This window comes from Antechinus flavipes, chromosome 2, assembly GCF_016432865.1.
Source record: "Antechinus flavipes isolate AdamAnt ecotype Samford, QLD, Australia chromosome 2, AdamAnt_v2, whole genome shotgun sequence".
Lineage (NCBI taxonomy): Eukaryota > Metazoa > Chordata > Mammalia > Dasyuromorphia > Dasyuridae > Antechinus > Antechinus flavipes.
In genome coordinates, this window is record NC_067399.1 from 655,738,397 (window position 1) to 655,882,575 (window position 144,179).

Consider the following 144,179-nt stretch of genomic DNA (forward strand, 5'->3'; position numbering starts at 1 on the left):
GACTTCCACCTCTCTAAAAGCATTTGATTGTCACCATAACCTTGTGTGCTATATAAGGTATGTCTCATTATCTTTACTTCACAATGAGGAACTTAGACCCAAAGACTTGAATTAAGGCTGACATTTATTTGCTGCGTGACTTTGGCTAAGTAACTTCATCTTTCTGGGCCCGTTTCCCCATATGTACAATTAGAAAGTTGAACTAGATGGATAACTGGAGGATACCTAAGGTTTTTTCTCATTCTAAATCTTATGAAGTCTCTGCTTATGTGGAAAGAGAAATAAGCTACGAGTCCTATTCTCTCTTTTTTAAATATTATAACTTTATATTGACAGAATCCATGCCAGGGTAATTTTTTACAACATTATCCCTTGCACTCACTTCTGTTCTGATTTTTCCCCTCCCCTAGATGGCAGGCAGTCCTATACATCTTAGATATGGCACAATATATCCTAGATACAATATATGTGTTCAGAACTGAACAGTTCTCTTGTTGCACAGGGAGAATTGGATTCAAGGTAAAAATAACCCAGGAAGAAAAACAAAAATGCGAATAGTTTACATTCATTTCCCAGTGTTCTTTCTTTGGATGTAGCTGCTTCTGTCCATCCTTGATCAGTTGGAACTGAGTTAGGTCTCTTTGTCAAAGAGATCCACTTCCATCAGAATACATCCTCAAACAGTATCGTTGTTGAGGTATATAGTGATCTCCTGGTTCTGCTCATGTCACTCAGCATCAGTTCATGTAAGTCTCCCCAAACCCCTCTGTATTCATCCTGCTGGTATGATCCCTATTTTCAAGGAGCTTCCAATCTCGTATGGATAAAAATAAATGTTTGCCATCAATGGGGAACAAGTCATGGTTTATGAATGTGATGGAATACTGTGATCTATATGAAGTGCTGAAAGGGATGGTTTCAGAAAGACCTGGGAAGACTTATATGAATCGAGACAAAGTGAAATGAGGAGAACCAAGAGAAAAATTGCTACACTAACAATGAAAGTGTGACAATGATCAACTATAAATGTTTTCGCAACTCTGATCAACACAATGACCTACCACAATTCAATTGGGTAGCAATTCATGCTCTCCACCTCCAAATAAGAGTTGGACTCTCTCCAGATCGAGACTAAATTGTTTTGGATGTAACCAATTTGGGAATGTGTGCTTGACAGGGGGAAGGGAAACGTGAATCTTTTTTTTTAATTATTAAAAAATTTTAAAAATTAATAAAAATACATAAATATAGGGTATGAAAAGTACATAATATAATTATTTTGCTTGATTACGCTGATTCACTATAAGGATTTGCTCTCCTTATTAGGAGATGGATTAGGGATCCATTAGGGGAGATGGGAGGGAAAGTAGACAGAATTGAATTTTTAAAATATTTAAAAATAATTCATAAAGTGTAGACCACAACATAACGTTTCCACTCTATTATTGTTTGCTTGCATTTTTATTTTCCTTCTCGGGTTTGTTTGCTTTTTTTACCTTCTTTCTAGATCTGATTTCTCTTGTGCAGCAAGAGAACTGTAGAAATATGCATACATATATTGATTTAACATATACTTTAACATATTTAACATGTATGGTCTACCTGCCATCTAGGGGAGGGGGTGGAGGGAAGGAGGCACAAGTGGAACAGAAGGTTTTGCAACAGTCAAGGTTGAAAAATTATCCATGTTTTGTAAATAAAAAACTATAATAAGAATAATTCATAAAAAAGTTGTAATCCAAGTATTATCAAATGATAGGATCAGGAAGTTGGGGCTAGAAGGGATGGGGGGGGGAGGGCTTTGAGATATTATCCAAGTTCCTTGACTGAAGTGACCCTTAGAGTGAAGGCCACAGAGCAAGTTAGCCTGGATTTGATGGAAGTCTCTTCTTTCTGCTTTTTCACCCCACATTCCCAGAGAACCTGGGAGGCAGGGAGAGCTCTCAGAGGCAGATTTGAATCTGACAACAAACAAGAGTTCCCAGTGATCTTTATTTCTTTGTAGTTAATTTTCTTTGGGCCAAAGCTGTAATTTCACTGATGTAGAGCAGGGGTATCAAATATACCTGCATGTGACTCACAAGTCTCCCAAATGTGGCCTGCTCCAAATTAAAATGTGATTGAGAAATATGTCACAAAACAGATAAAAATGCAGTAAAACATAGAAAATGTTTATATGTGGTTTTGTAAGTCAGCAGCGTGCCCAGCAGTGATCCTTCTGTACTGAGGGCTGATTACACAGACTTGACACTATTGGTATAGGAAACTGTCTCCATTATCAGCCTTCCAGAGCTCACAGAGATTCAGGGACTTGCCTACACTCACCCAGCTAGTACATGACTGAGGCTGGGCTTGTACCCTAGGTACTGGTTTCTGAAGGCAGCTCTCTAGTCCCAGAGCTGTGTGATGCTCCACCCCTTTCTGGGATGTGGAGAAGGCCCCGGAGAGAGCAGACCACTATTTACAAGGCACATCTGACAAGCTTGCCCCTGAGTACACTCAAGATTTTTCCAAAAATACGTAAGTGGATTCTCACATCCTGTTAGTCACTGAGTGAGGAGATATTTCTAAATCACTTAGCTCAATGTCTAGCACATAGTAGGTGCTATATACAGTTATACTCTATACTAGTACAATACATAACATGTATTATAAAACTATACTAGTTATAATGGTTACTATTTCCTTCCTCTTTTCCCTGCTTTCTAGGCCCCTGGCTATCGATATTTGCTGCTAAGAAAAGGCCCGTGACAATCTGCCATCAACCATGCTTATTTTCTGTGTGACCTTGGTGGAAGCCTCAGTCTCCAAGGGCCTGCTTTCTCATCAGTAAAAGGGGATGCGTTTGGCCTGGATTGCCCCTAAAATTAGCACCTGCCTCCAGACCCAAGGGCCTATCTGCAGAGAAGCTAATCCTTTAAAGATTTAAGGAAAGACTACTGACCATTATGGCTCTTTACAAGTACAATGATCTGCACAAGAGGGCGAAGATGGTCACTCCCTAGCCATGGGATAAGACCTTGGATGGGGAGCAGAGGAGACTTCCTGCCTAAGTGGTCACTGGGTGAGATGGCCTCAGAAGCCCCTTAACAGCTCTAAGATTCTGGGAAGGAACAGAGCTCCAGATCCAGGAGGCGGGACACTCACAATGAGACCAAGGGAGCCGGGAAGTGTCTCCCCTGGAACAAAGGAGCAGCGTCTGCCCAGATGTGCAGGCAGCTGTTGGCCCCCTCGGGGAGCCTGGGGAGCTTCAAGACCCCCCCCCCCCAATCTGGTTCCTTGAAGGACTCAGGACTGGTCCACAAAGGAAGCCGAGGGGTGTTTGGAAGGCGGGCCTGAGTCAGGAAGATCCGAATTCAAAGCAAGCCTCAGACACTTCCTAATTGTGTGCAAAATGGGAACAATAGGACCTCGGCCAGAGTAAACAGGACTTTCTTTCCAGAAGTCCTCGTTGTGTTGACTGGACTCTGGTGGTCAGAGCTGGAGGTGAAAGGCAGAGGGTGGAGAGGGGTTGGGTTCAAGGGGACGTGACACAGTCTGCTATGGCAACAGCTAAGTAGAGTTAATTTTCTTTCACGTGGGTCTCCAATCAAGGGGCTCGTGTTATATGGGTCAAGATCTGAGTTCAAATTCTGTCCTCAGCGCACTTTCCACACTGACTCAGGGGTCCCCGGAGGCGGTGACCCCCAGGAGCTGGCCTGCCCACCGCGGCCCCAGGACCTCTTCCCCATCGATGAGCCCTAAGAACCGGCCCCAGTTTCTGGGTCCCGCTGGACCTCGATCAGATCAGTGAGGGAAAGTCTCTTTCCCCCCCGAGATAAGGCGCCTGCCGCCCCACGGTTCCCCAGAAAGAACGAGCGACACCTTGAGCCGACATCAAAAGATTTTAATGCTGTTTGTCTGTTTTCTCCACAAATATCACGGCGCCGCGCACGGTCACTGCCGAGGCGACAAACGCAAGGACTTCCTCCCCTCCTCCCCGCGGGCATGCAGTCCCCGAGGGCGGGCACACCGAAAGCTGCGGGACGGCGAAGCGGACGGACACGGCACCTCACAACACCCAGTCACAGTGCGCGGGACACGGGCGGACACGGGATCCGGGGAGGGGGATTCAAGATGGCGGCCGGGGAAGGGCGCCGCGGCAGAGACCCTCTGGGGGCAGGCAGGGAGGGGGCTGTGGGGGCCAGGTGAACTCCTCCCGTGGCAGGGGGTGATTTGGGGGAGCAGAAAACAGAGCCCGCCAACCTCACCTGGCCCTGGCAGGCGCACGCCGGTTCAAAGAATTGTTAGTCTCGGATGGGAACCCCCGGGAGGGAAAGAATCTACTTAGCTCCGCGGCCACGGAGAGACAGAAGGGCCTTGGTTTGGACATGGCAGGTGGAAGAGCGGTTATCCCTGTCTCCTCAGAAAATTCAAACCAGGCGCTCCCTTCTCCAGGTTTTGTGGTCCCGTGTAAAGGACACCAGCTCCGCTGTCATAGGATCCGAGTTCAAATCCTGCCTCTGACTCTGAGACGGGTGACCTAGTCACTTCCTACAAGGCCCCTTCTAGTTTCCCATCTGCCGTCCCTGGGCTGCAGCTGGGGGAGGGGAGGAGCTAGTGAGGAGGACTCTCGGCTCGGTCCCCAGCCTGTGGTTATCCCGGATCGGGGACGCGGGGAGGGGACCCCCTGCTGGAGACCCGGGACAGAGAGAGGGCTGGCAGGACGAGTGCTGGGATACACAGTACTAGACACATAGGGGAAGGGGCCCTTCTCACCCCCCACACAGGAGGCCGGACACCGAGCAGTCTCGCTGCCGTTCTGGGCAGGAAGGGGACAAGGCCCAGCGGGATGCCCCCAAACCACCAGAACCCCCAGGAGGCCGCAGGTCTCCCCGGGGCATCTCGCTTGACCACGCTTGGAGAAAAAGGCCCCTCCCACCCCCACGATCAGGCCAAGCAAGGCTCCGGCTATTGGAATGGTACCGAGATCACAGTCACACAAGACACGGCCGTGAAAACAAGGAGGCTGGAGGTGGAGACCCTTCGGGGACGGGAAGGGGAAGGGTGAGGAGGCCCTCCCCCTCACACACACACACATCACGTGCAGCAGGCGGTCCCCGGACCCTCGGGCAGCCCCCTCCCGACAGGGACCTTCGGCAGGGAGGGGGGCGTCGGGAGGGATCCGGGGAGCTCCGGGGAAGCGGGGGGAGCTGGACATGTCTGCCACGATAACACGTTTCACGGAGAGGACGCCTTCCCGAGGGCGGCGGCGGAGCAGAGGCTACAGGGCGTGGAACTTTTCACGTCAAATCAATAAATAACTTAGAGGACCAGATAAATCCGGAAGACTTCACCAACTCCCGGGTGGAGCTCGGACAGCCCGGCAGGTACGGAAACATGCAGGACAGCGACGGGGCGGGAGGAGGCGGGGGCGGGGCTCCCGGGGGGAGAGATGAGCGACAGCACACACGCAACTTTGCACCCAAGTTCTTTATGCCTTGAGGTGTACAGGGCTCTCGATACATCGGCAGGGTCTGGTGTGCGTTCAGTTCAGGCTACCCAAGGAAGGAAGATGGAGGAGTGCAGAGAGAAGAGAGAGAGAGAGAAAGAGAGGGGGACAGGCTCCTCCGAGGGCGCAGCGGGCGGGAGCGGGCTCTTAGCTGGCCTTGGCCTTGGCCTTGGCGTCCCGGAGCCTCACCCCGACGGCCGAGATGAGGGCTGCTCCTTTCCCACTGCCATCTTCGGAGAGGAGGAATTTCACGTTACAGTTGGGGGCCAGCTTGCTCACTGTCTGGTGCATGATCCGAGAGAAGCTGGGAGAGAAGAGAGGGGGTCACGGGGGATGGAGGAAACGCCCTGCCCAACCCCCAACACCCCCCCCCCCCAGTGTCTTAGATAGGCGAGGGCCTGGGGACTTGGGTTCGAGTGCTCCGCCTTGGACAATACTTGGGCAACCTCCTTAGCCCATTTTCTCATCTGTCAGGATGGAGGGCCCAGCCTGAGATCGCCTGTGATCCTCAGAAAGGGGGGTCAGAGACGGAGCATCCTGTGAAGGACGCGGCAGAATGCAGCTTAGCGCAGGGGACGGGAACCAGGAAGAAGCTGACACCGTGTGCCCCTGGCCAAGCCACTGAACTTCTGTTTCTCAATCTCTCATCTGCAAAAAGGGGCTCATAGCACTTCCTTCCCTGCCCGGGTTGCTGGGAGATCAATGAATGACATTAGGAACGCATTTTGCAAAACTAAAAAGCATCATAGAAATGATAGCAAGGAGAAGGAGGAGGAGAAAAGGGGGACAAGGTGGGAAGGAGAAGGAAGAGGAAAAGGAGAGGAAGGGAACAAAAAGAAGTGGAAGAGGAGAAGGGAGACAAGATGGGGAGGAAAAAGAAAAGGAGAGGAGGAGAGCAAAAAGAGGAGCAAGAGGAGAAGGGGGACAAGATGGGAGGAAAAAGGAGAAAGAAGAGGAAAAGGAGAGGAGGGGAACAAAAAGAGGAGCAAGAGGAGAAGGGGGACAAGATGGGAGGAAAAGGAGAAAGAAGAGGAAAAGGAGAGGAGGGGAACAAAAAGAGGAAGAGAAAAGGATGAGGAGGAAGAAGAGAGGGAGGAGAAGAGGGAAACAAGAAAAGAAAGAAGAAGAGGAAAGAGGAGAAGTGGAAGAGAAAGGAGAGGAGAAAGAAGAAGAGAGCAAGGTAAGGGGAGAAACAAGAAGAGGAGAAGGAAGAGAGAGAGGATGAATAGGAAGAGGAGGACAGAGAAGAAAGAGAGGGACAAAAAGAGGAAGAGAAGGAGGAAAGGTAAGAGGAGGAAGAAGAAAGGGAGGAGGGAAGGGAGACAATACGACGGAGAAGAGGAAGAGGAAAGGGAAAAGGAAGAGGAAGAGGAGGAGAAAGAAGAAAGGAGGGGGACAAGAAGAGGAAAAGGAGGAGGAAGAACAAGAGAAGGAGGAAGAGGAAGATAAGGAAGAGGAGAAGAGGGAAGAGATGGGGAGAAAGAATTTGAGGGGAGAGGAGGAAGAAGAGGAATGGGAGGAAGGAGGAGGAAGAAGACATGGGAAAGTTGTGGAAGAGTCTGTAAGATACAGCAAATAAACTGAAGCAGAGGTGTAGATGCAACAGTCATCAATGATGATCCCAGAGATGCCTAGGGGAGGGAATAAGCACTTATTAAGTCCTTGCTGTATACTAGACTCTTTGCCTTACAAATTTTAAGTTTGATTGAGATGATGATACTGCCCTTGAAAGAAAAAGGAATCCTTGAGGAGAGTACCCTCCAGGGACAAGATCATGACAAGAATGGCATAAGAGAACGCCCCAGTAGGTGCATCTGTAAAATGGGCTGAAGAAGGAAATGACCGACTTTGTCACTATCTTTGCCAAGTGGGGTCGTGGAGACTCAAACACTGACTAGGTCCTCTCCCAGGAAGCATCTGCAGGAGTTTAAGCCAAGGAGACTTACTGCGGATGGAGTTTGTACAACGTCCCATCGACGCCCACGGCCACATTAAGGGTCTTCAGGCCCCGGTTCTCCTTGATTTTTTCCACGACGGCCGCCATCCCAGCCCCACAGAGCTGGGCAGCCCTCTGGGACACCACCCCACAGACCATCTTGACGAGGATACTGTCATCGCAGGTGCTGTTCAGGCCCAGATCCTGCAGAATCGTTCGGACTTGGAGCAGAGCTAACCTATCACTGCAGGGAGGGAAGGGAAAATAAGGATAAAGAATTGACTTTTTTTCTTGGACGACATAAGGGACAGAGTTAGGGAAAAGTCCAGATTCCTGTGCCCATTTCACAAATGAGGTTCCTGAGGGCTAACAGTGACCTGCTTTATTTAACGTGCAAAAAGAGGAGGAAGAGGAAGAGGGGGAGACAAGATGGGGAGGAAAAAGGAAAGGAAAAGGAAAGGAGGGGAACAAAAAGAGGAGAGGGACATGATATGGGAAGGAAAAAGGAAATGAGAAAGAACATTTAATACGCTATTTAACATTGGGAAATGGTTAGGAGCTCAGTCTCCCTCTCACTGCCACTTACCTTTCTATCTGTGACAGGAACTTGGTCTTAAAGATTCCCCGGGTTTTCAGGGTCTCAGAGATCTGACCTCGGAACAGGAAACCCTTTCGAGTGAAGTCAATTAAAATGTTCCGGACGATTTCTCCCAAGTACATACCACTAATCATCTTTTCATATCTGAAACAGGAAGGAAAAAGTGCTACATCGAGAAGAAAAAGGCATCACGGCCCCCATGGGATTCTACACAGGGGGCTATCCCTGAGCATCTTGGGGGATTTGGCCGACGTCCCCATCAGCGCGCCTCCCTTAGGGAGATAGCCAGATCGGGAGACGTTAGGGAGAATTCCCAGAAAGTCATGTTGTCCAAAGGGAAAAGCCAAGGCATTCTCCCCTAAAACTGACTCTTAGAGGAGAGGGTGATTTCAAGGCTTCAGAAACCATGGAGTCCAACCCTCTTTACAGATGAGAAAACTGAGGCACATAAGGGATGTGACATATTCAAGCTTACCCACTTCTGAGGAAGGATTTAAATCCTTAGGTCTAAACCCCTCTGCATTACCCAATGCGTGCAGGATTTTCATGATTGATAAGTGTAAGAATAGAGCAATCCCAAGCATTGCTAGAAGGAGAGCACATTATAAATAGAGATGTCCCTCCTCTGTGGCTCAAGACATGGCTGAAGCCAAAGGAGAGTTGGCTCTTGGCCCCTGCTATCAAATGTTCTTTCAGCTTCATTCAACAGTTGGGTTCAACTTGGATTTGAATTTGGAGAATCTGGGTTCACATCTCACCTCTGACATCTGATATCTGACATCTTCTGACATCTTCCTTCCTTTCCTCACTTCCTCCCCTCTTCCTTCCTTTCTCCCTTTGTTTCTTCCTTCTTTTCTCTCTCCCTCCCTTCCACTTCTCTCATTCCCATTCTGCATCTCCCCCCCCAGCACCCTGGGCAAATACCTTTGTTTGCCAACATTGACAAGCCCTTGGCAAGTCACTCATTTTTCTCATCTATAGGATGGGGGGGAAAGGGGGGCTGCAATAGAGGACTTCTAAGGTCAGTTTTCTAGCTATGACCTTATAGTTGGGCAAAATAACTCCCTAATTATTGCTCTAATTTCCTTTTCATGGATAGTTCTCCCTTTTCATTTTTGAGGCTAACAATTTGATTTTCCTCTTTCCTTTTTCTAACCAAATTAATTAAAGATTTATCTGTTTTGTTGGGTTTTTTCATAAAACCAACTCTTAGTTTTATTTATTAATTCAATAGTTTTCTTACTATCAATTTTAATGATCTCTCCTTTTATTTTTGGAGTTTCAAATTTGGTATCTGATTAGGGGGGTTTAATTTGCTCCTTTTCTAGTTTTCAGTTGCAAGCCCAATCCATTGATCTTTTCTTTATTTTATGCAAGTAAGCATTGGAGAGAACATTTCCCCTTCTAACCGCTTTGGCTGCATCCAAGCGATTTTGGTGTGCCGTCTCATTATTTCATCCTCTTGCTAACTGGGATTTTGTGATAGACACGATTTCCCTTCTTTGCACGCACAAGCCTACAATTGCCTTTCCCCTCCTGGAGCTCGCCCTCCATCACTTACAGAAGAGTTTCTGAGCAGGATCTCTCCCTGGTGCAGAGGAAGCCTTCCCAGGCCATAATACCATCCAACAGCCCTGATCCTAAGGACAGTTCCCTTTATGGCAGTCTGAAACCACCAGGTGGCGCCAAATACTTCCAACATGGTACCATAAGCATCTGAGTTGCTTGGACACACTACTGGTAAGGCAGGGGATCAGCAGCTCTCCTCACCTGTCTTTCCAAGGGCCCCCCAAAGCCCGCGGAGCTTTCTGGGAAGACCTCTCATGCTGGGACCGAACACTGCTGCCGTCTCAACCTAAGAACCCTTGAGCTTTGCCACCTTCCCCAGGGAGGAACCCTTACAAACCTTCTCATATGTCCTCTACCCCTGTAATGAGTGTGATTTTCTGGAGGGCAGGAACTAGCCAGACTTTTCTCTTTGTATCCCAGCACTCAGCACAGCACTCAGGATTGCGGTAGGCTCTTGAACATGTCCACATTCCCTCCTTCTCTTGCTTCCTCCTCCTTCCTTCCTTCCTTTTCCCCTTCTTTCTTTCCTTCCTTCCCCCACTCCCTCCTCTCTTTCTTTCCTTCATCCCTCCTTTCCTTTCTTCTCCCTTCATCACTTTCTCTCATCTTCCTTTCTTCCTCTCCTCCTTTCTTTCCTCCCTTCTTTCCCTCTTCCTGCCCTTCTCCCTTCTTTTCTTCTTTCTTTCCTGTCTCCCTCCCTCCTTTTCTTCTTTCCTTCCTCACTTCCTCCCCCTTCCTTCACTTTTCCCTTTGTTTCTTCTTTCCTCTCTTTCTCCTATCCTTTTCTCCCTTGTTTCCTCTCCCCCTCCCTTCTTCCTTTTCTCTTTTTTCCTGTTTCCCTCCCTCTTTTTCTTCTTTCCTTCATCACTTCTTCCCATCTTTTTTTCTTTCCTCCCTTTTTTCTTTCCTTTATTCCCTCACTCCCTCTCCCTTCTTTCCTTTCTCCTTTTTCCTTCCTTCCTACCTTTCCTTCATTCTTTATCTTTTTTCCTCTCTTCCCTCTTTTTTTCTTCCTTCCCTTCTCCCTTTGTTTCTTTCTTCTTTTCTCTCTCCCTCCCTTCCACTTCTCCAATTCCCATTTTGCATCTCCCCGCACCCTGGGCAAATACCTTTGTTTTCCAACATTGAGGGAATAATCATCTACAATTCTGTCATATTCTGTCCTAATGTCTTCCAGGCATCCGTTGTCCCCAAAAGCACCCCACTCCATGTTGATGCACATCCGCCCCTCGTTCCCCTCCACCATCTCGATATTCTTCATCTCTTCCATGTAGCAAGCATTGCTTCCGGTTCCTGAATTGGGCAAAGAAAGGAAATGAATGGTAAGACTCAATGGTAACATCAAAGGCTAGAAATAGCCTTTCTAAAATACTTGTTCTGCCCCACCCCCATCTTACAGAAGAGGAAACATGACACGTCCAAGGTCCCACAGGGAGTAAGGAGAAGCAGCAGAATTTGAACCCTGATTCTCTAACCTGAAACCTAGCACTTGTTCTGTTCTTTGCTCTCCGCACTCAGGATTCTTCAGACACATGATCTCTAGGGAGGTTATAACTTTGTGACTTTGTGTTAGGGAAGGAATACAGTTAGAAATCAAAGGACTCAGATTCAAATTCAGCCTGTGTCATTTATTACCAGTATGATGCTGAGCAAGACTTTCAGCAATTCCCTGTACACTCAGTGTGCTGCCCTCATAAAGATCTTCATCACCTCAAGAAGAGGATCTCAAGGAACTCTTAGGAAGAAAGAACTTATTTCAGCTAATTCATATGAGATGGCAATGACTGATGGGGTTTTGTGGCAAACCTTTGGAAGCTTTTATATTTCCAAGGTCACACAATGGAAGAGAGTGCAGAAGGGGGCAGCAAATCTGTCTGGGGCCAGATTCTCTAGAGGAGAGTGGTTCGTACAGGTGGGGGGTGCCTCTTGGGGCAGCTAGGATTGTTCCTGTGACTGTGGCCTCTGTGGCCCCCAGAGTGCCCAGCACCGACCTTGCTTGTGGGATCCCTCCAGAAGGGACACTCAAAATGAATATTTGCAAAAGCAGAGCCGGAAAATCAACACACACATACATACACACTGTGATGTAAGTGGAAAAACAACAAAACAGACAAACATAGCCCGGGAGAAGAGAGGAAACCCACTCCTGATTTTGCAAAAATCAACAAGTCAATAAGCATTTATTAAGCAAGCACCTACTGTGTTCCAGGTACCATATTCAGTGCTAGAGATACTAAGAAAGGTAGAAATAGTGCCTGCACTCAAGGAACTTACAGTGTAATGGGATAGACCTGCAAACTACTGTGAGGAAACAAGATCTGTGAGGGGGAAATGGAGGCAAACTCAGAGGGAGGAAGGGATAGTGAAGGTAGGGCACCACGGGTGCAGAGCACTGTATATACCATCTCACACGTGGAGTCATTTTGTTTGTACGATCTACTTTCCCTTTCTCCCCTTCTCCTTTCATACTTTCATACTTCATACTTCTCTGCAACAAGGAATGCTCTCAGGGAGGGAGAAGGAAGGGAAGCAAATTACGTGTTGAGGGATGACCATGCCCCCAACTCAAGCTGGGCTCTGACGCATCCCCAACACGTGGAATGGGGGGCTGCCCCAGAAGGCAGAGCTGGGCTCTGCTCAGGGACTCCCAGTGGCCAGAGGGAGATTCTTCTGAGAAGCTCCCATGGACCGGGCGAGTTTAAATCCTGCCTCTGACGTTTACTAGCTGGGTGACCCTGGCCAGGCTCTCACCGGCCTTCCTCAGTTTCCTCATCTTTCCAACGAGGGGTTCCTGGTTCCTTCCACCATCGGCACGGGGAGGCTGGCCCCAGAGTTTGCGGGAGAGGGCGGGGACGGTGAGTCAGGGTTTTCTGGATCAGCTCTCTCTGCCAAGAGCTCCCTTAGCCCATGACTCACTTCCAGGGGAGCCTCTGAGCCAGCCGCCCTTCCCAGGCTGGGTGTGCTCTTGGGGCAGGAAGGCAAACCGCACTGGTCCCCAAATCTGCCTTGTCACCCTGCCTCGGCAGTTTTAGCTCAGCACCAAACTAGGAGGAAAGGCTTTTGCAAAGAAAAAGGGAGGAAAGGCCCCAAAGGAAGGATATGTTTCTATAAAGAATCTTCCGCTTTTGCTACAGGAATTGGAAAAAAAAACCCAGCCGGGCTCTCCGTCAGCGGCAGAGCAGCAGGTGACCCCCAGAAATGTCCTGCTGAGCCCTGGGCTGGGGGAATTCTCCCAAGACTTGGGTAGCCCCACCAACAGAGGCGTCCCACAGGGTGGGGAGAGGACAGGGGATCCTGACCTTCCATCTGGGGGTGGGAGCAGGGGAACACAGCAAGAGTTACGGAAACATGGGTCTAACCCCCTTGCCTCTCCTCTCCTCTCACTGAGAAATAAGGGGCCAAAGTTGTCCCAAGGATCCCCCACAGCAGGGTGTTCCTGGTCAAGTTGCTCTCGAAATCTGTTGGGGATAGGCAAGGCGTCTCAGGGGTCATGGGGACCAACTCTGGCGTCTGACAGATGAGCAAACCGAGGCTCGAGGAGGATTCGGGGACACGCAGCCATGATCTATGTTAGCTCCAAGGGTCTGTCTTATGGTTATAACACTGGCTCAGTTCTTCCCAGAGTCGCTATCCACATCTGTGCCCTTCTTCCCTAATATCGCCACAATCCCCCCCAAGCACCAGGCACAAAGCCTTTTACCAAGGAAGCACTTAATAAACATTTAACTATGTTTAACTAGCACTATTAAGCACTTACTATATGCCAGGTCCCATGTCTATGTATCATGCACCAAATATTGGGCCAGGAGGTATTGAATAAAAATCTTTAACAAGCAATTATCAAGCACTTATTATTATGTGAAGTCCCACGTCCCTGCTCCCAGCAAGAGCCTTGTATACAGAAGGCATTTAATAAATGTTTATTTTCTCTAATAAGTATTTATTAAGCACCTATTATACGCAACTCTATATTAATACTCTTAGCATTAAGCAAAGGGTCTTTTACCCAGAAGGCATTATTATGGCTGCTATATACTAGGTGCCAGGTTTACAACCATAAAACAGAAATAGGGCTTAATCTCAAGAAGCTTAAAATTCTGCTATTCAGAAAAAAGGCTATTTAATAAATACTCAAATCAATATTACTTAAATAGCCAGCTTCATGGTACAGTGGAGGATCTGGATTCTAATCCTGCCTCAGTATCCCATAATTAACCAGCTTCATGGTACAGTGGAGGAGCTGGATTCTAATCCTGCCTCTGACTTTTATTACCTGACGTTACTCTGGGTAGATCCCATGTTGTTTTTCTGGGACTCCATTTCCTCATCTGTTGCACTCAATGACCTCAGAGGTCCCTTCCAGCTCAAGATCAGTGACCCCAATATAAATGAACCCCAATGTACCCATTACTGATATGGGAATTCCCTGTAAAAGGTAGCGAGTGGCCACCCGTTCATACCCCCCATCCATGTCTCCCTATAAAATCACCAAGGGAGTCTGCCCAATGGGCTGGGGTCTTTCTTGCGTTCTCCCAGCTAATCAAGGAACCACACACAGTAAGCATTTAATAAATGTTCCACCATCTCTTTAACCGGAACCCAACACAAGGACCCCAGGTAAGCTCTCAATCGCTACCTTTTTTTTTAAAAAACTTTTTATTGACAGTCAATCCCTACCTTTTGAAAAAGATTTTATAAAACCACATGGAGCAGAGAGAAAGTCTAAGAAAAGGCCAGGAGGGAGGAGCAGGTCCTTTGGCCAAAGGATGAAATCTGGTCAGTATCTAGTAGCTTCCATCTCCCTCCTTGGGGCTCCTGTCCCTTGTTTTTCCCAGGTCTCACACACCTAATGATCTCTTGCCAAACTTGGCCCATAATCAGGAAGACCTGACCTCAAACCTGACTACTTATGCTTATGAGCTATGAGATCCTGGTAAGTCAATTAATTTCTGCTTGCCTCTGTTGGTTCAACTAAAAATCTTATTGTAAGGATCAAATAGGATAAAATTTGTAAGTATACAGTGGGTGTTCTATATATTCTTATTCCCTTCCGCTTCCCCACTGCCCCCATCACAGTTTGTCTACACTCTTGTCCCGGTCAATACTCTGTCCTCAGGTTCATTTCTCCAAACTCCAACAGGACTAAAGCATCGCCTGTTCCAGCAATCCCATAAATCCATCCTACCCCAAAGAGTTATCACAGAAGGACCGACAGAAAGAACAGGGATGGCTCTCCTAGAAGAAGATGGATTTGATTACTCTGCGTGGGTACCAAAGGCAGTAGTTGTTAAGATGCCATTTTAGATCTCGAAGGCCAGGAAAACTCCATCTCTGTGAAAGCTGTCCAAAAGGAGACCAGGATGTGGAGAAAGGCGGTGGTCTCCCCTTGGAGGCCTTCAAACACAGGCTGAAGCTGGCCCCTTGGGGTATGCTGCTACGGATGCTACAGTCGGGGTTCTTCTGGAGTCTGGGCTGCACTGGCTGGCCGCAAGGGCCCTTCCAGCTCTCAGACTCCGGGCCAGTCAGAAGCTAATTATTTATAGAATATCTCTAAGGGCACCCTACCCTCCCAGCACCTGAAGGGCTGCTGTGAAACAGGAACCTTATGGGTCCACCTCCGGTACCTCTAGCATGGGGTCTCCCCCCTGCACCTCCACAGCCTGTGAGCAAGACCGGCAGTAGTGACCGTGCTTCCTGGTGCCGGACACCGGGGAGCCCCAGCTCGGCGGAGACTCACCTACAATGAGTCCGATCTCGCACGTCGGCTCTTCGTAGGCACAGGTCATCATGGTGCCCACCGTGTCATTGACCAAAGCCACGACATCCAGGTCAAATTCCTTTGGAGAGAGCAGGACGTGGAGGAGACGAGTTAGAGCGCGGCCTCCCTCAGGGTTCATATTCACTCATATTTTGGCTTTAAGCCATCGGGAGGCCCGCATTCGGTTCTGGGATCACCAGGCAGCCTTGAATCCAAGGCAGTGCAAGCCCCGAGTCTGAATTCTGGCTGTGTGTTACTCTAGGTCTGACCTTCTCTAAGCTAACTCGCCCCAACTCTCTCCACCTGACTGGTCTGCTATTGTTTCCCCAATCACAACAGTCCCCCTTCTTTGGCCACAGGTTCAAATCCTTTCTCTGGTGTTTGCTGCCTATGAAATGATGGGAGAATGTAGGTTGGCCCCCTTGGGAGACGGTGGAGCCCATCGGCCTCTTCTCAGAAATGATGTTCTTTCTGGATCGGAAAAAACACAAACTTGGCTAATATAGGAATAGGTGTTGCATGACTTCTCGTGGAGAATTAATATCATACTTGTCTTATCAATGGCAGCAGAACAAGAAAATGAATGGGGGAGGGACTAGAGAGAGGGTGAGAATTTGGAACTTGCCATTTAAAAAAAAGAAATGCTAAATTTATAATTGATAGGATATTGCTTGCTTTCTCAATGTGGGTAGTAAATGATTTTTTATTTTTTAATTTTTTTTGAAAATGTTAAAAAGAAATCTTTTAGAAAGAAATGCTAACATATCCAACATATAAAGGACTGCTTGCCATCTGGGGGGGAGGGAGGGAGGGAGGAAAAAAAAATCGGAACAGAAACGAGTGCAAGGGATAATGTTGTAAAAAAAAATTACCCTGGCATGGATTCTGTCAATATAAAGTAATTATTAAATAAAAATTAAAAAAAAAAGAAAGAAAGAAAGAAATGCTAAATATATAATCGCTGTCATAATTTTATTTAAAATGTTTTAAATACTGAAAAAATTTAATTTATATTTTAATTTTTTCTTAAAATGTTTAAAAAATTTCAGAAAGATATGCTAAATATATAATCAATATCATAATATTTTACTTAAAATTTATTTTAAATATTTAATATTAAAATTTTGAAATATTTTTTAAAATTTTTTAAATTTATATTTTACTTTTTTCTAAAAATATTAAAAAAGTTTTCAGAAAGAAAACAAGCTAACTGTATAATCAATATCATAGTGCTTGAGGGAGACATAGGTGATGCAGTGAATAGAGCACCAGTCCTGAAGTCAGGAAGACCTGAGTTCCAATTTGGCCTCAGACACTTAATACTTCCTAGTGTGACTCTGGCCAAGTCACTTAACTCCAATTGCCTCAGCAAAAATAAATGAATGAATGAATGAATGAATTTTACTTTAAAGATGAGTGAAAATAAAGCTATCGGTTTTTTCCCCATCCAGACTCATGCCCTTGAAAGAGGTTCACCGACTCCTTTAAGAACTCTGACATTCAATGTTCTAAGACTCCTCTCGGTTCTAGTTTCTACTATTATTAGAATCTAATAATACTCTAGGTTCCAAGTTTCTGATTTCTCTTCATTTTCAGTACTTAATGCTCTAAGGCCCCTGTCAGTTCCAATACCCTAGATTCTAAGGTCTCTCCCATCTCTGCTATTTTATAGTTCATGTATTTCACTATCGAACAATTGGTAAACAGAGAATGTTTGAGTGATTTAACCAAAAGCCACTGGGGTAGTGTGAGAGGGTGGTTAGAGCCAACCTACGTGTCCCAAAGACTTGTGGGAATCTGGTCAAAGTCACTTAGCCCTCCTGGCCCTGGTGGGGAGAGGAAGGGAATCATCATTCATTTAGTGCCCTCTGTGTGTCTAAGTGCCTCGGCTCTCTAATGCCAGGAGGTGCCCTCTCTGAAATCCTTGGGTCAAGGCCATGGGAACCTCCAGGCAGCAAAGGAGCAGCCGGGTGGGTCTAAGCCAAGTCACCTCTCTCCTCTTAATGGCTTCTCTCAGCAAGGTGGGCACATCTTGTCCTTCACAGTTGGACGCGTTAAATCCCTTTGTCCACGTGAGCAAGATGCCCTAAGGAAAGAAAAGGTGCGTTTTTTAGCAGCACGCCAAGAACACGAGGCACAGAAAACGTGACTTATAAATGGATGAGGATTTAAAAAAAAAAAAAAAAAAAAAAAACAAAAAAACAAGCCATGATTCAAAAATTTTTAAACCCATGGTTTTCACAGAATTTCCCCATTTATGCTCATCAAAGCCCAGGGAGGGAGATTCTGTAGCTTTGTCATATGGAGGATGGAACATGGCTCTGGGCGGCCCAATGAGCCTCCAGCAGAACTGAGAAGAAGGGCGGGCTTTGTTTAAGAGGGAAGTCACCAAGGAGCCTTAGCAACTCACCCCGTCCAAGCTTGTCTGTCTGCAAGGGAAGGAAAAGGTGAAGCCGAGGGGTAACCGGGCCCCCTTAATCCCCATGTAGTCCAGGAAGTCAGAAATACAGCTGACGATGTGGTCAAAGAGCTACAGGAAAAGAGAGGGAGAGGGTGAGAGCCTGCACTGAGCGGGCCGGATCACCAAGGCCAGGAGGCAAATCATACACGTCACTGTTTCCTTATCTTGCTAGTTCTAACTCTGTGACTCTATGGCTATGTCTCTCTGAGTGCCAGACTGAGAGTCAGGAGAAACTGAGTTCAAATCCACCAGACATTAGCTGTGTGACCCTGAGCTTCTGTCTGCCTCAGTTTCCTCATTTGTAAAGTAAGGAGAATAATACCATCTATTACTGTGAGGATCGGAGGAGACAGCATGTGTAAAGAGCTCTGTGAATCTTAATGCCCTGTCGAAAGGTTAGTTATTATTCTTTTGTTACTGTTATTACAGCAAAAGAGTTTGTTGCACAAGAGAACTGTTCAGTTCTGCACACATATATTGTATCTAGGATATACTGTGACATAGTTAACATGTAAAGGACTGCTTGCCATCTGGAGGAGGGGGTGAAGGGAGGGAGGGGAAAAGTCGGAATAGAAATGACTGCAAGGGATAATGTTGTAAAAAAAATTACCCTGGCATGGGTTCTGTCGATAAAAAATTATAAAAAAAAAAAAAGAAAGAAAATTATGTATATATTTTGAAAATAAAAAACTTTGTTAAAAAAAAAAAGACTTTGTTGGAAGGATCCAATGGGATCACATGTGTAAAGAGCTCTATGAATCTTAATGCACGATTGAAATGCTATTATTTTGTTGTTATTACAGCCAAAGAGCGACACTTTCATTTCTCTAGGATGCTAGTTAGTTTTCCAAAGAAATAGATTTATTATAATTGTTAGTAGACTAGAAATAGATTTAAATATTATTAAATACATTTAAGTAAATATTAATTAAAATGAAATGTGAACAGATTACAATATGATTACTAGTGTGGGTTCCTAACAACCCAAGGGGTTGGATGGAGTTTTCCTCGGGCAACCCCCCCACCTCTCTCTCTCACCTCCTCCCCAGTTCCCTGCATCACTTCCTCAGGGATAGCATAGATCTTGTTGTGCATTTCAACACTTCTCTTCTTCCCACTGCGGATCTTCACCAGCAGAACCCGAAAGTTGGTGCCGCCAAGGTCCAAGGCCAGGAAATCTCCGTGTTCTGTGGGAAGCAGGAGAAGTGAGCCCGTCAGAAAACAGCAGGCTCTGAGCATCCTATCCTAATGGCCAGGCTGCCGCCCACTCGGAAGCACTCCCGGATTTCCTGGGGAAAGCCCAAATTGGAGGAACAAGGGCTCCCAAGACAGGGACTGATTGTTCTCCCTCACACACACGTGCACACCCAAAGGGAGCCCTGTTAGCCATGATCTCGACCTTCACCGACACCCTGATCCCTCTGCAGGGAACCCCCAGGACTAAGGGAGATCCCCCCGCCCCGCTGCTTCTGGAAGAATGAAGGAGGAAGGCTCTGCTCTCTCCGATCCCCCAGAGAGCAATGGGGGCGGGGGGGTTGCGGCCCCTCCCCACCTGGGGAGCTCACCTGTCCCATCAGGGGTGCCGCAGACAAACGAGGGCAGCATTTTCACTCTGGCCGATTCATTGGTCTTCTTCTGCAGCCCGAGATCCATCTCCACTCGCAGTCTGTTCTTCACCTGATTGAGCTGCTCGATGGTGAGCTTTAAGGGGGCCAGCATCTCTTCCATCTGCCTGTGCTGTTCGGCCAGCCGATAGGCTACAGCGGTCACCATGGCAGCCCCCTTTCCGCTCCCACTCTCAGAGAGCATGAAGCGCACGTCGCAGTCGGGGACCAAGCGCCGCAGGGTCTTGTGGAATCGACGGGAATACCTGATTGGGGAGAGGGGGGGCAATGTCAGATTCGGGACCCCATTAGCACGCTTCTCTCTGCCCGACCACCATCACACCATCCATGACGCAGGGAAGCAACAGCTACCTCAGAGGTGACACTTATAGGGTCTGCCACATATCTCTAAGAAATATTCAGAGCCTGCTTAGGAAAAGGGGGCTCACGTTGGGGGAAATTGTCCTTACAGCCTGAATTATCTGCATTCAGTGTTTATATACGATATCCCAAGCTTTTTCTTTTAACCTTTTAAGAAGCTTCTAAAGTGATAGAGATAAAACCATCCTAAGACTTTGGGGACACTATCATATAACACAACTTTACATTTATATGGAGCCTAGAAAGGCTCGGCGTGGGGGTGGAGAGAAGGGGACAAGAACGTGGGACCTGGAGTCAGGGAAACCTGAACCCTTCTCTTGCCTCAGTGATTTACTCAGAGCTCGACTCTTGCTCAGTCACTGAATTTCTTGCAATCCTCAAAGTAGAGAAAATCACAGCTCTGAGCTCACAGGGTTGTTGTAAGATGATCCACGGTCAAGTAGTTTGCAAGCCTAAAAACCTCATTTGCTCACCATTATTCTTATCATTATTTTTTATTAACGCTGTTGTTTTTGTTGTTTTTCCAGCTTCCTGCCTTCCACAGACAACATGCTTCTGTCTGCTCTCGGAGTTTATCCGTTCTCTCTCTGGAGGGGGAAGAGCATTTTTCGTCTTGGGTCCTTTGGCACGGTCTCAAGTCAGTGTCTTTCACAGCTCGTCATCGTACCATCTTGTTACTGTGTACGATGATTGCAGGAGGTGATTTCTAACCCATTCTTGGGGCTTCTCTTTATACCTGGAGCCCCAGGGATAAATCATCACCTCAGTGTTCTAAAGGCCCATGCAGCTGATGGTGGGGGATGCGAGATTTCTCCTACTTCACAAAAGATGGAGTGTAACAGGCTGACTGGGTGGCTGCTTGATTGATTCCCTTTATCATATTTATGGGATTATCAGGATTAAAACCAGAAGTTAATTAACCCAGCATTTTATCTGAATGCCAAGGGCAAACTACTTACCTCCTGGAATTTCAATTTCCTCTCAACTATAAAATGAGCAAACCAAGACCTAGAATAAGTGAATGCTTCACAAGATTGGCATGAAGGTTAAATGAAATGGTGACATAATGAGATGGCAACTGGTCTTGGAATCAGGAGAATCTGAGTTCAAATCTAGCCTCAGACAAATCTATTAATTTGTGTGTGACCCTGGGAAAGTCACTTAACCCTGTCTGCCTCAGTTTTCTCATCCGTCAAACAAGCTGGAGAAGAAAATGACAAACTTGGATCTCTGCCAAGAAAACCCCATATATGGTCATAGAGCATTAGATACAAGTCAACAACAAGAATTAGGGAATGAACTTTGCAAACTTTTAAGCACATAAGAACATCAACTATCACACCTGTTTTTAAGAATGTAAGGAGGATTGGGGGTGGGTGAGAAAGAAGCTGTGAGGGAAATGAACCATGAATTGGCCAAGGATTTTAGGATAGACAAATGCTCTATTTCTGGAAATTGCAAATAATTGCTAAGATCTTTTGTGGATTAAAATGAATTAATGAGATACATGTAAAGTATTTTACAAACTTTCAAGTGCTGGCTATAGAAAAGCTATCTATCATCATCACCATCATCACCATCACCATCACCATTACCACCATCATCATCATGACCATTACCACCATTATCATCATCCTCATCATTACCATCATCCTCATCATGACCATTACCATCATCATCATCATCACCACCACCACCATCATGAAAAACAAAAGGGAAGGCAGACAGGACCCCATAAGGACCCTAAGGAGGTGGTACCTCAGAATGTGCTCAGAATGGTGGCCCAGATGCCTGAATCTACAATCCCTTAAGAAAATGGATTCTTCCAACGAGCAGGAGGATTTCAGAAAAACTTACATGAACTGATGTTGTGTGTAGTGGGTAGAACTAGGGAAACCCTACACAATAACAGCAACATTGTGCAATGATTAACTGTGAAAGACTTAGCTCTCTCAGCAATACAGTGATCTAAGACCATTACAAAAGACTCATGATGGAAGATGTGATCCACATCTAGAGAAAGAACTATGGAGTCTGAATGCAGATTGAAGCATACTATTTTCACTCTTTTTATTTGTTTTTCCTTTCTCGTGGTTTTTCCCTCGGTACTGAGTCTTCTTTCATAACATGACTAATGTGGAAATATATTTTGGGATTCTTGACAGTTTTTCAAAAAAAATTTTTTTTTAAGTATTTACATGAAAAGATTATTTTCAACATTTACCTTTGCAAAGCCTTTGTGTTCCAAATTTTTCTCCCTGTCCTTCCCCTTCACTCCTCCCCAAGACAGCAAACAATGTGATATAGGTTAAACATGTGCGATTCTTCCAAACATATGTTTAACATGATTCTACAATGTATAGAGAAGCAGGGACAGAAAAATTTGGAGCTCAAAATTTTATTAAAGTGAAAGTTGGGGCAGCTAGATGGTACAGTGGATAGAGCACTAGCCTTGACATTAGGAGGACCTGAGTTCAAATGTGGCCTCAAACACTTAACACTTCCTAGCTGTGTGACCGTGGGCAAGTCACTTAACCCTAATTGCCAAGAAAGAAAGAAAGAAAGGAAGGAAGGAAGGAAGGAAAGGAAGGAAGGAAGGAAGGAAGAAAGAAATTTAAAAGTGAATGTTGAAAATTATCTTTACATGTAATTGGAAAAAATAAAATACTATTAAGTTGAGGAGAAACACTTTTCCAAAAAAAAAAAAAAGAAAGAAATGGATTCTTCATTAAGGACCTGCATGTTCCTCCACATCTTATACTGCAGTCCTTACTAAATAGAATTTCAGAGCCCCCTAGTTTAGTCCATCCCTAAAATTCTTCCATTCTGTTTTTCCCTTTTGTTTTCAATAATAATAGTAAGAGCTAACATTCACATTAAAAACCACTTTATATGGTTAATTCATTTAGTCTTAGATTGAAGACCTCCAGGTGAAGGGGAGCTCACTACTTCCCAAGGTACCCCACTCTTTGAATAGCTAGAAAGGTTTTCCTTAAATCTGGCTCTTTGCCAATTTTACCTAATTTATTTCAGCCCTTTTGGGCCAAGGAGAAAAGAACTGTCTGGTAAAAAGAATATGAGATTTTAATCCTGTCTCTGACACTTTCTACCTGTGGGACCCTGATCTAATCACATCACCTGGCTGGGCCTCAGTTTCCCACTGTGTAAAAAAAAAAAAAGTGGGGCAGCTAGGTCACACAGTGACTAGAGCACAGGCCCTGGAGTCGGGAGGGCCTGAGTTCAAATTCAGCTTCAGACACATACTAGCTATATGATCCCGGGCAAGTCACTTAACCCAGACTATCTCCCCCAAAAAGAAGAGGGTTGTGGGACTAGAGCTTTTCTCTAAGAGTTCCAAAAATGCCATTATCTATCAGCCTGGAATCTAAATCTAATCCCTACTCAGCTGGGAAGTCCCAATCTTTTCAGCAGCCTCCATATCTAGACTTCTTTCAACCAATGTTCACATGACAAAATCTCCCTGTGAGTCCGTTTTGTAACCGGAGTACATTCTGTCCTCCCAGATCTGGGCTGATCCAACTGTCCCAAGATCTCCCTTCTGCCCAGGTTCTGGCTGCCTGCCCCATCAATCCGTTCATCGACAATCCATGTTTGGTTTACCAGAGATGGAAGACTTACTGTGGATGGAACTTGTAAAGGGTCCCATCGACACCGATGGTGGTCCGCAGCCGAGTCACCCCCTTGTTCTCTTTCAGGCGGGACAGGATGCCGGCTAACATGGCAGCCACCATGTTGGCTGAGCGATGAGACACAATGGCGCACACATGCTGGACAGAGACACAATCTTCAGGGGACGGCTCCAAGCCAAGGTTGGTTAGGATTTCTTGGGCTCTTTGGAGGCCTTCCTTGGTCCTGTAAGGTCAGAGAACCACATTATGGTCTGTGGAGGGCAGGGTCACACAAGAGATCCCAAGTTACCCAGAGCCAGACACAAACGAGTGACCACCAAATTGGGGAATCGAACACAAAGTGTCTGACAGGATTGAAATAACTCAACAACAAAATCAAAAGTCTGATAGAGGCAAGAGGAAGACCTACCATATTGAATGATGGAAAGCACTATGTTAATTGGATTATATACTGGTATGAAGGAGTATCATCAACCATGAGTAATTACTAGAAGCTGAATTATAGCAGGGGCTCTTCTTCTGGGGCACAAGGACCCTAGAGGGGTCTGTGGACAAATTTCAAAAGGTCTATGAACTTAGATGGGGAAAATAATCATATCTTTATTTCAATATAATCAATATCTTTTGTCATCTTTTTTCTTTTTTTTTTTTTTCTGACATGATTGGGGTTAAGTGACTTGCCCCGGGTCACACAGCTAGGAAATGTTAAATGTCTGAGGCCAGATTTGAATTCACATCCTCCAGACTTCTGAGAAAGGGCGGATGCTCTATCGAAGGCACCACCTAGCTGCCCCTATCTTTTGTAATCTTATATAGTTTATTTTATGTAATTAAACATGTTATCCTGAAGTCCATGAGCTTTACCAGACTGCCAAAGGGATATAGAATGCAAAAAAGGTAAGATTTTAGGATTTTTAGGATTATGGATTTAGGATATTAGAGCAAGTAGTAGCATTAGAGATCACATGATCTAATCCCCTTCCTTTACAGAGAAGGAAATTGAGACCGAAGGAATCTCAAGACAAGACAAATAAGTCTCAAATGGCTACTTAGATGTATTTCATATTGACTTTTCTGCATCCATTCTTTTCTCTCCTTACAGACTGTACATTGAGGGAAGAAGCATAGTGCCTGTTCTACAGCAGGTGCTTAATAACTGCTTATTGAATTGAATTATCTAACCACAAGGAGCCTTACCCAGTTCTTCCCCAATGACCCATCCTCTCATGATCATTTAAAGGGACTTGAAAGACATCCGTCCCCTAGAGAGCATGAAAATGGAAGCCCTTGTCCTATCCAAGGTGGAAGTTTCAGTGATTGATAAAAGCAGGGGTTCCAATGAGGGCCACCCATCCCTAAATTCTGGTGATATTCCAGTGTCACTTGGTATCCCCGAATGGACAGAAGAGTTCACTGGTAATAGACAGAGATGCTAACTGATGCTCTAGTTCACAGAATTTCAGATGGAACGAACCTCCTAGGCGATCTGGTCCAATCTCTGTTCTCGCTACGACATCCCTGATGACTAGATTTGAATCCTGTCTCTGACACTTTCTACCTGTGTGACCCTGACCTAATCACATCACCGGCCTCTGCTCAGAGGTCTCCAGTGAGGGGAACTTCACCACAGCCCAAGGTAGCCCATTCTGCTCTAGAGCAGCACTTGGTATTAGCAACTTTTCCCTGCTATCAAGCCCAAGCTTACAACTTCCTTCCACTGTTCTAGTGCTAACCCACCTTTTAGGCCAACATCAAGAAGTCCACTCTCTATGTTTACAACCTTCCAAAAATTTGAATGATTGCTATGGTAGGACTCAAGGGCATCCTTAGTGCTATCCTATAAGATTAGGGGTTCTTAACTCTTTTTTTTTCTGTATTTCAAACCCTTTTTTGGCAGTCTATGGAATCCTTTGTAGAATCTTTTTAATTATATCAAATAAAATACACAGGATTACAAAGGAAACCAATTATAGTAAAATATAGTAATTAACATGTTAAAAAAAAAAAAAAAACAGCAACCAAATTCATAGCCCTTTCCAGCCTGAAATATAGTTACAGATCCCTTGGGAGGCAGTGTAGTCTTTGAGTCTCAAGCTAACTTCACCCCCCCACCTCCGCTCCAGCTGCCCTCCAGCTCATCAATATCTAATTTTCAAGGTCCCAAGACTCTTGAAATCTTCACTCATTTTGACCTTCAAGGAAAAAGATGCTTAACTAGCAAACGCAGGGCACAAGAAGAGTGAATTCCTGGATTGCTTATTTAATACTCAGAAGCAGCTGCTGAATTGCCAGGCAAAATGCTGAAAAGCTAGAATTACAGTCCCCTATGTTTTGAATTCTGAACAAGACACTTAAGGAAATTCTGGAGGGAGATCCTAAGAATCTACATCCTGGAGGCTTTTAGTCCTTGTTCGATCACCCAGACCAGATGCTTCCTGGCTCATCACCTGCTTGTTTGCTGTCAGCACTGTACCCTCCCCTCCCAGCCCACCCTTTCAGGACTTGGTAAAGGGAGTTTTTGTAGCTAACAGGTGGTTTGGATGCTGTGGCTAATGGAGACTAGGCTAGGCTAGCCAGGAGAGAGAACCCATCTGCTCTGTTCTGAGAAGGACCACCATCCTCCCTTTCCCAAGGTCCACAGAAGTATTTGAAGGCAAGATCATCTCTTCGAGAAAAAGTTAAAAGTCCAGGAGGCAAGAGAAGATTAATAGGAGAGATATTACTCCCTCTGTCCTATTCCCTGTCCTCTAACACAATGTTGGAGTGTTCTGGGATGCTGGATTTGGAAAGCAAGGAGATACCTACTTTTCAATAGCTGACACATGCTTGGTTTCAAATTTCCCTTTGGTGAGAAGCTCAGGCGTGATCCGCCCCTCAAACAGGAGGCCTCCTTTGGCCATCTTCACAAGAATCAGCCTGACGAGCTCCCCCATGTACATGCCGCTGACCATCTTCTCAAACCTGTGAGGAGGAAAGCACAACAAACTCAGGCTACGGGGAGACCATACCCCCAAAAAAGATGGCATCAGGGAACAGGGCATGGAGCCTGCTGGATCAATATTTGTTGAGCCAAACCTTCTGCCATGCTCATGACAAATATAAATTAGAGGTGATTTCGTCTTCCAGGCCCTAGGACAAGAGGATTTTGGAGCAAAATTTAGGTGTTATGCACGGACAGCAGTAAGAGCTATGAAGTTGAGACAGTTAGATGGCATAGGGGCTAGAGAGGAAGACCTGAATTCAAATCCTATTGCAAAGGTTCACCAGCTGTGTGAGCTCATTTATCAAATGGAGATAAGGGGACAAGTAGACAGTGCAGTAGAGTAAATACCAACTCTGGAGCCAGGAGGTTCAGTTCAAATATGGCCTCAGATACTTAATACTTACTAGTTGTGAGGGTCAAATGAGAATATCTGCAAAGTGCTTTGTAAAACTTAAAGTTCTGTTAGCTATTATTATTACTGCTGTTCATAAGAGCCATAGAACCTGGGTTCAAAGCCCAGGACTGCAACTTACTCCCTGTAGGATGCTGGGAAAGTCACTCAACTGTTGCCTTCAGTTTCCTCAATTCCAAAATAAAGTTTGGACTAGCTGGGCTCTAGGAAGGGACCACAGGCCCATTTAGTCCAAACTCCTCACTTTATAAAGAAGGAAACAGACTCAGAGAAGGGAAATCCAAGATTATGTAACAATAATAACTCAATGATAACAACTAAGACTTAAAAACCCCACATGGGGCCTATGGGTGATAACCTGCCAAGAACAAGACCAGACCCTTTTCACTAACTGTGACGATATACAGAGATAAGGATAATTCCCAAGGCTGGGCTGGTTGCTTTCTTCCACACTTTTAGAAATTTATATTGCTCAAACTTTTTTTAAAAATTACTTCCCAGCAATTAAATGCACAGAATTCTTCCTTGTAACAGAGCAGATAAGCAAAACAAACCTATGTCAGATAATATGTGCAACATTTCACACCAGAAGCTCCCAGCTTGTCTTCTCTTCATTCAAGCTTCCAGCATTGATCTTTCTCTTCCATATTTTCAAGTCAGACTGTTATGTCAGACTTAGTTGAGAAATCACAAGCCATTTGCTCAAAATTCTTCTTTTCGATAACTCACTCTCTCTTACGATCAGCCCCCATGGTCTCTTCTTTTACTCTATTCCCTGATGAAGAAGTGGCCCTTCTCCTTGCTAATCCCAACTATTTTGTGTAACTGATCCTCTTTCATCTTTTCCAGATGAATGTCCCCACAACCATCTCCCACCACCTCTAATCTCCAACTTTTCCCCTCTTCTATTTTCAAACATTCCACAGGGAAAAAAAAACAAAAACAACCCTCATTACAACTATCTTTCAATTGTTCTCTTTCCTTTCTTAGGCTAATTACTTGCAGCATCTACTCTTCATGCTTGCACATTCTGTCCTCTTATTCAATTTCCATTCTTTTTGTCATTTTGCTTCCAACTTCACTAAACTGAAACTACTCCTCCAAATTTACCAATGGTCCCGTAACCACCCAACTTGATGGTGTTTTCCTAAGACTCATTCTTCTTTGACTTCTCATCCTCTTTTCTCCTTGATTCTTTCTTCTCTCTAGGTTTTCACGATGCTTCTCTCTTGGTTGTCTTCTTACCTGTCTGACCACACTTTCCAGCCTCCATTGCTGAACCATCATTCGTGTCATGATCCCTAATTGAAGGTGTTCTTCAAGGTGTGGTCCTGGGTTTTCTTCCTTTCTACCTATATACTATTTTACTCAATGGCTGCATCAGTTCCCATGGATTCCATGATCATCTCTCAATCTTAACTAACACCTTTTCTCTGAGACCATCCCCCATTTTGTTCTGTATATGTACTATTTGTGTACAGTTCCTGCACGTTGTCTTTCCCATTAGATTGGGAGGGCTTTTTTCTTTTTTTTTTTTGGACCTTTACTATGCCTGGAACATAGTAAGTGCTTAACAAAAGTTTGTGGATTGAATGACCATATCTCTCCCTAACTTAATAATTACAATAGATTTGTGATAGAGAGAGCTATCAGCATCCAGAAAGGGGACTACAGGGAATGAATGTGGATCGCAACATAGTATTTTTACCTTTTTTTATTATTGTTTGCTGGCTTTTTTTTCTTTTTCATTTTGTTTCCTTTTTGATCTGATTTTTCTTGTGCAGCATGATAATTGTGGAAATATGTATAGAAGAATTATACATGTTTAATCTATACTGCATTACTTGTTGTCTAGGAGAGGGAGGTGGGGGAAAGGGAGGGAGAAAATTTTGGAACACAAAGTTTTGCAAGGGTAAATGTTTAAAACTATCTTTATATTTACTTTAAAATAAAAAGCTATTATTAGAAAAAAAAAAAACAAGTAAATAAATCACCTCAGGTCTATTATATTTACTGCTCCTTCCAGTCAGGAATTATTTCTCTCTCTCTCTCTCTCTCTTTTTTTTTTCCAGTACCTAGCACAATGGAGATGGCTAATAATTAATAACTGCTTATTGATTGACATTCTCTGGAATCAAGATTAGTCATTCTGAGGTGCAGATCTTGAAGCCAGGAATAAAGAGCAAATCTCAAAGGATTCTCCAACTAGAGAATTGCAGGGACCAGGCCAATCTCTGTGCTACCCTGTGCATGAACCACTCAAGCTTTTTAAATGGCTCCTGGCTACACTGTTTGAGAAGGCAATCTCCCAGGGATCCTGAATGATCAGGGGAAACCAAGTCTCAACCTCTGCAGAATATGTCCCTTACAGATCCAAAAAAAAGTGGACCCTTGGACAAGGAAGTTTCTTGAGTTAGCCCATTCTCCTTCTAGATAGCTCTGTTAGGAAATGCTCCCTAATGTCCAGCTTCAATCTGCTTTTCTCTGACCTCCACCCATTATTCCGGATAATGCCCTGAGGGGGTGAGTGACTCACAGTGCTTTAGCCCTGATAGGTGTTCAGGTACAAGATACCTGTCATTCAGCTGAATGTTCATCCATATTGTAGTCTCTCAGTACATCCATCTTAGACAAAAGCTCATTGTACAATGAACTAGGCCCAATATTGAACAGGAAGAGAAAAATGGACAAGGTAGTCTTTGAGAAAAGGATCAGGACTCAAAACAACCCCAAGCTCTTCCCTGAAACAAAGCAGTTTTCTGGCGACGCCACATGACGCCACAGACCTCCCAGTCTCCAAAGAATTCAAGTTGTGAATTACCCAGAGAAGATGAAGAAGAGCATGGTGGGTATGAGGAGGCTGTAATATGGATGAAGAAATGCCCAGGAAAGAATGGGCCCGTCACTGGGCAAGAGTAAGGAATAACGGATGTTCCTCACAGGTAGCGATCCACATAGCTCTAGAGACAAGCAGAAGGCAAACTGAATAGACCTCTTCCCACCATAGGTTTAAAATAGGGGAGCAAAATTCTCACAATAAAGAAGCAGAATCAAGCAAAAGAAATGTCCATATTGGTCATGACTAAAACTGTATAGTGCATCCCTCACTTCTCTGCCAGGACGAGGGATGGTTGCTTTATCATGAATCCCCTGGATTACCTCAGGAGAGGACATGGCCAGACACTGTCCAGAGAGGAACACGCAAGCTGCTAGAAGATCCTAGATGTGTCCAAGGGCTGACACACCCTAAACTGCCCAGGTCTGGGTTATCTGCACTAAAATCTGTGCTCACTGAGATAAGGGGTTATTTGCACCCAGCACAGTGACAGGGACACAGAAGGTGTTTAATATATGCTTGCTGTCCTCTGCCCTGGTCAAATCAGATTTAGAATACTTTGGGAAGGTCTTCAAGTTATGTCAAAGTGGAAGAAATGAGGACATTCAACTTTGAAGTAAGAAATGGAGGGAGGACACGACTTCAAGCCCAGGGTCACCCAGCCAGGATGTTTCAGAGGCAGGCCCTCGGAGCAATGGAAAAGAGCCACAGCGGGCCCCAAGCTCAGAGCTGGTGCCCATGGGCACAGCTCAGACCTGCCTGGCAACCGCCCTCTGCCCTTCTGTCAACACATGGAACTGTGGGAACACAGCCCTTATTGTTCCCTCTTGCCACAGGACTGGGCTTGCCTTTTGGGTGAGCCCTGCGGGTGCAGCCATAGTTCTGGCCACGACCTGGATCATTTCTCATGGAAACAATCACCCAAGCCAACCTGTGCCACGTCCCAGCCCTGCCCCTAATCCAACAAGGCTCCGACTCAGTACCTTGGACCCAGAGCCAGGAAGATCTGACACTTAAGGACTCTGTGATCATGACCAGTTGCTTAACCTCTCTGTACATTGAACCTCAGTTTAATCATCTGCAAAATGGGGAGAATCATACCTACAATACCTAGCTCACAAGATTCTTTTTTAATTTTTTAAAATTATATCTTTTTATTTTAAAAATAAACATGGATAATTTTTGCCATTTACCTTTATAAAAACGCTGTGTACTAATTTTCCCCCTCCCTTTCCCCCCTCTCCCCAGTTAGCAAGCTTACAAGATTCTTTAATTCAAAATCATGTCAAATATCTACCAGCTCTAAATCTATAATCTTATATTCTAAAAAGTCTTACAAACAAGCCTGAAAGAAAAGTTCTGAAATTTAAAGGATTAAAATAGGCACGACTTTCCCTCAATTCTCAGGGAGTGCCAGCCCCAAGGCTTGGGGCTCCTTCTAACTGGCAGAAGATGCCCTGGAGAAACTGGCACAGTCTCCCTTGCCAATGGACATGTGCAGCCATGTCCCAGAGAACTATGGGCATTTGTGGGAGGCCCCAATCAGGCCCCCTCCTTATAGAAGGAGAAAGAGGCTGCTACCTCCCCCAAGCATTGTTCACAGAAGTCCTGCTGAGGTGCCGATCATTGTCTACATTAAATAAATAATATTTGTTATTAATGTTACTTAGTTTAATTATTATTTAATATTAGACATATTATGAGGATCCCTTATTGGCAGAGTTAGTTTTATACACAAATAGATCAGTCCGTCCCTATTAGAAATATTTTAAATAGCCATTATTGAAAGACAACTTAACTATTAAATATTTACTTAATGTAAAAAATGTAAATATTTACTTAACATAAATATTTGATAAATGTTCATCCCGAAAGGATGGCTGATTTTTCTCTAGTTATTTAAGACTCGCAAGACTGTTTACATCCGCTGCCTTATCTGAGCCTCCCAACAACCGTGAGGTGAGGTCCCCATTTTCCAGAGGCGCTGTCTGAGGATGAGAGAAGTTAATGCACTTTCCTGAAGTCACACAGGAGTTCTTAATGAAGAAAAGGAGGGGAAGGAAGCCCCAGTTCTAAGAGTGGAGGGACTGTGGAACTAGAGCCAGAGTGGAGAGCTTCATGATAACATGAGAATCCCAAGCAGAGCTGGTTTCATTGAGCGCAGGATGCTTGAGAGACCATGCTTATTAGGGTGGTGAGATCACAAGGCAGATTACTTACACTCTCTGGGTCTCATTTCTTTATCTGTAAAATGGGGCAATAGATAAATACCTCAGAGTGTCAATGTACTATAGAAATGTCAGTTAAACTTGAAAACCTTGGAACTGATAAAAGCATTTTCATCATATCAGTCAACATTTATATGGCGCTTTACGGCTTACAAAATAATTTTACAGATTTATAAAATATGAAAAATTTACAAATATATATTATACTATTTTCATCCTCACCACAAACCTAGGAGGCAGATCCTATTACTATGCCCATTTTATAGATGAGGAAGCTGAGACAGACAGAGGTTACGTGATGGAGGATCACTCAGCCAATAAGTGTCTGCAGACGGATTTGAACTTAGATCTTCTTGACTGCACTACCCCCTGAGCTGCCTAAGTTACATCATGTATGTCCCCAGTAGGCAGCATGGGGACTACCTTGTACATTTTCCAGTAGAGGGATCGGGTCCCAGCAATATCAAGCGATTTCTAATACATTGCTGGTGGAGTTGTGAACTGATCCAACCATTCTGGAGAGCAATTTGGAACTATGATCAGAGCCATAAAACTGTACCCACTCTGATCCAGCAACATCACTGTCATAAGAGGGATCATAAAAGAGGGGAAAAGATCCACATATGCAAAAAACAGCTGTAGCACAAGACTATACAACAGTCAATTCTGATGGACGGGGTCTTTTCAACAATGAGATGATGCAGTTCCAATGATCTTGTGATGAAGAGAGCCATTTGCACCCAGAGAGAACTGAGGGAACTGAGTGTGGATCACAATACAGCATTCTCACTCTCTCTCTTGTTTGCATTTTATTTTCTTTTTCATTTTTTCTTTTAGATTTGATTCTTATGCAGCAAGATAATTGTATAAATATGTATACATATATTGAATTTAACATCTATTTTTACCACATTTAACATATATTGGACTACTTACTATCTAGGGGAAGGGTGGGGGAGAGAGAGGAAATTGGAACACAAGGTCCGGCAAGGGTTAATGTTGAAAAATTATCCACACACATGTTTTAAAAATCAAAAAGCTTTAAGAAAAAATTTTAAAAAATTTAAATAGTTGAAAACTATCTTTACATGTTATTTGGGAAAATAAAATAAAATATTGAATTTTTAAAAATCAAGTCATTTGTCCACAGTCACAGAGCTAGGAACTTGAACACAAGTCTACTGAACTGGGGGCTCCTTCCTCAATGCCATGCTGCCCCTGTGGAAGTGTTCCATGGCAAAAATGTCTAACTTTAGCCTGTCCACATGCGGCACACAAAATTCAGCCACAAATGTAATTGGGAAATAGTCAAAAGATTGAAAAGCATAATAAAACAGAGATAATATTATTTTTTCAGTTTTAAATGTTTTTCAATAGTATTTTATTTTCCAAATACTTGCAAAGATAATTTTCAACATTTGTTTTTGTAAGACTTTTGTGTTACCCATTTTTTTCTCTCTCTCCCCTACGTCCCCCTTCCCTGAGCAATGGTTAAATATGTACTACTCTTTTAAATATATTTCTATATTCTTCCCTTTGTGCAAGAAAAGTCAGACCCAAAGGGAAAAAACCATGAGAAAAACAAACAAAAAGTGAAAATATTAAACTTCGATCAATATTCAACCTCCTTAGTTCTCTCTCTGGATGTAACTGGCATTTTCCAAACCAAGTCTTTTGAAATTCGTCTTGAATCAGCGGATTGTTGAGAAGAGCCAAGTCGGTCACAGTTAATCAGCACATAATCTCGCTGTTACTGTGTACAATGTTCTCTTGGCCGTCATATTACACTTTAAAACTAAGTCAACAAGCGGTCTGAAGGGATCCGTATGCACAGATTAGCGGCCTTTCTTTAGGTCTGACCCCAGTGATGCAGGGAATCGAGGAGAAAAAAGGACTTGGGACTCGGGGATCGTCAAAGGCCTTGGTGGCCAGGGCTAGGTGAGCACATTGCCTGGCACATGATAAGTACTTAATAAAGGTTTGTATGTTAATTGGCTGAGGATGGGTGCAGGGGAAATCTGACAAGGTAGAGCAGAAGGAGGGGTTCAGGATAATAGAAGCAGTGTTTGGGCTTCTGCCCTGATCAGGCCACACGCTCATAGTATCCATCTGAGTGTCACATTTTAAGAAGGGAGCAGCGGAGGTACCGGAAATCTGTCAGTGAGCATGTATTAAGCACCTACTGTGTGCCTGCCAAAAGGGAGCATAAGAGGACAGGGATGATCTATCAACGAGCATGTATTAAGCACCTAGTGTGTGCCAGCCAAATGGGAGCATCAGAGGACAGGGATAATCTATCAATGAGCACGTATTAAGCACCTAGTGTGTGCCAGCCAAATGAGAGCATCAGAGGATCAGAATAGTCTGTCACTAAACATGTATTCAGCACTTATTATGTGCCAAACAGGTGGAAGCACCAGAGGACAGGGATAATCCATCATTGAGCACGTATTAAGCACTTAAGTGTGTACCAGCCAAATGGGAGCACCAGAGGACAGGAATAATGATTAATCAGTCAATTAGCATTTATTAAGTGCCTACTATGTGCCAGGCAGTATACTAAGCTCACACTATAGACACAAAGAAAGGCAAAAACATGGCCTCTGCTCCCAAGGAGCAGGACATGTTTAGCCTGAAGAAGAAAAGACTCAGGGAGGATGTGAGAGCTGCTCTGGGCCCCAGGAGGCTAAAGAAAAAGCCTGAAAGTTGCACAGGGGAAGGTTTCAGTTCAAATTGAGGAAAAGCTTCCAAAAATTACAGCCACGCCAAATAAGATGGGCAGTCGTGAAAGGCAGTAAGATCCCCATGATTGGAGGCGCTCAGGGGGAGGCTGGATGATCAGCTCAGCACTGGGGCCAAAAACCTCACCCAGCCCCAATCAGCTCTGGGCCACCGGTTCCCTTGAAACAGGACCAGGGCAGAACTCGACACTGAGAAAACGGGGAGTAGCGGGTCCCTCTGTCGGCTGACACAAAGCCACTGGGAGGATCCAGCCCAGATGATGAGTCACCACTCAGAGAGGGCCAGAACGGCCTCCCACTCACCAGGACATTTCAAGGTGAACAAAGCTATGAATTAAACTCTCTAGCCCGTCACTGTCCCATTTTTCCCTCTGCCGCCATGAGCTCACAAATCCAAAGATGACTTTCCTAACGAGACCCCAAAGTAGCCTGGACTAATGGACCAAGAGCCGGCCTCCGAGCTTAGGTCCACTCTGCCACGTCCAGCTGGGTGACCCTGATCCGGTCACTTACCAGGACTTGAAGTCCAGATGTGCAGCTGATGTAAGGGGAGCTCCCTAAACCAGATGAAGCACAGATTCGGAACCCAAAAGAACCAAAAAGGTTCTGTCCCATTTCCCCGTTCACTCCCCTCGCCCCCAGATTCTGCTAGTCCAGGCAGCCCCTGGTAGAAAGGTAGAGGCTGCCTTTTCCTAGTATCCTGGGCCCCCAGCTAGACAGAAAGCGCAGGGAAGAGGGGCAGGATCCCCCCCACCTCCAGTGTCCCCACAGCCCTCCAGCAACGTTCGACAAAGATATTTCTGCTCTCCCACACCTGCCAGGAGTTTTCTTGTTGATATAAGATGGCATGGCACAACAGAGACATTGCTGGGCCCAAAGCAAGGAAGACCATGATTCAAATCCTGCCTGATGCTTCTTTGCTCCCAGACCCACCTCTGATATTACTTCTATGTGACCCCAACAGGTCCCTTTCCTCCAAGTAGACCTAGTTCCCCCATCACAAAATAAAGGGACTGGACTAATGGGCCCCAGGGGTCCCTTCCAAGGTGAATTCTCTAAGCCTGTGATCCTGAGCTCCCATGATCTGTAAGTCTCAGTTTCTTCCTCTGCAGAATGGGGATGATATGCTAGCACCCATGACTGAGGACCAAATGAGGTCCTCAAAAGCGTACAGGACAGATCAATTATTCTGACTGCACGGAAAGGCAGCAGAAATACAGCCTCAAATTTTCAGAATCTGCATCTTCCTTCTCATCCTTATCACCTGTCTTTGGGCGCGCCATAGATCATAGGTTCAAGAACATTACAAATTTAGTGCTCGAGGGATGTTCGCTGCCATTTGACAGATGGGGAAACTGATTCCCAGAGACAGAATCTGTTGTCATATGGCCCATAGCTAGTAAACACACCTGGCTCCCCCGACTCCTTCCTGCCTACCACTGCCAGACTTTTTTTTCTCCTTTCCCCAAACCCCGACATCTTGATGTCAAGGAACCCTAAAAGAGGGCATCCTGATACGAACAGGAGAAGCACTCACAGTTGCTTTCCTGGATTGAGGGAACCCCGATCGATCTCCTTGTCAAACTCTGTGCGGAAGTCGTGGAGGCTGCCGTCGTCCCCGAAGGCCCCCCACTCCGTGTTGATGCACATGCGCCCTTCGTCCCCTTCTACTAGGTCGATGTGCTGCATCTCCTCCATGTAGCAGGCGTTGGTGCCGGTACCTTGAAGAGACAACATGGGGAGGCTGGACCCAAGGGGGACAGAGAGAGACCCCCTCCCCCCAGTGCAGGAACAGCCCAGGCGGCAATCTTACCAATGATCAAGCCCACTTCACACTCCTGGTCATCAAAGCCACAGGTCATCATTGTCCCCACGGTGTCATTCACAACAGCCACGATGTTGGCTTCGTAATCCTGAGGACAGAAACAGGGTGTCACTTTCGGGCGCTGCACTGTCACATGGATGGAGAGACTGAAAAAGGAGGGAGGGGGAGGAGGAGAAGAACTAGACCCTCCTCTGCTGCCCTTGCTGCTCTTGTTCCCCCAGGGGTTTGAGCAAAAACTGAATCCTGGGCTGCTAATCAAGTTAGGGGGAAATGTACCAACTCAATCATCTACACCGGGACTGAATCCGGGCGAACCCTGAGATGGTTCTGCCGCAACGCGTCATACCCTAAAACGTCTAGATTCCTTAGGATTAGAGTACCTTGATTTCCTCAGCATATAGAATCAGATATCTGGGATCATCAGACATCCAAGGGTCACCCACCATATTTCTATTCTACCTGACCTTCTGGACTCCAGAGCCGCACTTGTGCCCTCTGCCTGTGTCCAAGGGCCCTGACCGATACACCAGGAAAATGTTTCTGCTTTTTTTAGAAATCCTTCGGAGGGACCAATTAATCCTCTGACAGCAAATATCAAAGAGAAATTACCCCTCTCTTTTTTATTGCTTTGTTGAGTAGCTGGACCACATCAGATCCCTCCACACCACTGGCTTTAAAGCGCTTGGTCCAGGTGATCAGGACAGCCTGTGAAAGATAATGGACAGTTCTATGAGTGACTGAACCTCTTTCAAAATCTCAAGGGTTCAAATACTACTGACAAAAGCCTCATGTCTGAGACAAATAAGGAATTCAATTAATCCGCAAGCACTTATTAAGCACCTACTCATGTCTCATGTCTGAGACAAATAAGGAATTCAATCAATCCACAAGCACTTATTTAGCACCTACTACCTGCCAGGAATGAGAGAGAAAATGAGAGAGAGAGAGAGAGAGAGAGAAAGAAAGAAAGAAAGAGAAAAGAAACAATCCCTATTTGTTCAGAGCTTATATTCTAATAGGAGACACCTAGGAGAAATATAAAAATGATTTTGATGAAAAAACAGAAAACTAAAAAATAGTTTCCAATGGTCAAAAGATACACTTGTGCAAACTACAAAAAAGCCATTCCAAACTGTCAATAACAAGAAAAATGCAAATCAAAATAACTGAACATCCACAGCACATACATCAAGCTGGAACAGATGGTTAAAGATAGAAACATTCAGTGTTGAAGGTTCTCTGTGGAGTTATATGCTCTATGCCGACCATCTTGAAAAACAATTTGTAATTATTCCAGAAAAATCATGTCCTTTGACCAAGTGATCTTTCCACTGAGCATATAACCCAAGAAGGTCCAAGTCAGAAAAGAATATCATGCATACAATGAAGTATGTGCACAAACACAGGCACAAAATATCTGCTACCACTTTTTGTGGTAGCAAAATCCTGGAAAACAAACACTTAAGGAACAGATAAACCAATGATGGAAGGCTGTGCCTATGATGGTAGGCTGTGCCTATGTCAGATAGGAAGAGCTCAAACATGGAGAGGTTTGGAGCAACAGATGGAGAGCCAAGAGAACAGGACTAACATATCCAATGTATACAAGATCCACATTCTGTGTACAACAAAAACAACAGAGACAATAAATACCCTAGAAGTGTAATGTATACAACCTGGACAATATACACAGTATACAATATATGTACAATATACACAATAGGCATGGTACATATACAAAATATACCTTCATACACAATATATTCAACATACACAATATATGTAAAATATACATTACACAAGGTACATTATATAAAACATACAATATACCTAACAGACAATATATATACAACATAATACATACATGCTATTTCACAATCTGATGATTATTCTATTTGGTACATAAATCCCTCTGTATAGCTTTCAAAAGTCTTCACAAATTGGGCTAGACTTCTCTAATTCCATAAAAGTAGTCATTTTTTTTTCTAAAATATGTTATCTACCACCTCCATACTTTTGCCCAGTTCTTGGAATACTGTTGCTTCCTTTCCTCTTCCTTAGTATTCCTTGTTTCCTTCTAAGCTGATCTCAAGTCCTGTCTTTGACATGAGATCTTTTCCTGATTATCCCAGCTGTTAATGCTTTTTTTGCCCCTCAAATTATCTTGTATCTATTTTTACAGATTTTAAAATCTTGGGACAGAGGACCTTGTTTCTCTGAACTCTCTGAAATCCATTCTCCCCAAAATCTAGAATATCAGTTTTCTTTTTTTTCTTTAATAACTTTTTATTGACAGTAGAATATCAGTTTTCGAGCAAGCAAGGAGCATATATGATATGTCAGGCACTGAAATGGGTGCTTAGGGTGGAAAGGCAAAAAGGAAACATATTGCCATACTTTGGGGATTCTGTCTTCCATTAATCCCTAGGCTTCTCTGTGGCTAATCTTCAGGTGGCATCTGCTTTAGCAGATGTATGTGGGCCGTTTTCTTCCATTTCCTCCAAGTTCAGGGCAGAATTCTTTTAATCAAATGTGCAAATCTTTATACTTTCCAGCCCCCACTAAATACACTCCATCCTTCCTACAACTCCAACTCTGGTCTAAAAATCCAAATGCTGTTCTCCAGTATTATCTTATTAATAACTATATGCTTGTTTCTCATATCTGTCCCTCTTTTCTGAAACCCCTGTGATTTCCTGGCAGTAATGGGATACAAACTGCCACCTGGGCCTCTAACATCTTTTGTTTTGTTTTTTTTTTTTTCTCCAGGAGTTCACAATCCCCAGAGATGCTCACACAATATCCTTCCAGACACAGGTATCATTTAACTCATTAGAAGGATTGGGTATTGAATTTAACCAGCCTCTGGAAGCAGTCTGGTGTGTTCCAGCTAGATTTATTCTCTGCCAACTAACTGTCACTTCTCTCCTGAAGCCTGCCCTTAAAACAAGGGCCTGGAAGATACAATTCCAAATGACTGGAAGAGATTTTTAAATCATATTAACCACAATCACAATAAAAACAGTAACATACTTCTTAATTATTTTGGTCTGGCCTGTAAATTCCCAGTGTAAAAAACCCCTTTTATTGACATAGATCAGCAATTTCACTATAATCTATAAAGCAGGGGTCCTCAAACTTAACAGGGGACCAGTTCGCTGTCCCTCAGACTGTGGGAGGGCCGGACTATAGTAAAAACAAAAACTTTGTTTTGTGGGCCTTTAAATAAAGAACCTTCCTAGCCCTGGGTGAGGGGGATAATTGTCCTCAGCTTCCGCATCTGGCCCGTGGGCCATAGTTTGAGGACTCCTGCTATAAGGAAATGTCTACATGTTAAATGATCTGTCAGTCAGGGCACAGAACCCAGGTCTTCTTAGCTGCAGGCAGGCCTTCTGTCCACCACGTTGTACTTTTCCCCTATTATTACTAATTATTATGACCATTAACATCAATCACAACATTAAAAGTGATAATCAGATACATGATAAATACAAATACTGGAAAATACTCATGGGATATATACTTAGAAGTTTGTATATACATATGTCACTTATAGAGGAAGACTGTGTCAATAGGTGCTTTGGAAATGGGAGGCATGAGGTGGTCAAGGAGAGAGAAAGATAAAAACATCCTCTCACTCCCAACCTGCTTCTTCCTACTGAAGCCTCCTGAAGGCCCCACAAAAATGGCTTGGGAAGGAAAGGCTCATACATGACCCAGTAGAGCCTGGTTGGATTCATGCTCTTGGATTCATCTCAAGTCCAGCTGTGTTTTCCTTTATTTGGAGAAATTTTGTAAACTTCCTCCTCTCCCACAAGGACACAGGGAGCTTTATACTCCTCTCCTAAAATATGCTAATAATTAAATAACTGGGGGGAAAACAAGTCAGAATAGCCACAGTTCAAAGTACACATTCATTTTTGCAGATGACGTTCTCGATGTCCCTACTCTAGAGTAAACATCATGTATACTTCTCTTAATGGGCACCTACCATGGATCCTCCAACCTGGATCATCTGTCATAGAATGTGTATCCATGGTAGACCCTCAATCACAGAGTGGGAATCACAAATTCTCTCAAACACTGACTCAATCACAAAATTTACATCATTGAATCTCCACCATGGAGCCTCCCAGAACCTTCCATCGTGAACACAATCGAGAAAAATGGCGCAAGAAACTTATTTTGTTCATTTGAAGGCCCCAGGCCACCATAGAACTGTGAGATATTCCTACCTCGTCAATTTTCGTCTGTCGGCAGGGGAAGGAAAAGGTAAATCCAACGGGTAAATTTTTATCTTTGATATGCTTTTTCTCCATGAAGTCACCCAGGCATTCAGCAACATGATCAAAAAGCTAGAAGGAACAGAGGGGAAAAGGTGAGCAACTGTTCAATGTGAAAAAGGTGTTCTCAGGGGGGAAGGGAGGGGGGTAGGGAAAGTGGTGCTCTCTAAACTGAGAGGAAAAATGCCTGTTCTCCAGAGACTTTTCAATGGCTGTTACAAGGAAGAACAATTGAGCTTTGATGGAGGAAAACCTCCTTAATATGAAAGCTGTCCAAAACGGGGATGAATAGACCGCCTTGGGAGGCCATGGGAACCTCATCAAGATGTTGGACGAGCATTTGTGGAGGATGTTATGGTGAGCTGGTGGGTTTGGGCCGGACTAAATGGATCTTCTCTTCCTTTCCAGCTCTGAAATTCTGAGAAGCCCCGACTTTTTTGCCCATGCAGATCCTTCTGGATCTGTACAGCTCTCGTGTTTACAAAGCTTTTCCTGACGTTGATGCAAAATCGGCCTCTTTGTAAGCGCCACTAATTAAATGTTCCTGATTCTGCCCTCTGGATTCAGACAAAACCCTCCTCCGGTGACAGTCCTTCATCTACCACAAAGTATCCATCATGGACCCCCTGAATCTTTTCTTCTCCAGGATAAAAATCTTCACCTAATCTTCCTCTGCCACAGACCTGAGGCTCTGCCCCCATCGTTTCTCCCCCATGAATATGTGACATCTCTGTTTGGCAACTCTGGACACACATACATCATGAATGGTCACTTAAAGAGAAGCCGGTTTCAGAGTTCCATCAGTAACTTTACTTTTCAGCCCATCTAGGATTTTTATTTGCTGAAGGCTGACAGGGCAACAGCAGGGCCACATGAGGCTCATGCAGGCGGCCCCGGGGAGATAAAACAAAAAGGAGCAAAGACACATCGGGCCAATAGTGGCTGCCTCCAGCCCTGGCCCTAACCTCTCAGCTGAGCAGCTTTTCCAGCAAGGGACACTCTCCAGCATCCTTCCCTCCACCGGCAGCGAGTAAAGCAGGCTTTATGCCATTTCCCTGACATTCGGTGGGTCATTATGACAAAAGAGAAGCTAGTTCATTATAATTTATATCAATTTGCTTTCTTCCTCAGCTCCTGCTGCATCTCTGGGGTCTAACCGAGCACTGGGGCTGGAAGAGATACATGTGACTCATCTCCCGTCTGCAAGTCTGGATAAGCTTCCCTTGACCTACATTTCAGACTGATCTAAAACCTATTAGAAAAGCCAATCCCAGTACAGGATGCAGAGGGGCTGGCAGGTCATGCAATTGCCTATGGAAAAGTTTGGGTGTAAAATGCATTCATCTATTCCTCTGAAGAAAGACTGTACATTTTGCAGTTATCACATTCTTCTCATTGTACAGCATTCCCTTGAGGAAACGACTATTATTATTCCCATTTCATAGAAGGGAGAACTGAAGCCAAGTGACTAAAAGACAGTGTGGTGTAATGGAAAGAACACTACTTTGGCATTAGAGATTCTGGGTTCAAATCATGGCTGGCCATGTGAGCCTGGTCTTCCTCAGCCCTCTCTAGACTTCTAGTTTCCTCATCTGTAAAATAAAGCAAGTGAGCTAAACCTGGGATTCTTTGAATTGTGGGCCCCTTTGGCAGCCTTTGCATCCCTCTCAGAACAATTTTTTCTTTGTAATTCAAAGAAATACTCGGTTTCACTGAGTGGATGCCCATCAATTGGAGAATGGCTGAATAAATCATGGTATATGAATATTATGGAATATTATTGTTCTGTAAGAAATGACCAGCAGGATGAATACAGAGAGGCTTGGAGAGACTTATGTGAACCGATGCTGAGTGAAATGAGCAGGACCAGGAGATCATTATATATTTCAACAACAATACTATATGACGATCTGATGGACATGGCTGTCTTCAACAATGAGATGAACCAAATCAGTTCCAATAGAGCAGTAATGAACTGAACCATCTACACCCAGCAAAAGAACTCTGGGATTTGACTAAGAACCATTACATTGAATTCCCAATCCCTCTATTGTTGTTCACCTGCATTTTTGATTTCCTTCACAGGCTAATTGTACACTATTTCCAAGTCCGATTCTTTTTGTACAGCAAAATAACTGTATGGACATGTATACAGATATTGTAATTATACTTAACATATTTAACATGTATTGGTCAACCTGCCATCTGGGGGAAGGGATGGGGGGAAGGAGGGGAAAAGTTGGAACGAAAGGTTTTGCAATTGTCAATGCTGAAAATTTATCCATGCATATATCTTGTATATAAACAGTTATAATAATAATAAAAAAAGAAATGCTCAGTTTCAGTTAGGGGTCTATGAAAAAAAAATGGATTTCTTTCCATCCAAGTTTAGAGACTCCTTGAAATCTATTCTCAGACACACAGAGAAATTAAGACTCCTTGGACTAAATGAGCTCTAAGGTCCCTTACAACTCCAGGCAAATAAACTTCTGCCTTCCTTCTTTTAGCTCTCTATCAGGCAATACTGCCTCTTAAAAATGTCACCCCAACGGAGATCTATAAAAGTCCCCTCAGGGAGAGCCAGTCAGCACTGTGTTCCCTATGGATGGCCAATTCTCAAAAGCAGGAGATCAGCAGCTGGAAAGCCACCTGAACATCACTAACCCATTCACACGTGGTCTTCACACAATGTTGCTATTACTGTATACAATGTTCTCCTGGTTCTGCTCACTTCACTCAGCATCGGTTCATGGGAGTCTTTCCAGGGTTTTCTGACATCAGCCTGCTCAACACTTCTTATAGCACAACAGCATTCCATCCCAATGATGTTCAGCCATTCCTCAATTGATGGGAGTCTCCTTAATTTCCAATTCTTTGCCACCACAAAAACAGCAGCTATATATTTTTTGTACATATGGGTCCTTTTATTTATTGTTTTTAAATTCATTAGGACCTAGTAGCGGTGCTACTGGTTCAAAGGTTCCTTTGGGTGTAGTTCCAAATTACTCTTCAGAATGGTTGGAACAGTTCACAACTCCACCAACAATGTTTTAGTGTGCCTATTTTCCCACAACTTCTCCAATGTTTATTATTAAACTAGCCAATCTGATAGGTATGAAGTGGTACCTCAAGAGTTTTAAAATGCCTATTTCTCTAATCAATAATGAGTCAGAGCATTTTTTTCCGATGACTATAGATACCTTGTATTTCTTTATCTGAAAATTGCTTGTTCATATCTTTTAACCATTTATCAATTGGAAAGGACTTTTATTCTTATAAATTTGACTCAGTTCTACATATATTTGAGAAATGTGACCTTCATCAGAGAAACTTGCTGTTTGGGAAGACACTTATGAAGCAGAGTTTAGGACCTAGGCTCCTGAACCAAACCAAGACTGGTTGCCAAACTACTGTAGTTCAAAAGGGGACTTAGGTCTGATAGAGGACATATTAGTCATACAACTCTAAACTGGGAGCCTCCCGATTCTCTTTGTCTTCCTCACTCCCTTCCTCTTTTCCTGCTCTTCCTTTCTCTTTCTCTCCTCCCTCTCCCCCTCTTTTTCTCTCTCCTACCTTAACTTAGCATTCTATACTTTTCTAATACATTTAACCAAAGTCTGATTTATACAAAATATATGTTTCTAGATGGCTGCCCCTAGACATAAGTACCCATGACTCCTCCTGGTGACCACTCCACTGTCTCTGTTGTCTTCTGAGGACAGGAACTGTTTCATGTTCACATGTGTATCCCCAGTGCTCAGAGTTGGAACATAAGAGATGCAAATAAAAAACAAAACCTGATTTGATTTTGGAGGCAGCTAGTCGTGCAGTGGATGGAGCACTGGGCCTAAAATTAGGAAAATCTGAGTTCAAATCCGGTGTCAGAGACTTAACAAGCTGTGTGACCCTAAGCAAGTCCTATAACCCTATAGCTTCAGTTTCTTCAACTATCAAAAAGGGATCAGAATAGCATTATACACACAGAGTGTGTTATGAGGACTAAAGGAATAAAGGACTTAGCACTTTGGGCACTTGGCTTCTTTGTTTCCTTCCTTCCTAGCACTTCAAAGATAGGGACTGCATCTTGTTTATCGCTATCTCACCTTGCACAAGGGGTGAGCACTTAATAAATGGATAATAAAGGGAGTGGGTCACTCTGGACTAATCTTGCCGTTGCCACTTACTGTGTGACTTTAGGGAAGCTGACTAACTTCTCTGAAATAGTAATAAGCACCGGGACTGGTCAGCACCTTCTCAAAAGCTTGAGTGAGTTTCATGGGTCACTGAGTGAAGTGACTTGTACAGGGTCACTCAGCCAGGCGATGTCACAGGTGAGGTTTGAACCCAGGTCTGTTCTATCCTTCCCCCTGCTCTGCTGAAACAATAATAATAAATGCTGAGTCTCACACTGTGACTCAGAAATCACCTTCACGATCAGAGGCTGAGGGAGATATACCTTTCAGACAATTAATCACATAGTAGGGATAGAGAAAAGAGGCCCAATGAGTATGTGAGGAACAAGGGATACTTTTTTTTTTTTTAACTCTCATTAATATGAGATTTATTGCATAGAGGTTCTACTTATACATCAACCATTAATCTTTTTTTTTTTAATTTACTTTCAAAATATATGCAAAGATAGTTTTCGGCATCCCCTCTCTTAGATAGCAAGTAATCCAATATAGGTTAAACATGTGCAATTCTTCCATACCCATTTCCATATTTATTATATTGAACAAAAAAAAAAAATCGGATCAAAAAGAAAAAAATGAGAAAAAATGAGCAAGCAAACAACAACAAAAAAGCCACCATTAATCTTGGAGAAAAACATTATTTGAAATCAATAAAACTTTAGAAAGACATATTGATTTTAAATGGAAGAAAATGATCCCTCTGCTCAACTCTTAATGATAATGGGGATTCTAATCTATGCATGAGATCTTAAGTCAATATGAAAAAGGACCAAAATGCCACAATTAGGACAGTTCCATTCACAATCAGGTCTTTTTTACTTTGGCTCTGTCCACTGATTTTTAAAGCCTAATTAAAAAAAAAAAAAAAAAAGATCTTTTCTTAAGTAAATAATCCAGACTTTTTAAACTAAAAGATCTCACGAGGGATACTTGTTGCTGGTTAACTTGTCTGGTAAAAATGTTGCCAAATCCTGAGATGTTTATTAAGAGCAAAAGGGAAAGTAAACAGGGCAAGCAGTGTTTGAACCAGTTGAGAAGCATGTTCTTAGGAAAATAAACAGTGGGATGACCTCAGGCTGCCTATACACGCCCTTGTGAAGAGAAGCTGGTCCAGTTTCAACAGGCCAGGACAGGGCTCTTCAGGAAGAATTCTGTCCCCCGGGGCAGGGGAGCCACTGCGGTGAGGGTGCAAGGGACCTCTGCCAATGAGGAGCTGAAGGGATGAAGGGAGCAGAAGGCAGGAGGCTGAATGGGGGAAGAGAGAGGGAGGGGATTTCTTCAGAAGATACAGGTCCAAAGAATAGAGCGAGTGGGAAAGCAGCAGCCATTGTTCCTGAGTGACAGGGCAGGGCCTGGCCTTCTGTAGCAGAGGGTGTAGGGTTTGAGCTGCCAGGCTTGGAGAAGGTGCCAAGGGGCGTGGGAGCTTCAGGAGAAAGCCAGGACTTGGCAAGTACCTGGAGACGGAGGAACAAGGGAGGCTCATGGAAGGAGGGAGGGAACGAGCATTTAGGAGGGACTTACTGTGTGCATCGAGCTTGACAAAGTGTCTCATTTGACAAGAGACGGAAGGACATCAAATCCAACCTCCTCGTGTTAGAGGGAGGGAGGCAAATGGCCTTAGCCAGGACAGATTTACCCAGGAATCAGCCAATCTAGGATTCAATAATGACCCTAAATCCGGTAATCTTTCCCCTTAATCACAACAGAAAGTTCTCAGAGGGTACACGGCAAAGTGGCTGGGGAAGGGGGAGGGAGGAGCCGACTGTGCAGAAGAGGGGGTCCTGACCTCATTCTACCCAGGCCAAGGGGCTGAGCTGGGTTATGGAGACCTCAGGCCTTAGAATGGAGGTATGGCGACCATGAGACTCCAAGACAGAGGGATGCTGGGAGGAGTCACAAAAAAAAGTGCATGTTCTCTGGGGTTGGGGAGAAGGGGTAGAAATCATGTCCCCAGCTGCCTTGTAGCTCTGCGTGGGTCAGAACCAGAGGGATCAATTTAGGCAAAGGAGCCAGTGAGAGACACTCTTGTTCCATGGCCCTATTTATGGCTGGGATAATAATTACATTACCTTGCATTTGTATTCTGGGACTCTCTGAGGAGACCCACACTCATTTCCCTAGAGCTTGGACTCACAGGAACCTAGATTTTGAGTTTGGAGGACCCTTCCAGAACAGCTTTCATATATAGCCCCTGTTCTCTGCTCACACAGTCTGTACAATACCAGACTGGACTTCCGCAACTGTCTCGGTCTCTTCCCACCTCAATTCATCCTTCACGCAGCTGTCCGGTTTCCTCCACATCATCCCATTACTCCATAACCTCCAGGGGCTTCCCATTAGCTCCAGGATGAAATGATAAAGTCTCCCTGGCTTTCTGAAATCCCGCTTTCTCTGGAAGCCTTTCCTGACCCTGCTGCCTTCTTCTGGGAGGTTACTTTGTCTAATTAGCTAATTATATATATGTCACCTGTCCGGCTGGGATGAAAGCTTTTTGAGGGCAGGGATTGTTTTTGCCTTTCTCTGTGTCCCAGCACTTAGCAGAGGGACATCCAGTGATTGTTGTTGCTGTCTGTTCTTGAAGACACAGGGGAGACGAGGCCATGACTTGCAAGTGAATTGGATTTAAATGAAGGAGGGCATTTAAGTCTTCAAACTGACTGGGGGAAACTGGGACCTGGAGAGAGGAAGTGACTTTCCTAATGTCACAAAGTGTAGGAAAGACAGGATTAGAACTCAGGTCTTCTAACTTCTAACTAACCTTCTTTCTACTACAGCACATAATACCATGAGAATAGACCCTCAAATGATCATCCTTATAACTCACCTGAAATGGGTTTAATTTGCCAACAGAGAAATTAAGGTTCAAAAGCCAAATAAGAGCCCCCTTCTCTGGGCCTCCGTTTCCCCATCTGTAATATGAGGGGTTATCATCCTTGAAAGCCTCTGAAATCCCCTTCAGCTCTGCCTCTACGATCCTATGACCCATCAGGGAGGAGGACAGTAGGAAATGCTCGGAGTCAGTTCTTTGTAGAATGCAGACGTGGCCCGAATTGCTTCCCCTATCTCCCCCAAGCAAGGACCCGATAATGCATGGCAGACAGAGCCTGCATGTCAATAGAACCGCCTCCAATTGGAGGAGCCAGGATGTCTCGTCTTCAAGGGGAAATGGCCCAAGCAAGGGCAAAGCCACATGATGAGCCAGAATGGAAACTGAATACCCTGATGTACTAGGAAGTGGTTTGAAGCAGATGGACTGGGAGGCTGATTACATCTGGATCAATCTTGACCAGAAAAATGAGCTGGAAATATTCTACCCTTCACTGCCTGACTGGGAAAAGAGGAACAGAATTTCCCACTTTCTGCTTCCTTCTGATAGACATCTAAGGTCAAATTGCCTCCCTGTCAAGTCCCCATAGTTCTCCTGATAGGAGATCACTCCAGCTTGGAACTAGGGGCCCTTATGAGAGAGGGCACAGGATTCCTAAGGGCACAAATATGGCCCGGTTTTCACCAAAGGAAGGCAGTGACTGGCCAACAGTGTGGTTCCAGAATAAGACCACAGCTTCAAATTCTACTTCAGATACAGGGGCCATTGGACAAGATACACACTTATCCGGCTCTCAGTTTTCTCATCTATAAAATGAGGGGATTAATCAAGGGATCCTCTGGGACCCTTCCCTCTATATTTTAGACCGATAATCCTCTGACTTTCAGGGGACCACCCTTAGGAGCTGTTTTCGGTGACAGGGCCCTATCCCCATTCCTTCCCCATCAAATGTTTGTAGAGCGCCAAGAGACTGATAAAACCTGGAGATATGGAACCTCAGTGTACCTTGGTGTCAGGCAGGGGGGACAACAAAGGTAGCTACTTAGTCATCCCCGCTCAGAGCTGGAAGGCAAACCGCCCTCAGATCACCCATGTTAACCCCTGCTCCCATTTACAACAGCCCAGGCAGCTTACAGAGCTCCAGCCACGGAAAACCTCCTCTTTTCATAGCTGCTCTGTGCATTTTAGGGGAGTTCTAATTGTGAGCAAGGGTTTTTTCTCAGCAACTCACTACCCGAGCCTTTGCTGAGTTAGGGGAAGGGGGACAAGTAGTGTGTGTGGGGAAGGGTGGAGACAGGGATGGCAGGGAATGGACCATTCTTAGAAATAATATTTTTAAGAGGAGCGTTTCCTCCAGGTAACCCTGGGGACCACCAGATGCAAGTGGCTCCTCCCTTGTGCCAAGATACTGAAAGCCCCTAAGATAACAAAGGGAACCAATGCCTCTCCCTACTAAGTACACATTATTTCTTTAACACACCCATCCTGACTCCACAAAGGGCTAAGCTCTCACTTGCTTACATAGTGGTGACTTTTCACCTGGTAATAATCTGGGTAAACCTAAATTCCTACCCAGACTCCCAACGGAAGGACAGAATATGCTTCATCACAAAATTCTCCCTAGAATCCCTAGTTTTCCTCCGATCAATTGCCACCTCCTCCCACAGGAAGCCTTTCCTGATTCCTCCCAGCTTCTAGCATCTCCCCTCTAAATCTACCTAATATTTATTTTGTACATATTTTCATGTGTAAATATCTTCCCCTTAAGGGGGATAATCCCTTAAGGAAGAAACTGTTTCTTTTGTCTCAATATGCCCATTCCCCAGTGTATTCATTGCATAGCGCACAGTAGGACTTTAATAATAAATAAAGTATTTAATTAAGTAAGTATCCTTGCTGATCTATTATTACTATTCTGTGTTTCTGGATACACATCACAAAGATACCTGATAATCTGACCCATTCAGGTGAAATACAGAGTTATTAGAGGGTAATTATGAGGGTTATCAGATCTGAACCATCAAGAACTAACTTTTTGTCATCAGTAACTATGGCACTAATGATAGAGAGAGCCAGCCATCGAGAATTAATGAATTGTACATGACAAATATGGAAATATATTTTTAGAAATTGCACATATTTAACCTATATCAGATTGCTTACTATCTTGGGGATGGGACAAGGTAAGGGAGTTGGGGGAAAAATTTGGAACACAATTTTACAAAAGTAAATGTTGAAAACTATCTTTACATGTATTTTTTTGGGGGGAAAGTAAAATACTATTAAAGCATTAAAAAAAAAAATCCCAAGAAAAAAAAAGAATGGGTTGAGACTGGCCAACATGGTGGGAGTAGCAGGAAGTAGAGCCAAGCTCTCTCCTACAATTACTCCACAAAGACCGGGAAAATACATCAGTCTGAGTCCTGATCGGGAAATCCAAGAAAGAAAAATCTCAGTGAGGCTTTTTCCCCAGCCCAGGTGTGCCAGAAGAGACAGACAGAGATGGGCACTTCAGACAGTGGGGGCGGAGTCTAGCCGGAAATATCCGAGAGCATTCCAGCACAGGAATTGATGAAAGAGAGCTGTGTACCAGCATAAGAGGAAGGCCTAGAGCTGGCACAGGCCGCCTGCACTGGGAGTAAAAGCAGTGCCAAATGGCAGCTCTGCCGCTCGCTACTGGCTAGTGCTAGATCACAGACAGAGTGGAAGGGAGGACCTGTGCTTAGAGGCAGTAACCCAGGCAAGGAGTGAGGGCTTCAAGGTGCAGACAGACATATAGATATATAGAGGCAGAAAGTCAGACAAACAGAGGGGCGAACAGACAGACAGACAGAAGAGCAGACAGACAGACAGAAGGACAAAAGAGACACACAGACAAACAAACAGAGGAGCAGACAGACAGAGGGACAAAGAGACAGAGGAGCAGACAGACAGACAGAGGGACAAAGAGACAGACAAACAGAGGAGCAGACAGACAGACAGAAGGACAAAGAGACAGGCAGACAAACAGAGAGGACAGACAGACAGACAGAGGGGCAGCCAGGGTCACAAAGAGACAAACAGACAAACAGAAGGGCAGACTGATAAAGGGCCAGACAAACAGAGGGATGGGCAGATAGACAGAGGAACAGAAAGAAAGGGGGAGGACAAAGTCAACATGGGATTTTGTTTTGCTTAACTATGCATGTTTATTGTAAAGATTTTGAGGGTTTTTTTTTTCCAATGGGTGAGAGAAGAAAATAAATGTTTGTTCATTGAAAAAAACATTTTTAAAAAAAAAAAGACTAAGGGATATGTGAGGAGAAGTGGAGGGTTACCTACCTGGGATCCACTGCCAATCATTATACTCTCAGGTGTATCATAAACCTCTGACTCCATTTGAACAGTCTGATGTTTCTCATGAGATACTTGCACTCGTAGAATTCGAAAGGAGGATCCACCAAGATCCAGAGCAATGAAATCTCCCTTTTCTGTTTAAGGAAATAAAATGTGCAAAAGTCAGATGCCAATACTTTGGAAAGACATCCCATCTTTTGACCCCCTCTCCCTCAACTCCAGAGCTGAACAGCCAGTGAGATGCTAAGAGACAGCATATTAGACAAGACAGCAGGAAGACCAGGGCTAAAGGGTAAGCATTTTATAAGCTGAAACATCAGTCATTATTAGATTATTTCCTTAACAACGGAGTCCCTGTCAAGGGTTCCTATTTGCTCCCTGATAGAGGGATGGGAAATCAGGCTTCCTAGTTCGGGAGGAGCTGTCCAAGGTGGTTCCCTATGATCCAAGGATGCAAGGTCAATCCCTATTTATCTACAGTACTTTCCTCACAATAGACCTAGATGGGATGCAATATTGGCAATACTACCTCCACTTTACACATCATACAACCAAAACCAAGAGGGGATATTCTTTGTCTCAAGTCACTCGGGAAGTATTGGGAGCTGGGATGCAGAGTCACATGACGCTAGAGTAGAAAAGGGATTAGAAATGAACTCATTCAAAGAAACTGAATTCCAGCTCATCATAATGACCAAGCCTGGGCCTCCCAGAATCCTACAAGTTTCCTGGCAGAGATGAGAGTCCATGGCTATGAAATACTACATATTCTGTCACACTTGGTAATGCATCTGTGAGTCTTGCAGAATTGCTCTTTTCTCTTTTCTAATTCTTTCTGATAAGTGATGGCTGTTAGCAGGGAAAGAGGAGGGACATTTTAAATTAGTAAAGGAGGAAAATTGTTTTCAGTCATTCATCCGGATGAGAGCTTTTGTTTCATGCCAACCTCTTAAGTTAGGCAGAGGCTTAATTTGATATGAATACCTCAAATATGATTAGAGACAAGTAACCCAGTAACTTCCAAACCTAGGGATGGCCGGGCCTGGTTTCTTGGGGAAGGGATTCTGGTTTATAGGACTCTTCACAGTTCCCCAGTCAAAACAAAAAGGTGGCACATGATTCTTAAAACGCATGACAGGAAGATAAAGCATTTTAACTTCACAAGTAGACACCTGCTGTGTGCTAGGCACTGGGGAGAGCATGACAAATACAGACAGTTGCTGCTGTCCTCCAGAAGTTTAAATTCTTGCACATGTTTAATTTATATTGAATTATTTGCTATGTAGGGGAAGGGATAGGGGAGGATTGGTGAAAAATTTGGAACCTAGGGTTTTGCAAAGGCAAATGGTGAAAATTATCTTGGTAGTATTTGGAAAAAATTAAAAGCTATTTAAAAATTTTAAAGCAGCTTAAATCATGGAGAAACCAAACCGTACTATAACAACAGTGAAATATCTGGATAAAGTTAATATTGAAGATACTTCCAAGAATAGGGGCTCATGATAAATGGCAGCTGAACACATTCTTAGGATGACATCACAATAGCACCATCCCCTTCCTCAATTTAAGTTCTCTCTGTGCTGTAAATAAAGCATCTCTTGAAGGCGATAGGTTTTAATTGTACAATAGAATGGTAATTGGTATACTATCAAAATTCTTCTCTTCGGCTCAGAAATTGAAGACAAATGTTGAGTCTTTCCCCCAGCTTGGGGAAAAGCTACTGGGATCCAATGTAGGTCAATGACTTGCTGCTCTCAAGCACTCTGGGCAAAGAGGTCTAGATGTAAGACTTCCTGCTAAGGACAACAGCCCCAAAGTGGACAGGGCTGCCTTGGAAGGCAGTGGGTTCCCCCCAACTGAAGACCTTTCAGCAAAGCCTAGATGACCATTGGACAGAGATATCATAAAAGGAATTCTTGGTTAGGTGCAGGTTGAACTGAATGGCCTCTCTTGGAGATTGTGAATTCCTTGACCACTCTAGCCCAGAATAGCTCTTCTTCCCACTGAAATGATTGCCCATGACACACCTATGGGCCCTTATTAAACCTTTAAGTGTCTACCACATAAGGGGAACCAAAGACAAAAGAATCCAACAGTCCCTGCCTTCCAGAAGCCAAAATTCTGTTTCCATTTATAATTACCTAGTGATATAGATGTATGTCCAGATTGGAAGTCACTTTAGAGGTCAAAGAAGGAATACCAGTTCAAAGAATAGCAGGTGAACCATTTGTACTGGGACATGATGTGTGACAGGAATAGTAATATGAAATAAACCTGGAATTGGTAGGCTGGAGCCAGACTTTACCAGTCTGAATGGACTGTGGTTGAGCCAAGACAGTACCTCTTCTCAGCCAGGGCATCGACAAACATTCTCTCTTTTCAAATGATAACAAAGTAGTATGGAAATTTCTTAGCGACAGATTTTTTTCTCTAATATCCCCATTGCCTTGTACATAGCAATCCTTGGATTGGATTGGAGATCTTATGGAAAGTCTTGGGTATTTTTGCCTCTCTTTGTAGCCCCAAGCATTTAGCACACAGTAATCTGGTACCAACTTCAAACTATTAAGAAAAATGTTTCTTTTCTGCAAAACAACATCTTATGGAATTATAAAATAACACTTTCTAATTTTTTGTGGTCCCAGACCTGTGGTTACCCTAGTTGGGGAATCAATCCCTGTGGAAACTCTTTCTATGAATACAGCCAGGTTGATCTTGTATAACTTAGAATCTTAGTTGCCTGTAATGCAAAGAGATTACAGTACTCATCCAAGATCACTGTAAAGACTAAGTTTTATTTTTAGTCAAAGGTTCTGATAAAGGTCTCATTTCCAAAATATAGAGAGAACTGACTCTAATTTATAAGAAATCAAGTCATTCTCCAATTGATAAATGGTCAAAGGATATGAACAGATAATTCTCAGACAAAGAAATTAAAACTATAGCCATTTGAAAATATGCTCCAAATCATTATTAATCAGAGAAATGCAAATTAAAACAACTCTAAGATACCATTATACACCTGTCAGATTGGCTAGAATGACAGGGAAAGACAATGTGGAATGTTGGAGGGGATGTGGGAAAACAGGGACACTGATACATTGTTAGTGGAATTGTGAACACATCCAGCCATTCTGCAGAGCAATTTGGAACTATGTTCAAAAAATTATCAAATTGTGCACACCCTTGATCCAGCAGTGTTTCTACTGGGCTTATACCCCAAAGAGATACTAAAGAAGGGAAAGGGACCTGTAGGTGCCAAAATGTTTGTGGCAGCCCTGTTTGTAGTGGCTAGAAGCTGGAAAATGAATGGATGCCCATCAATGGGAGAATGGTTGGGTAAATTGTGGTATATGAGCGTTATGGAATATTATTGTTCTGTAAGAAATGACCAGCAGGATGAATACAGAGAGGACTGGCAAGACTTACATGAATTGATGCTAAGTGAAATGAGCAGAACCAGGAGATCATTATATACCTCAACAATGATACTGTTTGAGGATGTATTCTGATGGAAGTAGATCTCTTTGATAAAGAGAACTAATTCAGTTTCAATTGATCAAGGATGGGCAGAAGCAGCTACACCCAAAGAAAGAACACGGGGAAATGAACATAAATTGCTTGCATTTTTGTTTTTCCTCCCCGTGCAACAAGAAAACTGTTCAGTTCTGCACACATATATTGTATCTAGGATATACTGTAACCTATTTAACATGTAAAGAACTGCTTGCCATCTGGGGGAGGGGGTGGAGGGAGGGAGGGGAAAAATCGGAACAGAAGTGAGTGCAAGGGATAATGCTATAAAAAATTACCCTGGCATGGGTTGTCAATAAAAAGTTAAAAAAAAAAAAAAGAGAGAGAGAGAGAAAACAACCACAGGGAAAAAAAAAAAAAAAAAGAGTAAGTTTTAAGATCTATCGCACTGAGTGAACAAAAATGAAACTAAATAAATACCTCCCCACCGTCTGCACTCCATTCCTCCCCAAATAAGGCTACAGTTACTTATCTCTGTAGGTATTATAGTGTTCCCTCCCAAAGCATAATGGCAGTTCCTTGTTAATCATCACTATAGCCCCACCTCCAGGAATACTCCTTTGTATATAGTAGATATGTTTTTGATTTGACTGAATAAACAAAAAAAGATTAGATGCATCCTTTGAATTTTCCAACAATTTCCTTTAACACAACTGCCATTTTGCAATCTATCTAATATTTTCTTTCTACCTCAGAAATACACTTCTGATACTTATTGGCTTTATTTTTTCTAATTACATGTAAAGACAATTTTTAATGTTCATTAAAAAAATTTTTTTTCTCCTTCCCTAAAATAGAAAGCATGGTATTGGTTATATATGCGCAATCATATAAACATATTTCCACACAATAGCTTAGAAACCTGGGCCTGGGAGGCAGAGGCTGTCTGACATCAGAAAATATGAGTTAGGCTATTCCCTTCCAATGGATCCTATTGTCCAAAAACCTCCTTGCAAATTCACCCACTGCTGGGTATTTTTCCAGTCCTTCTCATTAGCGCTGAAGCCAGAGCAGCTTCCACAAGAGCATTATTAAATGAACTATCTGAAGGGCCACTAGCAACTCTCCACTTTTTAATGACAGCCACTGCAGGCAGCACATAATGGAAAACAAACATTGGGACAGATGTCTTTTTCAAGTGGAATCAGCCCTAGAATATGGTGCAAACAAATGTCACCTTTCTGAAATGTCTACCTGTGCTCTGCTTAGAAATTCAGCTCCTCATACTGACAGGCAGGAACTCACCACAGCTTGCCTCCTAATTATGTCTTAAAGAAAGGGATGTGGCTTTCATCCAGAAGGAATCCCCGTCTGCTGCAAGTGAAGCAGTCACTGCTGACCACTAGACAACCAGTTTCTAAGATGTCAAGGCCCTATACAACCACTGTACTGGATACTCCAAAGAGGAATAGTTTTATTTATCGGGGAAGCATTTCCTTCACTGGCCCTGATCACTACCCCTTTATGCCTTTTCATATAATTCTTAGGTTTTTCAATGAATCCTTTATATATCCCCTTCTGGATCCTTTCTTTAAAACACAGCACCACTTTGGAAGGCAACATAGTCCAATAGTTAGGATTCTAGATTTCAAGTCATGAGGAGGTTGGAATTCAATTTCTGAGCTTGTATTATTTGTGTGTTTATGGGAAAGTAACATCTTGGCTTCTCAGTTTTTTCATCTCTAAGATAGGAATAAGAGAGTCTGTAGCATCTATCTTGAGGGCTGTCGCAGGGTTCACATAAGATGATTAAAGTACCTTAAAGTGTCCTAAAGACGTCAGTTATTATTTCCACTTGTCCCCTGAACATTTCCATCCAGAGCTCATGATGTCACCTCAAACTCCCAGAATCTCAGTTGGAAGGGACTTTGGACATCAATTATCCCTGCCTGTACCTGGGTCACCTTCTCCCCAAATGGCCATTTGGTCTCCATTATAAGGCTTCCAGTGGTGAGGAAAGGGACAGGGAGACTGAACCTCCCTCGAACAATGCAGACTGGCACCTTTCCTACAACTCAGTCTTAGAGCATTGCCTTGGGCACTGTTCCCTGGACAGGTCAGCTGGAGTAGGTTGAAGAGGGGAGTCACATGGTCAAATCCAAACTTAAGGAACATGGCTTGGCCAGAGATGTATGATGATTGGAGTAGGGGAAAAGTTAGGACAGGGTGACATTTAATTGGGAAGCCATCGCAGTAATCTGGGAAATATACTTGGAATTGGAAAGCTTTCTCCATGGATAATAAGTCATAAGAGAACACATAAGAGGAAAATTCTTACAGCATTTAGTATAGTATGAATCAAGAAAGACTTGGACTTATTCCTGACTTCCACAGAGACCAGCTATGTGACCCCAGGCAAGTCACCTTATCTCCAAGCCTCAGTTTCCAGATTTGTAAAATGAAGATACTAATACCTTCAGTACTTCACAGAGCTGTTATAAGAATCAAATGAGATAATATATGTAAAGAACTTTGTAAACCTTTAAAAAGGTGCTCTACAGTAAGATAACTATATAAATATATATACACATATATTGTATTTAACATATATTTTAATATATTTAACATGTATTGGACTGTCTGCCATCTAGAGAAGAGGGTAGGGGGAAGGAAGGGAAAAGTTGGAACAGAAGGTTTTGCCAGGGTCAATGCTGAAAAACTACCCATGCATGTTTTGGAAATAAAAAGCTATAATAAAAAAAATTGGAAAAGGTGCTCTATCATCCATTATTATTATTATTATCATTATCATTATTGTTATTGTTACTGTTTTTGTCATTCAAAAGCCTTTGTAGTTACTTCCCTGGCCCTGTATCTGAGAAGGGAATTTCTCCACGTTTCGTTTCAATTGTTACTCGGGTGCTTCGGGATTACCACCAATTCCATTGGTGACTAATTACTCTACTTGGAGCTGTGATTAATATTTTAGAAGTAGAACAAAACCATCTGACTTGCTGTTCTGGGGCCCCATCCTGGAAGCTGAGAATACACACATTGAGCTAGAAAAGTGTCAGTAAATGGGGATTTGAGGGGTTTCGAAGTCTCATTGCAATAGGACCAGGTCCACTCCAGGAGGGAGAAGAGGGGGTACAAGCCACAGCATCCATGTGACTGCTTGTAAAAGATGTTTCAGAGACAAGAGAAGGCCGACCTCCCACCCTTTGGAGGGAGAGAGGGGGGAGGTCCGCAGGGAGGCAGCCTCATGTTGGGACCTTTTAATATATCAATCAGTTGTGGTGACTTTTTTTTCCCTCTCAAAAAATACAGGTTGTCCTTTGGGATGGTTTTCTGGGAAGAGAGGGACGCCCTGACACAGTGATGTAAGAAATGGAAAATATCAATAAAAACTTGTCTTTCTCCTCCTCCCGGCTGTGTCACGGACCAGCCTCAGGTGACTGTTTCCAAAGCTGGACGGTGACCCTGCCCTTCTCCCTCCAAGCTCCAGGTGCTTGCCTCTAGGGACCAGGCGCCTTCTGCTTAGGAAGTGAGTCCAGCATGCTATGGGAGGAGAGGGGAGGCGGGAGAGGGGGAGCAGCTGGGTCTGGAGAGTAAAGGCAGGTGCTCAGCTCAAGCCCCCGCCCAAGCTGCACCTGCTGGGGTCACAGCTGAAAAGGCTCTGATTTCCTGGATGGGTGGGGGGAAAGCGACCTTCCGCAGGGATCATCTTTCCTTCTCTGCCCTCAGTGGATGGAGATCAGGTGACTTTTGTTGGGGCCGACCATACCCACGTCAGCTCTCCTCCCTCTAGGCTAAGCTCCTAACCTCCAGAATGGGCTGGTTCTGGGGGGATAAAGATTCCGGGCTCCTTCAAATAAAACAGCTTTTTAATTTTATTTTTTAAAAGGTTTCTTGTTCTATCCAGGCTGTACATCCGGATCTCTGGGACTTTCGTATTAAATCTCTTAGAATCCTGGCTTTCCTCAAGGCTTAATTCATATGTCATCCCCTCCTGACGTATCCCCGCCTCCAATCCTCAAGCATAGTCATCATCGTCTCCACAATGTCTCCCACAGAAGGAGAGCTTGACAGCTAGCCCAGCTACCCCAGTGCCTGTAACATGCAGGATTTCCTAGGGTCATTGATCCCACAAGGGACTGACAAAGCAGCTCCAGTTCTCATTGGACAGATGAGGAGACTGAGTGATTTGCCTCACAAGGAGCCAATGGTGGAGCTGGAATTTGAATCCAGATCCCAGGACTCCCCAGTTCCAAGCTGCTCCCACTGTAATAACTGGTTGCTGGACTGCCCCAGATGGGTTGGAGCTCGATATTGAAGCTGCCACAGGAATGCCAACTTGTGCCCTTGACACAGACACTGCCCGCCGCCCCATGCCCTTGACATAGACACTGCCCACTGACTCAGGCAGGAGAGTAAACAGAGAGGCTGAACCACCCCCCTCCTGCTCTGATGGACAAGCTCCTTCAGCTCTCAGTCTAAAAGCAGGCTGTGGGCGGAAGAGGAAGTCCCAGAGCATCCCTGCTCTGATCCATCTGGTGCTTTAGCCCTGAGGCGGCGGCAGCTGCCCACACCCCTGACATCCATTTCCTGAGCATCTTCCCCTTTCAAAGCCTAAGGCCCCGGGGAGAGAGGGGGGACCAGGCAGATGGGAGCATCCACCAAAGCTGGCAGGCGCTGCTCAGGATCTGTCTAGCCATCTCTGCAGCTCATGAAGCATGGCCTCGGGCTGCCCACATGGGGCCGGGAACAAGCAGTCTCCTCATTACAGGGCAGACTCCCAGATGGCTCAGGTCACGGGACAGCCGGCCACAAAAGCTTTCCTGTTCCCACCCTTAGCCAAGCTCCAGCCTTCCTGGCTAAGAAAACTCCTAACTGGCCCCTCAAGGAGGTCACCTCTCAAAGCATGGGTGGGAAAGGGACTGGGTGAAGCCCTGAGGAGCCAAGGAAGTGGATCTAAATCCTGCCTCTCACATCATCAGTCAAGACCTCCTAAAGGACCTGTTTCATTCTCTGTAAAGCCAGAGGGTCGGACTCCATAGCTCTCTGGTCCAGGAGCCAGAGGGTCGGACTCCATAGCTCTGGTCCAGGAGCCAGAGGGTCGGACTCCAAAGTTCTCTGGTTCAGGTCTATGATCTTTTGACCCATCCTTTTCCCCCTGACTTCATCTTATCTCCACTTGCTGAGTGGATCCCCCCCTGGGAAGACCCACATGAACTATGGTGGGAGGAAGCGGGCAGATAGAAGAATTGTGTCTGCATTATTTTACAATATTGCAGAAGAGCCTGTGATCAATGCAACGATTCCAGAACGCTCTCCAGGTCTGCCCCCTACCCTGATAGACTCGCCTTCTCAGACCTGGCCATGGGTGGCAGACGAGTAATAACAAAGAAGTAAAGAATGAACATCAATAAAACCCCTTAGAATTCCCAGATGCAGAGAAGCCCACGAGGGTGCAGGGACAGGACAATCTTGCTACTACTGTGTGAAATATTCAATAGACACAGCTGAAAAAACAAAAGAAGTAAACTGTTTCCTACACAATGTGCTCTATGCCCCTCCTTTGTATTTTGAAATGTTTGTAGTTTTTGATGTTTCAATTGATGGGGAAAGACAATTTTAAACCTCCTTCCTGTGAAAAGGGTCTCAAGTGAGGCAAGACTTCTTCAGGCAGACGGCAGATTATGATTATTTTGAAAATAATGAGGCAGATGAAAAAATCATGAGGTTAAAAGGCAGAGGATGTAAGTAGGTATGTACTTACTAGATGTATGACCCTGGAGAAGTCACCTTAAGTGTCTAAGGCCAAATGGAGATGATTGGGAGAGGGCCAGGCAGCCTGGACTAGGGATCAGGAAGCCAAGCTTGGGGTCCCAATTATGATCCATGCAGCTTTGAATAGAGTCATTTTCCCTCTCTAAGCCTCTATCTTCTCACCTAGAAAATGTATGCTGTTTCCCTTAGGATTGCTTAGAGAAAAGTGTCGAGTGTACTAAATAATAAAAAGTATTTCACATTTACTCACCTATTTCAGGTTTTAACAAAGCAGAGATTCTATAAAACTGAAAGAATTAATCTCAAAAAAGCTCCTGAGTGAACTTTCAGTTGGAGGAAATGAACCATAGTGATTCAAAGCTGTAACTAAGGCAAGGCCATTGGGGCTTTGTTCCAGGGCACCAATATCTGGTGGGGCATACTTTCTTCCTGCAAGTAGACTGCCTCCTTTGGATTGTGGAACGCTAGAAGACACAGTATCAGAGTCATAACTACGAATTCTCTACTTTAGGGCAGCTAGGTGGCACAATGGATAGAGCACCAGCTGTGAAATCAGGAGGACCTGAGTTCAACTCTGGCCTCAGACACTTAACACTGCCTAGCTGTGTGACCCTGGCCAAGTCCCTTAATCCCAATTGTCTTAGTTAAAAAAAAAAGAAAAAGAATTGTTGACCTCTACCTCAGTCAGATCTGGAGTCCTTTGTTCCATTCTGGAGCCCATATATTAGGAAGACATTATAGACTGAAGCATATTCAAAAGAGAGTGACCAGGACAGACCTCCTAGTTGTCCCCTGACTTATGTCAAAACCCATCATCCCCAGGGGCTGGGATCACTCTAGCCTCCCTCTCATAAGGACTGCTCTTTCCCCTACACACGACTGTCTGAAATGGGACTGTCCACTGCAATCGTTATCAACCTCCACCTTGCTTAACTGATTTTTGCCCCACATCTGTCTAGATCCCAGACATAGCCAGGACTCATTCCCTCTGACACGAAGCCCAGAGAACAGCCCCCTAAGTCTTCTCTTTGCCAGGAGATACATACTCCCTTCTTCCAATCAATCTAGCCCAGCCTAGTCTTCTTAAATCCCTCTGAGTGATCTGCCTGGGGCAGAGGTCAAGAATTCCCAGTTATGGCCCCAATACTGTGCCTTCTTCACCTTTCCTTAGTGGAGGCCACGTGCTAGAACACTAGGCCTAAGAGAAGTCGGTATGATTTTAATCCTATCTTGGACCCTTCCAAGATTAACCTTTCAGGGCCTTGGTTTTCCCATCTACAAAATGAGAATAATAACAACAGTAATAATAATAATGGCCACCTCCTAGGGTGCTTCTGAAGGGCAAACATGATGAAGTGCTATTTTTTAATTCCTTCTGCTCCCCGACTCACTCTTCCATAATACACCACCATCTTACCTGAGCCATCAGGAATGGATCTGACAAATGTTGGCAGCATCTTCACTGAAGCAGTTATATTATAATTTCTGGAGAGGCCATTTTTCATAGCTTTTTTAAATCGTTTTGTGATTTCATTAAGGTTTTCATCTGAGAGCCGCATGGAATAAAGGTACTTGTCGATCTAGGGAAAGAGAAAAGGAAAAGTTTAAATGGAGGGGACTCAAACCTCTAGTGAGCTCACCTGAGCTCTCACGACTGCTCATTCAGTCCTTGGCTTCCCACTTATGTGGGACCTTTTTTGTGTATTTTTATAAATACTCAATATCTAAATGGGAAATCAGACTACAGATCAGGATGACTTCCTGATCCTACTCATCTCTGACGGAGTCCCTCTGATCCCACTTCCACAAAGATTTTTATTCCAGAATATCCTCTCCCAAATGACTATGATCTGGCCTGTGGTCAGACAGAGATCTCGTGTGTGTGTGTGTGTGTGTGTGTGTGTGTGTGTGTGTGTGTATTCTTCAGAGTCACACAGGTAGAGTCACACTCTTATCCTAAGCGTTTCCTCAGATGAGGTAGCTAACCCAGTAGGAAAGGAAGCCATGGTGAGCTTCTCAAAGTATAGGAGCTAGCAGGGGGGCTAACCAGTAGAAGTCCATATCTAGGTTGTGATGATGCGACAAGAGGAATGGGCCCATGCTAAGAGGCATTGTTTGCCGGGCCCATGAAAAGGAGGATATGAGAGCAGATTTGTGGCCATGAGCAGATTTCCAGGGGCCATGCCTTCTCTTCTCCCCTATCCTTGGTGCTGAAGGACCTGCAATCCAGGCTGAAGGCTCTACTTCATTTTCCAGTCTTCCTCCTTGGTTCTTCCCATTAACATTCAGGGCCTTGGCAATTGATGGGAAATCTCACCAGTATCTACGGCTTAATCTCACCATCCCCTTATATCTATCCCAGCAAGGCACTATACTGGGCACACTTTGGGATTTCCAGAGGTCTGGCCTCAAGTAACTTACAGTCTGGAAAGGTAGGTGAGATCCATACACAAAAGGATATAAACAAAGGAAGAAGGAACAAAAGAGAGAAAAACTTTTTTTTTTTAATAAGAAGACTGCTTTCTAGAAGGTTTTATGAAGGAAGTAATTTTTAAGCCAGGAAAATAAGTTCTTTGAAGGCAGGGATTTTTTTCATCTTGTTTTGTTTTCCTGGTGTATACTTTATATACAATCAGTGTTTAATATATGCTTACTGGGTTGGGTCCTTAAAGGATTCTGCCAGTTTATAGAATCTCAAAATCGTGGGATTTAAGGTTCAAGAGGGACCTCAGAGACCATCTACTCCAATCAAACCATTTATTTTACAGAAAAGGAAACTGAGGTCTAAAGAGACCATTAGATTTAGAGTTAGAAGGGACCTTAGCGATATCTAGACCAACGACTGCCTCATTTTACAGAGAAGGAAACCCCTTCCCCTCATTTTACTGAGGAGAAACTGAGTTACAGGGAGGTTCAGGAGCTTGCCCAGATCATCACAGTTGTAGCTAACTGCCAGCACCGCATCTCATTTATCTAGGGAGTGGAAGTGGTGGAGAAGGTTTCAAGGAAGGGAAGGCCGACCTGGTCATATGCTGCAGGGAGATTGAGGAGATGGGAAGGGAGAGGAGGTGCCAGATCTGACAACGCAGGCCTGGCTCACTGCTATGACAATGACAGTCAGATGAAAGGAAGAGAAGCGTGAGCACGAGATAAGAGAGTAGCCGTGGCAAGTGCAGACTTTTTCCAAGAAATTTGGCAGGAAAAGAAGCAGTGGAACAGGGCGGGGTGACTCTCAGGGGCGTTGGAGGTGTTTTTAAAAAAAGACCCTTTTTTCTCAAGAAATTTTTTTCTCAAGAGACTTGATCTACAAGAGGAATGATCCAGGACAGAGAGAGAGAGAGAGAGAGAGAGAGATGAAAAATGCAAGAGAGGGAGGAGAGCAAAGATGGGTCAAAGAGATGGGAGGAGATGGACTCCAGAGCCCAGGAGGAGAGTCAGAGCCTTGGAAATGAGACGCAGAAGGAATGGGAAAGGATGCAGAAATGGAGGGAAATTCTGTGGAAAGAGGGAGGGGAGTGGGGAGATTGTTGGTTTTTTAATCCCAACTCCTCCTGTATTTTATAGAAGAGGAAACTGAGAAACAGTAGAGAGGGGATCGCTCGCCCAAAGTTAGAATGAAGGTTGTTAGTTCTCTCTCCAGACAGACTCATTAGCTCCTGAACCATGTATGGATCATAAATGGTCCTTTCTTTGTATCCCTCTGGAGTGTCTAATATTTTAGTAGATCGTCAGGAGTCCCTTCTACTTCAAGACGTGGAAGCCTATTACCTAACACTACTTCTATTATTTATTTATTTATTTTTGCTGAGACAGTTGGGGTTAAGTGACTTGTCTGAGACCAGATTTGAACTCAGGTCCTCCTGACTTCAGGGCTGGTGCTCTATTCACTGCACCACCTAGCTGCCCCTAACACTGCTTCTAAGAAAGAAAGGAAGCAGCCAGCTGATTTAGGAACCCCTTCAGGACAGGGAACTTCTCCTCTGATATCATTTCTATAGGCACATTGGAGGCACTTCTTCAATAAGGAAGGTCCAGCTGGCTTATCATGTAAACAGAGTCACTATGGCTTCCTTCTTTCCCACATAGATTGATCCCCTTTCAGTCTTATTTCCCATGGGGGATATCCAATTCCCAAAACACCCGGAGGTTCTGAAATAGCTAGAAGCCCAGCACTGAGCAAAAAGAAAATATAACAGAGAAGGGAAAGAGGAAGCATTTGGTACTTATACCAAGGCAGTCTAGGACAAATCCTAAAACCTAGCTTCTCATTCCCAGAATATGAGGATGAGAGTCTGGAATTAGGGGAGGGGACTAGGAATAGCTGAGAAGCTGGGAGAAAAGCCAAATGTTGGCTGGTTTTTCAATGGGCCACAGGACAGATGATGCAGAATGTACCCATTTCCTGATAGAAACATGAGAATCTAGTATGCAGAATGAGACAGTTTGGGGCATGGACTCTATTTCTTGACTATAAGGGTTTTTCCCCCTTCCTTCCTTCCTTCCTTCCTTTCCTTTTTCCTTTCTTTGTTCTTTCTTTCCTTCCCTCCCTCCTTCCTTCTTCTATCCTTTCTTTTTCCTTTCTTCCTTGTTTTCTTTTTTCTTAGGAAAAATGAGGGAGATAAGAAAGAAAAAAAATCAAATTCTTGATAATTGAAAAAAGTTAACATTTCATTTTGAAATTACTTAAATGAACCTCAGTCTACTCTTTTGTAAAATGAGCTTTAAACTAACTGAAATTAAGATAATTTAACCTGAACATTCTCCTCGTTCCCTTCCTGAAAAATCAGACTGATGAATCTCCTTTTCTCTGCCAATAGCTCTTAAGCACCAGAATGGATTTTAGAGGTCTTTCTATCTGATAGAGCTCATTACCCCACTCTCTCCATGTCCTTTCCTTTCCAGCAGTCTCGAGACTCTGGTTCCTCCCCCTTCCGCCCCGGAGAGTGACTGCCCAGCTCCCATCTCTCCCTCTCTAGAGGGATGCCGATGCCTTTCTCATTCTGTGTACTCTATCTTTCTCAGCTGCTTCAGTCACGTATTCCAGCCTTCAGAATTCCCCCAAGACGCTACTTTCCTATTCCTCAAGCTTCACTTTGCATTTTTTTTCCTCTGGATGGTTTTGGAAAACCAAATAGATGCTCGGTTTTAATGAATCCCTGCTAGAAAAAGGGTGTTTCACTGGAAAATGAATGGATGCCCATCAACTGGAGAATGGCTGGGTAAACTGTGGTATATGAACGTTATGGAATATTATTGTTCTGTAAGAAATGACCAGCAGGATGAATACAGAGAGGACTGGCGAGACTTACATGAACTGATGCTAAGTGAAATGAGCAGAACCAGGAGATCATTATACACTTCGACAACGATATTGTATGAGGACATATTTTGATGGAAGTGGATTTCTTTGACAAAGAGACCTGAGTTTCAATTGATAAATGACGGACAAAAGCAGCTACACCCAAAGAAAGAACACTGGGAAACTAATGTGAACTATCTGCATTTTTGTTTTTCTTCCCGGGTTATTTCTACCTTCTGAATCCAATTCTCCCTATGCAACAAGAGAACTGTTTGGTTCTGCAAACATATATTGTATCTAGGATATACTGCAACATATCCAGCATATAAAGGACTGCTTGCCATCTAGGGGAGGGGATGGAGGGAGGGAGGGGAAAAAAATTGGAAAAGAAACAAGTGCAAAGGATAATATTGTAAAAAAAAAATAATAATAATAATCCTGGCATGGATTCTGTCAATATAAAGTAATTATTAAATAAAAATTAAAAAAAAAAAAAGAAAGAAAGAAAAAGGGTGTTTCAGAGATTGATGAGATGACCTTTTCCAGCCCCTTCCAGCCCTAAGAACTGATAATTCAGAGTATTTATAATGGGATGAAGAGCTCGAGAACCAGGAGTATCTCCCATTTCCCCATCCATGAGCCATATCCCAGCTCCCTTCTCTCCCTTTAGTCTCAAACCTGTGATCTTCACTCACCCCCAACCCTTACATCCTGACCTTCAGCTGCTCCTCTGGGCTCCCTAGCAGAAATACTTGAGCTTCATTTGGGTACACTGCAAACAGGCCTCCCGCCTTCACCAAGGTTACCTGGTTTCGGCCACATCTTCACTCCTTAGGTTCATCTCAAGATGACCTTGCCTCCTATTTTGCTAAAGTCACAGAGGCCGAGCCTGTGGATTTCTTCATGTCTCCTTTTCTACACCTTGAACATCTGTCTTCCCCCACATCTCTTCGAGCCCTGTACTACAAGGCCAGGTGGGCCTTTTACACCCAGCCAAGTTCCCCACCTTTTTTTCCTCCATTTTGCTGAAAGCCCTTGTTCTGTATGATCTTCTCTTTCTCAGCTCTGGGAAAACAAGAGACGTGCTTGCCTTTCATAAGCAATGTGACCTCATTGGTTCATATGGGTTTATCTTTAGGGTAATAAACCCCAGATCTGTATCTTCAACCCTAGGCTATTTTCCAAGCTCCCATCTCACTCCACCAACTGCCTATTGGACATTTCAAAATGGATATCCCAGAGGCATCTCAGAATTCACTCTGTCCAAAACTGCTCTCACCACTTTTGCTTCCCAACCCTCCCTTCTTCCAAACTTCTCTCTTCCTCTTGCAGAATCCACCAGCTTCCTTTACTACCCTGGTACTTCTACCCTTCCTCTCTTTCAGTTCATTAATAGGAGGACACAGCACAAAAGGAGAGGAAACAGTTAATGATTCATAATTGGCAAAACACTTTATATTTATTATTTCATTTAATCCTTCAAGCAATCCTCTAGGATGGGTACTATTATTATCCTAATTTTATAGATGAGGAAATTGAGGTTTTCCCAGTATCATACAGACAGTAAGCATCTGAGGCAGGATTTGAACTCAGGTCTTCCTTTTTCTAAGACCAAATGTCAAATCTTGACATTTCTACTGTCACAAAATTTCTGGTATCTTTCCTCTTCTCTCAACTCACACCTGAAGTACTTCTCAATGCCTCAAGTCTCTCTCTACGCCAACCATCCTCCACAAAGCTGTCAAAGTGATTTTGCTAAAACATGGACTGATCATGCAACCTGCCATATAGGAGCTCCCCTTCACCTTCAGTACCAAACATAAAGGATTCTCTTTGGCTTTTGAAGCGATCACAACCTGGCCATTCCTACTTTGCCGTTGTTCCTTTGCCCCTCCTCTACACACCCACACACCTATGATCCGGCTACAAGGACCCACTCATTGTTCTTTACACACAACACTCATCTCCCTTCTCCTGCTTTTGCCTTAGCTGTTCCTCATACCTAGAATGCCATCTCTCCTCCCCTCCACCTCTTGTGTTCCTGACTCAGAATAATTACTTCTTTCAACACAGAACCTTACCTGATCCCTCCACCTAGTCATGCTTCCTCATTCCCCCACACCCCCAAATTATCATGCATCTATTTTAAATATGTCCACATAGGTGGATGTTGTCTCCCTCACCTAAATCGCAAGCTCCTTGTGGACAGGGATGGTTTTATTTTTCTACTTTCTGTGCCTGGTGCTGATATAAAGTAGGTGCTTTTAAAATGATTGTAGGCAAATAGAACAGAAGCAGAATGAAGGGCCAGTTCTTTAACAATCACAGTCTTCTACTGGTACTGTCCCACTTGCAGTCATGGGACAGGAAAGATGCTGAAGTTGGTGCTTCAAGGATGATAGAAGACCATGGGCTTGACTAGGTGGCCATTCATTTTGTGGTTGTTCAATGATTTCAGTCAAGTGTAATTCTTCAAGACCCATTTGGCGTTTTCTTGGCAAAGACACTTAAGTGGTTTGCCATTTTCTTCTCCAGGGAATCCATTTTGTCAGGCAATCAGGTTAAGTGACTTGCCCAGGGTCACATATCTAAGAAATGTCTGAAGCTGGATTTGAACTCAGGCCTTCCTGACCTCAAGGTCAATGTTAATCCACCTGAGCCACCAACTGAGCAAAAGACGTGATGGAGGCAAAGAAAATGCTCAGTTTCAGAAAAGCCTGGAGACTTACATGAACATCTGATGCTAAGAGAAGTGAGTAGAACCAAAAGAACATGGTACATGGCAACAACAAGATTGTGATGGTCAACTGTGATGGACTCAATAATGAGCTGATTCCAATAGTTTTGTGGTAGAGAGAGGATTCTGGGAAATAAATGTGGATCACAATATACTATTTTCACTTTTTTTTGTTTTTGTTGTTGTTGTTTGCTTGCTTGTTATTTTCTTTTTCATTTTTCCCTTTTGAGCTGATTTTTCTTGTGTAACATGACAAATGAGAAAATATGTTTAGAAGAATCACACATGTTTAACCTAAATTAGATTACTTGATGGCTATGGGAGAGAGTGGGAGGGAGGGAGAAAAATTTGGAACATAATGTTTTTCAAGGGTGAATGTTGAAAACTATCTTTGTATATATTTTGAAAAATAAAAAGCTATTATTAAAAAAAAAAAAAAAAACATGCTCAGAAAGACTGTGTGAACCAGTAAAGATGGTGGGCTGGTTGTGGAAGAATAAGCACTAACAGGCTCAGTCCTTCAGTTCAATTAACATCCATCCCAAGTCCAAAATCTAGGGCAAGGCCCCCAGAACATCAAGTAGACCCCATTGCTGAGAAAAGATGAGAGATTGTGCAGAAGATCCAAAGAACGGGAGGGCACAGATGGGTTGCAATCTGGATCCCTTGGAGAAAGAGCCACATTGATGAAATTATAGTACCACCAAAGTTGGTGCCAAGTACACAAGAGGTATTTCATAAATGTCCATGGCATTCAGTCTCCTTTTCTGCAAAAATGCTCATGTTTCTCCTTCCCTTCTCTACCCAATGCTCTACCATCCTAGACACATAGCCCATGCTGAATAAATAAAGCCTTCTTGACCAACTATTCTTTTTCCTTCCCTTCATTTGCAAACTTCAAAAAGAGTCTGGACTTTCTGCCTCCATTTCCTCACTGTTCTGCACTGTGGCCATCACCCTAACACTCACAGGATCAATGATTTAAAGTTAGAAGGGACTTTAAAAGCCTCTGAGTCAGTCAATAAACATTTATTAAACATGTAGGGCAGCTAGGTGGTACAGCCAATAGAACACCAAACATAGGGTCAGGACGATTTGAATTTAAATCTGACCTCTGACACTTGCTAGCTGTATGACCCTGGGCAAGCTTTTGTTGTTTAATCATTTTTCAGTCAAGTCCCTCTCCTTGATCTCATTTGGGATTTTCTTAGCAGGTAGTGAATGGTTTGTCATTTCCTCCTCCAGCCCATTTTACAGATGAGGAAACTGAGGCAAACAGAGTGATCACCAAGCTAGTAAGTGTCTGAGGCTGGATTTGAACTCAGGAACTCGAGAACATGAGTCTTCCTGGCTCCAGGCTCAGCACTCTATCCATCACACTGTCCAGCCGTCCCAGTAGCTGGACAAGTCACTTAATCTCCATTGCCTGAGTTTCTTATCTGTAAAATGGGGACACATTGGGAAGGGGAATGGCAAATCACTCTAATATCTTTACCAAGAAAACTCCAGATGTGGTCACAGAATCAGACATGACTGAAATGACTGAACAACCACTGAAGGACAAGCCGCCTGGCAGAACCTGTCAGCAGAGGCTGGATGTTAGAAATGTCCATGCTGGACAAGATGGCTGCTAAGGACCTTCCGACTCTCCAATTCTGAAATTCATGGTAAAGGCCTCTTGAATTAAAGCCCCTAAACCCTCTCCTCTGGGAATTTCAGCCCTGTCCATGGCTTCTATGCTTTGACTCCTAAATCTGTCTCTCCAGCTCTCTCCTCTTCCCCAAACACTTTATCCCACATTTTCAACTGCCTGCTCATCTCCCCTGGAATTACCCCACCAACCAATAAACAACACAAGGTGACCTTGGACAGGCCATGTGACCTTTTCTTGCTTTCCTCATTTGTGACATGAGTTGGACTAGGTACCCTTGGAGATTTTCAGCTCTTAAATCTGATTATCCTATGTCCACAATAATTTTTCCTCCTTCTCCCTACATCTCAGCCTTCTTCCTAATGTCTCTGTATCTCTCTATATATTTTTCCTCTGGCTGCACTACCCCAGGGATTCCTCTTGATAGATTTCTTTCCCATCATGCCCCAGCAAACTCATTATTGGGATAAACTCTTCTCTTCCAGTAAGCTCAGCCTTGCCAGTACAGTAGTCTACCTTCTCTCACCCCCCTTTTGTGTGCTATCTTTCCCCACTGATTGTAAGCTCCTCGAGGGCAGGAATTGTCTTTCGTTTTTTATACTGGTATAGCTCTTAGCATATTAGCTAACTTAGCACATAACCACACTGTATGTGTGTGTCTGTCTCTCTCTCTCTCTCTCTCCCTATCCATCTCTGTCTCTCTTCCTCTCTCCATCTATCTTGGTCCTCATCTCTCTGTCTTTCCATCTGTCTCTCTCCATTTCTCTGGGTGTCCTTCCATCTCTCTCTCTCCATCTCTGTGTGTGTCTATCTCTCTGTCTCTGTCTCTCTATCTGTCTCTCCCGCTGCTGAAGTTATCTTTCTGCACATGACTGGATGCATGTTTTTTGGTGACATGAGTCAGACTAGGTACCCTTGAAGTATTGCTCCTCTCAATGCCTCCCCCGCTGTCTACCCAACAAAATATAAGTCCCTTAGTTTACCCTGAAAGCCACTACAACCTGGTTTCTACCAACATTAAGACCTTTTCCTCACACTTCCAAATTTCAGCCACTCCAGACTCCTCAGTAGCATCTCCCACCTCTGTATTTTTGTGTGTGTCTGAAAAGGCCCGTCTTCATTTCTTCAAAGCACATTCCCTCCTCCAGGAAATTTTTCACCATTCTAGTAAAAAGCGATTCCTGATTAAATTTTCTTCCCCCTTCAATTACCCTCTCACTCATAGTTATTTTGTGTACACGTCCCTTTCCCCTACCAGAGCTAGCATGGTGTGAATAAAGACTTATAGGGCTGTGAATTAGGAGAGAGCTTAGTGCAAAACTCAGCACTTATTGGCTACTCACCTCCCTGAGCCTCAGTTTCCTTACTTATAAAAGGAGGATAATAATTCTTCCTACCACCTGATTCACACATTGTTGTTGGCAAACCACAGAATGATGCTGAAATGTAAGATAAAACGATAATGTACCCAAAAGTCCAATCCATAAGCATTTATTAAGCATCTACTAGGAAGAGGCACTAGGCCAGATGCGGAGGACACAAAGAAAGAAGAATCTATTGGCCTTCAAAGAGCTCATGTTGTGAGAAAGAGATAAAATATAAACCAGAAAGGGGAGTTTCTCTCTAGGCAGTCACAGAGATGATCAATGATGTTCTTCCCAGTAGCAATAGTAATATTGATTGAATTATTCTGTCTAAAGCAAGAACCAGAGATAATAGAAGAGGAGGGGTAGAAAGATGAGTAGAATATAGCAGGGCTGGAACAGAGCTTACTGGGTAGGCCCTGAATTACTAGAGAATAGATGGTTATGTGAGAGGTGAAGAAGCAAGACAGAGAGAATAGAGAATAAGGTGGTGAGTTTTCATTCACCGACTTGCCCCAAAGCAGAGGCCTACAGTTAAATGCATTAAATGTTGGCCATAGTCTCCTTGAGGTTGTCCTACCTCAGTTGTTCTGCCCCAAAACCCCAGGCTATAATCATTCCCTCTTAATATTTGATGAGATAAAGGTCTACCTCAGTTGCTCAGCCCCAGAACCCCAGGCTATAATCATTCCCTCTTAATATTTGTTGAGGAGATCAAGTCTACCTCAGTTGCCCGGCCCCAGAACCCCAGGCTATAATCATTCCCTCTTAAATATTTGATGATAAAGGTCTTGTATCTTTAAGCCATAAACATCCTTTTAATGTTTGAACCTCTCCAGTACCTCCCTCCATTATGTTATTCTAAGCACCTCCCCCCATTAGAGTATCCCCATCCAGGTACATCCTCCCATTAAGTCATTGATCTTGTTATTCTATAAAAAATCTTCATGTAACAATACTCAGGACTGGATACTTTGAGATGAGAGTCCTATCCAGTCAATTGATTTACTTTCCAATAAATTAATAATTAAATTGCTCTCTAACCTCTATTCTGCCTCAGTTTCACCAGCATGTTGGTTACCTAGAGATCCCACTGAAGGGTTCCCACTCCTATTAGGAAGAAGGGGGCAGTAGCAAGAGAGACAGTAGATCCCAGAATTAAATGCATTACCTTCCTTGTGGGGAGGGAGCTCGGTACCTAGAGAGTCCCACTGAAGGGTTCCCACTCCTGCTAGGAAGAAGGGGGCAGCAGCAAGAGTCCCAGAATTAAATGCATTAACCTCTTTGTGGGGAAGGGGCTCGGCACCCAGAGGTTCCCATTGCTTCCTGCTGCTCCTCTGGAAGGAGAAACAAGGTGAGTAAGCCTTGGTGTCCTGGTCTAAGTCTGGATGGGACTTTGTTATTTTTCATTTCAATCCCCAGCCCTGATACAGATGCAAAGTAAATGCCCTCTTAGTCTAGACCCGACCTCGGAAAACTACTCCTAAAAGCTACATTGGGTAAAAATAAATGCTCTTGGGCCCTGCTTCCTACTGGATGCAGAATTTCCCAACAGATGAACCACGGGGTCCAGAGGAAAGGGGCAATTAAACAAACAACAAAGTATTTATTAAGCACAAAGTCAGGAGCTCCCATTCTACTGGAGAAGATAATAGGGACCTACCTAGGTCTATTCAGAAGACATGCAAAATAAATGAAGTCATAAAATGGCCTAGTTTCCAAACATACCAAACCCCACCCAGTTAGGTAGGTCCTGTAATTATCCCCATTTTACAGAGGAAGAAACTGAGGCAGACTTGGCCACCCTGCCGAATTGGAGGGCACTGGCCCTCTTCGTCTTACTAGAAGCAGCCTCACGAGACCCCCATGGAAACTTTTTTCCCGAGGAGAAGAAAAATGTCTCCACTGATGACTGCTGCTGTTACCATTACTACAACCACCAATAGCAGATGTAAACAAAGTGTTTTCTATTTATTAAGAGGAGAGGGGAGGGCGTTGTACAAGTCTCTTCTCCCAAGGACTTCGTTTCCCCCTCTGTGAAATGGGGGGAGGGGGCACATTGATTCCTAAGACGGGCTTGAAAACTAGGATTCTCAAAAAGAAACCTAAGCCAGCCCAGCCCCGTCTGCAGCCGAGCGCCAGGCTCCCCGGCCCAGGCCTCCCACTAACAGCCCCAACCCGATTGGCTCCACGCTCAGGAACGCGCTCGGCTTAAAACTTTCCGGGACCGCCCCCGCCTCCTGCCTCTCATTTTCCAGTCAAGAGCCCGACCCGGAGCAAGGGAGGAGGGAGAGGCTGAGAAAAGGGGCTGAGAAAAACAAAGCCTCCGCCTGCCCCAAAGTGGCCTGAGCATCTAGAGACAGGGTCCGGCTTCCTCAAGTCAGGGACAACAAGAGAACGGGCACTTTTGGGGGGCTTGGGAGGAGGAAAGGGCCTTCCTCCCGTGGAAAATCCCCAGCTCTGCCTCCCCCCACTTGGGCTTGTGGCCACTGGCCTTCGTGCCTCCGATCCCTGGGTCCCCTCTAACCAAGATGAATATAAACTGCTTGCATTTTTGTTTTTCTTCCCGGGTTATTTCTACCTTCTGAATCCAATTCTCCCTGTGCAACAGGAGAACTGTTCGGTTCTGCAAACATATATTGTATCTAGGATATACTGTAACCTATTCAACATGTAAAGGACTGCTTGCCATCTGGGGGAGGGGGTGGAGGGAAGGAGGGGAAAAATCGGAACAGAAGAGAGTGCAAGGGATAATGTTGTAAAAAATTATCTGTCAATAAAAAAGCTATTTAAAAAAAAGTTAAGAAATTCTCGAACCCCTCCCTGGATCCCAAGGATTCGGGGCTTCTGGAAGTGGGCTAGCTCAGAAAAATCGAGGGGAGGAAAGAAGCTGCAGGGGCTTCGATTCCAGGCGTAGGTGATCCAGCCTCTACCTGGAGCCCTCCAGTGACCGGGACCTCTCAGCCTCCCGACACCCTCTCACTGTGGGATGTTTCACTGCGAGATGTCTCCCCCTATTAGCCCTGATTATCTTTTCTCAAAAGGGAGCCTGATTCTGCCTGTCTCTGCTGCCCACATATTGCTCCGGGGACCCAGCAGCCACAAACCCAATACATCTCTTTGGCAAACCTGGTGCTTCCAATCCTCCAAGTGCCTCCTCCACAGGAAACATCCCCCAGGCGCCTCCCTGGCTTAACCCTGGATCAGCAGCACCTCCTTACCTACTGCCCTTTTTCCAGGGAACACAATCTGAGAGCAGCCTGCTTTACTAGGGGAGCTTCAGAAATGCCTCTGGAAAACTAGCAAACTTCTAACTCCAGTTTGCAGAAAAGTAAACTGAGATCTGTTTGCAGAAAAGTAAACTGAGATCTGAAGGAAATCTGAAATAGCATTTTTAAAAATCACACTGAGCAGGTCTCCTGGATAATGTATGGAAGAAATATATACCTTATATGGATGGATGGAAAGACCGGGGGGCAAGGATTCTATTTCCCTCCCTGAGGGGGATTCCCAAAAGGAGAGCCGGGAGGCTTACTAGCTCAGCCATGTCCTAGGAGCCACATCATCCCCATTTTACAGAGAAGAGACCCTGGAGGGTCGAGAGAACAGGGAGGTGTCTGAATCAAGAACTGTCTAAATCCAAGTCGGACTCAGGATTAAAGGACAGATTAGGAAACTAAGGCAGAGAGGGGTAACTTGGCCAAAGTCACACAAGCATGAAAGGACAGAGGCAGGCTTTGAATCCAGGTCTTCCCGTTTCTGTATTCTGTCTTTCTGTGACTCAGGCCCACCCCCACCTACCTGGGAACACAGCCTCTGTCCTTATGACACGAACAGAGGGTTAGAGCTTCCTGCTTCCCATGCCCACAGCATCCTGAGATGCTTCGCCCTCTGGCAAGGTCCAGGCCAGTCACAAGCTGCTGGCTCTGCTCACTCCCCTTTCATGTCCTCCAGGGAGGAAGGGCAGGCCAGATTTAGTTTTTTAAAGGCACTGACCCCCAACTAGAAGCGCTGCTGCTCTCTCCAACTGGCCCGGCTCCTTTCTCCCCGACTAAGGGCCTGACACCATTTCCTGCTTAAAACATAAGCTCCTTCCTCTCTCCCTGCCTCCATCTCCGCTCAGAACAGCGGAAGGGGTCTTTACCACGGAAGAGGTCTTTACCCCAAGAGGGGACGGCCCTGGGGAGTGTGGGACATCTCTCAGTTTCAGTGTGTCTTTTTAATTTTTTTTTACAAGGGACAGATTGACAGATGGGGAGAGGGGAGGAGCATGTTTAAAAATAAAGGAGATCTTAAAGACAAAAGATATTAACAAGATGTTCTTTTTTTTCTTTATAAGAACAGAAAAGGGAACCCAGCTGAAAGCTGTCAGTTCTCCGAGAGTGGGACAGGAGGGCCCAAAGATTTCCCACAATGGACTCCCCTCAATCCACATATTCTAACTGCATTCACATCAGTCTGGACACAAAGGGGAAAGGGTCACCCGGTCTCCCCCTTTCATTACACAGATGAAGAAATACAGGCACAGAGGGATAGAATCTGCCCAAGCAGCAGAGTCGGGATTCACACAAGTCTCGAAACTACCCAGATGACACATGCTGTTCCTCTTCCACGTGGGGACACTGCCTCATCAGTGGTTCGAGCTTCTCCTTCCCAGAAGCCACCCAATCTGCCCATTCCCACCCAGCCAGCACTGCCGCCCCAGAGGTTCCCCTTGGTGCTTGGAGAAGCTTCCCTTTCCTGCAGGAAGGGCCTTCTTACACCTTCAAAAGTCAGCTGGCGACTCACCTTCCCCAGGCCATCATCTTCCATGTTTGGCCCCACCTGACTCCACTCACTCCAGGCCTCGGCATCCCCCCTGCATTCGATTCCCCTCCTTAAGCTAAACTACTCTGTCCTCGCGGACATCGGCGACAGAAAAGCGTCCCTAAAAGTCACAGGCGGGTGCTCTGTGCCCCCAGCTCATGCCTCGGCTACTTCTGTCCATCCAGAACGGGGCCCTGCGTGTGGGGTTCTAGCAATGCTCCAGCAAGCGACATGAGAAAAAAAACAACCGCCAAACTTTCAGGACTTCCCACAGGGCGGGCTCTTTGGAAGGGCTTGTTCCTTCAGATAAGGCTCTGAAGTCTCCTCACTGTACCCCGCTACGACCCGCTCCCGGGGCCCTGAAATGAACTGCTTTCCTTTCCTCCAGCCCCTATTTCCCAGCATCACAGACTTCAGACTTAGAGGTGGACAGGCTCAGAAGCCACAAAATCCAAAGCCAGCCTCTCCCATTTTACAGATGAGAAAACTGGGCAAGAGCATTCCAGACACAGCCTGGCTTTCCTGCCAACAGGGGAGACAAAAAGATTCAAATCCCAACACTGCCGTTTACTTACTATACTGTGATCTTGGGCCAATCCCTGTGCCTCTTCAAGGCTCAGTTTCTTCATCTGTAGAGTGATGGGGGAGCTCCAGGATCCCTTCCCACTCTCAGTCCCATGAGGATGATGTGCTCTTGGGCACTTGTTGGCAGATGCCATGGGAAAAGCCAGTATTCTTAATCCCCCAGCACCTCAAGAAATTGGAGTTACCAATCAATCAGTCAACCAGAATTTATTAGGCTCGTCTTGAGCGCCAGTCACTGCTTTAGCACTGGGGGACAAAAGCCAACAAGCCCTGCCCTCACAGAGCTTAAATTCTATCCTGATAGGTGACGTATCCGTGCATAGGTATGTACCACAAAGAATTTGACTATCACTATCTGCTCTCCAAAGCTCTCAAAATAAAATGAAAATAAAATTACCCCCGGTACTTATCTCACTGAATTTCAGGAAGGCTCAAGTGAGATAAGAGAAGTAAAGTGCTTTACAAACTTCAAGGCCCTTGGGGGTTGGGAGGAAATGGTAATCAGGAAGTTTAGAATGAGAATCTGTGTGGATCCTTGGAACTATTGGCTTTTCTCCCTTCATTACAGGTAATAGCAGTAAGAGACTTCTCCAAGGGAAAAAATTTAGGCCTGGTATCAGGGAAAACTTCCTAACAATTGGAGCAGGACCAAAGTGGAATCAATAAGGTGGTAGGTTCCTTAGAGGTCTTCCAGCAGGATCTAGAAGACTATCTTGGATGGGGAGGGGTGGCTCAAGTGGGGGTTCCGTTTGCATATGGATTGGACCGGATTGGCCAGTGCCATTCCTTCCAGTTTTCAGCTTCTGCAATTTCACTCTTTTCTCATCTTGGACATTTTATTGGTACCCTCAGGCTTTCCCTCAAGGATACTTTGGCCTTCCTCCACGGTTTCTCAAGCCTTTCTACAAAGCCCGCCTTGGGGCTGGGAAACCCTTTGAGTTAATTCAAGTTTTAAGTCCAAGATCTTGCAGCCAGGTTACCCTAACCTCCCGGTGGCCTTGACCCCAGGTGGCAGCAGCCTGCCACCACTGGGGCCCTTGCCCAGGGCCTAGGACAAAGCTGTCACATTGAACCAGCTCAAAATACAGGCGGCTACTGATCACTCGGGTGAATAGCGATGGAATGTGGTACGGCAGGAAGAACAGGAGCCCTTGGATGTGGACGGCACCCAGGGAGCCATTGAAGCAGCTCACATGCCTCCTCCAGGCTCAGGGAAAGAAAGGGGCGATCGTGCACAAGTGAAAATTTTACCTCTATTGTAAGATTTATTGCAGGACTGACATGTGTCATGTGCCCTTGGATAGGCCATGTCCAGCTTTCTGGGTTTTTCCATTGGGAAAAACAAGGCTAACAAATACTCTGGCTGATTGGATCTCTTTGATCGATTGATATGGTACAGTGGAAAGAGAAATGGATTTAGTGTCAGAAGAAGCAGTTTCCAGATCTGCCTTCCAGTCATTTACTATGTTGACCTGTAATCCTGCTCAGTTTGTTTCCTCCTTAGTAAAATATGGGGCTTGGGGTTAGACCAGTCAGTCACTAAAGTCCCTTCCAGATCAAAATCTGATTCTATAATTCTACAATGTGCTGGGCATTGTGTGGCACAGATCTAATTCTATGATTCTCTAAACCTACTATGCGCTGGGCATTCTGTTGGACACAGATCTAAATCTCTGATCCTATAATCCTACTATGTGCTGGGCATTCTGTTGGACACAGATCTAAATCTATGATCCTATAATCTTGCTGGTGCTGGGCATTGTGTGGCACTGATCTATATCTATGATCTACAATGAGATCGCAATTGTGTTAGGCACTGAAGAGGCAAAGAAAAAATGAAACTATCCCTGTACTCAAAGAGCCTGAACAAGAGATCAAGAGACCTCTTGTCATAGCCCAATTGTATGTAACTCAGGGTAACAGCTGCACAGCTAGAAGGGACTACACAGACCATCCAGTCTAAATCCCCCTTCCCTGTTTGACAGAAGAGGAAACTGAGACTCTGTGAAGTGATTTGCCCAAGAGCCCTTTTCATTTTATGAAACAGTAAAAGGAGGGGGAAAAAAGCATTTATTAAGTGCCTATTGTATGCAGGCATAGGGCTAAGCGTTATACAAATATTATGTCATATAATCCTCATGACATCAGAGACCACTAGATCTGCAGTCATATTTCAACTCTAGCTCTCTGGTCTTTAGCTTGAAGACCATGGACAAGACCTCTGAGGCCCCTTCCCTGATGAACCCATGGTCATCGTAACAATTGGGTCAGGCAAAGTCCTAACATGGGGTAGAGAGCATGGGATTTGCCTCTCCATACGGGTGTGGCGCTAATTGCCTCATATGACTTGAGCAACCAACTTCACCCTCTTGATTAGTTTGTTTTATACTAGATTGTTGAAAAAAAAACAAAACAACCATTTTATGCCTTATTAAAACTATAAATATATTGTTGACTTGGGAAGGAAAAAAGAACACAGGGTTTTGTATGAGTGAATATACTAAAATTATCCATGTATATATTTTTAAAATAAAAAGCTATAATTGAAAAAAAATCAATAACTATTACTTCCCTTGCTCCTTCCCTTCTCAACAACAGAACTTTTCTTGTGACAAATTAAGTTCAGCAAAATGAGGCATCACATCTAGGCCTCAGTTTTCTCATTTGTAAAATGAGAGGGCTGGACTAGATGATGGCAAAGGGTCTCTTCCAAATCTAAATAATGTGATTCCAGGTTTATCGTACCCATTTCACAGATGAGGAAACTTGGGCATAAGAGAAATTTAGATGAATTGCTAAAGGCAACACAGCTAGGATTCAAGCCCAGAAGTCCTGATGCCCAAGGTCAGTGCTCAAGGTCACCCTCAGAGAAAGGGACCCACATGTGCAAAATTGTTTGTAGCAGCCCTTTTTGTAGTGGCAGGAAACTGGTAACTGAGTGGAGCCCATTAATTGGAGAATGGCTGAATAAGTTATGATATGTGAGTATTATGGATTATTATTGTTCTATAAGAAATAACCAGCAGGATGATTTCAGAAAGCCCTGGAGAGACTTAGATGAACTGATGCTGAATGAAATGAGCAGAACCAGGAGATCACTGTATATGACAACAAGATTATAGATGATCAATTCTAATAGACATGGCTCTCTTCAACAATGAGAAGATTCAGACTAGTTCCAATGATCTTGTGATAAAAAGAGCTATCTGCACCCAGGAAGAGGACTGTGGAAACTGAATGTGGTTCACAACATAGTATTTTCACTCTTTTTGTGGTTATTTGCTTGCATTTTATTTTCTTTCTCTTTTTTCCTGTTTGATTAGATTTTTCTTGTGCAACAAGATAATTATATAAATGTGTATACATATATTGGATTTAACATATTTCTACCATGTTTAACATATATTGAACTAGGGGAGGAGGTGGGGGAAAGGGGAAATAGGAACATAAGGTTTTTCAAGGGTTAATGTTTCAAAATCATCCATGAGTATGTTTTGAAAATAAAAAGCTTTTAATAAAAAAAATTACCCTCGGCTCTAAATCTATGATTCAGTACCCTTTGCCAATCTCACAATGGACCCAGGTTCCTTAATTTAAGACTCAGCACACTTTCCATTACAACCTACTGTGAGCCCTTCCCATTTCCACTAAGGGTTTTTAGGCATACTCTCAATCTTCATGGTGTCTCTATGGGGAGTTCTTACTTCCCAGTCTCTGCACTCTTGCTTTGTCTGTCGCCCCCTCTCCCGATGGGCACTCACCATATCCCTTCCAGCTTTGTCTCAGGCAAGGACACAACCAGTCTGATCTGTGGTCACCCAAAAGGTCATTAGCAAATGTCCTGCTTCCAGTTCCCTCTTCGTTGGTGCAGCAGTCACAGGGCTTCCTTTCCAAGGCCTAGATTTTTTTGTTTTAGGTTAAATATTTTTAAGGAACCTACTATGTGCCAGGCACTGTGCTAAGCACTTTACAAATATTATCTCATATGATCCTCACAACACCCCTGGGTGGGAGGTAGATAATAGTATTACCCTCATTTTCTAGATGAGAAAATTGAGGTAAAATATCTTGCCCAGAGTCACACAGCTAGATTTAAACTCAAGTCTTCCGCACTCTAACCACTAAACCACCAAGTTGCCTCTCACACCTCACCATTCTTTCCACAAGGCAATGTTCTTAAGTGGACATGCTCACTCTTTTCCCCAATATCTCCCGCAAATGGACACAATGAATGGCAAATATGGAAACTGATACGCAGCTAAGGGAGCTATTGAGGGCCTCAAACAGAGAGCACCTCAGGAATCTGTGCTTGGTCTAAGATGCTGTGGCACGGTGGAAAGACATCTGCAGTCAGGAAGATTGTTCTACCACCTGTGCATCCTGGATAATTCAGGATAATACCTCTGAGCCTCAATTTCCTCATCTGTCAAATGGGGATAACAATACCTGTCACACCCATCCATAGAAGCAGCCTGGTGTAGTGAAAAAAGCACTGAACAAGAGTCAGAGAAACTAGCCTCAGTCTCCCTACTTCCTAATATGAACTTAAATCTTTGCATCCTAAGACTTGCTTCCTTAACTCTAAAAATGAAGGGGTTGGCTTAAATGGCCCTTCCTGTTCTATATGAACATCCCAATGATCTTAGAAGTTAGGAAAACCTAAGTTCAGGTCCTGGTTTCTAACTGGTCCTCCTTAATCTTAATGCCTTCCTTCTGGATGTGTGTATATGTGTATATAAACCCATAAATGTATATATATATATATATATGGATGTATATTTCTGGTACATGGTTGTTTCCATGTTGTCTTTCCCCATTAGACTGAGCTCCTAAAAGACAGAGCCTACTTTCTCAATGCTTAGCTCACTGGCTAAAACACAGTAGGCACTTAATTCTGTATATATACAGCTGGGTCACAACTTCTCAGTGCCCCAAGCAACTCTGTTGCTTTCTACACTTTCAAATTTCTCCAGCAAACAACTGCTGATATATGTCCTCGAAGTTCCCCAAACAGGTAAAATCAGCTCTCTTACAAAAACATATCTTTACATTTATATTTACATTTTTGCCCATATCGTAGGGTGGACGTGAGATGAAATGTGTAAGAATACCTGGCAAACCTTAAAACGCCGCAAAAATGTTCATTATCATTAAGCCTGTGTTATTTACTCATTTTATCGGCTACTTGGATAAAGGCAGGGAAAGCTGCAGATGAAACAAAGTGGGGAGAGATTGTTAACCCAACAGAGGCAAGATATAAAAAGATCTTGGAGGGCTGGATCACTGGGCCAAACTGAGTCAGAAAAAGCTACTAGGGAAAAATGGAAAGTCTTACACTTGGGCTAAAAAAACATTAACTTCACAAGTACAAGAGGGGGAGGCATGGTTGGCCAACAGCTCATGCTGAGTCAGTAATGGGGTGTAGAGAAGATGCATGCAGTGTCTTAGACTAGAGCTAATAATCTCAGCCCTAATTCTATTATACCTGAAGTACTGGAGGGACTACATTCTAGAAAGATTTAGGGATAAGTTAAGAAAATATACTGGAAAAGCCAGCCATAATGATGAAGAGCCTAGAGTTCTGGTTATCTGAGGATCGACTGAAGAATGATGGACGTTTGGTCTGATAAAGACTTGGGGGCAATTGGAACAGATAGGATATAGGTCTTTAAGTATTTTAAGGAAGAAGGCTTGAATCCCTCACTAGAATGAGTTCCTTAAAGACAGGAATAATGTTTCTGCCTTTTTCTGTATGTCCAATATAACAACCGAGTATCTCAGTGCCGGGACATAAAAATGCTTGATAAATGCTTGTTTTTCTAAAATCATTTCTTAAAGCACAATAGTATTCCACCACAATCATATACCACAACTTGTTCAGCATTCCTCAATTGATGGCATCCCATAATTTCAAGTTCTTTGCTACTATAAAGAGAGCTGCTATCAACATTTTTGAACATATATTTAAAAGGAATAGAACAGTGGTTCTCAAACTTTGTTTTCAGTATCTTTATCCTATTAAAAATTATTGAGGATATCTCCAAAGCATTTTTGTTTATCTGGATTATATTCATAGACATTTACCATATTGGAAATAAAAACTATTTTTGAATTTGTAGGCCCTCTAAAAGAATTTCAAAGATCCTCAGGATTCTCTAGACCATACTTTGAGAACCACTGGAATAGAAGTTGTACATAATAGATTTGCTGTTTCATGTGCAATCTAAGTTCTTAAAGGAAAGGGATATATATATATATATGTATATATTTTGCTTTTGGTTACTTATTTATTATATCTCAGATATCAGATATTTTATCAGAAATATTTGATGCAGATTTTTTTCCCTCTCCATAGTTTCTTCTTATTCCAGCTGCATTGATTCTGTTTTTGCAAAACAATTTAAAATTTTCTATAATTCCATAAACTAACTTAATTGTCTAATTCATAATAGGCATTTAGTAAATGTGTGTTAAAGCAAGTTCAGAATGTGTGGAATTTTTTTAGGTAAATTTAAGTTTACTGGAGAAACCTGAAAATGGAATAACATATTGGTTGTTCAAATTATATTCTAAAATTGGAGAGAAGTTTGGTAGGTTCCCTATTTCCCTGCCTTTTGAATATTTTATTTTCAGCTGCAAGTAGAATCTGTGTTTGGAAACTCCCCCACTTTCCTTCCCCTCATTCCAGGAACTGACCCATCAATAATTTTTCGCTTTTTATGAAGGTCCTGTGATTAGGTTTGGCAGGAACTTAGTCACTATGGTCATCTGGTCTAACTTTATCAATTTCCATCACTGAAGTTCAGGGAGGTTAAGTCTGAAATAGGACTGGTTTGTGTATGGCAATGATGAGTATTTAAAATCAGATTCCAAGAGGCTTTAGATAAGGGAGTCTTAATCTTTTTGGTGATCTGGGTCCCTCTGATATTCAAATGAAGTTGATAAGCCTCTTCTCAGAAGAATGTGATCAAACGCATAAAATAAAAGGCATAAGTATATAAAGGAAATTGATTTATAGTAAAAATCATGAAAATATGTATTAAAAAATTCACAGACACCCACCTTGCCCCCCCAGACTAAGAACTTTTCCCTTAAAGAAGTCCTGGTCCAATCATTTCTCAATCAAGGTTAAATAGTTTGAGCCAATGTCACACTGATAGTTCGTGACTCCCTTGGAATGCAGAATGCTTTTTGCCCATTCAAGGACCGGGAAATAACAATGTGGGTGTGTGCACTTCCTCCAGGGACAGGGAGACAGATTCTATTTTCAAAGGTTGTACTGCACATTTCATGTTTTAGCTCAGCCTGCCTCCGGATTTAGTCATCCACTCTTTACCCAGAAGTGAGACAGGATTGGAAGTCACAGAATAAGGCTGGCCTAGAGCAAGAAATACAGAGACGTGGACATGGGACAGGAAGACAACAGGTCTTTGTCCTTGTTTTAATTCCCTAAAATGTTTAACATACTTCTACTAAATATGACTAAGAGGTTTTTCTAGAGATTTTTTTTTTTTTTACCCATAAAGCTAGGATTATATAAATATTTCATTAGCAGCCGTCAATGGAATTGTTGCTTCTCATAATAGGCACTGTCAACTTAATGCAGTCATACTTTCCAACAAGAGCTCTGTTTGATAAGTTGAATTAGGGCCTGGGCTAATTTTATACCAAGCTCAGTGCCGACATGAATGAATACACGTAAGGAAAGGTTACAAAGGATTGACTTACAGTCACTTTACCAACCTAACCTCCTAGTTTGATGGTGGAAAATAAGGTTAGACTAGGTAGCCATGGTAGCTACCGCAATCTACCAAAAAAAAAAAAAAAAAATCCATACGTTCTAGGACTTGATTCAACACATATTTACTAAATGCCTACTTTGAATTGGAAGCTATGCTAGGCAATGGGAGTATAGATCATTTTAAAGCCTTCTGTGAAAATTAAATCAATGTAGCTGGAATAAGAAGAAACTATGGAGTGGGGGAAAAAATCTGTGCATCAAACTTCTCTGATAAAAGTCTGATAGCTGAGATATAAGAAATTGCCAATAAATAAGTGACCAAAGACACCCCTCCAAAAAAATATTCCTTAGCTTTAAGAACTTAAGAGTCTACAAGAATGGGGGAGGAGTGGAAAGAAAGGATTGTTAAAAACCATTATTCTCATAAAGAGAAGAAAGTTTTATCTGTACATTCAGTGAAGCCTCAGAAGCCTTGGATCATACACCATTATTAGCCCCAATAAGAAGTTAACTTGGGAAAGGTAACCTCATCTGTCTAGGACTCCATTTCTTTCAGCTAAAAATGGAATGAATAATAATTTCTGTTCTGCCTCCTTCAAAAAGGATTAAGATGCTCGGGATAAAAAATATAGTTCCCCAAATAGATTTTTTATTATTCTAACGCAGGTAATATACCAGAGAAAACATTAACAATTCGAAAGTTTGTTTGGTTTTTTTAAATGTGGCATTTTGGTTAATATGGATGAACTTGCATTTTATGAAACTTTATAAAAGTACCAAGAGCATTGTTCCTTTAATTACCAATAAAACAACCAAAATGACTCCTAGAGGTAAGAGAAACTGAAATGTTTTAGGAGAGGTAAGGACAGTAGTTCTAGCTTTCATTCCAGGAGCGCATTCTTTTTTAAAATTAGAGCTGATGATAGATTCCTATGCTACTTTTTTAAAGCTTGCAAAAGCACTTTCCATACACTGCTTCTCCTCTCCAATATTTGAGGTCAAAGAATCATCCAGAAGAGATCTTAGACTGATGTCATCCATATTATTCTAACTCCTGTAGATAGTAAATATTTCCCAGAGAGGTAAATAAAGTCACTTTGAAATTGATGGCAAACTCAAAACTAATCTAAATTTTCTGATTCTATGTCCCCAAGCTATTTCTACATTCTTTGTTTCCTTAAAATGTGGGGCAGAAATAAGGACTAGGAAGGGGGAAGTAGGCATTAGATCATCAAGTCCTATCCCCTCATTTTGTGGATAATTTGAATGGTCTAATTTTCACCAGCCCTTTCCCCTTCACATTCTGATACTGACATTAGCACATCCAAGTCAAAAAAAAAAAAAAAAAAGAAAAGAAAAAAAGAAAAGAAAAGAAAAGTGAGAAAAGGAATTTGCTCAAGGTCTTACAGCTAGGTGGTGATAAAGAACAGGATGAGAAATTTGACTCCCATTCAAAGCCCTGTCAGAGACACTCTAAATGGTGAGCAGAGGTGTGAGATTGGCCATCAGAGGACTTGGGTTCAAATCCCAGCTCTGCTACTTAGTATCTAGAATGAGATACTTGTTTCCCAATATGTAAAATAAAGGGTTGATTTAATAATAGGTGCCACTTGTGTGCTTTTATGGCCCATCTCATTTGAATCTCATTGGATGTATGCCCTAGGTTTCTCCCAAAAAAACCAGAAACTTCTCAAGAGGCAGCCGAGTCTTTACCCTGTTCAGTATCTGTTGACAGCCAGTGAGGGCCTTCAATCAGGGGAGAATGGATGATTCTCATATTCTTCAAAAAAAGTACCTGATAGTGAAGTATTTAGAACCTGGGGCTGGTTTGACTGTAAGGGTCTGGCCAGCTCTGACTGAGGCCCCAGACTTACAGGTTTGTAGGAAGAAATGAAACACTTCTCAAAACAATCAATGACTTTCCCTGAATTTGGGCCAGCTGTTTCATGGCTGGTGATATTTGAAACTGACATCTCATGGCTGGAGATGGTTGAAACTTACATAGATGTCTCATGGCTGGAGACAGCTGAAACTGACATGGCTAGGAAAGAGTTGAAACTGGCAAATGTAAGATTCAAATCTCTCTGGGACCAAGTAGAAATTGACATGGCTTTTTTTTTTTTTTTACAAGAAATTTGAAACTGACACAGCTGTCTCATGACTGGAGAGAGTTGAAACTGACAGCTGGAAGAGAGTGAGTTGAAACTGACACACTACACCACTGGGCTTCCTGGACTTCTAGGCATCTACTATGTTTATTCTTGGGCAACTAATACTCATACCTAGGCATCTACTATGTTTATTCTTGGGCAACTAATACTCATACGTTCGCTGAGGTTTTCCTCCCTTTCAAGGAGTCCTGGAGTGAAAGGCTTTTAAAGGTATTTTATCTGATAAGGATTCTACAGAGTAGGCACCCACAGAGATGCTATCAGAGATCCGTTTCCCTTTGTTCTCCTTTTGCTTGGGGAAGAGGTCTAGGTTAGCTCCAGGCATCAAACTGTCTCTCCTGCTTCCTTAACTCACACAGTAGATTCAAATATGCAAGTTCTATTTAGATGTAAAACTGTTATTCCCCTCCCCCACTTTCTAGGTCTGTAATTGGATTTTCCATGGAACTTTTTTCAATTTTCAAACACAGTCACTTTTAACCTCATTCAAACTCAGGCTTTGCACCTATAAAATAAAGATAAGGCGATCTGCAGTACTACCCCCCAGGATTTTTGTGAAGATCAAATTAGAGAAAATATGCATAACATAATAATTAGCATTTTAAATCATTTTGGTTAATATGTTTGCAACTTAACAAGTTATTTCATTTGATCCTCACAATAACACCAGGGGGAAGGGATTAAAGTTATACCCATTTTACACAGAAGGAAACTTAAGGTTCAGACTTTAAATGACTTGCCAAGTACTCAGCTAGGTGTCAGAAACTGAATGCAATCTCAGGGCTTCTGACTTCCAAGTCCAGCACTAATACACTATAAATCTGAAAACTCTATAAAGGTCACCGATTATGGGATATGAAAAGTGGCAAAGCTCACAAAATTTGCACAATACTTTTAAATAATGAGTTATGTAAATGAAAATTCATAGACTCAGAGCTGAAATGGGAAGCAGCATTGGGTCTGAAGAACCTGGGTTCAAATACTGCCCCTGATTATTTACCACATGTGTACTTTAAGAGGGAATAATTGATCCAATGCCACAAGGGACACATTTAGATTTTCGAAAGGAAGAAACTGAGGCTATACAAGTAGTAATGGTAAAGGCAGGATTCCAACCAAGGTCTCCTGACTTTTAATTGTACGATACTTTAACTTGATGGATCAGAGAGAGAAAAAAAAAAAAGTGAAATAAAGAACTGGACTAGTCTGGGAAATTGGTGGGGGGTTGTTTGTTTGTTTTTTTTAGGGAAAGATAACAAATCTTTGAGGGAGGCCATCTCCAGGTTCCTTGGGATTTAAGCACAATGGTCAATTGCAGCAGTTTGGGGCTCATCACTTTCTCTCTAGAGAACCACCCTCCATGTAAATATTCACAATTTCACCATGCTTGTGGAGCAAAGGAGGAAGACATTAATTGTGATATTTAGATCTGTGGGCTTAGGTAATTGAAGTCCAAAATGGAGATCTTTGGACATCTTTGGATAACTGTGGATTGCTAAATGTTTTCTAACTAATCAAACCTGGGGCATCTTTTTCTTAAGGTTCTGTTTTCAGTTGAGTCATACCTCAGTTTATTAATCTATAAAATGGAGATATGGAAGTAGGGGATTTGAGGACAAAAAATCAGACAGTTCTGGAGGAAATAAAGTCTGCATTTTATAGTTGTTTTTTCCTTTGGCTTTTTAAGTTAGCATGCAAGAGAAAAGGCCAAGCTCTTATCTTCCTGGATAAGACTTTCTCTAAACAAATAAAATAGTGCACAAACTTCTGCTTAAAGACAGACTAAGTTTGGTAGATCACAGAAGGGATCTCAAAGGTTATCTAGTCCAAACTCAGCATTTTATAGACAAAGAAGCTGAATCCAGGAAGGGGGAAATCAATTTGTTCCAAGGTTCAAAGAAAATAAATGTCAGAGTTAGGACTTCAACTGAGGGCCCTTTCTCTACTACCATGCTATTTTATCCACTTTATTCTCTAACTTATATTTCATAATAATAAACTTTCATTCCTCTAGGGCTTTAAAGTTTCCAAGGTCCATTCCAAGGACATTTCTCCCAATGTCACAAAGGCTGAGTTTGGAGTCGGCAGTATGTGGGTGACCTTGGACAAGTGACTCCAGCTTTCTAGGCCTCAGCTTCCTTGACTACAAAGCCAGGGAATTGGACTCAGTGGCTCCTAATGTCCCTTTCCAATTCTGGATCTAAAGGTAGGTGAGTTGAGTATGATTGTCCCCATTTTGCAGTGGAAGAAACTGAGGCTGAGTAATTTGGTCACAGCTATACAAAGCTCTTTCCTTCCCATGTGAGGCAGCTAGTCCAAATATTATCCCTGGGTTACCCAAAAGCAAACTTAACCCAAACTTATACAGAGCTAGAAAATATATTAGAGATGACACATCCCCTGGATATAAGAGCAAGTAAGAAGGTGGCCAGTAAGTGCTTAAAATTCTTTATTAAAAATCACAAAAAGGAACTTAGTGTAAAAGTATTTAGAGTTTGAAGCAAAAAACAATTAGTAATCATCTTGAGCTTCAATGGATATTAATTACTCTTTCCCTTGCCAATCCAGCTTCACTTTATAAGATCACAGATTTAAAGGTCATCTAAATTCAACCGTGTCATGTTATAAATGAAAAAAAAACAGGGACCAAAAATACAACAGGTCATGTCAAACAGGTGACAAGGCTGAGATTTTCAACTCTGTTGACAGGGTTAAGTGAGAGCCTGGGGAAAAGCCTTCACTCTCCTGAGCTTCAGTTTATCTGCTCTAAAGAACTATAGAAATGGGTCACTAGTATAATGAGGATCAATATAATGTTATACCTTATAAGCGCCCTACAGAAGTTTAAACCAGGGCTCTCCAGTCTGGCTGGAGACAGGGGCCTGAGACTATCCCCGCAGCCCTCACCTTGGCCCTTCTCTGCAGCAAGCAAGACCCACTGAATGACCCTGAGCACTTTCTCGGATCCCATTGGGGTATAACCTGTCCTTCCTCTGCCAACTCTAGCTTTCCGGGAGAATGAAAGCTCCTTAAAGATAGGGATTTTTTCATCTTTGTATTTGCACTTCGCACATAGTAGGTGCTAACAGATAGAGAAGCAATGTGGATCGGATCCCCATAAACTACCTTCTAATCCGGGAAACACTTATCGGGAAATGCCTCCCACACACTCCAAGGAAGTATGTGCATACGATGTGTAAATAAAAGTGCAAATAATTACAAATAAATATGGGGAGCACCCGCCTAACTTAGATAGCAGCCCTGAGTTAAGACTAGGAAACTAAGGGAGGGACAGACCCAGCTGGATGTGGAATCAGGAAAATCTGGGTTCAGACCCCAAGGCAGAACTTCCTTTCTATGTGATCCTGGCAAGGGTCTCTCTGTCTCGCTTTCTTCATCTGTAAAGTGCCAATGATGATAATAATAATGAATAGTTACCATTTATATATAAACATATCACGGACTGGGCTAAGGATTTTACAATTAGATCATTTGATACAACTCGAGCAGGTAGGTGCTGTTAATATCCCCATTTTACAAATGAGGAAATTGAGGTAAAGAGAGATGAATCGACTTGCCCAGAGTCACACAGCTAGGGTCTATAGCAGAATTTGAACTTGGGTCTTCCTGATTCCTGTGATAACTGCTTATGAAAAATCAAATGAGCTAAGGCACCACGGACAGTGTTCATTAGTGTTATTATCAGAGACCACTTCCATTTCCTTTACAGGGGTAAGTGCTGGCATTCTAGACAAAGTTGGGGAGAAGCACTTTACCCTTCCTCAGGCCAGTAGTGAGCTCTCTTACTTTATCTGTAAAATGGGGCTCAGGATGCTTAGGTAGTTTCTGAGGTCTGAGTGGAAGAGCCTGGCACAAAGTGGCACCTAATAAAAGTTTATTAACTTTTTGTTGTTGTTGTTGTTATTTTTTTATTATAAGCCTTCTCTGTAAGCCTCACCAGGGAGCAAGGAGGAGGTGAGACTGGGCTGTGTAATGCTAGAAGGCCGGAAAGAAACATGTATTTACTAAGTAATAATGTCAGCTCCCACGTACAGAGCACTTTCAGATTAGTGAAGCATTTTACATATATCATCTCACCCTTGGGACCCAATCAAGGTCATCAGGACAAGGCCTGGGAGGAAACTCACACTGCAGAGTGTGGGGAGCTCTCAGGCCCCAGAAGGCTTCTTCTTGGGCCACACCCAGTTTGAGCTTTTGAAAAGCTGGCACAGGAGTCCTCTCTCTTTCCTTCTCTCTCTTCCTCCCTTTCTCCTCTCTCCTTCCTCCCCTGTCCCCCTTCTTTCTGTCTTGCTCTTCCTCTCCCCCTTTTTTTCTCTTTCTCTTTGTCTCTGTCTCTGTTTCTATCTCTGTCTACCTGTCTCTCTCTCTTTTTTCTTGCTCTTCCCCTCTCCCTTCTTTCTCTGTTTCTGTCTCTTTGTCTCTGTCTCTCTTTCTCTCCCCCCCCTTTCTCCTTCTCTTCTCTTTTTTTCTCTACCCCAGCCCCAAACCACTTGCACAAAAGAGAGTCTTAACCTCTGGGAAATCATTCACAGAACTCTCCAGCCTGAAAGAGACCTTAAGAGGAGCTGCCTCAGTGACAGGACCTCATCTAAAACATTCCTCAAAGAAAAGCTCTCTCCCCATATCCCATAGACTTCAGACCCCTGTGTGGGGACCCCCCACTCAAGAAGGGAGGGGGCAGGTGCCATAAATGTGAGCTTAAAGAATGACCACATGCCAAAAGGAGGCCCAGGGAGGGAAAGTCATTTACCTCAGGCCCCTTTGTTAAGAGATCAGCCTTTGGCCCTGTAAGCTATCAGTCTCTCACTGCTTATACCATCCCCAGGATCTGAGGTATTATATATAGCATTGTAGACTCTATAGATACTATATAAGATGAGAATCCTATCTCAGAGTCAAGTGACCCTGGTTCCCTCCCTTTGAGGATCAAGCCAACTGAGATAACTTACATGCTTTGCAAACTTTAAAAATGCCTGATCCTGGAGCTTCTTAACCCTTTTCATGCCATAGACCATCTGGCAGTCTTTTGGAGTCTATGGGCCCTTTCTCAAAATAATGTTTTTAAATAATTGAAGGAAATGCTAAATGAAAAATCAAAATGAATTTTTTCCCCTGATCCAAAGTCATGGGCTCTCTAATGTATCCTTGAATTGTGAAAATGAATATCCCGAGCCTCAGTTTCCCTATCTTTTAAAATGGAAGCTAGCCTAACTTCCCAAAGATGAGAACCACCATAAAGAACCAGAGGCTTTACATAGAGTAAATGTGATGTGACGAGCTAAGACTTGGCTGCCTATAAAAGATATTTGGTGCTCCTCAGATCTCCTCACCTCTGAAGCAAGGATATCAAAGAAGTGTTTCATTCAAGCTTTCTCCACCACTAATCACTGAGTTTGGAACACCCAGGGGGAGCATGAGGACCTGAGGGCTGAATATCCCTCATTACTGGCAAGGAAAGAAGAATTAAACCTTTCTGACTTGGCTGCTGCAAATTCCCCCCGGGGCAATAGGTCACCATTTCAGCCTGCTTTTCACTCAGGAAACTTAAGTACCCTTCAAAAGCCGGCTTTGGCCCTCACTTCTCATTCCACAGGTCGGATCCTTCCAGTAGTAGCTGGAAAAATCAGCCCTGGGGCTGCCACTCTCTAGCTGTGTGTGTCACCTTTGCCATGGGGTGCCATCTTTCTGGGTGAGCTACCTCGAAATTTTGCTTTCTATTTCTGCGTCCATATCTAGTCTTTTACCAGAGCCCCAAGAGACAAAGGGGGAATGGAGCAACAGATATGGACAACAGCCACTGAAAAAAAACCAGACCATGAGTCCTCGGGAGACCTCACCCCTGTGGAGTCATTTAAAGCGAGGGCTCATCCATCACGAGGGGATGTAGCCCAGATGCTCCAGAAAGCCAGAGCCCCCTTGGATCTCTGGGGTCCTTTGGGCACGCATTTTATTTCAACAAGATATTGCAAATGTGAGTCTGGTACCCGCAGATCATACCACATGGTCCCGGAGGGGTGCCGCAGGACCACATACACTGGAGGTTTGTGGGAATACATAAATACAGACACGTAGTCACAGTCGCACATATGGTGAGCCCCCGCCACTAAGGCTCCCAAAGCACCCCAAAGCAACACATCGACCCTGTAAGCATCCGTATGTTTACAGAGATACAGAAACGCAGCGATGAGCTCCAGCTCTGCATAAATAACCCCATCCAGGCTGAGATGACCACAGGATCTTATTTGTTCCCATGGTTTGGGGAAAATCACAACTTGTCTTTGTGGAGTTGGAAATCTAGCCAGACCAGAAACTGGGAAAGATGAAGCAAGTGAGCCAATGGTGTTCTCCTCACCCCGCCCCCACCTCCAAATTACGAGATCCTGGGGAATGCCTGTAGCTGGCTCCCCCCTGCTAGCTTAATTACCAAGCTACCCAGCCACCAGCCGCTGAGGAGAAAGATGGGGGAGTGGGCCTCCGTTAACCCCGCTAAGAAACCGCGAGCCTGGGTATTCTGCCTCGGCCTGGTACTTTCAACCTCTGAAGGCTTTCCCGAATCCGTGCCTCCACACCCTCCCCCCCCACTCCCCACCCCGGGCGCAAACCTAGTGGCCCAGAGGGGGCTGTTTCCGAGTACGGGAGCAGAGGCCTTGGGGATGGGAAATCTTGCTCCTCCAGAACTGGGCTGCTCGGGGGTAAAGGGGACGTCTCCATCCCGTTTTCAAGGACACTGCAGTGAGCCGCTGGGTCTCCCAGGCTATCTGGCCACGCACGGACCACCCCCGGCTCAGGTTAGGGCCTGGGGGCGGAGGGGGCTCCCCGGGAAAACGGGAGGGGGAGGGGGATCCGGGACTCCATGCGGCAGCAGCAGCTTTCCGAGGAAATGCGCGTAGCTCGGATCTCAGACGCCGGCCTCCCAGGAGGATGGGGCCGAGGGGTGGGGGGAGAGGGAGGGAAGGCTCGAGGGGGGCAGGGCTGTGCATCCCTGGCCCGGCACCCACCTTCTTGATCCGGTCATCCTTTAATTCGGTAAAGTAGTAGGCTAGCAGCTGCGCGGCGATCATGGTGACGGCGAAGGCAAACCCAGCTCTGGGGCTCGTGCGCTGCGCTGAGATGCCGGAGCCGGCCCGGGGTGCTGCCTCGGTGCTGCCTCCTCGCTGCCGCTGGGGCCGGGGACGCCGCTCCTTCCTCCTCCCTCGCAAGCGGAGAAGACGCGAACGCTTTCCCCCCCTCACCTCCTTCTCTTCCACCTCCTCCTCCTCCTCCTCCTCCTCCTCCAGGGGAGGGTGACCGCACTAAGCCGGCCCACCTCCTGCTCTCCCATTGGCTGCCGGCGCCCGGCTCTGCTGCAGCTGGCCGACCGGGCGGGGCCCGCGGGCCGGCATCCCGGTCTGGCTGCTGGAAGGGCCGAGAGAGCGGGGGGACTCGGGGCGGGGCGGGGTGGAGCCGGGGGCGAATGGACCCCCCTTCCCGGTCAGGCATCCCGGCACGGGCACGTCGCCCACGTACGGACAGGGAGGCCTAAGGGGAAGTGCTTGGGGGCGGAGGTGCTTGGAGGGGGTGGGGGGAGCCCCGCCCGCCTTCCTGCCCCAAGCCCGGGATGCTAGGACCCTGGGTGAAATGATGGTTGGAGATTCAGCCTGGACAAAAGGGAGCCGTCCAGCTCCGAGCCCCGCTCGTCCCTCCTCCTCCCCGCTCTGGGCAATGACGGGGTTCCCTCCGGCCCTGAAGTCCCCTGAGCTGCGTTCTCTGCCCTGTGCAGACATTGCGCTGTTGCAATGTTCTTGCAAGAACGTTCCGAGATGCCCCCGTTGCAACGTTCTAGGACCAGAGATCCCTTCATGCACGAGCATTCCAGGTTCTAATACTATCGGGCCTTTCCCGCACTCGCGTGTTCTGTGTCCCTCGTTATGGTCTACTCGCCGAGGCCAGTTCGAACTCTGGTCTCCGGTTCTGTGCCCTTCTCGGCAGAATGTTCCCCAAGGTCCGCCCGGCTCCCAGCACCGGAACGTGAGGAGGATGGAGGAAAGACTGGTGGGGGAGGGGAGTGCTACACAATGCCCCAGGCGAGCCCAGACTTAAGGACCTTGGGTTAAGGCACCTGGATGCGGAAGGCGCGAGGCCAGGCTGCTAGCTAGCGGCTTCTCCATCTCGGATGATGGCTAGAAACCCGACCGAGCCTTAGCCCCGGCAGCGCTTCCCCTTCCCGGCGGCAGGAAGGCGCCGGACAGCCGGGGCTGGGGTGGGGGGGAAGAGGAGAGTAGAAAAGGGGGGGGGGGGAGGAGGCACCGCCTCGACTTAAATACGTCACGATCCAGGGCGGAGGGGGAGGATGCGAGACCGCGCACCTCGAGTAGGAGCCGAGTAGCCGCCCCGCCCCGTCCAGGAGGGCGGATTCGCACCACTAGGCCAGGGCCCGATCCGGGCCTGGAGAATGCGTCCACCTTTCTCTCGTCCCAGCCTTCAAACCAGCTTCCTCCGACCCCAGATAGCACTTGGTGTCTAAGGCTCCCAGTCTAGCCCTCACATTTGATCCCAGACTACGGGAGCTGGGGGAAAAACCAAACAGAACAAACCATCATCAATCCTGCCCCGGGCGGGGGGGGCGGGCATTTTACTGAGACACGGAGAGGGGAAGCAGCTCGGGATCTTTGGTGGCCAATTATTTAATCCTTTAAACCTTCTCTCGGGCTAAAAATAAATCCCTGACTTCCACACTGCCATCCTTAAGCACTTTGCAAAGCCTAAAAGCCCTCCCTAAAATCCGAGCTGAATTTCCTCATTCCTGTCCCAACAGAATGTCAGCCCTGGGAGGGCATACATTTCAAGATCACCTGAATCCGGGTTACAGACGAGGAAACTGACCGAAAGCTGGGAAAAGCGCTTGATCGAGATCATGCTCGATATCACGAGCAGTCTGGGAGTCTAACCCAGGTCCTATCTCCAAAGGTTCTCTCATCCCCTTCGGGAGAACTGCCTGCTCTCGGATGCAAACACAAGTCACCTGCAATCTCCAAGCCTTCCAGAGCTCATCTCACGAGCTTTTAATTAATTTTAGTGTCTGAAGATGTCAGATTGGACCAAAGGGCTCTAGGAAATGACTTAAATTTGATAATCGAAGAAGGTATAATTTAATCCCATTATTTTACAGATCCGGAGAGACTTAGCTTAGTAACGAACACATTCCAAGTCTCCCTGGGTTTGGACATTATCTAACAACAATAATAGGTTTTTAGGGTCTTTAGAAGTTAGCATTTCCCTGGATCATTTCTACAGTCGCTAAAGTGTGGGATATGGGGTGGGGGGGCCTCTTGGATGCTTTCCTTTCTCTCACTTCACAAATCCAATCCTCAGCCAAGTCTTGCCATTTCCACCTCCTCAATCTCTCTGGCATCTTACGCTATGCACACTTTGTGCCTCTCCAATACATCCTCCAACATAGCTGCCCAAGGGATTTTCCAGGTGTACTGATCTGCCCCCTATTCAGTGAATGTCTGTGGCTCCCTATTATATCCAGAACCAAATGTGTTTGGGTTAAGATTTCTATCTGATAATTGTATAAATATGTATACATATATTGGATTTAAGATATATTTTAACATATTTAACATGTATGGGACTACCTGCCATCTAGGGGAGAGGGTGGGGGGAAGGAAGAGAAAAGTTGGAACAGAAAGTTTTGCAAGGTCAGTGTTGAAAAATTACCCATGTATATGTTTTGTAAATAAAAATCTATAAGAAAAAAATAAAATAAAATAAAAAGATTTCTAACTTGACCCCAACCTCTCTGTTCCCTACTAATTATGCACAGATCCACAGATTTAGAGGAATACAGATTTAGAGCTAGGAGGACCCCCTAGTCCAGAGCTTCTTAAACTTTTCCTCCTCCCAATCTCTTTTCACCCAAAAAAGTTTTACAAGTCCAGGTATATAGATATATGATAGGGATAAAAATTAAACATTTACTGACAATACATTGTAATTGTGCAATCCTCACATGAGTTATGAGATCCCCTATGGGAGTGAAAAGTACAATTTAAGAAGCTGGGCAAGTCTAGCCTATTATCTCATTTTATAAAAGGGGACTTGCTAAAATTCACACAGGTGGCAAGTGGAACAGTTAAGATTTGAATCCAGGCCTACAGGTACTTCCCATCACTCTTTGCAGTGCAGGATGCTGAGGGGCTGTATATCAAAGTGGTTACTTGTAATATTCTCCTACAGGTTACAGCCTCTATAGGCTTGCGCTCAGAGGTATAGGAACTGATTTTGGCCTCCATTTAATGAGATTGCTTGGCTCAAAATATTTAATTTCTCTAGACTGCAATTCTCTGGGACCTCTCTGATCTTCTCCAGATGCCTGTCACCCCTTTTCAGAATACTTTTGTATGCTTTCTTCCACCTACCCTGCCCTTTCTGCTATATTATAAGCTTTTAAGGACAGAGACTGTCTTTTTAAATTTTGTATTTATGTAAAAAAATGACAATAACAGTAATATAGTATTTTAAGGTTTATAAAATGTTTTACATAGGTTATCTCATCTGCGAAATAGGTGTTATTATTTATTATCCCCATTTTACAATTGAGGAAACTGAAGTCACACAGCTTATAAGAATCTGAAGCAGAATTTGAACTCGGATCTTTCTGACTCCAAGCCCAGCACTTTACCCATTTCAAGGTCTGTGATTTACCAAGCAAGCCAATAATGGAAAAAATGAGAAGTAGCAGCTTTGTGTCTTGGAAAAAATTCTCTGAATTGGAGCTCAAAGGGCCCATACTCTAGTTATATTTGCCTTGGTCTCCTGATGCACTTAGAGGCATCAAAGGAAAATAATATTCGAATTTTAACAGCTGAGTGACAAGAACCCTGAAATATGAAGTCATAGGATCTGAATTCAAATCTTGACTGTGCTATTAAACTCCTCAACCTCATTTTCCTCATCAGTTAAATGTGGGGATTGACCTCGATGACCTCTAAGCTCTCTCCCTCTTGTAAACAGCTCTTTGGCTGCCTAACATTGGGCAAGTGATGTCTGTCTGGGCTTCAGTGTCCCCATTTGTAAAGTGAGGGGGGTTAGGGAGTTAGAACAAATAATCTCCAAATTATCCTCTGGTCCCCAAATGCCTGTTCTCTGTGTCCTCTAAGATAAGGACATTCCCAAGCAAACTCCTCATAATCAAGGTGGCCAAAATTGAAAATTGTCAATGACCACCCCAAAAAATCTTGCCACCAACACCTCCCAAAGCCAAAAAAGGATCAAAACCAATGTTAAATAGCCATCTACTGACGATTACATTTCAGTGGATTCACAGTCTCATTGCCTAGAGGCACCTCTGGAGAAAATAACAGTCCCTCCCATGCCTTCTCCATCTTGATCCTGCCATCTCCTGTTGCTAAGATCTATATGGCGGTAGATGGATAGGTCAGCTCCAGGTCTGAAATCAGGAAGACCTGAATTCAAATCCAGATTTAGACATTTACTTGCTATGTGACTCTGGACAAGCCACTTAACCCTGTTTATGTCATTTGTAAAATGAGCTGGAGAAGGAAATGGCAAGCCATTCCACTATCTTTGCCAAGGAAACCTTAAATAGGGTCATCAGAAGTTAGACATGATTGGAAAATGCCTGAAAACACACACACACACACACACACACACACACACACACACACGAGATTTATGCAATCTTTTGCCAGCTCTTAAAAGCCATAGATTGTCCCTAGAGGATCCACTTAACATATTAAAACCTCCTCCCTCTTTTAGTTTTTTATGATTACCAGGAGAACCTTTGGGTATCTTCCCATCTCCCCCTCTTAGCAACTGTCTAATACATGACCTGGTAAACATCTTTAAGTCACTCATTGTTAGCGTACGATATTTCCTATGACTCACCATGCAACTTGTGGTTTCCCCTTGGGTCACCTGAAATTTTGAAATTTTTTGTAGTGTCCCATCATACATGATTATCTCAGGAAGAATATTGGTGTTAAGAAGATGGGATCTGGTAAAAATCAGCTTGGGATGGCTAAAGGCATTCTGTGTTTTCCCAGAGGCAATCTCAATCAATCTCATCCTCATGTTCAGTTTGGGCTTCTGACCTAATCCCGTGTTAGGGTTAGATAATAAGCATTCTTTATCTACTTTTTTTTTTTTAATCAGTTTATATGAGGCCATAATGACCACATTTCTTATAAATGAGGTTTTACCAAGTTTGGGGTAGAAGTAGGAGAGGGGACCAGAAACAACCTCCTAGTCTAGCTCAATACATTTAGTTGTTTGTCCTGTAAACATCAATCTCATGCTAGCAATCAATTAATCCGGAAGAGACGTTCCATGGATAGGCAACAAGATTACATTTGTAGTGAGTTGTTGTTGTTATTGAAGGACCATGACTTCAGGAAGTGATACCATAATATACCAGTGAGTTGGATTTGAGTAAGGGAGAATTGTGCAAGGTCACCTGACTCACTTTTCCCTCTGGAGCCATCTGGGTCAGTGGCAAGATATAGATCAGGAAGACTGGAGATGGCCCTGGATGAAATGGGAGATCTTGTTCTTTTTAAACTAAGATCTTCAACAGGTCTCTGTTTGATTGAGGCAACACCCATTCTGTGATTAAGGCTAAGTAGAAACTGAGGCAAAAGAATCTCCTCTTTGATCTAATCCAAAAAAAAAAAAAAATCTAAATAAATAAATGAATGAACCTGGAAGGAGAAGACCCTCGGGGTTTCTAACCAACACAGCAAAGATTGTTATTAACATTCATTCTGAGTCAGGACCCAAACAATGACCAAATGCCAAACAGGAAACAATCACTGTCAGATAAACATTTTAAGAGTGATTTTCTAAGGTCCTGGAATCATATCTACCGACAATCAAAAGAATTAAGTCTGTGGCCAAAAACATCAAATTCAGTAACATTATCTATAATATTGAATGAGAAAAGATGGACATTCAAGGAACTTAAAGATTTTCAGGGCTTTCTATCAACCAAACCCGAACTTAATAGAAAATTTAACACATAATATCAAGGATCAATTTTAAGGAACTCAACATGAACAAATTATTTATGTTTGTTTTTTTTTAAACATGGGCAATGCCTACCATATGTTCAAGATCGACAGCAACAACAAGGTAGCTCAAAAGAAAGATTGGGGCAGAATTAAGGTGAAAATAGTAATTATGTCATAAAAATGAGGTGCAGAAGAAGAATAGACATAGAGGCTTATAATCTGCTTGGGAGTGAGGTAGGATGAAAGGTGGAAAAAAGAACAATTTACAGAGAAGTAAAGAAAAGATGAATACTCGTGAATATAATTTTTTCTACATATACATATATATATAATTTCTTGAACTCGTAATTTGTTATATATTTTGAATCTTCCCTAATGTTCTGCTGAGCACATGACAGTGTTCTCTTTTGTTTTATTTTGTCTGTATTCCTTTTTTGTTTTTTCTTATTCTGTTTTTTAAATAAAAGTTTAAAATATATAAAGAAAAATAAAAATTAGAGTGATTTTCAGTCTCTTGATAATAGCTTGCACCAAGCTCAGATTCTCTCTATCTTACTAAGACAACTGTTTTTCCTGCCAAATGTTTCTTATCTCAGCCCCATCTTCTCCATTCTCACTTTATATAAATTGTGCCCCAATACTAGGATCAGCTCCTCTCCTCATTTCTACTTCTTGTAATCCCTAACTTCCTTCCCTCCCAAATGTCTGTGTTCCTACTGGCTTCAATTACAAATGGTTAATATGCTTATCTGTTTCCAGATTGCAACACCACCCTTTCTCACTCAATAAAATGTAAACTTTTTGAAGGGAGAGGCTATTTCTTAGTCTATATCCTTCATTCCTAGATCAGTATCTTGCACTCAATAAGTAGACGAGGGTGTTTCCAGCCCTTTTCAATTCCTGTATTTTGTGGCTCTCTGTAGAACCTTCCCATATGCATTATTCAATGTGAAAGAAAATAAATGCAGAATCACTATAAATCTCAAGCAAGGTGGATTTCAATAGTATGCCATAATTATTTACTAAATATTCCCTGCACACCTCATCCCTTCTGAAGGATGGATAACTCAATTGGTAGATTCTTGCAGTAGACAATAAATATTTGTTGGATTTGATTGGAAATCCCACTTCTCCACCCCAGTCCCATTCTCCAAGTCAGACCTCATCTCTCATAGGGCCATTTTGGCTGTTAAATCCACCTCCCCATCACGCCAAGCTCATTCTCTGTTTTCTCATATTCATTAAATGTTTCCTCTCATTTGTGTCTATTAAATCTTCACTATCCTTCTAAATCCATCTCCAGGAGCAGCTCCCCCTCAGGAAACCCTATCCTGGTCATTCCAACCTCTAGAGGTGTTATATAATTTAGCAATTAATACTAATTATATTTTTCACTGTCATCATCTTAGTCTTATCTCTTCTTGAAAGAAGGTCCTGGGAGCTTGAGATAGTGTCTTATACTTAGATATAATAACACCTATTTTTATGTTTCTTTAAGATTTACCCAATACTAAACTGTTCACTGAAAGGGAAGTAATACAATTATTATTTTTCCCATTGTGGCTTGTCCGTTTAGTGAGCATCAGAATCAGAATTTGAATTCAGGTCTCTCCTGATCCCAAGACCAATGCACTTTCCAGTAATACTCTATTGCCTCCCTTCTATAACCCAAAGTGCCTAGTATACTGTTGCACTTCAATATTTATGGATTGTTCCTTTTCACAAGTTTCAATTAAAATAGAAAATCTGATTCTATACTATAGAACTATGACTATATCTCTTCATCCAGGATCAGTTTTCATCCAGTGGATCCCCAGCAGAAGTAAACCAAGTTGCAAACACTGTGAGAATGCAAGTGTGGCTTCTGAGGTGATCAAGTGAGCATAGGCATAAAAGAAAAATGAAAAGTAATCCTGACTTCTATTCTATCCTGTCTGACCACTACCTGTCCTAGGCAAGAGAAGAAAGAGGTTTTTAGAGTTAAAACAGTGTTATTTCATCTTCCAATCTTAAGATATTGTTGCTACTCCCTATATCTCTGGGTCTTTGCAGAAATGATTGAGTCCTCCATCCCACCTGAGCAATAATAACAAGGTTCTTGATCTTTCAAGATCAATCACCCACAAATGTGTCACCTCCATATTAATAAACTCTAAACTTATCTGATTACAATCCATTGGTTTTCCATCTCCCTACCATAGAATCCTAAACCTTATTTTTCATCCATATGGTGATCTTCAATCCCTTGACCCCAGTTTTCTCTCAGATATCATCTTTGCACTAGTCACACTCTCTCCCTTTTCTCATATTAACCCTTTAGTGACCCAATTCAACTCTTTATTGCCCTTTTCCCTTAAAACCCTTGCCCTCTTATCACATGGCCTATTGCATTCTGCCAAACTAACATCTAGGATCACTCCCACCATCTGCTGCCTTCATGTGCAGCTGAATAAAAGTGGAGAAAATTAAACAAACATTCTAATTCTGGCTCCACATTTATATTATGTACAAGTTTATATTATATAACCTCAACTGGGCCCTCACTGCTGTTAGGCAATCCTTCTATACCTCCCTTGGTAACTCCCTATCCCATTCACCATAGCTGATTGATCTCCATGTGCATCTCCCAGCAGGAGTCTATCCCTTTGAACTAGATGGAGAAAGATAGTTCCCCTCATTTCTTGTGTCAACCAGTCTTATTTTGTTATTGCTCCCCTTATTATCCTCTCCATTTAAGTCAATCTAGCCTGCTGATTATTTGCTATACATTATATCCTTTTTTCATCTCCAGGTCCTTGCAGAAATGATTCCTCCCTTCCCCCATAATTAGAATGTTCTCTTTCTTGGTCTCTGCCCCTTATTATTCCTAACTTTCTTCAAAGCATTTCTACAAGAAGCCTTCTCAAATCTCTTAGCTGTGACTTTGTATATATTTTGTATTTACTTTTCTGATGATATATTGTATCCCCTCAGTAGGAGATAAATTCTTTGAAAATAGAGACTTTTTTTCTTTTGCTTTGAATCCCCAGTATCTTTATGCTGGATGGATTGAATTCATCCCCTGGAAGATTACTGCAGTTTGGACTTTTTTTTTTTTGGACTCCTATTTATCAGTCCAAAGCAAGGGACAACAGAAGCTAAGAAAGGATGCTTTTAAAAATCTTACCTTTCCATAGTAGTAGGAAGGATGAAGGAGAACAGAAAATCAAAATAAACTTTACTAAGCAGAAAAAAAATACATTTGAAGTTCTTACCTTTGTGCCATTCAAGGGAGGAGTAATTATTGGCTCACACTCCTTAAACATTGAAGAAAAACAAGACAAGACAGAAAGTAAAATAAACTTTATTAAGCAGATTTGGATAGATGCATTGACAGACAATTCAGCCAGTTTTATGTCTATCAAATTCTTTCGAAGAAAGCAAATGGGCATATGGAAGGGTAGGAACGGGCTTTGGTTTAGGGCTAAAAGCTTTACATCCAGTGGCTCTAAAGAAGGAAAGGTCTAAAACTCTCCCTGAAAATAGCAGAGGTTTGACCATTGCTGAACAATCAGACTTTCCTATGTCTTTGTACTGGCAGGGGACAGTTTAGCTTAGGGTTTCTTCAACTTGGGGCCTATAGGTCACAGAAGACCTCTGAGGGAATTTTGGAGAAATACAGAAAGAGCTTCCAGGTTCATTAGCTATTATATTAAATCCACTCTTTTTAAAAAGATTTATTTATTCTGAATTTAACACATTCCAAATCAAATAAGCATTTTAATACCTCACTATAAAACAGAAGATTGTAGGTAAAACCAAGAATTTCTTTTATGTAGTGCCTATTTTCTTTTTTAGCTAAAATAGAGGAATGTCCAAATTGGTAGTTTCCCCGCTTTGCTTGTCCATTAGACTGTAAGATCCTTGAGGGCAGAATCTACTCATTTTTTTAAGAGAAAGAAACTGAGAGATTCAGTAATTTGCCCAGGCAGAACTTTCTATTTAAACCTGGAAAGGAATCTAAGAAACTGTCCAGTCAAATGCTTCTCTATCTACCAGATGCTCAGAGGCCCAGGGTCCAAGATCCCATATAATAAGGGTCAGAGCCATTGTTCAGCATCAAAGTAGACAAGATGGTTGCCTCTTGGAGGAGATGGACCAAAGTGGAGTGGGGGACAGATGGGGTGGTATTACGACTTCTGATTATCTCACATGTAATTCACTTAATTCTAGAGCTTATTGTACTGGAGGAATTCTACTTTAAGCCCTCCCTCTCATCCCACTGACATCAGAAAGAATGAATAAGCTGAAGAAAGCCACTGTAGAAATTTAGCCTTCAGAATATTAATAGGAAACAAAACCTACTTCAGTCATTTTAGGGATACAGGAACATGTCAGAAGCTAGATTTCCAGTCCAGAATTCTTACTGTCTTCTAAGTTCTTATTGTCAGAAGGAAGTCTATGAGAGGGACAACCACAAGGATTCTGGTGATTCAGAAAGGTCAAAGGGTTCTAGAACCATCAAGCCAGAGGAGGCAGGGACTCTAAAAGTCATCTATTTCAACTAATTCATTTTACATAGAAGGAAACTGAACCTCATCCAGTGAAGGGACTGCCAGTGGTGCACAGTCCATAAATGTGGGATCTGAACCTCTGGCTGCCCTACAAACTAACCATTAGACAACACTGCTTCCTCAAAGTTCACAGGGTTAAAGGATGGAAATCTCCCTCATTTTACAGAAGAGGACATTTAAGTCCAGAGGTTAAATGACCAGCCAGAGTTCTCACAGATAGTGAGTGGGAGTCTGGGATTTGAATTTCAGCTCAAGAGTCTCCAACTCTATTTCTTTCCATGACACCCTATTGCCAGTTTGAATTACTACTAGATTCATTTTCATTCAGTCCCTTGGATTCACGTCACTAATAAGCCAGAAGCAGTTCAGTCAGGTCATCAAAAAGCCACTTAAAGCAAATGGATTTTAACCTTCTGTCCTCCTTCTCCCCAGTCTTAAGGGTTAAACTAATTCTTTGATGAGCCTAGAGGGGTTAGAAAAGGGAAGACGATTTAATATGATCTGGGGAAATTTTACAGACTTTTGTCACACCTGGAAGATGTTCTGGGATCAAACATGATCAAATTCAGGCAGTGGTGGGATGATGGAGTTTAAAACTGGGAAGAAACTTAGGGATCATCTAAGGTGACCAAAAGAAGGTAAAGGATAGACCCTAAGTAACACGGGATGAGAGCTTATATTTTGAGCTTTGAAAAGACCTTAGCGAGCTTCTCATTCAAGCTGCTCAATTTATACATGAAACACTAGTATGATCTGAATTAGAATCTGAACCCAGATTTTCTGACAGCAGATTCTGCAATCAGCAGATTTAGGAAGGTGTAAGACTGTCACAGGTTAGAAGGAACCTGAGGATAGAATGATGGGCCGGAGAACACTTAGATAAGGAGAGGTTGACTGTGGGACTCACTATATTCAGCTGTGACTATGGATGGAAAGATGAAGAACCCAAATGAATGACCGAGTGAATGGAAAGCATTTATCAAGTGCTTACTATGTATGTTGGAAAGAAATAACTAAAAAGGGGGAACAGCCTGAGCCCTCCAGGAGTTGAAACTGGGACACCACACAGGAATTATCACACAGATGGAGAATGAAACAATAGAGTAGTCCACTAACAAACCTTTCCCAGAGGCCACAGTGGGGTCTGATTTGATTATAATTTTCTGAGATTGAGATGGAAGGAAGTGAACGGAAGGGTACTTGTAAGGTTGCACAGCCCTATATAACAAGGGTGAAGAAGGGCTCTCTGGTCCCAGAAAGAGATGGCTGAAGGACCCAGCTGGCTCCCAAGGCTGTGGAAGTTCAGTTTGGAGGGTAGCTGAAGCAACAACAGGAAACAAGGGTGGCAAGGAAGAAGATGGTCAGCCCCTATGACTGAATCCCCACGAACACCAAAGTCATCCTGGAAATGATATATATTTATAACCTTTGGGAAGAGGAAGGGGGAAGTAAAGTGTTGAAATACTAACAATCTCTCTCTATAAAGTGAAAAATTAATGTCCAGAGAGAGATTAGAGTAACCAACAGGTATAAAGCTAGATGGTGTCAAAGCCAGGGAAACAATTCATTCTAATGACCTTTGGGTGAGCTCCCATTACATGACAGCCTGTGTTCCCAAGGGAACATGATCTCGGCTTTTATCTTAAGCTAGCTAGTGGTCTTAATCATCTGTCCATAGAGAGGCCCCTAGCATGTCATGGTAGAGACAATGCTAGCCTTGGATCCAGCAAGACTGATTCCTGATGGCTGTGTCACCCTGGGTAAGCTGTTTAATCTCTCTGTGTTCTAGGAAACTCTGTTCTGAGTTGTAGAGAGGGCGCCCACCCTTTGCTGGGAGAAGGGGCTGATTATATCCGTGAAATCACTCACAGTCACCTTTCCCTTTCATTTCTTGAATGTGTTTTCTTTCCTTAATTAATTAGTAAGCTCCTTGAAGGCAAGGACTCTAATAATGAGTTCCTATTTATTTTTTAAAAAAGAAGAAGAATTAAAGGTTTGCAAAGCACTTTCTGTCAAGTAGAAAGGTCGGGTATTATTGTCCCCATTTTACAGAATAGGAAATAGCCAGATAACTTGCCGGGAGTCAGGTGGCTTATGAGCTGTCCAGCCTGGATTTGAACACAGGTGTCTCGATTCAAGATCCAGGGCTTTCCCGAAGCCACGTCGTACCTTACGCATCTCTATCAGAGAAGGACGTTGCGAACTACTCCAGTTCAAACACAAGGACGAGGGTGAGAAAAATGGAATCAAGAAACAAGGCAGTTATCACACCTAACATGAACGGTAGGTGGCGCCACAGTGCACAGAGCTCCGGGCGGGAGTTCGGAAGGCACGAATGAGTTCAATTTTGATCTCAGTTACTTCCCAGTCGTGTGATTCTGGACAAGTCAACTACTTGCCTCAACTGTAAAATGGGGATAATGACGGCACCTCCTTCGTAGGATTGTTATGGTGATCAAATGAGATAATTTTTGTAAAGTGCTTAGCAGAGCGTCTGGCACATAGTAGGCACTAAATAAATGCTTATTCCCTTTCCTTAGAAGATGCTCATTAAAGATCCGTTGGTTCAGTTAAATAAATCATCCTTATCTCTTCTGATATGATTATCTCAGGGATGAAACAATAGTCGCTGGAGACCCTGAATATATAGGGAAAGGAGTAATTTCTTGAGAAACCTGACCTAGCCATAAAAATAACCGTAATTCACATTTATATAAGTCTTTAAGACTTCAAAGTATTTTCCTCATAGGAGGTCAAAAGAGGGGAGGGTATTATCTCCCCCTGACAGATGGACTTGGCCATGGTTTCCTAACTCAGGACTTAAACACTGATCTCTTGATTCTCTAAATCTATCACATTGCCTCTACTGCTCATTATCCCTAATAAAGAATGAACTAAGGGATAGACAACAGAACAAATTCGCCATCTCCTGCAGAAACGTAGCAGATATAAAACAGTGGCCACAACAAGGCTGCTCAAAAAAGCCTAGAAATCCCTCCAGTCATAAAATGCTTGACACCCTCACCAAAGTGGGGAGACATGGCAACCATGGACAATGTTGACTTAGCACTTAAACTCACTTATAAGACATTCTAGAAGGAGGAAGAGGACTGCAGGTAGGAACATATCATATAATGTAGAACATATTTAACATCAGATTTTTCCAGGTGTTGGGTGGCTTCTCCCCCACCTCCTTTTTTATTATTTTTTATAAAAGATTGCTCTTTGGAAGGGTGAAGAAGGAGACACTTACTGGAAATGTAAGCAATATAAAGACTAGAGATATCAAAGCAAATGTATTTTAAGAAAATATTTTGGAAGATAATGGTAGAAGATCACAAACAATAACAGTGATGAGTAGGGGAAGAGAAATTGAGTTTCCCTGAAAGTGAATCCTAATAAAACTACATCATTTCCAGGGTGTTGATAAGTGAAATAAGAAGAAATACAGCAAAGGATGAAAATGGAACAAATCTATTAGCATTTCTATAACAAACTATTTTCACTGGTGGAAGAATCATTCTAAACCCAAATGTTTCAGGTCCTGATAAGTTCTATGAACAAGTGGATATAGTGCTATGGGAAACAAAAAGACATGGACTAAGCTAGAAAAGGAAATCTCTGTCAAGGGGGTGCAATTTTGAAAGCAATGAGAAATTCATTTTCAATATTTTTTTTTTCTGAGGCAATTGGAGTAAAGTAATTTGCCCAAGGTCACACAGCTAGGAAGTGTTAAGAAGCTGAGGTCACAATTGAACTCAGGTCCTTCTGACTTCAGAGCAGCTATCCTAATTACCCCCATTTTCAAGATCTTTAAAGGAGGGAAAGATATTAAATGATAAGTGGGGATATCACAAACATTATTATAAGGGGGAAAAAGTGATCAACAGAACATGTGCTCATTTTCTTATCTCCATCTTTCTTATTTTTATGAAAATAACAAATCAATAAAATTGATGTTTGCCACTTTCATGGAGGATTCTTGAATAGAAGTCAAAGATTCCTTTTAGATGGGGAGATTTTCCAGTTGTAATAAGTAGGTGACATTGCACCAAGTGCACCAAACAGCAGAGTAGCAGACTCTTCTTTATGAAATCCCCAACCACTCAAAAGAGTTTGTCCTGACAATCCACACAAGAAACACCAAATGGATGAAGAACGCCTCTTGCCTAGCTTAGAACTTGCGATTGTATTTATGGCCTATTGAATCTGTCCATCTGTACATATACTTTGGAAAGATATTGTAATGGACAGTGAGCTGATCCCTGAATGGAATCAGATAAAATCAGATTGGGTGGCTTGAACAAATTGGGGAGCACTTTCGGTGATTCCAAGAACCTCCCATGTTGCTTACATTTCTATTCTTTCTATGATGTCCTATGTGGCCGTGAAATATGGAAAGAAGGAATAAATGATTGAAAAAGCATGTATTTAATATGATATGCCAGGCCCTGTGCTAAGCACTGGGAATAGAAATGTAAACAAGCAAGATAATTCTTATCCTCAGAGAGAGTTTATATTCCATTAGAAGATAACACACACGGATGTCCAGGAGGAATAAGAGAAATCAGAGAAAATTGTGGTTTTCATAGCCTTTCCCAGGATGGTCATGTAGATCTGCTATTAATTGAATAGCATGGAGTGAGTGGGCCAGGAATTGGAATTGGAGAACTGCAGAAAGTTACATGATATATCAGTATTTTCTTCTTTCCCCCATATTCGCGTTATGAATATCTGATCTCCTCTGATAGAATGTAAATTCCTAAAGGGGTGAGAGTGTTTTGTTATCCTTGTACCCCCCCCCAAGTGTAATAAGTAGATACTTAAGAAATGCATTGTTGACTAACTAGTTAATTGATTTAGAATTGCAGAAAGTTGTATGATATATGCATGTGTGTGTGTGTGTGTGTATGTATGTATATCTGTGTCCCAGCAAAATAAGATCAGTGCTCATCATTTACAATGCCAGGTCTGGAGTCAGGAAATCCCGAGTTCAAATCCAGCCTCAGATACTTACTAGATACTTACTTAGACCTTAGACTTTAAACTTCACCCTGTTTCCCTCAGTTTCCTCATCTGTAAAAAACAGGCTGGCCAAGGAAATGGCAAAGTACTCCAGTAAATCTGCCAAGAAAACCCCAGTAGGGTCACAAAGAGTAGGACATGAGTAAAGAACTGAACAACAACAATAAGGTGTGATGAGGCTGTGTCCCTGTGAAAAAGGAAGTTGTAAAAGTTCCTGAGATCCCTGCCAATGCTAAGTATGATGAGGACCTTGTATAATTTACTTTCCCTCTCTGGAGCTCACTTCCTTTATTTAGAAAGTGAGAGGAATTATGCTAAATCAATTAACTAGTTAGTCAACAATGCATTTCTTAAGTATCTACTTATTACACTTGGGGGGGGGGTACAAGGATAACAAAACACTCTCACCCCTTTAGGAATTTACATTCTATCAGAGGAGATCAGATATTCATAACGCGAATATGGGGGAAAGAACAAAATACTGTCAAAGTACATGTTTGGAAGGAAACAATAAGAGTCCCTTGGAAGATCTGAGCAAATCTTGAAGGAAACATTTTAAAGAAGTAAGGAACGGAAGGAAATCTCTTCTAGGCAAGGGGGCAGTCAGGACCAGTCATGGAGAAGGAAGATGAAGGGCTGTGTAGAAGCAGCCATTTGGACTGGAGCATATAGTACAGCAAGGAGCCTAATGGGTAATTAGGATGGAAGAGTAAATCAGAGTCAAGACATGAAGGATTGTGAAGAAGGCCGGAGATTCTTTCTAGCTCGAAATCTAGAACCCTGCGCTTCTTTGTATTCATCAATCATTTATCAAGCAAGGAACTCTGGATAGGTGCCTTTACCTCAGTACCTTAACTTAGTCCACTGCCTTTTATTTTCCTCATCTGGAAAAAGGGGGCAGAAGCAGAGACTTCTTTAGAAGAAGCTGCTCTAAAAGAGTAGATAGATTTATTTTACCTTTGGGTCAAGAGCCCATTTTAGGCTCTAGGAGAAGAAATCAAATGGAGCACAAAATATCTTTTAATTTATTAATTGCCAAATAAAGAAAAGGAAATCAACCCCAGAGAGGAGAGAAGGAGTCACAGGACCACTTTCTTGGCTTTAGTTTCTAATGAGCAGAGAACCACAGCCTCCAGCCACCATAGCAAGCCTTGGTGAGGAGTTAGCAATTGCCTGGGGCTGGAAATATCTTTGATCGAGAGGCCCAGGCAGGATTCCTAAGACCTGGAGCTCATTTAGAGCTCCTTTGTCAGCTCTTCTCATTTCACAGGTGAGGAGGCAAAGGCCATATATGACAAAGGGAAAGCAAGGTTAACAAAAATGTTTTTTCTTTTTTTCCTATTCAAGTTTACAGACTCCTTGATCTCTGGTCCAGGTTAAAAACCCCAGAAATGCTTAATCTTCGCCTGTGATCTGCCTGTGATAGACTGATTGATTGATTGGAAGCAAAGAACTTTGGGTCCAAAGTCCACATTTACTATTAACTGTGTTACCTCTGGCAAGCAGATTTACCTCTGTCCTCTGTAAAATGACAGGTGGTGCAGTGGATAGAGCATAGGACTGGGCAGTCAGGAAGACCAGACATTCCTTCCCTGGCTGTGTGAGTTCTAAGCCAGTCACCTCATTTCTTTGAGCCTCAGTTTCCTGATCTGTAAAATGGATGCAAAAATACTGACTAGCCAAATGGAGCCACAACAACATAAAAAGCTCACCGTGGTCAAACTAGGAGGAAAGTCATGGACCCCTCTGGCAGTCATTCTGGTTAAGCCTATAGACCCCTTTTCAGGTTAATGATTTAAATGCAGAGGATTGGAATAAAAGCAAAGTTAGTGGACATTGTGATGTCATTTTTTCCCACCCAAGTTCACAGACTCCCTTAAATCTGCTCATGGACCCCAACTTCAGAATCCCTGATCTGGAAGTTAAGAAGGAATGCATAGGACAACTTACACATCCCAAACGATGGCAGCTCTGTCCCATTGTAGTTAATGGGAGGGTGGGCGATCTGGACCTCCGCTCCTTTCTCCTCAGTCAGCCAGCTGGTGAAGGTCAGATTGAGGAGGAAAGAAGAGAAGATAGACAGACTCAGGTTCTAACCTGTTTCCTACCTGCGTGCCTCAGTTTGTCCAAACCTCACCCTTGGGTTCTTCCCACTTCAAGAGGCTTTGATGCTAAGGGGTTCCCTGGCAGTTGACTGAGGATGGCCAATCCACCACAGACTGGTGTCTGCCAACAGACCACCATCCTTCCTTGTGGGAATTTCTATTTGTAGCCCATGGTTAGGAACTGCTCTCAAGGACATATTGTCCTTTTCACCAACTAAAGACTTTAAAGGGTCTTAAAGATAGAGCTAGAAGGGACCTGAGTAACTATCTCGCCCAACCTTCTCATTTTACAGATGGGGAAACTGAGATCCAAGTCAGTTAAGTGATTTGTTCAAGGTCTTCCTGACTCCAAATCCAATGTCCCATCTACTACATCATTATTCTTGGCCTAGTTTAGCGGGAAAAACACTAATTTTCCAGTCAAATAATCTAGGTTAAAATCTTGTCTCTATTCCTTACTAGCTACAAGCTCCCTCAGTCAAGATAATTGATCTCCCCAGGCCTCAGTTTCCTCATCTGTAAATTGAGACAGTGAGACTAGATGGTCTCTGAGGTTCCCTCCTGTTCTGAACCTCTGAGCCCATTCTTCCTAATAGAAAGGATAATTTCAAGGAAAGTATCAAACAGTGGGTAATTATCATTTCTGTTTTGATTTGACATATATTTGGTGACTTTCTAAAATGTCCGATTGCATTTAAATAATATTTGATTTTTATTAATAATAAGAATTAGTTGCATTTCCAGAAAAATTTCCAACCAATAGATAATAGGAGATTGTGAAAGAGAAAAAGGGCAGAAGCATCCTGCCCATTGGAGGAAAGACACTGGGAATTTAACATTTGACACAGAAAATCCGCAGCATTATCATGAATGGGTCATGTATGGAAATGAAACGGGGAAAAAATATATTCCTCTGACAAAAGGCTCCACGCCCATTTGCATAGTGAATTTTTGGGCAAAAGATAGTGAATGAAGGGATTTGTGACCATGCGGTTGATGTAACTGATGACAGCTAAATAATACTCTAAAGTTTGCAAACGGTACTGCAGGGACCATCATTCCCATTTCACAGATGACAAAATTGAAGTTCAGAGAATATCAATGACTTGTCCAAGTTCATACAGTAGGGGAGATGAAATCAAACCTACATCTTCTAACTTTCAAGTCTAGAACTCCCAAGTCATTATCCCATTATCCCATACTGCCTCTCAAAAAATCACAACAAGTATGTTAACCACCACATCAGGACCCTTTTGGAAGCTTCCCACTGAAGGCAGATAATCCTGGCAAATGGACTGAAAACTGACATTGAATGATAACAGGATTGATTTAAGAATAATAAACGTCACGGTGTTCTCTTGTAGTCTACTCTTGGGAAATGACTTAGACAGGCAGACATCCTGTGACTTTTTCAGGGATGCAGGACTATATTCCCCCTTCCCCACCCGCCCCGTCTCCAGCATCCTTCCATCTGCTGTCTTCCCTACTAGAATGTAACTCATGGAGACCAGGAATTGTCTTTTTTACTTCAATTTATATTCTCAATGCTTAGTTGCACTTTTCATAGACTAAGCATTTAACAATCTATCATCTATCTAACATCTATTTTATGTCACATGTCAATCTATCTCAACTGTTATATCTATCATAGCTATTATCTATATCTATCATATTGTATATCTATTTATCATATCTGTCTTCCATTTTATCTAGCATGTATCAGTTTATCTAATCATCTATTACCCATTATATCTAAAATATCAATTGATCTCAACTGTCTATATCTATTATATCTATCATATTCAATCCTCTACTTATGATTATTATAGCTACCATTTATCTATCATCAATTTATCTATATCTCTTATATCTATAATCTATTATATTAATTTCTATCTATATTGTATCTATCATCTATCCATATCTATTTTATCTATCATCACTATTATTAATCTACATCTGTTATATCTATCATCTATTTATCATCTCTATCATCTATTATACTTATCAAATATCAATCACCTATCTAGTCTATTATATCTATCATCTATTTGTCTGTCAGGTCAAGTCTTGGACCCAGGTCTTCCTGGCTCTCTAGTCTTTTTCCTATGCTGACCCTGAACAAACATAGAATATGGATTCATCAATCAACTCCTTGACAGTTTTTGGACAGGTTTTGCTTTTTGGAAAGGCAATTTGGTGGAATGGTTACTGTTGGATCTCGAGTCAGGAAAAAACTAAATTTAAATTCCACATCAGACACACACAATGTGTGACCCTGGGAAATTGACTTAATGCCTTTAAGATTCCTTTTCTGCAAAAAGAGAAGAATAATTGTATCTAACCTCCCGGGGTTCCCTTGAAGATCAAAAGGGATAATGAGTGTCAAGTGTTTTGCAAACCTTAAAGGACCATAGAAATGTTAATTATTCTTGTGCTCCGCCCCCCCACCTCCCACTAGGCCTGGAAGAACTCAGTAGATACTTAATTCTTGTTTAAATTATTTGCTGAAGGGAATAATAAACAAGGGAAAGTATGCATATTCATTGAAAAGGTTAAGTTAATTTGTCCCAGTGTGAGCTAACCTTAGTGACTCCTTTTCTAGAATGAGGGGACTTATGCATTATTTATTCAACATTTATTAATTAATTACCTATGGTGTGCAGAATACTGAGCTTGATAACATGTGGATTAGATGCTAGCACTGCTGTCCAGAAGGCTACTGTCTAGTAAGCACTCCTCCTCCTCCTCTCCCCCTCCCTTCATCCTCACGGCCGACCCCCAAACTGTTGTCCTGGTGGATCAATCTGGCAACATCTCCCTAATCACCCCCCATCTCCATTCTTTCTCTTGGGGCATTGACCCAACCCCAGAGCAGGCCCTTCTCATTTCAACTCTTAATTACTGTCAGAGCTCTCTTCTCTCCCCACTCCAATCCATTCTTGATTCAGCCACCAAAGGGATTTCCCTAAAGCTCCTAAAAAGCTCCACTTTTTTCTAAAATGACTATGACATCTCCTATCAAGTAAACTCCAGTGGCTCCCTGTCACCTCCAGGATCCAATACAAAATGCTCTTTTTGGCATTCAGCTCCCCTTCACTTCCTTCACTTCACACCTTACTCCCCAACATGTACCCTTCAATCCAGTGACCCTCACCTCCTGGCTGTTCCATCTCTCAGCTCCGGGCATTTTCTATGGCTATCCCCCATGCCTGGAAAGCTCTCCCTCTTCTGCTCCCTTTACTTAGACCTCTCTGCTTCCTTTAAGTTCCGACTAACATCTCACCTCCCAGAGGAAGCTTTCCCCATCACCTCTTCATTTCGTTGTCTTCCCCCTCAATCATTTCCTATCTGTTCCACATGGAGTGCGCCTGTCCACATTCTATGTGTTTACATATCCATCAGATTGTAGGCTCTTGGAGGACAGGGACTATCTTTTGCCTTTTTTTGCATCCCCAGTCTTTCACAGAGTACGAAATATTTACTGACTGACTAATAAATATAAACAATAACAAAAACAACAACAATAGCTAGCATTTTAGCTTATAATCAAAGGGAAGAAATAGCAGAGAAGAGAACTGAGGATCTATTTTCCAACAATGTGGTCTTGGTCATCTTCCTGAACCTTGTGGAGTAGAAACGACAGCTCCTATAGATACTCCTATCCACAAGTACACTCAATTCCTCTAACCAATCAATTAGTTAAGAAGCATCTGTTAGCAACTATTTTGTATCACTTGCTAGGGACAAAGACAAAAGTAGCAATGCTCGCCCTCAAAATGCTCACCCTCAAAATGCTCCCTTTATATCAGGGGAGACCAGCATAGAGCAGATATATAAAAAATAAATCCCAAATTATTTGGGGCTGGAGGGGGTTCAGGAAAGGGTTTCTGCTGAAGGTGGCCTTTGCACTGGGTCTCAAAGAAAAGAAGAAATTCTAAGAGGCAGGGACGAGGAGGGAGTGTGTTCCTGGCAGGAAGCACAGCCAATGCAATGGCCGGGAGATGGGAGGAACAAAGGGATCAGTTTGAGAAAGGACAGTAATGGATAATGTTGGAAAGGTTTGATGGGGGCAGGATGGACAGGTTTCAGAAGCCAGAGGGTTGATAGGTTAGCCTGATGGGAATAGGGATCTGACATTCGAACGTATATGTTAGCAAACCTTAGCCATCATCTACTCTTGTATTCCCCCAAACATATCATGATCCCTGAAATGTGGCACTGCTTCAGATCCTTGACAACAGCTAACAGGTGCCCTCTGGAGGCTTCTCTTCTACAGAGAATCACTCTCAGTGCCTTCCCCTGATCCTCAAGGACCTTTCGCATCCTGCTTGCTTTCCTCCAGAAGCTCCCCAGCTGATCACTGTCCTTCCTAAACTGTGTTGTCCAGGACTGAACACAACTCTGCATGAGGAGACTACAGTAGGACTTTTTAATCACCCTGTTCCCAGAAGCTCTGTCATTTTGGTGTAGCCCAGACTTCGCTAGTTTTTCCAGTTGTTAAATAATGCTGCTTGTGGTCCACTAAAACCCCCAGATCTTTTTCAGAACAATTGCTGTCTAACCGTGATTCCCCTATCTTGAGCTTGTGAAATGGATTTTTTAGACCTGTGTGCAAGATTTTTCTCTACTGAATTCTTAGTCAGTTCTAGCCTGAATCCACATATTCACAGAGAATCTTTGTATCCAAAGGGATCTCAGGGTCCAGCTAATCCACCCTGTATCTGAGAAGATTTGCTTCCTACAACACACACAGGTATCCAGCTTTGCTTGAAGATTTATTTATTTTTATTATTTTAGTTTTTTTTGCTGAGGAAATTGGGGTTAAGTGACTTGCCCAGGGTCACACAGTTGGGAAATGTTAAGTGTCGAAGATCAAATTAAGTGTCAAACTCAGGTCCTCCTGACTTCAAGGCTGGTGATCTATCATAGCGCCACCTAGCTGCTCCCTCCCTGAAGATTTTTAATCTCGCTCATTGAGATAGTTCATTCCACTTCTGCTCAGCACCAATGGCTAGGAAGTTCTTGCTTAAATTAAGAGAAAAACTTCCTTTTTGCAAAATGATGCCAGAACTTCTAGGACTGCCCTCTCAGGCCAGGTGGAAGACTTTAACCACATCCTCATCCTAAGTCCTCTCTTCTCTAGTCCAAACATCTCCAGGAGCTCCTAAAAAGGATCTTCCTATCAGCCAATCAAGAAACATTCATAAAGCACCTACTAGGTGTCAGGCACATGGCAAAATCTCCAGACCCTTCCCCATCAGGGTATTACTTACTCCGGGTCACTCAATGTTGAATACCCAAGATACAGTGCATCCTCTAGGAAACACCCCACCCCCACCCCCACCTTGGAAGTCAATGCTCTGGACAAAAGGCCTGATTGTTCTCTCCCAGTTAAGCCCCTCCCACTTTAGAGAGGAAACTGTGACCTGCCACCCAGAGGAAGACCAGTAACGAAGAGGGGGCAGGACTGGAATCTGAAGGGGTGCAGCTTCCCTGCGGAGCCCCCCTTGCCTCTCACATACCCGTTTCCGGTTGCCTTTTGTTATAAGCTGTTTGTTTGAGTTTTCATTTTTCCACAAGGACAGCACATGCCCTCTCCTGTAATCCCCCCAAGTTTTCTTGGTGGGAGCAGGAACCCTGGATCTATTTGCCCTTTTCCTCGTCCGTCTGCTGCCACAAAGCTCCGGGCAAAAGTCCTTCAGTTAGTTGGTGGGTGCTCTGATAACAGAAGGACAAAGATGCATTTGTCAGAAAAGCAAGGCTCTCAGAAGGGCCTGGACTGGCCTGGCTAAGCCAGTACAGGCAACAACAACAAAAAAAAAGGGGACTGGCTGGAGGCGTGTTACAATGGTCCAGAGAGGAAATCATGGGATCCACTATGTGACCTTAGGGAAGTAATTTCCATTTCCCCCACCTCCTATTCTGTGTAAAATGAACAACAGAGCCATAATTGGGAATTTTTGCCCCCGGGGACAAGCAAAGTAGCAAGAATAGCTCAGTTGCTCTTAGTTATAGCTCTGATGAAGTTTGGATTAGATCATTTGATGTTTATAAGTCAGTTTCAGAGGGGTGAGTCTCTGAAATGGATGGGAAATAATAATTTTTTATGTTTTAAACATTATTACTTCATACTATTTTATTCTAATTCTATGTAAGGCTAGTTTCAACATTCATCTTTGTAAGAATTTGAGCTCCAAATGTTTCTCCTTCTCTTCCCCCCTTCCTTCCATCCTTCCCCAAGCTAGCAAGCAATCTTAAATAGATTTTAATAGATTTAATAGGTCTTTAAAAGATTAAACATGTGCAATCGTGTTGAACATATTTTCACATTCATCATGCTGTGAAAGAAGACTCAGAACAAAAGGGAAAAACCACGAGGAAGAAAAAGCAAACAAACAAATAAAAATAGTGTTCTTGAATCTTCATTCAACCCCATAATTCTTATTCTGAATGTGGATTACATTTTCCATCACAAGTCCCCTGGAACTGCCTTGGATCCCCCACATTGCTGAGAAGAGCTAAGTCTATCATACTTGATCATTGCACAATGTTGCTATTACTGCATACAATGTATTCCTGCCTCTGCTCACTTTACTCAGTTCAAATAAGTCTTTCTAGATTTTTTTGAAATTTCCCTGCTCATCATTTCTCTGAGCACAGCAGTATTCCATTATCTTCATATCCCATATTTTTTTCCAACCATTCCCCAATAGAGCGACATCCCCTCAATTTCCAGCTCTTTGGCACCACAAAAAGAGCTGCTATAAATGTTTTTGCACACAAAGATCCTTTCCCTTTTATTTTTACGATCTCTTTAGGATATAAGCCCAATAGAAGCACTACTGGATCAAAAAGTATGCATAGTTTTAGAGCCCTTTGGGCATCATTCCAAATTGCTCTCCAGAATGGCTGGATCAGTTCACAACTCAATCAACAAAAATGCATTAGAAACAATTCGCTTTAGTTCCAATTTTTCTACATCTTCAACATTTTTTTCTTTTTTTCTTTTTGTCATATTGATCAATCTGATAGGTATGAGTTGGTACCTGGGATTTGTTTTAATTTGAATTTCTTTAACCAATAGTAATTTAGAATATTTTTATATGACTATGGACAGTTTTAATTTCTTTTTAAAAATATTTTTTTTTATTATAGGTTTTTATTGACAGTACATATGCATGGGTAATTTTTCAACATTGTCCCTTGCATTCACTTCTGTTCCAACATTACCCTTCCCTCTCTTCCCCCTTCCCCTAGATGGCAGGCAGTCTCATACACATTAAACATGTTAAAGTATATCTTAGATACAATATATCTGCACAGATCTGTACAGTTCTCTTGTTGCACAAGAACAATCAGATTCAGAAGGGAAAAATAACCTGGGAAGAAAAATAAAAATGCAAGTAGTCCACATTCATTTCCCAGTGTTCTTTCTCTGGGTGTAGCTGATTCTGAACAGCTTTAAATTCATTTGAAAACTGTCTGTTCATATCTTTTGGTCATTTATCAATTGGGAAATGATTTGTATTCTTATAAATTTGACTGAAGTTTCTATATATTTGAGAAAAGAGGTCTTTGTCAGAAACACTGGATGGAAAAATTAATAGGAAATATTATATGTACTTTTCACTACCTCAAACATTTCCTTCAATTATTTTAAAATATGATTCTGAGAAAAGATCACAGGCTTCACCAGAGTACCAAAGGGGGTCCATGAAATTAAAAAAAAATGAATCCCTGCCCTGGAGGACTTCTGGGGTTCCTTATAACCCTAAATCTGCAGAAAGGAGTAGCTCCTCAACGTCAATAGAGTTTCTCATTTGATTCACACAACGGTCCACACACCAGGCAGGGCAGGAACTCATGGAATCCTCAAACGCCAGGACTTTCTCATAGCTGGTGGTGTTTTCAGAAATACTTTTGTTTAATCCATTGGGGAGAAGGAGAAAGTTGAGTTTCAAGTCATTTTTTCAGTCATGTCTGACACATCACGATCCCATTGGGAACTTTCTTGGCATTTTTTTTTCATTTCCTTTCCTAGCTCTTTTAAGATTCTAGAAGGGGAAAGTGAGGCAATCAGGGTTAAGTGACTTGGCCAGGTAAGCTGGTAAGTGTCTGAGGCCAGATTTGAACTCACAAAGATGAGTTTTCCTAACTCGAAGTCCAGGAAGGGATTGTACAAGGTGGTGGTGAGGGGCTAAGCCTTTCAAGACTTGGAAGCAGGAAGCTCAGAGGGGACAAGATACTTCAGTTTGATAAGTAGCATAGGACCTGAGTTCAAATACTGACCCTAACATTCCTGATATAACCTCCAGCTATTCATTTAGGTCTCAGTTTTCTCATCTATAAAATGAGGCAATAGGACTATATGCCTCTAAGGTCTTCTCCTGCTCTAAATCAGTCAGTCTAAGAAGTCCTTTTGCATTTTTAGGCAATTCTCCACTGGGTGGAGGGAGACCCCCTTGCAGTGACTTTGGTTCTAGATGCATTTTCTGGAATCAGAGAATCCTGGAAGTGGAAGGGATCTCAAAGCCCAACTAATCCAACTTGAACAGGAAATCTTGTCACCATCACTCTTAAAGATGTCATGACTGACTGAACGAATAAGCATTTATTAAATGCTCACTATATACCCAGCATGATGCTAAGTGTCAGGGTTACAAATACAGAGCTGAAGAGATCACATGGCCACGCTCAGTTCGTCCTTTCTCAGATCCTGCAGCCTTTACTATCTGGCAGGGACTTTGGAAGGGATCGTCTGAGATAAGATCAGGTAGGGTGAGTCTTCCAGCGATGGGGAGCTCATTACTTTTCCAAGATCATACTTAGCATTAGAGCTCAAGGAGACTTTGAAGATCTAATCTTTCACTTCATAGATGAGGAAACTGAGGATCAGGACACTGCCCCAGGAATCAAACATTATCCTGCTTCTCCACATTCTATGGTCCTCCGCATGGCCAAGAATCACACAAGATGGTGGTTGACTCCCAGGATGTAGAAGTGGAAAGAACTCAGAGAGAACTCAGAGCCCCTACCCTGGTGGAGAAAATGTCCCCGCATCTCTGGACCTGACTAGTCCCAAAGAACTGCGGATTTCAGGGTCTGAGGAACTGGGTTCAAATTCTGATTCTACCACTTATTACCTGTGTGACTCCTCTGGGCCTCAATGTCCCTATTTGCAAAATGAGGGGTTTCATGGTCCCCTCCAGTGAGAACTTTATGACTATTCATTAACCTAGACAGTTACTTTTCTGAAGAGCACAACATGTCCACTCCCCCCCCCAAAAAAAGAAAAGAAGTAGCCCCAGAAGACCTGCCACACTCACTCACTGTGAAATGTCGCCTCTGAACCATCCTCAGCCAGAGGAGCCTCAGGACCGAGGAGCCGAAGGGCAGGATCCCTGGCTCGGGGAACTCTCGCAAGTGCCCAGTTCATTCACGGGTGCCGATGAGCCTGGGAAGGGCCCTTGCCAGAGCATGTCCTGGTCAGACAGATGAACTCCATCTCCCGACAGCTGAAAGACCCGGTCAGCTCCGGGGTCCCCCCAACCCCTTTTCAGCACCAGCCTGCAGATGTGTATTGAACTCAAGCCTGGCCAGCGCTGGAAGCCAAAGACTTGCTAATCTCGAGGGAAAAATGTTAGCAATGTGCTCCCACAGTGTCCTGGCCTGGGAATCACGGAGTGGGGAGAGAGGAGGAGGAGGGGCTGGCTTCTCAGTCCATATCCCCCGACCCCCTCCTCCCAGGGCTGGCCGGTCCCCTTCGGGTGGCCCTTGGACCACTGGGGAATAGGAATGGCCGGCCCCAGCTGCCCGCCTCTGCTCCATCTCCGGAGAGGCCCCCTGGATGCCAAGAAGTGACTCGGCACTCTGACCAGTGAAGGCCTGGAACTGGCTCCTGCTCTCCATCTGCTCAGGACAGCCCTTTGTGAGAAGTCCAGTATTGTCTGGGACACAAAACATGGCTAGGACCCAAAACACCAACATTTAGCAGTAAATGATGAGCATCTGTCCTGTTCCAATCGCTCAGTGCCCCCCAAATCCACTCCCTCTTCATCTTCACTTCTCAGAAGCTTCTGCTTTCTTCAGCCTTCAGCCCACGGCCAGGGGGCTATTTGGTCTCCATCCCTGGCAAGTAACTTCTGCTTCCTTAAGCCTTCAGCCCACGGCCAGGGGGCCGTTTGATCTCCATCCCTGGCAAGTTCTAAACATTTGCCAGACATTCGCTGAGATGAACCACAGCTTGATCCATGAGGGTTGATGGAGCACCTCCAGGTTAGCTTGTCAGAGACACGTTCCGTGGGAGACACGAAAAGGGCTGGTGAAAAGACACGGGGTCCCTGCCTTCAACAGGCTTACAGTTCAGAGGGGGAAATAACATGTGCATGGGGAAAATTAACAGAACAATATAGAGTAAATAGGAAGGGTATCAAAGAGTGAGTCACTGGGGGGCTGTGGGCAAGTTTCTATCTCAGTTTCTGTAACTGCAGAACTTTGTAGTTTTAAACCTGCTCCAACTCCCCTCATTTTACAGATGAACATAACTGGCCCCACAGAAAATATGGGATTTGGATAAGGTCAATAAATGGCAGGGACTGGATCCCAGTCCAAATCCAGTAATCCCTTTCAAGATACTGACCTTTTCTTGAATTTAATTTTTGTTTCCTTCTCCTACTGTGCCTGTCCCATAAATGAGGTATTGTAGGGTATTTGATTTTAAATATAACAAATCAGTATTTCACGTATTTGTGATTTTCTTAGTGTGGTCACTCTCTCCGCCAATGGAAATCCCAATCCTCTTGAGCTTGCTTTCAGATGCTCTTCTGGAGTTTTGCTGGTCCCCAAATCTCTTGCCTTATGGCCAGCTTCTCCAAGCTTATGTAGACTGGTCCTTAGGAGAAGTGAGGATTAGCCATCACTGGGCCCATCTCCTGACAGGGATTGTCATCCATTGGCCAACGAATTGACCTAGAACTCAGAACTCAGTGTCTAGATCCAGGGCTCTTGCCACAGACTTCAGAACATTTAAGCACCTTAATGGAGCAGGATCCAAATCTGTGTGGCTACTCCCTCTGCTGGGAGGATCTAAATCCATCTTTGTCTTCTCATCCTTCTCCTCCTAGCCAAAGGGCACAGAGTACTAGGATTGGAATCATCACCTTCATGGGTTCAAATTCAGCCTCAGACACTTACTAGCAGTGTGGCCTTGGGCAAATCACTTAATCCTGTTTGCTTCAGTTCCTCCTTTGTAAAATGAGATGGAGAAGTCAACCGCTAACCTCTCCAGTGTCTTTGTCAAGAAAATCCCATGCATGAATCGACACAACTGAAATGACTCAACAACCTATCTAATCAGTTCTGCTCTACATCCTTTCATGCAGCTTTTTGTTGACTGTCAGATGTTCAATGAATGTCTTTTCATTCCGAGCTTAAACCTGACCTACTAAACCAGATCTAGTCAGACCTGGTTCACTACAATTATGCCTTCAAGACCTATCTGACTCACCACTTCTGATGATATCTGGGTTTTTTTTTTAAACTCTTTATTTTTGATAGTATTTTATTTTGTCAACATTCACCTTTGCAAAACCTTGTGTTTCAAATTTTTCTCCCTTTCCTCTTCCCAAGATAGCAAACAATCCAATATAGTTTAAACACGTGCAATTCTTCTAAACAGATTTCTATATTCATTATGCTATGCAAAAAAAAAAAAATCAGATCAAAAGAGGGGAAAATACAAGAAAGGGGGGGAAAACAAGCAAATAAACAATAACAAAAGTGAAAAGACTATGCTTTGATGTGCATTCAGTCTCCATAGTTCTCTCTCTGGATGCGGATGGCACTTTCCATCCCAAGTCTATTGGAATTGCCTCGAATCACCTCATTGTAAAAAGATCCAAGTCTATCACAGTTGATCATCACGTAGCCTTATTGTTGCTGTGTAAAATGATCTCCTGGTTCTGCTCACTTCATTCAGCATCAGTTCATGTAAGTCTTTCCAGGCTTTCCTGAAATCAGCCTGATCATTATTTCTTATAGAACAATAATATTCCATAACCTTCATATACCACAATTTATTCAGCCATTCTCCAGCTGATGGCTATCCACTCAGTTTCCAGTTTCTTGCCACTACAAAAAGGGCTGCCACAAACATTTTTGCACACGTGAGTTCTTTTCTCTCTTTTATGATCTTTTTGGGATACAAGCCCAATAGAAACACTGCTGGATCAAAGGGGATGCATACTTTGATAGTCTTTTAGTCACAGTTCCAAATTACTCTCCAGAATGGTGGGATCAGTGTACAGCTCCACCAACAATGTATTAATGTTCTAGTTTCCCCCACCTCTCCTCCGATATTCATCATTATCTTTTCCTGTCCTCTTGGCCAATGTGAGAGGTGTGGAGTACCTGTTCTTTATAAGCAGAGGGGCATGATGTTAAGGGGAAAGAGAGCTGAATCTGGAGTCAGCAGCCCTGGGGCAAAATTCTGACCTTGCCATTGGTACCTCTGTAACCTTTGACAAGCCATTTAGATTCTCTAGACCTCAGTTTTCTGAGAAAAGGAGGGGCTTATACCAGTAGAATTCTAGACCTATGGTTCTGTGTTTCTTATTTCCCTTCTTGAGCACGAGTCATCATTGATCACTTGCTGCTGAGCCTGCTGCATGATGATTCTCTCAGTGTCTTTTGGGTCACCTGCCATCTGAGTTCTTTGGAGACTAAAGTACTCCCTGATTCACAGTTCTGTGACATTGCCAAAGGAATACTGATGTGAAAATGGGTTTGGGAATCTCTGAAGGCACTTCCCAATTCTGAATTGTCAATCAGCTCTCTCTCTTAATTCTGTAACCAGCTCATTGTCCATCAACACACTGTGTCTTCCCCCTTAAGATTAGTGCTCATTTATTCTTGTGTACATCTTTGTAACCTGGAATTCTAGATACATTTCTATAAGGCTTTTCTCATTGGTGTAGAGATATTTGTCAATTCACTCAAACTTTTAGTTATATCTTCCTAGAAACAACACACAAAAATGTGATAAATATCTTCTCTCTCTCTCTCTCTCTCTCTCTTTCTCTCTCTGTTTCTCTGTCTCTGTATCTCTCTGTTTCTGTCTCTGTCTCTCTCCTTCCCTTTCTCTGTCTCTGAATCTCTCTCTCTCTCTCTCTCTTTCTCACTCTCTGTTGCTCTTTCTCTTGCTTCCTTCTTTCTCATCTTCCTCCCTCCCTGTTTCCCTCTCTCTCCCATCTCACAAAATCAGAAGACTCATAATGGAGAGAAAAACCAAGAACTTCTAACTTAATGTACCTATATATATGCATATATATATATATATATATAAAACCTTTTTCTTATTAAAAAATCTACAAACAAAAATGTAGGGTTTTTTGCATGTTGCCACTCCCACGGGAAGGCAGACACTGTGTTTTGCCTTTCTTGTATCCCTAACACTTAGCACAGTGCCTGGAACACAGCAAGCACTGACTAGGGTCACCTCCATGGGTTGCCCACCCGACTTCATGCGACCATCTAGAGAAGAAGCATTCTCCACAGTTAGCAAGACTTCTCAGGATTTCACGCCACCCGGCATGTTGAGAAATCAGGGCTGGGCATCTCTGCCTGGAAGCATGGGCAGCTCCTTTATAAATGTAAGATCCAGGATTCTTAGCTCTTTCAAGCTAGGAAGAACATGAAAAACAAGGTGGTGCCCAAAGGCCTTGGATATTACCAGCATGGAGGAGGTGCTGTCTTTAAGGGAGAACAAGTAAAGGCTGGTCTCTACACTCCTTTGGGTTGTTATGACTCTATTATGTTAGAAGTCACAAGTTTTGTAGCTAAGTTTGGGAAGGGCGGATGGCTCTGTTTAGTCTCAGTGGTTACAAAACAGCTGCTTTTATGAGACCAGAGTATTTTTTTTTCGTGAAATGTCACGAAAATCTGCAAAGGATGTGGCGCACTTTGTCCAGCTTCTCTGAAGGGATGAATTAGGAAGGCATGGGTTCATCACCTGCTGCATCTGACACTTGCTGGCTGTGTGACTCAGGAAAGTTAATCAACTTCTCTGAGCCTCCATTCCCTTATTGCAAAATGGAAATAGGAAAATCTGGAGGGTGATGGAGTGAACAGAGAGAGGGAAGTTCTCCTGACACTTCTTGGCTGTGTGATCTTTCTTCATTTATCTTATACTATAAGAATGAAGGTTGTCCTAGATGATTCTGGTCCTGAATCCTATAATTGCAATGTTGTGCAGATGACATGCTATGGCAATGGATGAACCAAGGCTAGAATCCAGTTCCCAATCTTTCAGACCAGGATTCCCCAGACTAAGTGGTTCCCTATACCCACCTCTCTCTGTATTTCCTCCCTGAAGGGTTTCTTCAGTTTCCATAGGTGTCATATCTGATCGACCATCTAGCCCAAGTCTTTCTCTTGAATTCTACTTTAGGCAAGCATTATCAGGTATTTGGTTCATAATTTGTCCCTCTCTTTTTACCTATTTTATACATTCCTATACTCTGCGTGTTTTCCAAATTTTTTGGCATATTGAGTGCGACAGTTGAACAGACCACCTTTTAGGATTTTAAACAGCTCAATGGGAATGCAATCATCTCCACTGGCCTTATTGTCAGCAGTGCTTCCTAGTTCCACTTTAGCATTCATTTTTAAAACTTTGAGTTCCAGCTTCTTTTCCTTCCCCCCAATTGACAATGCAAGTGATTCAATATAGGTTATCCATGTGTAGTTATGCAAAACATTTCCATAATAATTATGTTGTAAAATAAAACATAAATCCCCCCCCCCAAAATCTTTTTAAAAAGTTAAAAAAAAAAAGTATGTTTCAATCTGCATTCAGATACCATCAGATACCACCAGTTCTTTCTCTGAGTATGGATGGCATTTTTCATCCTTCAGAGTTATCTTGAATCATTGCTAAGAATAGTGATCATTCACAGGTGATGATCATCTTACATTATTGCTATTACTTATACATTACTTATACATAGCATCTTTTCCTTTGTATCAGCTCATGGAAGGCTTTCCAGGTTTTTCTGAGAGCATCCTGCTCATTATTTCTTATAGCACAACAATATTCCATCATAATTACATATCACAATTTATTCAACTATTCTCCAATCGATAGGAATCCCCTTGGTTCCAATTCTTTGCCCCCAGAAAAGATATGCTATAAATATTTTTGTACATATAGATCCTTTTCCTTTTCGTTTTTTATTTCCTTTGTGATACAGACCTATTGGCGGTATTGTTAGGTCAAAGGGTATGCACAGTTTTATAGTCCTTTGGGCACAGTTCCAAATCATTTTACAGAATCATTGATTCAGTTCACAATTTCACAAACAGTACATTAAATTCTCAATTTTCCCATATTCCCTTTAACATTTGTCATTTTCCTTTTCTGCCTTATTAGCCAATCTAATAAGTAAGTGGTAGCACTTCAAAAGTGTTTTAATTTCCATTTCTCCAATCAATAATGAATTAGAGCATTTTTTCATTTGACTATAGATAGCTTCATCTGAAAATTGTTCTTATCTTTTGATCATTAATCAGTTGGGGAATGGCTCTTCTTTTTACACATGTGACTCAATTCTGTATATGCTTAAGAGATTATGGATTTTTCAGAGAAACTTGCTTCAATTTTTTCCCATAATTATTCTTGCTAACTGTTCTCCCCCCGTTTATTCTTTTTTTTTTTTCACTGTCCCTCTTCAAAAGTATTTGGCTTCTGATTATCTTCTCCCCCAATCTGCTCTTCCTTCTATCACCCCTCCTCCTCCTATTATATTACAGGATAAGACAGATTTCTGTTTTCAATTGAGCATATTTGTTATTCTCTTTTTGATCTATATAAATATAAATAATTAATCAAAAAAATCTTTTCCTTGAAAAATAAAAGGCTGGAAAACCAGGTAACAAGTAATTAGGGAAGAGCTGAACAAACTGCAATATTATTACTCCAGAAGAAATAACAAGTATGGCAAATCCAGAAAAGCTTGAGAAGTCTCTTATTAAAGTGATAAGAGAATGAGATGAGCAGAACTGAGAGACAATGACCATAATGATGTAAAGGCAACATAATTTAAAAATTGACCAGTCGTGACTGATGAAGCATGCTTACTTCTTCTTGGTATAGAGATAGTGGATTAGAGGTACAGAATGAGACATATCATTTTCAGATGTGATCAGTGTGCTAAATGGATTTGTTTAACTATATTTACTGATTACACAGAAGAGCTTCTAATGGAACTAGAGATAGTGATAAGAGGTTTTAAAAGAAAAGAATGTCAATAGAACATTTAAAACTACATAGAATAAAACAAACTATTTCAGAAAGGAGTAGAATTGTATTACTTCAGAGTTAAATTTTGTTAAATTTTAAAAACCCAAACAAACATGATAAGATTTCACGATTTTAAAAGTTCTCCTTTTTTGCTCTTTGTATACTAAAAAATTCATGTCTTGGTGACTCTCCAACAATGAGATGAACCAAATAAATTAAAATTGTTCAATAATGAAGAGAACCAGCTACACCCAGTGAAAGATTTATGGGAAATGAGTGTGGACCACAATATAGCATTTCTACTCCCTCTGTTTTTATCTGCTTGCATTTTTGTTTTCCTTCTCAGATTATTTTTACCTTCTTTCTAAATCCAATTTTTCTTGTGCAGCAAGATAAAAGTATGTATACATATGTTGCATTTAACATATACTTTAACATATTTAACATGTTTTATCTACCTTCCATCTAGGGGAAGGGGTGGGTGGAAAGGAGGGGAAAAGTTGGAACAGAAGGTTTTGCAAGGGTCAATGCTGAAAAAATTACCCATGCATATGTCTTGTAAATAAAAAGAGAAAATAAAAAATTCATGTCTTGTATGACCTACCTATAATAGATTGTTTGCCATCATGGGGAGGGAGGAGAGAGAGAGAGAGAAAAAAATGGAAATAAAAATCTTATAAAAGTAAATGTTGAAAACTGAAAAATAAAAATAAAAAGGATGTTAAAAAATGAAGATACTACTCAAGAAAAAAATGAAATGTGCATGTTCGCTGATGATTGATAGGCCCATAATAAAAAAAATTCAAATATCTATATTAGTTGATGCAGAATGAAGTAAATTTAAATTTAAGTTAGAAAACTAAAATATTCTGGAAAATATAAAGCACTAGAGAAATGAGACCCATTCTCATTCTCAACCAGGTAGTCAACTGCCCCAATAGAGAGGAGGAGAGATGAAAAGGGAGGGCAGACATGCTGGTTATCAGCTGGAGGAGACCTCACACCCAATCTGCATCAAGGCAGGAAGCTTCTCTAAACTCTCTCCAACAAATGGTCAGACAGACTGTACTGAAGACCTCTAGTGTGGGAGAACCCACTAGTCTTCTAGACAGAACATTTTAAAAAGCAATTTGGAATAATGTAAAAAAAGAAGGGGAGCTAAAAGGTCTAGTTCTTTTGAAATCCCAAGCTGAGTATATATCCCAAGGAAGCCACTGATAAGAAGAAACTCCATTTTTCACACAAGCATTTTTTTTGTGATAGCAAAAAAATTGGAAACAAAGTAGATTTCCCTGGATTAGGGAATGGTTAAAGAAATAATGAGTATGAATGTAACAGAGTATTATTGTGCTATGAAATGATGTGTGACAAATACAGAGAAATATTCAAATATCTATATGAATTGATGCAGAATGAAGTAAACAAACCAAGAAAACAATATACACAACAAAAATTTAATACAGTGACTTTATACCAAAAACTCCAAAGTAAACATAACAAAATTATCAAGATCAAGCAGGACTCTAATAAAGAAATATGAGAGGACACCCCCAACCCACTTTTTCATGAAGGCAGGAAGTTCTCAGGTATTATATATGGACTTTTTCAATATAAATATATTGATAAGTTGTATTGATTTTTCCCCTTATCCTTTCCTTGTTTTTGTCTTAAAAGAGATAATATTTGTTATATGGGATGGCTCACTGGAAAAGAGGAAGGGTGTTGGATAAAACTATGATGATATGAAAAACAGAAGCTATCAATAAAAACATTTTTAAAAAGTAGTTGTCCAACTCTGAGGCACCACTTCACACCTCTCAGATGAGTTAAGATAACAGAAAAAGATAATGTTGGAGGGAAAAACTAGGACACTAATGCATTGTTGGTTGAGTTGTGAACAGATCCAACCATTCTGGAGAGCAATTTGGAATGAGGCCCAAAGGACTATCAAATTGCACATACCCCTCTGACCCAGCAGTGTTAATATTGGGCTTATATCCCAAAGAGATCTTAAAGGCGGGAAAGGGACATGGGCAGAAATGTTTGTGACGGCCCTTTTTGTAGTGGCAAGAAACTGGAAACTGCGTGGCTGCCCATCAGTTGGGGACTGGCTGAATAAATCATGGTATATGAATGCTATGGAATATTATTGTTTGCTAAGAAATGACCAGCAGGATGATTTCAGAGAGTCCTGGAGAGACTTACAGGAACTGATGCTGAGTAAAGTGAGTAGAACCAGGAGAACATTGTATATGGCAACAGCAAGATTATGTGATGATTAACTGTGGTGGACTTGGATCTTTTCAACAGTGGTATGATTCAAGACAATTCCAATAGACTTGGGATAGAAAGTGCCATCTGCGTCCAAAGAAAGAACTATAAAAACTGAATGTGGATCAAAGCATAGTATTTTCACTATTTTTGTTCTTGTTTTTTGTTTGCTTGTTTTCTCTTTATTGTGTTTTTTTAATTGTCTGATATTTTTACACAGCATGATGAATATGGAAATATGTTTAGAAGAACTGCACATGTTTAACCTATATCAAATTGCTTGCCATCTTGGAGAGAGAGAAGGAAAGAAGAGAGGGGAAAAAATTGGGAAGGCAAGGTTTTGCAAAAGTGAATATTAAAAATTATCTCTGCATATATTTGGACAAATAAAATATTATTTTAAAGGGCTTTATGAAAGGCCTAACAAGTTTCTAAAATAAAATTAAAATTTTGAATTAAATAATAAAAACTAGTAGTCATGGAAAAAGCTGCCTGGGAAAATCCCTTTTTGTAGTTCATCCATGAAACATTCTTACCACTTCATCTCTGCCAGAGTTTACAGATGACAAAATGTTTTTCCATATCACAAATCAGAGATCTAGAGCTAGAAAGGGCTTTGAGGCTATCTAATGAAATAATCAATCCATCAACAAGTTTTTATTAAACTGAGCCCACAAGTGCAAAGAGTAAAAAAACTTTGCTCTCAAAGAGTTTATATTCTAACAGGGAAGACAACCATATACCTCTTTATCTATCTGTCTATCTATCCATCCATCCATTCATCCATCCATCCGTATATTTATCATTCTTTCTTTTATTTCTATTATCTCTTTATATATATCATGTGTATCTTTGTATATATACATATATATGTGTGTGTGTGTATCCTGGGGGTATATATGTATATACAGACCCACATGTCCACATAGAAAGCATATAGTCCAATCCATTCTGCTATGCTGTACTGCCTCTCTTTTCTGGGGAGCTCATTAATCTAAATTTTTAAATTGAAAAAATAAGGCATCTCATGAGATGACCCGTAGAGAGCCGGAAGTCTGGAAAAGTACACTTCAAACAAGGTGTTAACTCAGTGGAACTGATGAGATGATGGTTCTCTTGTTCACATATATACTTAGTACTTAGCATGGTGATGTAATGGTTCTCTAAGTTCACACATAATCAGTGTGCTGTAATGATGTAATTGCAATAAGGTATAAAAGGGCTAAGAAGGATTAGAAGAGAGACATTCTATCTTTGACCAGCCTCGTGGTGACTCTCCTGCCTCCTGCCTCCTGCACTAAGATCAAGACTGGTCCGGAGAACCTCCAGAAAGCTAGCCGGACGTGACAATGACCAGATCGCCCACACAATACGACTTTTTGGGAAGATGAGTAACATATCAGAAGGAAACATTAGCCAGAGAGTACTTCAGGAGACAAAACCTTCAGTCAACTAATACACCAAATTTGATTGAGAAAATTCAATCAAGGACATGTAAAGATGACAGAAATACCAAAAAATAATAACCCATGGAAAATGCTTTCAAAAACCTTAAGACTGTTATCCCTAGACAAGAACCAGCCAAGTCATCTTTTCCTTGGCACTCTGGGAAACCTCCAACCTCTTCTTCTCATTGGTGACTTCTGCCTTTTCAGAAATGACTCCAGCCATCCATCCCGTCTGGAATCTCTCCTTCCATCTCTTTCTCATCATCTGTTGAATTGCACCCTTTCCCCTTTCCTCCTCTGGTCCTCTCTCATTTCCAACTCCTTTTTTATGTGTTGTCTTCTCCTGCTAACATGTAAATTCCTTGAAAGCAGAGATTGCATTACTTATATTTTATCTCCAGTGCTCAGACAGGGCCCGGCACCACATAACCACCTAATAATCTATTTGTCCATTTGTCTATTCATCTAGCTATGCAATAGGTTAAAGAGAAGAAGAAACACAAACCATTTCTTGGGGAAGGGAGGTTAGTTCAACAGAAACACTTCCAAACATTAAAGGTCACTTAATCATGAGGGCAGATTACCTAAGGTGGTTGTAGCTTCTTTTCCCCCAAAGGTGTCTAGAACTAGGGTAGACACCATCTCCCCTAGATGGTGTGGGGTGGGTGTCTCGATGACCCAGACGTTAATGGTCTTTAAAGTTCCCTTCCAGGCGCAGAATCCCATGACGCCATGAATCAGGCGGAATGTGACGAGGTTGCCTGGACAACTCCAGCTTTCGAGCCATAATTCCCTGGCAGCCCAGACCAGCGCCGGCTCACACATCCAGCCTGGTCTCGTAGCAGGGATGTCAGACTAGAAGCCTGCCCCAGTGCTAACCACCAGGGTGACCTTGGTGAGTCCCACTGCCCCAGCCAAGATCTGTTTCCTTACCTGTAGAAGGACAGTGGGACATCGGTCAGATGGACCCCTTAAGGTCCCTTCTCCAGGTCTAAAGTTCCTATGTGGAGAGACAGACTAAATGGTGAGAGAACTTGGTAAAGTCTTTACTCATGTACTTCTATGAAGAGGATTGGGAGAGAAGAAACAGAAGTGGTAGCTTTTAACAACCAGCTCTCTGAAGGCATAATGCATGATCAAAATTTTCTCCATCATTTTCTTAAGTTGAAATTATCCACAAAACCATAAATCAAGCCCTGATATGTGACATTTGCTGATTTTCAAGGTGCAAATGCTCACGGTGAATATTTAACAATCAGTTTTCCTGGGCTGTTGGAGCTGGTTATGGAAAACAAAGGGAACTTAAATCATGGTAGAATCAGGGAAGTTGGGGTGGTTTATGGAAAGGGAAAGGACTGGGGAAAATAATCAAGGCAGGGAGAACAGTATGGTGCAGTGGTAGAATCACTGGATTGAAAGTTATTGGTCAGGCAAGCAAGCATTTATTAAACATCTCTTATGTGTTAGAGATTTGGGGCTGGAGAAGACCTGAGTGGTAAAAAAACAACAGTAGTAGTGTGTCTTAACACGCAATGGTAGATTAAAGGAAATACTTCCTCATGTACTACCTTACAGACCAGGAAATCAGGAGATTCTGGAATGGGGGTCTATTCTCAGTCCAATCTACTTATTTTACAGGTGAGGAAACTGAGGCTTAGAGTGAGAAAGTGGAATGGTTAGTGTCCCCAGAAAGTCCTCTCAAGTGGAAGACACTTGAGAAACAGCGTCTCAGATTGGAAAGAACCCTGTTTGGAGTGAGAAGACCTGAGTTTGAGTCTTTTTTAGGACAACTTAAGATTGTTAGGACACTTCTGCCTTGTCTCAAGCCCAAATTTTCAACCTATCTCCTCCCCACTAATCCCCCTTACTGCTCCATTTGTGCCCTGAATTTCCTCTCCAAAAAAGCCTTTCCCATCTGTCCCATCACCCAGTGGTTCTTCTCCGGGCAGAACATCCCCAGTTCTTTCAACTGGGCAGACTTGGCTCTCTCCACCACCTTGGATCCAGCTTCTCAAGGCTCTTCTTAAAATGGGAGTCCAGCACACAACAGTTCAGGTATGGCCAGACTAGGGAGATCAGACTAGGGATTACTGTCCCATTCTTGGAACGTATACATTTCTAAACCTGCCTGAGCTCTAAAATTTCCCTCCTGGTTATGTTTCCAACTCTTGCAGACGTGACCACCATGATTCAGCTTCCTTCTCACCCTGCAATGTCTTTCCACTCATATCTGTCTCCCATTGCGGGGCTCCTTCTAGGGAGTTTCCATTTGGGGGACAGACATAGGTCTACTATGTATCCTTCTTCTTCCAGATGAACTTCTCTCTCTCCATACTAACAAGTAACTTTATCTGCCTTAATCCACTGGAGAAGGAAACGGCAAACTACTCCAGTATCTATGACCCATGGACAGTATTGCTGTCTATTGTCCACAGGGTCACAAAGATTTGGACAAGACTGAACAAAAGAGCAATATCCAGAGAGCCTGGTACACAATAAACATGTAGTTCCATTCCTGGCTTCCATATCCATTTTGACTCAAGAGAAAGGAGGAAAGGGATGGTTTCAGAGAAACCTGGGAAGACTCCCAAGAACTGATAGAGAGTAAAGGGAGCAGAACCAGGAAAAGAATTGAGAGAGAGAAAAGATTTGCGAATTGGACAATGAAAACACCAGCCACAACTGCAGAGGAGCAAGAATAATGACATACGGTTTTGGATATAACTGATTCAAGAATTTGTTTTGCTTGCTTATAAGTGTTTGTTACATGAGAAGATTTTTAAAAAAATATTGTGTGTGTTAGTGATTCTGTTGCCAAAAAAGGGAGGGAAGGCAAGAAAAGTCTTGATAAATGTTTGTGGCAGCCCTCTTTGTAGTGGCCAGAAACTGGAAACTGAGTGGATGCCCATCAATTGGAGAATGGCTGAATAAATTGTGGTCTATAAATAATATGGAATATTATTGTTCGATAAGAAACGACCAACAGGATGATTTCAGAAAGGCCTGGAGAGACTGACATGAACTGATGCTGAGTGAAATGAGCAGGACCAGGAGATCATTATATACCTCAACAACAATACTATATGATGATCAATTCTGATGGACCTGGCCATCTTCAGCAATGAGATGAAACAAATCAGTTCTAATGGAGCAGTAATGAACTGAACCAGCTACGCCCAGTGAAAGAACTCTGGGAGATGACTAAGAATCATTACATCAAATTCCCAATCCCTATATTTTTGCCCGCCTGCATTTTTGATTTCCTTCACAGGCTAACTGTACAATATTTCGGAGTCCTTTGTACAGCAAAATAACGGTTTGGACATGTATATCTATTTTGTATTTAATTTATACTCAATATCTTTAACATGTATTGGTCATCCTGCCATCTAGGGGAGGGGGTGGAGAGGAGGGAAAAACTGGAACAAAAGGTTTGGCAATTGTCAATGTTGTAAAATTACCCATGCATATAACTTGTAAATGAAAAGTTATTAAAATTTTTTTAAAAAGCTATAATAAAAATTAAAAAACAAACAAACAAACAAAAAACAAAAAGAAAAGCTTTGATAAAGCACTTTAAAATGCACAGCAGAGATCAAAGGGAAGTTCAGAAGCAGACATAATCAGGACTTCTTTGAAACTAACATGTTAAATTTATTTGCTTTTTAAATACTGATCTTTATACAATAGGAGTAGTAATTTCATATATAATCCTCTCTGTTCTTTATATATAGAAATTTTCCTATTTGTTGGGTTTTGTCAAGGTCACAGTAACAAAATAAGTTTTTGAAATACATGTTTCTCTTAACAGGTAGGGGACAAAATAGACTGTTGGAACCCTAGGATCTTGCAGCGAGGGAGCAGTTCTTCTTCATCCCCAAGGGGAAATTTATCATCAATTTCAAGTCCGAGTATTAAGCTCACATGGACAGGGAAGGAAGCTGCCTTGGGACTGGGGAGCTGGCTCCATGAGATTACTTCAACAAAAGAGATTTCTGAGGTGGCCTGAGGCAGAGGGCTGTGGGTGGGGGGAAGAAACTTCCGGACAGAGCTATAATTAGCTGGGGGGTTTGTGCCTGGAATGAGACAAAGCTCAGCCGAAGCAAGCAGCCTGAAACATATCCTTGAATAATCTAATTTCTTCGGGGTCTTAAGCTCTGTTGCTGTAAGTTGAGGGTCTTTGGCACCCACTAAATTGGAAAGCTCTGCTCCGGGGTCTCCCAGAGAACTGCTATTGACTCCCTCCCCCATTCATCCCACCTCTAGCTCTTGAAACGCCAAAGATTTCTCTTTGTGCCATGAAAAGACCAAGACGAGTCGCCCAGGCCCCGAAGCTCGCCCTATTGCCCCCAAAGAGCAGCTCCGACCGTTGGTCTCTACTCAACTTCTTTCCCAAGGGAAGGAGGTTGGCAAAGGACCTCAGCCACTGTGGCAGCTGACCCTGAGCTGTTCCTCCTCAGTTGTCCTTCCTCAGCTGCAATCTCTTGGCCACGGCTGTGATCAGGGCGGCCCCCTTTCCGCTCCCGTCTTCGGACAGCATGAAGGTCACATCGCACTGAGGGGCCAGATCCTTCACGGTTTCCCGCAAGATCCGAGAAAAGCTACAGAAATCATAGAGAAAGCATAAGAGCCACACAGAGGAGTTTCCTTCTCAAAGTGGCTTGCAAATGACCTCCATGTTTGAGCCCCAGCAGCCTGCCCCCTTGGCCTGGCTCTTTGAGACCATCACAGAGGTCTCACTGACCAGTGAGTGAATCCCCTTGCCTGGGCCCTCTGTGGTGTTGGAGACATGTCAAATGGGACTAATAATAGCACCTATTGTACAAGGTGGTTGTAAGCATCAAATGAGAGAATAGGTTTAAGGAGCTTCGTAAGCATTAAAATGCTACATATATGTAAGATGGTAATATAATAATAATCATAGTAATAATAGACCGTTTCTAAGAATTGTTATGGCTGAATCCCTCTCTTTGGTGGATCTGGAGTTGAATCTCTGAATTTTTCTAGGCTAGTTCTGGGACAATAAACGTGGAATCATCAGATCTATGATAAAATTTTATTTTTAATTTTAATTTAAATTAAACTTGAATTTAATTTGAATTTGAATTTTTAATTAATCTAAATTAATAATTTAGACCTGTTATTTCAAAGGTTTGGGGAATTGCCAGCATGAAATTTCCTTTCATCAATGCCGATCGGGAATTTTCTATAACTTTAGAGTTAGATTTAAAATTATCTAAAGCTCTGATGCGCCAGAGAAGGGGAGGAGGAATGGGACAGAGAATTAGGCCTCTCCTTTCAACAATTTGTACTGGAAAAACAAAAATCACATCATTTAAATAGCTAAAACACAAAATTCGGAAATTGTTGTTGTGCTGTCGCTTTTCAGTCACGCCTGACTCTCCACGACCCTTTGGGCAAAGATAACAGGAGGGATTTCCCATTTCCTTCTCCATCTCATTTTACAGACGTGGAAACTGAGGCAGTTAAATGACTCGCTCAGGGTCCCATGGCCAGTAAGTGTGTGTTAGCGTGTTTGAAGTCAAGCAGAGGAGTCTCCTTGACTTCGGGCCTGGGGCTCTGCGCACTATGGCTCCACCTAGTGGCCGCTCATAAACATCATTTTAAAATATGGGTTTTTTTGGTAAATTTAAAATCATTTTCATAATTAGCATTTTTAAAGAGGCCCATTTGGCAGAAGGAAGGCCCAGCAGGATGCCAAAGATGGGAAACATCAAACGCAAAATCTGAGCTCTGGCTCTGACTCCGCGTTGCCCCTCCTGGTGAACCCCCTGCTTCCCTTTGCTCCCCTCCATCAATCATGCAGAATGATGGTCACTGAGGGTTGCCGAGGCTGATGAAGCTAATCATTCTATGGGTAATCAAGGCTGGCTCTGGCCCTCTGGCCACAGGTGGGTTTTTTGGTTGTCTTTTGTTGTTGTTTTTTGCTGAGGTAACTGGGGTTAAGTGACTCACCCAGGGTCACACAGCCAGTAAGTGTTAAGTGTCTGAGAGCAGATTTGAACTCGGGTCCTCCTGACTTTAAGGCCGGTGCTCTAGCCACTGCGCCCCCTAGCTGCCCCTCATAGGCGGTTTTCAAACTTTTTAAGCACCGAACACGTGTTAGCCATTATAATTGTCTAGATCAAAAGCTTGGGGTGGCCCTGGAGAGCCCCGCGCCCTGTGTCATGTTGGGCAGCCACGCACAGTAGGGTTGGAAGAAAGCTTATACTGCTAGGGAAGGTACGTTGCTGTTACTAGTGGTCTATCTGCTTTAGAGATGATGACACTTGGAGAGATAACACTGGTCGGTGCCTTGTTCTGTATTGACTATGAATATGCATCCCATATATTTGGTCTCTTCCTGGAGGAGAGAGACTTTCATATTTGTCTCTGTTCTCCTACTGTGTGCCGGACACATAGTAGGCACTTAATACATGCTTGTTAACTGAGCGATTAGTTGACCAATAGAAGGCCCAGGACTTAATCCCCAGTCTCCCCATCTCTCCGCCCTCGCTGGACAAGAAGCGTGAAGCACCTACTGTGGGTGGGGATACTCACTGCGGGTGCAGTTTGAAGAGCGTCCCGTCCACGCCCACGGTGATTTTCAGGCGCTCCGCTTTGCGGTCTTCCCGTCTCTTCTCCACAATGGCTGCCAGGCCGGCCCCGCAGAGCTGGGCCGCTCGCCGCGAGACCGCCCCGCACACCTCCTTGACCACAATGCTGTCGTCGCAGGTGCTGTCCAGGCCCAGCTGCTGCAGGATTCTCCGGACCTGGAGGAGGGCCAGCCTGTCACTGCAGACAGGGAAAAAAGTCTGGTCACGAAGGCACCTGGGCCTGGGGTCGTCCTGCTCTGAGCCCGGGACCTGGGAGGAGACCCAGTGTTCCAAGGACTCCCAGGAGGAATGGGAACCTCCAAGGGCAGCGACCGCTCTGCCCCCGCTCGCTCTCCTTCAGGGATGGGACCCTCCACGTCTGGGCTATTCACTTTGTCTACATAAGAGTTGGAAATCTGCTCCTGCAGGGTCCCCTTCTCCATGCAATATGACAACCAGAGCCACCGGCCTGCTGACAGGGGCACTTCCCCAGGGTTCCCCATTTCAGCGACACGCGCTTAAAATTATACCCAAACGGAGACTCCGGGATGGTCTCCCGGTCCCCATGATAGGGGGGTTGGTTGGGGGAAAGATAACGAGCTCCATCTTGGACAGACTTAAAGATGTCTACTGGACACCCAAGATGTCGGAAAGAAAGGTATCGCGAGCCTGGAGACCAGCAGAGAGACTGGGGCGACACGGCGTAAAGCTGGCCATGGAGCGCGAGGGAGCTGAGCCTGGCGCTCTGTTCCAGGACAGGGACGATGGGTCAGAGGAAAGGTTGATGATTTCTGACATTCCAACGTGAAGGCAGAGAGAGGGCTGCTCGAATTCCAGACAGCCCCAGGACCAGACTCCAGCACGGCGTGTGGGGAATGAATAAATGAATCACGTCCTACCAGAGCAGCAGACGATTGCCTTCGAGCTCACCAAGATAAATTTCCCGTCACGGCTGTGGGTCGCCCTCTCTCCCTTGCAGTTATTTAGAATCAGAGAAGAAAGTGCAGGAGGGCCCTGATTCTCTTCCTGGGAGCTATTTATATTTTGCCTCCCTTTCCCTGCCAAACACTAATATCCACCAGCTACGCCCACTGCCATCATCCCCTCCTCCCCTCCTCGGGATCTGAATTCTGCTCCCCAATGTCAAAGTCCGCCTTGGACCTCCTGATGGCTTTTTCCCAGTCCCCAACCTTAACCTTCGGCGGCTTTTAGCAGTGTCGCCCACTCTTCTCCCGCTGTTCACTCCTCCCTCGGGCCTGATGACAACACCCTTTCCTGGTCCTCCTCTTCACCATCTGGCTGCTTGCTCCTCAGCAAGCTCTTTGGCTTGCTCTGTCTCATTTCCACCCTCAAAGGGTGCTGGGAGTCCCTCAGATTCCTCTCTCCTCCTTTTACACCCTACTTTTTGCTGCCCCCTGTTCCACTGGGTCCCACCATCCTTTCTACACCCATGACTCCCAAATCTGCTCCAGGTTAACATCTCCAAGTGCTGAGAACATGCTCTTGAGCGTCCTGGGGGCATGTTAGACTTCCATTCCCCAACTTTTCTACATCAAGGACACACCTTTCTGTAGCCATTTCCCATCCATCCCTTTCTCTCCACTCACACCACTGTGATTCTTGTTCAGGCCCTCATCTTAAAAGCTTCTAATTGGTTTCTCATCTCCAGTCCTTTCCTTTTCCAGTTCATCTGTCAAAGTATTTTTCCTAAGCCGGGCTATTTTCCTGCTCATGCACCTTCCCTATGGATCCCCTGAAGAACCAAGTCTTCAATTTTGATGTACATGAGGAATTCAAAGAAAAGGGAAAATTTATATAAATTGATGCAAAGTAAAGCAAACAGAACCAAGAGAAAAATTTACCCTGTCACTAACAGTCACTATAAAAAAGTTGGAACTGAGGAATAGAAAAAAAAAAAAAGTGAAGGGCCTGAATAAAGCATCTCACCCTTTTCAGAACAGAGAAATGGGAGACAACTACCCATTGGTATACCATATGGATGGTATGGAATACCATACAAGCTGTCAGACCTTATTTATACATCACAGACTTTTGCTTATTTGTTTTTTTTTCCTTTGTCACTAGAGAGGGTTCAATCTGCTGAAGGGGGATAGAAAATGATACCGATGTCCAAATAAAAGACACCAATAAAAATACATATTTATATATTCTAAATATGTTATTTTAACTTATATATTTAAATGTTAAACACATTTTATAACTTTAATGTTTTATTAATATATAACTATGGATAGTTATATATATATATCCATATATATAGATAGTTATATAAAAATATAAACATTTCTATATTTATATAAATGTGTTTATGTAGTTTAGCATATAATTATATATAATTTATATTTCTTAATCCATCTTACTTTAAAACTCATGGATTAGTTCAGATACGAACTCCTTCAGGAAACCTTTTCTGGTGTCTCAGCTGAAAGAGTTTTCTCTCCTTAAATTTACTGAGGGTATCTTGCCTTTACTGAGGGCCCTTTCTTTGAAGCAGCCCCACAGAGCAGCGTCAAGGAAAATCTGACTTAAAATCCAGCCTCAAGACATTTATTAGTTGTGTGATCCTGGACAAGTCCCTTAACCACCATCTGCCTCAGTTTCTTAATTTCTAATAACAGCACCTACCTCTCTGGGTTACTGTGACTATCAAATAAGATACTATCTGCAGAGTACTTTAAAGCACTCTATAAAAACAGCAATTCTCCTTCCCCTTGTATTATACTTATGTGTCTGGTAGTCCTATATATAATAAAAGACCTGACTTTTCTGTAGCATGCTCTACACATCAATCACCTCATTCAATGATCACAGCAACCCTAGGAGGTGGACAATCCATATGGTGTGGACGAAGTTTAGTGACTTGCCCAGAAGCGTGTGAGGTTGGATTTTCCCAATTCTAAGTCTAGAGCTCTTCTGTTAGCACGGTGGAAGGGGCCTTCGAGAATGTCCAGTCCAGCCCTTTTATACTAAGCCCCTGAGAGAAGTAAGCAGTGGAGCCAGCATTCTGACTCCAGATCTCCTGATTCAAGCTGAGTGCTCCTTCTGCTGACTTAACGCCTCCAGTCTCTTCAGCAGAACTGGGAGGGAAGCAGAGTGCTTCCTTTTCTCCCCCCACAAGGCAGGGCTCTAAGAGTCAAGCAGCCTTCCTTCCCATTAGGCTTGCCTCCCACACAAGAGTTGCTGAAGTTTCTGAAAACAGATGTCGTGTGCGCATTGGACAGATTTTTGGTGATATTGCTGTTGCAATTGGGTAGATCCCCTTAGCACGCCGGATAGATCCTCTTAGCACGCTGGGAAGATCCTCTTAGCATGCTGGGTAGAACCCTTGGCACACTGGGTAGATCCCCTTAGCACATCAGGAAGATCCCCTTAGCACAATGGGAAGATCCCCTTAGCACGCTGGGTAGATTCCTTTAGCATAATGGGTAGAATCCTAAGCACACCAGGAAGATCCCCTTAGCACGCTGGGAAAATGCCTAGTGTTGAACTTGGGGGGAACGCCATGGACTAAAGCTGCTCGTGATGGGTAGGGGACCCCTGGGCTGGATGAGATCTCAGGTCTATCAGAGTATGTCCTTAGAAGATGGACGAGCACTCTAGCAGGGGCAAGGTGACTTCTTGGCCCCAGAAGAAGCCTGCCTGAATCACAGAATATCTGAGCAGAGCCAGAGTTGTTACTTGGACATATATCAGTACTCTGAACACTCAGTTTACCATTCTATAAAACAAAGGGATTGAAATATGTGATCTCTCAGGATACTTCCTGCTCTAAGTCCCAACGTCTTAAAAAGAAGCCATCTAGTCCAATTGACACATGAGGAAACTGAGATCCAGAGAAGGCTTACTTCCCCCAGAGATAAGTTCTCTATATCTATTAAATCACCAGTTCAACAAGGTGACTGGAACTTGTTGTTGGAACTGTGAACTGATCAGCCATTCTGGAGAGTGATTTGGAACTATGCTCCAAAGCTATCAAACTGTGCATTCCCTTTGAGCCAGCAGTGTTATTACTGGGCTTATACCCCAAAGAGATCTTAAAGAAGGGAAAGGGAGCTGTATTGCAAGAATGTCCCTCTTTGTAGTGGCCAGAAACTGGTAACTGAGTAGATGCCCATCCATTGGAGAATGGCTGAATAAATTGTGGTATATGAATGTTATGGAATATTATTGTTCTGTAAGAATGACCAGCAGGAGGATTTCAGAAAGGCCTGGAGAGACTGACAGGAACCGAAGCTGAGTGAAATGAGCAGAACCAGGAGATCATTATACACTTCAACAACAATATTATATGAGGATCAATTCTGACAGACGTGGCTCTCTTCAACAATGAAGTGATTCAAGCCAATTTTAATAGACTTGTGATAGACAGAGCCATCTGCACCCAGAAGCAGGACCATGGGAACTGAATGTGTGGTGATTTATTTGTTTTTTTCCTTTTAGATCTGATTTTTTTTGTGCAGTATGATCAATGTAGGAATATGTTTAGAATTGTACATGTTTAACTTATATTGGATTACTTGGAGGGGATGGAGAAAAATTTTGGAGACAAGGTTTTTCAAGGGTGAATATTGAAAACTCTCTTTGCATGTATTTTGAAAATAAAAAAGCTATTATTAAAAATTAAAAATCAAATCACAAGTCCAGTCCCCATCCTTGTCCTTTACAGATGGCCTCGATGGAAGTGACCAACTACAATGGAATTAGAACCCTGACCTTCAGATTTCAGGCCCAAGACTCTTTCCAGAACACTAGACTTTGAAAATTTTCCAGTTTCTACCACGTAGGACTAAATAAGAGAATGTATACATAACTGTCAGGCACACTACACATGACAGCTACTATTGATTGATATTCCTGTGTCCCTCTTCCACATCTTGCCTCTCCCCAGCCCTCAAGGATCCTCCTGCGGGGCCCCATCCACATCTTCTCTATCCCCTGCCCCTCAAATTTCTTGTTTTCATCACTTCCAACCCCTCATCCAGGACAATTGACCTGACTTAGTATTTGGAGGAGGACAATTGATGAATGCGTTCATGTTAAAAGGTAACCTCTTGTAGTTAATGGGAGACTATACTACACCATGGATAAAGTGCTAGTTAGTCCAAAACGCTGTGTCAGACACTCAGGTACTGAGTCTCTGTGCCTCATTTTACCCATCTATAAAAGAAGAGGTTAGAGTCTGATCTCTGAGGTTCCCGCTAGCCCCGGATCCTGTGATCAATAAAGAGCGACAAGTTATTTTTGTCATCGCTGTAAGGCATTTCTAAAAACTCCATCAGAAGCACTAGAGGAGAGGTGATTTTCAAAGAACCACATGCCGACTCAGTGATGAACCCGATGGCACAATTCCCTGCGGTCCCATCAGAGGCAGCCCCGGAGGATATTGCAGGAGCCGAGTCCTTACCTTTCGATCTGGGACAGGAACTTGGTTTCAAATATTCCTCTGGTCCTGAGTCGCTCTGAAATCTTCCCTCGAAACAGGAGTCCGTGCTTGGTTAGATCGATTAAAATCTGCCTCACGATCTCCCCCAGGTACATGCCGCTGGTCATCTTCTCGTACCTTTTTTCAAGGAAGAATAAATGGGGGTCACGTTAACCACGTCATGATGACGAACAAGTCATTAAATTGCTTTGAGCCCGGTCAGTCTGTAGAATGGGAGGCGGGTTGTTGCCTTCTCTCGCTCAGTTCTGGGCTCCCCAACATTTCCCGGACGCTTCCGCCACGCGCTCTCTATTCCACTCCACCCCACTCTGGCCGCTCCTATCCCTGGCCGGACCGTCTGGGCGCATCTCCCGTTTCCAGCTCCCAAATTATGTGTGGCGGGCCCCTACTGGAATGGAAGCTTCCTGAGGTCAGAGAATGTCCTCTGGTACTCCCGGCGCTTAGCACAGTGCCTGACATAAAAATAAGTCCCAAGAGAAGCTCGCTCCATCCGCCCTCAGTGATGTGACAAGGAAACACTAAATCTCGGTGCGTAAAGAAAAGTAAGCTGCTGGTACTAGAATATTTGCAGCTAATTATAGATGTGTAAATAGTGTTTATATAAATATTCCCTCTAAAGCCATTTTCAAGTGAATTATTGTGAAAACAAAATT

General features: G+C 43.1%; 2 protein-coding genes across 3 annotated transcripts in view; both read right to left on the reverse strand.

Moving 5' to 3' along the window:
- Positions 1–3,865: 3,865 nt before the first annotated feature.
- Positions 3,866–103,038, reverse strand: HK1 (hexokinase 1). Of its 2 annotated transcripts, none has more exons than XM_051982552.1 (18): positions 103,019–103,038; positions 61,794–61,956; positions 51,098–51,246; positions 40,709–40,828; positions 37,083–37,178; positions 36,462–36,561; positions 36,186–36,369; positions 26,254–26,409; positions 23,438–23,671; positions 19,379–19,683; positions 18,852–19,000; positions 17,763–17,882; positions 17,343–17,438; positions 15,332–15,431; positions 10,704–10,887; positions 8,014–8,169; positions 7,438–7,671; positions 3,866–5,795 (listed from the first exon to the last, which is right to left on the reverse strand). In XM_051982552.1, exons 2-18 carry the CDS (start codon positions 61,933–61,935, stop codon positions 5,639–5,641), a joined length of 2,682 nt encoding a protein of 893 aa, XP_051838512.1. In that variant the 5' UTR covers positions 61,936–61,956; positions 103,019–103,038; the 3' UTR covers positions 3,866–5,638. The 2 variants fall into 2 exon arrangements, with proteins under 2 accessions (XP_051838512.1, XP_051838511.1); XM_051982551.1 differs by lacking the exon at positions 103,019–103,038 and adding an exon at positions 93,750–93,986.
- A 32,058-nt stretch (positions 103,039–135,096) lies between these two features.
- HKDC1 (hexokinase domain containing 1) overlaps positions 135,097–144,179 on the reverse strand; it is a 41,241-nt gene continuing 32,158 nt past the window's right edge. Inside the window, exons 16-18 of the mRNA XM_051982553.1 lie at positions 143,488–143,643; positions 138,028–138,261; positions 135,097–136,067 (exon numbers count right to left, since the gene is read on the reverse strand). Coding sequence (XP_051838513.1) covers positions 135,923–136,067; positions 138,028–138,261; positions 143,488–143,643 — 535 coding nt within the window. The 3' untranslated portion in view covers positions 135,097–135,922. The remainder of the gene's footprint in view (positions 136,068–138,027; positions 138,262–143,487; positions 143,644–144,179) is intronic.

Bases quoted from the DNA above. Each gene is read 5' to 3' on its own strand.
- HK1 (XM_051982551.1), bottom strand. From the start codon at position 93,812: ATGATCGCCGCGCAGCTGCTAGCCTACTACTTTACCGAATTAAAGGAT. The intron at 23,672-26,253 runs GTAGGTATCTCC...CTGACCTTACAG, and splicing joins CATGTGTCAGCTATTGAAAA to GACCAAGGAAGGCCTCCAAA. The intron at 19,001-19,378 runs GTGAGCTCCCCA...TGCTTCCCACAG, and splicing joins CGGCACCCCTGATGGGACAG to AACACGGAGATTTCCTGGCC.